The following is a 121,896-nucleotide window of genomic DNA, read 5'->3' as shown; positions in this document are numbered from 1 at the left end:
GGAAGTAAAGACTGCTGACAGAAACCAATGCTAATTATATGAAAAAAATAGGAAAGTCCAAACCTAACTGTTGCATCACCAGTACTTAGTTGAAGGACCCTATCTATTTCCTGGGGTTGTGCTCTTCATGTTCTTTGTACTGCCTTGTACAAAGAGCCGACAAACAAGTATGAGCTGGATCCTTTACTCAACATCATATTAACATATAAAGCAGCATTTCTAAAATACAATCAATGATCTAACTGTTTAGCACGTCAACACACATGCATTCACTGATCTTACTTATGTATTTTTAATCTCACATTTGTCACAGTTCAAAGTAAATTTGTTAAAGTACATACTGTATTTATCACCATAGACAACCCTAAGATTCATTTTCTTGTGGGCTTACAAAGTAAATCTAACCAACATGATGGACAAATGACCAATGTGCACAAGAGAACAAACTGTGGAAATACACATGGAAAAAAAACCACATAATAAATAAATAAATAATAAATATTGAGAACATAAGGTGAAGAGTCCTTGAAAGTGAGAAATGTTCAGAGATGGGGCGAGCGGAGCTGAATGAAGTTATCCCCTTTGGTTCAAGAGCCCGATGGTTAAGGAGTAATAACTGTTCCCAAACTTGATGCTTTGGGTCCTGAGGCTCCTGTACCTTCTTCCTGATGGTAGCAGTGAGAAAACAGTATGGCTTGTATGGAGAGGGTCCTTGATAATGGATGCTGCCTTTCTGTGGCAGCACTCTGATTAGATGTGTTTAATGGTGGCGAGGGCTTTATCCGTGATGGACTGGGCCATATCCACTATTTTTTGTTGGATATTCCATTTAATGACATTGGTTTTTCCATACCAGATCATGAAGCAATCAGTCAATATGCTCACCACCACACATCTACAGAAGTTCATCAAAGTTTTAGATGTCATGCTGAATCTTTGCAAACTTTTAAGGATATAAAGCTGATGGTTACAGAACACATTATATCCAAATACTGCACATGCACAAGACGTTTCATGTTGCTTTATAATTTAAAACTGGGAAATTGTTTTCAGTTGACAGTACCTGTCCAGTAGAGAGAAAATACGACAATCAACGCATGAAATGTAATTTCCCAGTGCCTTTTGTCACTGCATGAATGAAGACACTGAGAAATGTACTGGTAGTTATGATGCAGCTTCTTTATTCCTCAACACAGGTATGACAGGCATCATATCGAGACACTTTTTAGTCGAAAGGTCTGCCTATGCCCACCACTACACACATTTTATATGCTAAAGATCAAAGAAAATTCAGGACAAGTCAAACAAAACCAGATTTGCAATCTTCCCGCCATCACACCCAATACGTGTTAATGACTGTCGCATCCATGCCATGGAATGTTGATTGATAGGTAGATAGATAGATAGATATACTTTATTGATCCCGAGGGAAATTGGGTTTCGTTACAGCCGCACCAACCAAGAATAGAGCATAAATATAGCAATACAAAAACTACAAACAATCAAACACCAAAATGCAAACCATGCCAGATGGAAAATAAGTCCAGGACCAGCCTATTGGCTCAGGGTGTCTGACCCTCCATGGGAGGAGCTGCAAGTTCGATGGCCACAGGCAGGAACGACCTCCCATGCTTAAATGCAGACAATAAGCCAGTGTCTGTTTCCTGGTCTGCCTAGTCTGTGAACTTATTGTTCAGAGCTGCATTAGAATCAAATCCACAATTCAGATCTAAAGACAACTTCAGCCATCAGTCTTTAGATCTGCTAAATGTGCTAAACCCAAAAATTGCTCCAACATCTTTATTTAGAAGGCGAAGGAAATGTAGCATATCCCTGTCCACCCTCACCATTTTTCATGGATGCACCAGAAGACTGCAAGAAATAGCAGAGAGTGGTAGCCATAGCTCAGCCCATCACAAAAACCAGCCTCTTCTCCACTGACTTTGTTTCCACTCCTTGCCACCTCAGTACAGCAACCAGCATAATCTGAGACATAAATAACAGGTGTTCTTTCTTCTCTCCCCTTCCATTGGGAAGAAGATGCAAAAGCCTGAAAAAATGTACCATCGGGCTCAAGGACAGCTATTATCCTGCCGTCATAAGATTCCTGAAAATAGACCTTTCTTTATATGGAAGATGAACTCTTCACCTCACAAACAACCCACCTTGGCATGACCTCACAATCGACACACCTCGTCATACTTCACAATCGACACACCTCGGCATACAGCATACCTCATAATCTACACACGTCATGACCTCGCAATCTACACACATCGATACACCTCACAATCTACACACCTCGTCCCTCACAATCTGCACAATTCGTCATACCTCACAATTTACAGACCTTGTCATACCTCACAACCTACACAGCTCGTCATGACCTCACAATCTACACAACTCGTCATACCTCACAATCAACACATCTTGTCATACCTTACAATCTACACACCACGTCGTACCTCACAATCTACACACCGCAACACACCTCCTCATGACCTCACAACCTGCACACCTCCTCATATCTCACAATCTACACACCTCCTCATATCTCACAATCTACACACCTCCGCATACCTCACAATCTACACACCTCCGCATACCTCACAATCTACACACCTCCGCATACCTCACAATCTACACACCTCCTCATAACTCACATTCTACACCGCGTCATGACCTCACATTCTACAAACCTCGTCATAATCTACACTCCTCGTCATACGTCACAATCTAGACACCTCGTCAATCCTCATTATACCTCACAATCTACGCACGTGGTCATACCTCACAATCTACACACCACCTCATACCTCACAATCTACACACCTCGTCATGACCTGACAATCTACACACCTCGTCATACCTCAGAACCTACACACCTCGTCATAACCTCAAAATCTACACACCTCCTCCTACGACACTATCGACATACCTCATCATACCTCAATCTACACACCTCGTCATACCTTAATCTACACACATCGTCATAAATCACAATCTACACACCTCGTCATGCCTCTCAATCTACACACCTCGTCATGGCCTCACAATCTACACACTTCGTCATACCTCAGTACCTACACACCTGTCAAGACCTCACAATCTACACACTTCGTCATACCTCACAATCTACACATCTCGTCACGACCTCACAATCTACGTACGTTGTCATACCTCACAATCTACACACCTCGTCATACCTCACAATCTACACACCTCGTCATACCTCACAATCAACACAACTCGTCATGACTTCACAATCTACACACCTCGTCATACCTCACAATCTACACACCTGGTCATACCTCACAATCTACACACCTGGTCATACCTCACAATCTACACACCTCGTCATGACCTCACAATCTACACACCTCGTCATACCTCACATTCCACACACCTCGTCATAGCTCACAATCTACGCACCTCGTCATAGCTCACAATCTACACACCACCACATAAACTCACAATCTACACACCACCACATAACCTCACAATCTGCACACCTTGCCATGCCTCACAATCTACACACCTCGTCATGCCTCACAATCTACACACCTCGTCATACAATCTACACACCTCGTCATACCTCACAATCTACACACCTCGTCATACCTCACAATCAACACACCTCGTCATGACTTCACAATCTACACACCTCGTCATACCTCACAATCTACATACCTCGTCATGACCTTTCAATCTACACACCTTGTCATACCTCACAATCTACACATCTCGTCATACCTCACAATCAACACACCTCGTCATGACTTCACAATCTACACACCTCGTCATACCTCACAACCTACACACCTCATCAAAACATCAGAATCTACACACCTCATCATACATCACAATGCACACACCTCGTCATACCACATATTCTACAGACGTCGTCATACCTCACAATCTGCACACCTCATCATACCTCACAATTTACATACCTCATCATACCTCATAATCTACACAGCTCGTCATACCTTACATTCTACATTCCTAGTCATGTCCTCACAATCTACACACCTGGTCATACCTCACAATCTACACACCTTGTCATGACCTCACATTCCACACACCTCGTCATAGCTCACAATCTAAACACCTCGTCATAGCTCACAATGTCGGCACAGCTCACAATCTACACACCTCGTCATACCTCACAATCTACACACCACCACATAACCTCACAATCTACACACCACCACATAACCTCACAATCTGCACACTTCGTCATGCCTCACAAGGTATGTACACACCTCCTCATGACCTCATAATCTACACACCTCGTCATACCTCACAATCTACACACCTCGTCATACAGCATACCTCACAATCTATATACCTCGTCATGACCTCACAATCTACACACCTTGTCATACCTCACAATCTACACAACTCATCATGACCTCACAATCTACACACTTCATCATGACCTCACAATCTACACGTCGTTATGACCTCAGAATGTACACACCTCATCATGACCTCACAATTGACACATACCTCATCATGACCTCACAATCTACATACCTTGTCATACCTGACAACCAACACACCTCGTCATACATCATACCTCACAATCTACACACCTCATCATTTCACAATTTACACTCGTCATGACCTCATAATATACACACCTCGTCATGACCTCATAATATACACACCTCGTCATACCTCACAATCTACAAACCTCGTCATACCTCATGACCTCAGAATCTACACACATTGCCATGACCTCACAATCTACACACCTCGTCATGACCTCATAATCTACACACCTCGTCATACCTCACAATCTACATACCTCGTCATGACCTCACAATCTACATACCTCATCATGACCTCACAATCTACACACCTCGTCATACCTCACAATCTACCCACCTCGTTATGACCTCACAATCTGCACACCTCGTCATACCTCACGATCTACATACCTCGTCATACCTCACAATCTATACACCTCGTCATGGACCTTACACCTTATTGCCTACCTGCACTGTACTTACTCTGCAAGTTATTGCGTACCTGCTCTGTACTTTCTCTGTAAGTTAATACTTTACTCTGCATCCTCTTTCCGCTTTTCCTGTACAACCTCAAGGTACGCATGGTTTTGAAATGAAACTGAATGGATGCTGAATAGACAAGTTTTTTCCTCACTGTATCTTGCTTTTGACGTTAATAAACCAATAACAGTTCCACAAATGATTCATACACTACTTTCAACACCAATTAAAGTTATAACCTCAGGGTATTTATTGTTATAACAAATCTCAGATGTTCCTAAATATTGCTTTAACAGTAGTATCAGAACTTGAATTTTTCCAGGTTTCAGTATAATGTTTAAATCAGGAAACCAAATGGAAAAAACAGTTACCAATCAATTCTCCAGGCAATTCTGTTCTACTCTGGATTATCAGAATGCCACAGGTGCAGTCATATGTTTAAGTAGACTAAGACAATATTAACCAATTTTTAATTACATCATGGTTTATATTGCAAGATTACCAAAAAGTGACATTTGCTAGGTTCAGTTCAATATAGAATTAAATTTATAAATAAAATACCACAGACTAAATCTTGAAATATTATTGAAAATGTAAGACTGGCAAAATATATTCCTTTAAAATTAGACTGGATCATATTAGTCCATCAATTGTTTAACATTAGAGCTTGTCTTCTGCATTGGTGCTGATTCACCTCCAGTTTACATCTTCAGCTATCTGTCGTCAGTGGTTTTCTCTTCTTGCTTATTGCATACTTCCCATATAGAAAACACAGCTGACAGTTAAGTCTCGTTCCCCCTTTCTATGCTAGTATTTAAGACTGGTTTAATGCTTTTCTAAACTTCAGGATTCTCCATAACGCCTGCCTTGTTGCTGATGGGTTAATTCCCTTATTCATTTAAAACTTCATGTTTAAAACAATTTCCAAAAGAACACACCAATATAAACAGCACATTGCTCTAACAAACAAATCCAAGGTTCATTGTGTGGTACTTCCAGAAAGAGTCTGCTGTATTTCCCAGGACTTTGAAATAATGTTTTTATATATGTGTGAAAATATATTAACAGTTGTTGAATTATTCAAAGATATTAATTGTACCAACACAGCATTATTATTGTTTCACTAAAAGCTTATGAACATTTTTTTGTTAATTTGTAAATTCCAAAAGCAGTGATATCCATCTTAGATTGGATACATCTCAAATAAGCAGTATGGTGATACTGGTGATTGAGCAGGAAACACTAAAGCTTTGATTCTTAGGTTTACAGAGTCAAAGCAAGAAACAGGCCCTTTGACCCACCAAGTTCATGCCAATCCTTAGGCACCCATTTATACTAAACCTACACTAACTTAATTTATTCTTCACACATTCCCATCAACTTCCCCTTTCACTAAATCCTACCAGTCACCTACACAACGGACAATTTACAGTAGTCAATTAACCTACCAACCTGGACATTTCTGGCATCCAGAAGAAACTGAGAGACAACCCACACATGCAAACTCCTCACAGACAAGTCATGGACAAAGCCAGGTCTTGTTGGTCCTACAATGTGCCTACCTAGTTCTGATGGTAAGATCCCATGCAATGTCGTTACAAACAATTCCTTCTTCATTTTGTGAATGGAAGAGAACCAAATTTAAGAGCGGTAGTGCATTAAAATCTATGAATCTGGATGTGTAACAAAAAGTATGATTAATTTTTAAAATATTAATTATTGATGACAACATGGCAACAGGCAATCTCGGTTTTAAAAAGAAGGACAGAAATTACATCTCCTTCTCCCTACCTTGTCATATACTCATCACCCAAATGGACCTTCATGAACACAAAATAGTATTCAACTTTACTTCTCTTAAAGAAAAGCAAGAAGAAAAGATCTGATAATTAATAATTAATGCAGAACCTCTATCCTATTTAAAGTTTATTGTCACCTGAGAAAATCAAAAGAAGCCCAGACTGAACTGAGGATCCAGGCTGGATGCTGCCTCTGACTACAAATGTCAACAAGTTTTAACAAAAGTGTACAAGGTATAAATATGCTCATCTTTGTCATTCTTCATGTAGCTTTAAGGATCAGGAGGAATTCCTTGAATCACTCTACGTATCTTTTCTGCATCTGCTTTAACTGCTGCATTGTTTGGGTCAATCTTAAGAGCTGCTTCGTAATCTTGAAGACCTGCCAAAGCATAAATTAAATATTAAGTTAACAGTTGTAATGTAATATTGACCAAGAAAAGTCCAGCTTGAACCACCAGTGTGGGCTTGGTTGCAAAATCTAATGTTGATAGCAGGGAGCTACAACTGGTTTCAGTCTTTCAAGGGGAGGAAGAGGGAAAATAATTCAGGATTACACATTCATTTCAACAAACATCTGCAGATTAACATTATATATTCATTGCTTGTGCTTCCACTGACATTCACCAGTGTCATTAAACATATCTCTGCAACAAACAAGGGTTACAAGTTATAAACAGTCTGCTGGAGGAACTCAGTGGCTAATCAGCATCTGTGGGAGGAAAGGGATTATTCATTTTTCAGGACAAAATTCTGTATCAAGATACAGGGTTTTGATGCTGACAGATCCTTTCCTTCCGCAGATCCTGCTTCCACCGTTGAGTTCCTCTAGATGGGTGTTTGTTGCTTCAGATTCCAGGATATGCAGTTTCTTATGTTTCCATGGGTTACAAGCTACAATGTTACTTTCAGGAAAAGAAAAGGAAAAAGGAAAAGTGGGGGGAAAAAGATCACTCGTGCATCTAAATTTCTACCATGGCATCCAATATTTCTAACTACATACATTATGTAGATAAGCCTACAAGAGGAGAGGCTGTATTTGATCTGGTATTGGGAAATGAACCTGGTCAGGTGTCAAGTCTCTCAGTGGGAGAGCATTTTGGAGATAGTCATCACAATTCTATCTCCTTTACCATAACACTGGACAGGAGTAGAACCAGATAAGTTAGGGAAAAATATAATTGGAGTAAGGGAAAATATGAGGCTATCAGGCTGGAACTTGGAAGATGTTCTCAGGGAAATGTATGGAAGAAATGTGGCAAATGTTCAGGGGATATTTGCAGGGGGTTCTGCGTAGCTATGTTCCAATGAAACAGGGAAAGAATGGTAGGGTACAGGAACCGTGGTGTACAAAGGCTGTTGTAAATCTAGTTAAGACGAAAAGAAGAGCTTACAGAAGGTTCAAAACACTATGTAATGATAGAGATCTAGAAGATTATAAGGCTAGCAGGAAGGAGCTTAAGAATGAAATTAGGAGAGCCAGTAGGGGCCATGAGAAGGCCTTGGCGGACAGGATTAAGGAAAATCTCAAGGCATTCTACAAGTACGTGAAGAGCAAGAGGATAACACGTGAGAGAATAGGACCAATCAAGTGCGGCAGTAGAAAAGTGTGTATGGAACCGGAGGAGATAACAGAGGTACTAAATGAATACTTTGCTTCAGTATTCACTACAGAACAGGATCTTGGCGAATGTAGGGATGACTTGCAGCAGACTGAAAAGCTTGAGCATGTAGACATTAAGGAAGAGGATGTGCTGGAGCTTTTGGAAAGCATCAAATTGGATAAGTCACTGGGACTGGATGGGATGTACCCCAGGCTACTGTGGGGAGGAGATTGTTGAGCCTCTGGCGATGATCTTTGCATCATTAATGAGGACAGGAGAGGTTCCAGAGGATTGGAGGGTTGCGGATGTTGTTCCCTTATTCAAGAAAAGGAGTAGAGATAGCCCAGGAAATTATAGACCATTGAGTCTTACTTCAGTGGTTGGTAAGTTGATGGAGAAGATCCTGAGAGGCAAGATTTTTGAACATTTGGGGAGGCATAATATGATTAGGAACAGTAAGCATGGCTTTGTCAAAGGCAGGTCATGCCTTACAAGCCTGACTGAATTTTTTGACGATGTGACTAAACACATTGATGAAGGTAGAGCCGTAGATGTAGTGTATATGGATTTCAGCAAGGCATTTGATAAGGTACCCCATTGCAAGGCATATTGAGAAAGAGAAGTGGCATGGGATCCAAGGGGACATTGCTTTGTGGATCCAGAACTGGCTTGCCTACAGAAGGCAAAGAGTGGTTTTAGACGGGTCATATTCTACATGGAGGTCGGTGACCAGTTGTGTGCTTCAGGGATCTGTTCTGGGACACTTTCTCTTTGTGATTTTTATAAATGACCTGGATGAGGAAGTGGAGGGATTGGTTAGTAAATTTGCTGATGACACAAAGGTTGGGGGTGTTGTGGATAGTGTGGAGGGCCATCAGAAGTTACAGCGGGACATTGATGATACAAAAATGGGCTGAGAATTGGCAGATGGAGTTCAACCCAGATAAGTGTGAGGTCGTTCATTTTGGTAGGTCAAATATGATGGCTGAATATAGTATTAATGGTAAGACTCTTGGCAGTGTGGAGGATCGGAGGGATCTTGGGGCCCAAGTCCATAGGACACTCAAAGCTGCTGCGCAGGTTGACTCTATGGTTAAGAAGACATACAGTGCATTGGCCTTCATCAATCATGGCATTGAGTTTAAGGGCAGAGAGGTAATGTTACAGCTATACAGGACCCTGGTCAGACTCCACTTGGAGTACCGTGCTCAAGTCTGGTCACCTCACTACAGGAAGGACATGGAAACTATAGAAAGAGTGCAGAGGAGATTTACAGGGATGTTGCTTGGATTGGGGAGCATGCCTTATGAAAACAGGTTGAGTGAACTCGGCCTTTTCTCCTTGGAGCAATGGAGGATGAGAGGTGACCTGATAGAGGTATACAAGATGACGAGAGGCATTGATCGTGTGGATAGTCAGAGGCTTCTTCCCAGGGCTGAAATGGCTAACATGATAGGGCATAGTTTTAAGGTGCTTGGACGTAGGTACAGAGGAGATGTCAGGGGTAATTTTTTTTAAACGCACAGCAAGGTGAATGTGTGGAATGGGCTAACGGCGGCAGTGGTAGAGACAGAAACTATAGGCTCTTTTAAGACACTCCTGGATAGGTACATGGAACTTAGAAAAATAGAGGGCTATGGGTAAGCCTAGGTAATTTCTAAGGTCAGGACATGTTCAGCACCACTTTGTGGGCCAAAGAGCCTGCATTGTGCTGTAGGTTTTCTATGTTTCTATTACCCTGGGTCTGATCAGAAAAAAATTGCAGGAGCTCTGACTGAGATACTGTATATGGGCATTGTTAGTGATGGGTGATTTGCTGGAAGACTGGGCGATGGACTATGTTGTGCCTTTATTTCAGAAGGGTAAAACATGTAAAAGCTGGACACTATACACCTGTGAACCTAATATCTATGCAAGTTATTAGAGGAGATTCTGAGGAAAGACAGTGGTTGATCAGGGATATTTGGTATGGCTTTGTGTGTGAGAGATCATATCTCATGAATTTGATTGATTTTTTATTGAAGAATTAACCAAGAAAGTCAATGAGAGTAGGGCATTTGATGTAATCTATATAGACCAGTGAGGCACTGGATAAGATGGACTGTTTTGGAAAGTTAGATCACAAAAGATCCAAGGAGAGCTTGGTGGTAGGAAGCAGAACGTGATGGCATTTTTCAGATTAGAGACCCATGACTATTGGAATGCCTCAGGAGACAGTGTTCCTTCAAAGTGGCATCATAGGTAGACAGTGCGGTGAAGATGTTAGGCATACCTACTTCGGTCAGGGCACTGAAAATAGAGCTGGACTGATGTGTTGCAGATGTACAAGATGTTGGTGAGGCTGCTTTTGGAATATTGTTGACCAAGTTAAGACTTTTTTCATTGGAATGTAGGAGTATGACGGCTGACCCTTGAGAGGTGTATAAAATCCTGAAGGGTACAGATTGGGTAAATGTACATAGTCCTTTCCCTAGGGTTGAGAAATCAAAAACTAGGGAATATACTTATAAGGTGAGAGGGGAAAGAATTAAGAGGAACCCGAGGAGCAATGTTTTCACACAGGGGGTAGTTCATAAATGAAATGAGCTGCCAGAGAAAGTGTTTGAGGCAGGTACATTAAAAACATTTAAAAGACACTTGTACTAGTACAAGGGTAGGAAAGGGTTAGAAGTTCATGGACAAAACATGGTCAAGAGGGACTAGTTCAGATGGTAAATTTGATTAGCAAAGACCAGTTGGGCCAAAGGAGCTGTTTCCATGCTGCACGACCCTATGACTCTATTACCACAAATTCACTAAACTTAAATATTAAAGGATCTTCTTACCTTCCACATACAATTCCAACTCACAAAATGCTGCCCCTCTTCTGACATGGGCCTTCAGTCTGCTCTCAGCATTGTCTGGAACTGCAGGAGTTAATAATTCAAGTGCCTAAAAAAGAGGACAAACAGGTGTCTTTCAAAAATAAAATCAAAGGAACTGTTATAATTTAGAAAGCTTTTAAAGATTCAAGAATTCTCTCATGGCTTCCAAAGTTCTAAGTTCTGAGAACAGAATCAAAGAGTTTTTTTTCTTTGTTAATTTGATGCCTTTATGATTTCACTACATTTAAGATTTCCTGCACCAATTAGCATAATTTTTTGGAGGACATTACTGTATAGAGAAACTATTGACACACAGCAACTGGTTTTACTTGCAAAAAGTAGTATAACAAAGAAATCTGGGTGTGGAACCTTGTACAGTATAGGAGCAGAGAGAGTATTGTATCACCTTAAAGATAGATCTTGTTAACATACAGCCCTTGATTTTGCCAGCCTTGGCAGACATCATTAGTTGGGAGGGCTCTGAGCACTTTGTGGAATGGAGAGAAACAATCCTACACCCATTGGTCAGCAAGAATGGACTTAAAAATACTTTAAAATTTACTTTGCCAGAGCATTGATGAGTTGATACTCTTCTCAAAATTCAAAGTTGAAAATTATCTAAGTCCATTTATATCACCATATACAACCCTGAGATTCATTTTCTCGTGGGCATACTCAACAAATTTATAGAACAATAACTTCTGCACAACTGAATCAATAAAAGACCACCCAACTAGGGTGTTCAACCAGAGTGCAGAAGCTGACAAAGCTGTGCAAGTACAAAAAAAAAACAAAAATAATAAATAAATATTATCAAGAACATGAAAGGAAGAGTCCTTGAAAGTTGAGTCCATTGGATGTGGGAACTTTTCAATGATGGGGCAATTGAAGTACTGTATCCCCTTTGGTTCAATAGCCTGATGGTTGATAGCTCTGTTGTGACCCACAAAATAAATTGTCACCGCTCTTCGCGCTTTCAGGCTGTAGGTTAAAATAGCAGATCTGATGTAATTGGTACTCAGTCTGCAAACTGAAAGAGGACTTGATCTTTTTTGTCTGTTTGCTGTTGCTGTTCACACTTTAGTGAGTTGCATTAAGAAAAGTAAAGGAATGAAGTTATCCTACAGGGTATCCTCTATATTAGAAAGATATTTCACTAAAAATGTATGAGGAAAAGGGGAAATGAATGATCTGAAAAGCATTAACAGCAGTAACAAACTTAGCACTTAAATATTCAACAATAAATAGTTTAGGATATATCAAAATCAAAAATTCAATTGATAGAAGAAGGTTCTAAATTTAAATTAAAAAATCAACCATGGTTAATCTTTGCACGAGCAGATTAAGAACTAACCTTGGAACAGTCTTCAAGGGCTTTGTGCAAGTTTCTTAGTTTAAGATGGGTTGCAGCCCGATTCAGATACAAAACTGGAAGATTGTTATTCAACCTTATTCCCAAATTGTAAGCGTTAATAGCTGCAAGATAATCTCCCGACGCAAACAGTTTGCTGCAAAAGGAAAGCAATTTTGAACAAATATGATAATCTGATTGATATTTCATTGCAGAACAGTTAATCAGGTCTTAAAAGAAAACTGCATTTCCTGTGCTCCAGAATGTCCTTTGGACTGTACACGTATAATGGGAGATCATTATACCTGTAGGAATTTGGTACTGAAACTGAAAACTATCATAGGACATAGAACATTATCGCACAGGTACAGGACCGCTGTTCCACCAAGTCTGCACCAATCATAATGCCAATCTGCACTAATCCCATCTGCCTTCACATATCCTTATTCTCTGTCTATTCATATGGGTGTCTAAATGCCTTTTAGAATTGCACAAAATATTCCAAATGTAACCTAATCAAAAAGTTTTGTACACTGCAACATGACTTCCTGGTTTTTATACTCAATGTTATGACTGATAAAGGCAAGCATGCCTTTTGTTTTTTTTAAACCACCTGATTTACTTATGTTTCTACTTTAAAGGAGCTATTGACTTGAACTCCAAAATCCCTCTGTACAAGGTTCCTGCTATTTACTGTATTGTTTCCTCTGGCATTTGATCTCCCAAAATTCATCACCTCGTATTTTCTGTATCCTTCGAAAGATACTCTTTATCAAAACTCCACCAATTTTTGTGTAGACTTACTAATCAAACGATCAGCAATTTCATCTAAGTCATTAATATATGTCATAAACAGAGGTCCCAGCATTGATCCTTACAGAAAACCACTATTCACAGATCTCCAGTCAAAAAATCATTTTTCCCCCTCTGTCTTCTATGGCCATGCCATTTAAAATCCAATTTATCAACTCATCATGCATCTCCAGTGACTTAATCTTGTGAACCCATTTGCCATGATAGACCTTGTCCAATGTTTTACAACAGTTTATGTGGACAACATTCATTATCTTATATCAATTATTGTTGGTACTTTCTCAAAGAACTCAAATTTTTGAGACTGGACCTTCTACCCAAAAAGCCATGCTGACTATCCCTGATAAGTCCATGCTTTTCCAAATGTGAGCACATTCTAACCCAAAGAATCTCTACAATAATTTCCTTATCACTGATTTAAGGCTCTCCAGCCTGTAATTTCCTGGTTTAGCCCAAATACCTTTCTTTAACGAAGGAACAACATTAGATCCAGTCTTCTAGCATCTTGCTTGTGGCTAAAGTAGATAAAAAAGATCTCTGCCAAGGCCAAAGCAATCCTCTCTTGCCTGTCTAGGTATCTAGGATAGATCCCATCATGTCCTGATGACTTTTCCACCTTAATATTTCAAGACATCCAATCCCTCCTCCCTCCTAATCTCACAATCATTTATATTCTTTTCCATGGTGAATAATCTAAAGTACATATTTAGGATCTTACTCACTTCCTTTAGCTCCACTCACAACTCCTTGCAAGCTGCTCTCTGCTATTCTACTCATTACTTATAAAATATAAATTCTATGTCTAAGATTTTCATATAATGTTCTTTCAAATCTACTTTAGAAGTGGAGAGAGTGAGTAGTTTCAAGTTCCTGGGTGCCAAGATCTATGAGGATATAACCTGGTCCCAACATATCGATGTAGTTATAAAGAAGGCAAGAGAGCAGCTATACTTCATTAGGAGTTTGAAGAGATTTGACATGTCAACAAATACACTCAAAAACTTCTATAGTTGTACCGTGGAGAGCATTCTGACAGGCTGCATCACAGTCTGGTATGGGGGGGGGGGGGGCTACTGCACAGGACCGAAAGAAGCTGCAGAGGGTTTTAAATTTAGTCAGCTCCATCTTGGGTGCTAGCCTACAAAGTACCCATGACATCTTCAGGGAGTGCTGTCTTAGAAAGGCAGCGTCCATTAGTAGGGACCTCCAGCACCCAGGGCATGCCCTTTTCTCACTGTTAACATCAGATAGGAGGTACAGAAGCCTGAAGGCACACACTCTGCGATTCAGGAACAGCTTCTTCCCCTCTGCCATCTGATTCTTAAATGGACATTGAATCCTTGGACACTACCTCACTTTTTTTGATGCACAGTATTACTGTTTATGCACATTTTAAAAATCTATTCAATATATGTATACTGTAATTTATTTTATTTACTTTTTCTCTCTCTTCTAAATTATGTATTGCATTGAACTGATGCTGCTAAGTTAACAAATTTCATGTCACTTGCCAGTGATAATAAATGTGATTCTGATTTTGAGATCTGGCAACACTTTATTCCGCATTCTGTTATTGTTTTACCTCAATGCACTGTTGTAATAAAATGAATGGTCTGCAGACAAGTAGTTTCACCATACGTGTGACAATAATAAACCAATTTACCAATTTTTCTGTCCACGTTGCCTTGCTGGATGAGCCCTCCAGGTTGCCATCTTTAAGTACAGCCATAGTATTCGCCCTAATCAGCAATGCGACTGCCCCATTTCTTTCACACCCCTCTCTGCCAAGTCTGAAACACTTGTACACTGGAACATAGACCCATCAGATCTTAAACACTCTGTGATTAGAAGCCAGATACCCAACACTGTCACTTTAACTTGTGGAAGTCTATTTGATTGGCTACTTGATTTTAGAGGACTAGAACTGAATAAGATGAAGAAAGAGGGACAAAACCACTGCAGTGCACAAATTCTGAGTGGAAATTAGGCTCTAGCCATGTGGACCATGACATATTCAAAAGCAGATTTTTTTGCAGATCACACAAAGCTATAAAAAAGGTAGAACTTAATCATGACCATAAGACCTAACAGCAGAAATGGGCTATTCGGCCCATCGAGTCTGCTCCGCCATTCCAATATGACTGATTTATTATTCCTCTCTACCTCATTCTCCTGTCTTCTTCCCATAACCTTTCATGCCCTGATTCATCAAGAACCTATCAACCTCTGCCTTAAATATGCCCAATGACTTGACCTGCACATCCATCTGTGGCATTCATCTGTGGCAATGATTTTCTCAGATTTACCACTCTCTGGCTAAAGAAATGTTTCCTCATCTCTGTTCTAAATAGATGTCCCTCTATTTTAAGCTGTGCCTTCTGGTCCAAGACTATCCCACTACAGGTGTCCCCCGCTTTTTGAACGTTTGCTTTACGAAACTTCGCTGTTACGAAAGATCTACATTAGTTACCTGTTTTCGCTAACAGAAGGTGTTTTCACTGTTACGAAAAAAGGCAGTGTGTGAAAAAAGCAGCGCGTGATAAAAGGCAGAGCGCACCCCGAGCAGCCAAGCTCCTCCCCTGGAAATGCATTCTATCCGGCATTGCTTAAACACGTGTCTGTGAGCAGCCGTTAGCAAGATGAGTTCTAAGGTATCGGAAAAGGCTAAAAGAGCTTGTAAGGGTGTTACACTTAGCATAAAACTAGACATAATGAAGCATTTCGATCGTGGTGAATGAAGTAAGGACAAAGTGAAGTGGAAGTTGACGAAGATGATGTTGAAGAGGTTTTGGCATCCCATGACCAAAAACTGATAGATGAAAAGCTGATGCAATTGGAAGAGGAAAGGATAACAATCGAAACTGAATGCAGTAGCGAACAAATGGAAAGTGAAGTCGTCCAGGAACTGGACGTGAAGCAACTGCGTGAGATTTTCGCTGCAATGATTGCAGAAAAGTATGACTTTAATTTTGAAAGGGTACGTAGGTTTAGGGCATATTTGCAAGATGGTTTGAGTGCTTACAAAGAACTGTATGATAGAAAAGTGCGCGAGGCTAAGCAGTCAAGCATTCTGTCGTTTTTCAAGCCTTCCACATCAGCCACAGCAGATGACAAACCTCGACCTTCGACATCGAGGCAGGCAGACGTAGAAGATGATGACCTGGCTGCCCTGATGGAAACAGACGACGATGAGATGACACACCGGTGTCCCACCACCTCAACCCCTGGGCCTCGGACCGATACATTGCCGCGGAGAATGCAGCGGTAGCAGGGACGCACCCAATACATCTTTAAGGAAAATGCCGAAATAAACAAGCTAATTAAGGGTGGCACCTAATTAATTAGCTTGTTTATTTCGTTTTTTTTCTTAAAAATGTGTTGGGTGCGTCCCGAATACCGCTGTCCCACTGCATGCTTCGCGGATCGGTATCGGTCCACAGCCTGGAGGTTGGGAACCACTGCACCATCCCAACCTCCGATGACTCAGCCTAACACACCATCATCAGTGTGCTCGGCACTGTCTTCCAGATTCCAGTAAGTGATACTACACTGTACATACATTATTTCTACTTTATATAGGCTGTGTATTTTTATGTGTGATTCAGTATGATTTGGCAGCTTCATAGCTTAAAGGTTACTGGAGAGAGTGTTTCTGCTGAGAGCACTTGCATGAGATTTTCACTACGGAGAACAGTCTGGCAATGATTGTAGAAAAGTATTTCTACTTTATATAGGCTGTGTATTTATCATATCATTCCTGCTTTTATTATATGTTACTGTTATTTTAGGTTTTATGTGTTATTTGGCATAATTTGGTAGGTTATTTTTTGGGTCTGCGAACGCTCACAAATTTTTCCCATATAAATAAGTGGTAATTGCTTCTTCACTTTACCAGCTTACGAACCATTTCATAGTAGCGCTCTAACTTCGGATGGTGGGGGAAACCTGTAGTCCATGCCTTTATCTCCAACTTCTTTGCCCATTCTCCCAGTCTGTCTAAGTTCTTCTGCAGATTCCCTGCTTCCTCAACAATATCTGCCATGCCACCTCTATCTTCATATTGTCCACAAATCTGGCCACAAAGCCATCCATTCCATCATCCAAATCATTGACATATAACACAAAAAGAAGCAGTCCCAAACCGACACCAGTGGCACACCACTACTCACTGGCAACCAACCACAAAAGGTCCCCGTTATTCTCACTCTTTGCTTCCTGCCAGTCAGTTAATCTTCTATCTATGCTGGTAATCTTTCCTGTAATTCCATGGGTTTTTTTTAACCTTGGTAAGCAGCCTCATGTATGGCACCTTGTTAAAAGCCTGAAAATCCAAGTAAAGAACATCCACTGATTCAAAGCAGCCCTGCCTATCCAACTATACAATTTTTAATTTCCTAATAAACACAGATTACCTCGATGACAATCTGATACGGCAGTTATTGCATGGTATAATGCTCTGTATATGAAGCTGCTGTGAGTTCCCTTGGAGCTCCAAATAAACTCCAAGATTATGAACAGTGGCACTAGAAGAGGAGCCACTGATTAGTGCACTGCAAGGAGCATAGATCTCTTAGGCTGAGTGTTATTGAAGGGAATGGGGAATAGAATGCAGAGGAAAATAAGGCTAAGTATCTTTGTAGATGAGCCAAATTACCATTCCCATGCTGGAGGATTACACACTTCTGTTCCACTAATATACATGTTCCATCATCCACCTACTTTATGAAGTGTCCTTATACAAGTGTCTGCCTTGACAGGATTGTCCCATTATAAACACAAGAGATTCTGCAGATGCTGGCAATCTTGAGCAACACACAAAAAATGCTGGAGAAACTAGCAAGTCAGACAACATCAAAGGAGTGGAATACACAGTTGATGTTTGGCCCAAAATGGTGGCTGTTTTTTGCTTCTACATAAATGCTTCTTGACTTGCTGAGTTCCTCCAGGGTTGTCATATTGTCCATGCAGTACCATCACTGTTAAATCCATCCATGTCTTCACAACATCTCTATGTGTACAAATTAGACAAGGTTTGCAGCATAGTGATTAAAAGAAGAAATGCAGTTTATTTTCCTCACTGTAACAACTCCTGTTGGAATTTTTTTTCTGTCACCCAGGTCACCCTGGGAAAAAGAGCAGATTACTTAATCAGCAGAGGCTGGGATTATATCTGGAACACCCATGGTTATTTTTTTCAATTTGATAAACATATTTGATAGCTATGTACTTCATGAGTAATTTAAAATGTTTTCATTACTTACTTCCCTTTATCCTTCAGCCAGTCTGGATTTTTTTCTTCTTCTTTTAAATCTTTAAATTCAGGAACATATGTATTATTGGCTCGTCTAGCTTCTGCTTGCTTCCTGAGCCACTTAAGTAGGGAAGGGAAAAATAGTTCATGAGCAACAAATCCCAACCACCCTTTGCTTCTTATAAAGATTATTAAATTGAGCACAGCAACAAAAAACCAGGCCCCTTGGCCCACCCTGGCCAAGTTGAGTATCATGACCCCATCTCCACTAATCCCAGTTACTAGCACTTGGTCTGTAGCCTTCTGGGCTTTGGTGATTCAAGTGGTCATCCAAGTACAGGTTTCCCCCACTTCTGAAAGTGGAGAGCATTCCTATGAAACCTTTCATGCCGAAATGGCGTAAAGCGAAGAAGCAATTACCATTAATTTATGTGGGAAAAATTTTTGAGCGTTCCCAAGCCCAAAAAATAACCTACCAAATGATACCAAATAGCACATAAAACCTAACATAACACTAACATATAGTAAAAGCAGGAATGATATGATAAATACACAGTCTATATAAAGTAGAAATAATGTATGTACAGTGTAGTTTCACTTACCAGAATCGGGAAGATTTAGAAAATAATCGGCACGAACACGCATGTGCACACACCTGCCCGTGCAAGGCTTCACGGTCATGGTAGTCTTTCTCAGGGTAAACACAAGTTTAAAGTGGGTGCCTTTTTTCGTAAAAGCGAAAATCCTCTTCGGATTTCTTTTGGTTAGCGAAAACAGGTACTAATGTAGGTCTTTCGTAAAAGTGAAGTGGCGTAAAGCAAACTTTTGTAAAGCAGGGGTCACCTGTACCTATTAAATGTTATGAGAGTCTCTGCATCCACTATCCTCTCAGATTCCAATCACCCCCTAGGTTAAAACATTTCTTCTCAGAACGTCCTTTAATTTCTTGTCCAAAACCACTAGTTTTAGTCACCTTTGTTATGGGGAAGCTTTCCTACTATTTGTTCTATGTACGCCCTTCATGATTTTCTATATATCTATCAGGACTCCCCTCATTCCTTTGCTCCAGCAAAACAAATCCAATTCATCTAGTCTCTCATAAAAGAAACACTCCATCACAAGCAATACCCCGGTGAATCTCCTGTACACTCCGCAGAGTACAATCAAGCCATTTCTATAGTGTGGTAACCAGTACTCAAGCTGTGGCTTAACAAAATTTTAAAAAAGTAGTACCATAACTGTCCTAACATTTCTATTAGACAGCTAATGAAAGCATATGTCGCATATACCTGTGCTGCCACTTTCAGGTATCCTGGCACTTGCCCACAAAGGTCAGCAAATGTGTTTTAAGTACAGTGGATTTTGGTTAATTGGGACACAATGAGACCAGTACATTTTGGCCCAATTAAATAGCTGCCCCAATTAGCTGAAGTTTCATGAAGTTTTATAAGGTATAAAATCAACAAACCACTGCTTAACTAAGTTACAAATTATGTATTTAAATGAAATAACAAATAAATTAGAACACTACCAAAACTACCACAGCACTATAACAATGTATTAGTTCCTAATAATTATTGAGGGAGGAATTCATGCAGTGTATGCTGCCATGTTCTTTTGATTGATTGACAGTAAATAAACAAAATCAGTACAGACACCCAGTGCAGATTAGGGAATGCTTTCATACAATGCTTTCGACTATGAAGAACTGGTGCTTTTAAGGAATATAAAAGTGGATAAGTTTCCGGGTCCTGACAGGATATTCCCTAGGACCTTGAGGGAAGTTAGTGTGGAAACAGCAGGGGCTCTGACAGAAATATTTCAAATGTCATTAGAAATGGGGATGGTGCCGGAGGATTGGCGTATTGCTCATGTTGTTCCATTGTTTAAAAAGGGTTCTAAGAGTAAACCTAGCAGTTATCGGCCTGTGAGTTTGACGTCAGTGGTGGGTAAATTAATGGAAAGTATTCTTAGAGATGGAAAATATAATTATCTGGATAGACAGGGTCTGATTAGGAACAGTCAACATGGATTTGTGCGTGGAAGGTCATGTATGACAAATCTTATTGAATTTTTTGAAGAGGTTACTAGGAAAGTTGACGAGGGTAAAGCAGTGGACGTTGTCTATATGGACTTCAGTAAGGCCTTTGACAAGGTTCGACACGGAAGGTTAGTTAGGAAGGTTCAATCGTTAGGTATTAATATTGAAGTAGTAAAATGGATTCAGCAGTGGTTGGATGGGAGACGCCAGAGAGCAGTGGTGGATAACTGTTTGTCAGATTGGAGGCTGGTAACTAGTGGTGTGCCTCAGGGATCTGTACTGGGTCCAGTGTTGTTTATCATACACATTAATGCTCTGGATGATGGGGTGGTAAATTGGATTAGTAAGTATGCAGCTGATACTAAGATAGAAACATAGAAACATAGAAAAAAGGTGCAGGAGTAGGTCATTCAGCCCTTCAAGCCTGCACCGTCACTCAGTATGATCATGCCTGATCATCCAACTCAGAACCCTGTACCTGCCTTCTCTCCATACCCCCTGATCCCTTTAGCCACAAGGGCCATATCTAACTCCCTCTTAAATATAGCCAATGAACTGGCCTCAACTGTTTCCTGCGGCAGAGAATTCCACAGATTCACCACTCTTTGTGTGAAGAAGTTTTTCCTCATCTCGGTCCTAAACGGTTTCGACTTTATCCTCAAACTGTGACCCCTCGTTCTGGACTTCCCCAACATCGGGAACAATCTTCCTACATCTAGCCTGTCCAATCCCTTTAGAATTTTATACGTTTCAATAAGATCCCCCCTCAACCTTCTAAATTCCAGAGAGTATAAGCCTAGTTGATCCAGTCTTTCATCATATGAAAGTCCTGCCATCCCAGGAATCAATCTGGTGAACCTTCTTTGTACTCCCTCTATGGCAAGAATGTCTTTCCTCAGATTAGCATCCTCCTCACAGCTAACACTGCCACCCAGCTTCGTGTCATCCGCAAACTTGGAGATGCTGCATTTAATTCCCTCGTCTAAGTCATTAATATATATTGTAAATAACTGGGGTCCCAGCACTGAGCCTTGCGGTACCCCACTAGTCACTGCCTGCCATTCTGAAAAGGTCCCATTTATTCCCACTCTTCGCTTCCTGTGTGCCAACCAATTCTCTATCCACATCAATACCTTACCCCCAATACCGTGTGCTTTAAGTTTGAACACTAATCTCCTGTGTGGGACCTTGTCAAAAGCCTTTTGAAAATCCAAATATACCACATCAACTGGTTCTCCCCTATCCACTCTATTAGTTACATCTTCAAAAAATTCTATGAGATTCGTCAGGCATGATTTTCCTTTCACAAATCCATGCTGACTTTGTCCGATGATTTCACTGCTTTCCAAATGTGCTGTTATCACATCTTTCATAACTGACTCGAGCATTTTCCCCACCACCGATGTCAGGCTTACCAGTCTATAATTCCCCGGTTTCTCTCTCCCTCCTTTTTAAAAAAGTGGGGTTACATTAGCCACCCTCCAATCCTCAGGAACTAGCCCAGAATCTAACGAGTTTTGAAAAATTATCACTAATGCATCCACTATTTCTTGGGCTACTTCCTTAAGCACTCTGGGATGCAGACCATATGGCCCTGGGGATTTATCTGCCTTTAATCCCTTCAATTTACCTAACACCACTTGCCTACTAACATGTATTTTCCTCAGTTCCTCCATCTCACTGGACCCTTGGTCGCCTACTATTTCCAGAAGATTATTTATGTCCTCCTTACTGAAGACAGAACCAAAGTAGTTTTTCAATTGGTCTGCCATGTCCTTGTTCCCCATGATCAATTCACCTGTTTCTGACTGTAAGGGACCTACATTTGTCTTAACCAATCTTTTTCTTTTTACATATCTATAAAAGCTTTTACAGTCAGTTTTTATGTTCCCTGCCAGCTTTCTCTCATAATCTTTTTTCCCTTTCCTAATTAAGCCCTTTGTCCTACTCTGCTGGACTCTGAATTTCTCCCAGTCCTCAGGTCAGCCGCTTCTTCTGGCTAATTTGAATGTTTCTTCTTTGGAATTGATACTATCTTTAATTTCCCTTGTCAGCCACGGGTTCACTACCTTCCCTGGTTTATTCTTTTACCAAACTGGGATGAACAATTGTTGTAGTTCATCCATGCGATCTTTAAATGCTTGCCATTGCATATCCACCGTCAACCCTTTAAGTACCACTTGCCAGTCTATCTTAGCTAATTCACGTCTCATACCTTCAAAGTTACCTTTCTTTAAGTTCAGAACCTTTGTTACTGAATTAAATATATCACTCTCCATCTTAATGAAGAATTCCACCATATTATGGTCACTCTTACCCAAGGGGCCTCGCACGACAAGATTGCTAACTAACCCTTCCTCATTGCTCAATACCCAGTCTAGAATGGCCTGCTCTCTAGTTGGTTCCTCGACATGTTGGTTCAGAAAACTATCCCACATACATTCCAAGAAATCCTCTTCCTCAGCACCCTTACCAATTTGGTTCACCCAATCTATATGTAGATTGAAGTCACCCATTATAACTGCTGTTCCTTTATTACACGCATTTCTAATTTCCTGTTTAATGCCATCCCCAACCTCACTACTACTGTTAGGTGGCCTGTACACGACTCCCACTGCATTTTCTGCCCCTTAGTGTTATGCAGCTCTACCCATATCGATTCCACATCCTCCCGGCTAATGTTCTTCCTTTCTATTGCGTTAATCTCCTCTCTAACCAGCAAAGCCACCCCACCTCCTTTTCTTTCATGTCTATCCCTCCTGAATATTGAATATCCCTGAATGTTGAGCTCCCATCCTTGGTCACCCTGGAGCCATGTCTCTGTGATTCCAACTATATCATATTCATTAATAATTATCTGCACATTCAATTCATCCACCTTGTTACGAATGCTCCTTGCATTGTCACACAATGCCTTCAGGCTTGATTTTACAACACTCTTACCCCTTATACAATTATGTTGAAAAGTAGGTGGAGTTGTTATAATGAAGTAGGTTTTCAAAGCTTGCAGAGAGATTTAGGCCAGTTAGAAGAGTGCGCTGAAAGATGGCAGATGGAGTTTAATGCTGATAAATGTGAGGTGCTACATTTTGGTAGGACTAATCAAAATAGGACATACGTGGTAAATGGTAGGGCATTGAAGAATGCAGTAGAACAGAGGGATCTAGGAATAATGGTGCATAGTTCCCTGAAGGTGGAATCTCATGTGGATAGGGTGGTGAAGAAGGCTTTTGGTATGCTGGCATTTATAAATCAGAGCATTGAATATAGGAGTTGGGATGTAATGTTGAAATTGTACAAGGCATTGATGAGGCCAAATTTGGAGAATTGTGTACAGTTCTGGTCACTGAATTATAGGAAAGATGTTAACAAAATTGAGAGAGTACAGAGAAGATTTACTAGAATGTTACCTGGGTTTCATCTCCTAAGTTACAGAGAAAGGTTGAACAAGTTGGGTCTTTATTCTTTGGAGCATAGAAGGTTGAGGGGGGACTTGATAGAGGTATTTAAAATTTTGAGGGGGATAGATAGAGTTGACGTGGATAGGCTTTTTCCATTGAGAGTGGAGGAGATTCAGACAAGAGGACATGAGTTGAGAGTTAAAGGGCAAAAGTTTAGGGGTAACATGAGGGTGGTAGCTGTGTGGAACGAGCTTCCAGCAGAAGTGGTTGAGGCAAGTTCGATGTTGTCATTTAAAGTTAAATTGGACAGCTATATGGACAGGAAAGGAATGGAGGGTTATGGGCTGAGTGCAGGTCGGTGGGACTAGGTGACAGCAAGAGTTCAGCACGGACTAGAAGGGCCCAGATGGCCCGTTTTCATGCTGTAATTGTTATATGATTATATATGGTTATATCCTCCAAATTTTCCGTTTTCATTGTAACATTCCAGATGATTGACGATACCTCCATAGTTTCTAACCTGTTGAAAGTAGTAGTAGTCATTTTTACTCCTGACTTTCTGGTATCTCCAAGCTTAAATGCTTGAAACCGCTGTAAGCAAAACAGTCCAAATTGTCTTACTGGTTACTTCTTGCCAATTATCAGTGACTGCTTTTTGAAGACAAACACAGGCAAATGACGCTATTTAAAAACTGTTTGCTCTAAGCACTGTGTAGTGTCTAATGGCCACAAAGTACACATGACCGATGTTAGTTAGAAACTGTTCAGCAACAGTCTCCTGTCCTAATTAAGTGACATAGTGTTCCAAATAAATGAAGAGAATCCTGGTGATTTCCTCAATTAGTTTTTGTTCTTTAAGAGTTTCGGAATCCACTGTAGTTTTACAAAATCCTTACCTCCTCTTCCTCAGCAATTAGAGATTCTCGCAAAGCAGTAGGAAAAACTCGAGGTGTGAATTGTATCTGTATATTACCAGCTGAACGAGGACCTGGGATCATTTCTTTTCTGGCATCTTCAGTAAATATATTGGTAGCATTGCCTGTAAGTGAAATGCAGTTAGAGGTTTACCATTAAATCCATCCTGTAAAAACAATGGTCTTTTTTTTAATATAAAAGCAGATTATGATTTACAAAATAGGCAAAAGGTAACATTTTTCTATTTGGTATAGATTTATCAAGAAATGAACTATTTCTTGCACTTTCTTAAATTAAGATAATAACCAAGGAATTTGCTCAAGCAGTAGGATCTACTTATACTATGCATAAAATTACAGCTACTATTACTCTCTTACTTAATGGTTGCCACATGACACTATTCTGATCCTGAAATAAAACCTACTAATTTAAAGCTGCTAAACACTGGCCATATCCATGGACAAGAAGCTGATAAATCCTAATGGCACAAATAGGATAGACAGTTTACATATCTGGTTATTACCCTCAGCCTGCTTGATGTGATGCAAAGTTGACGATTTAGAGCTGTTTGCACCAGAACCTTGAGTGAGGAGTTGGCTAAAGTTAAAATAAATGCTTATTGTTTTCCCACAAAGTTCATTCAATGTTGAGGCTTTGAATATCCTGCCATGATAAATCCAGAGATCGGGCTCATTGAAGGACTCAACCAGAATAAATATAGATAGATGGGATAAGGAAAGCAATTGAGCAACAAAGAAAAGGTTTAACTAATTATGCAAACACCAAAAGAAATGTGTACGTACTTAAGTGTGGCACATTTAACATTATAAAATGTCGCAATGTGCTATGAAGCAGTATAATCAAACAGCTTGGTCCAAAAGGTAGAGAGAGAAAGAGTATCATAAAGAAAAACAGGGAAACAAAAAGACATGAGGAGAACATTTCAGAATTTAGGAACTAGTCACTGATGGCCAAATGCCAGTGATGAGGCAATTGAACCTGGGGTGATTCAGGAGGCCTGAAATGTAGGAATCTAGTAATTTCAGGGATCTTTAGGTCTGGAGATCAGTAATAAATGTAAGTGAAGCCCTGGAGAAATTTCAAAACATATGATTTAAGAGCTACTTTGCTTAACAGTGGTTCACTGGCACTCAGTCAAGAAAGCATTATCACCTCACGCAACACACATAAAGTTGCTGGTGAACGCAGCAGGCCAGGCAGCATCTCTAGGAAGCGGTGCAGTTGACGTTTCAGGCCGATGACGAAGGGTCTCGGCCTGAAACGTCGACTGCACCTCTTCCTAGAGATGCTGCCTGGCCTGCTGTGTTCACCAGCAACGTTTATGTGTGTTGCTTGAATTTCCAGCATCTGCAGAATTCCTGTTGTAAGCATTATCACTTGTTTGCTTTGAACAAGGTTAGATAAGGCAGAAAAAAAACAGAACACTGGGAGCTCTCTGCAGGTCAAGCAGCAACTGAGGAGGCAAAGTAAAGTATATGCTGATGCTTAGCCTTGAGGCACTGCATCAGGACTAGGAGGGAACAGGAAGGATCACCAGTACCTAGAAGTATTGTGCAGCAGAAGGGGTGGGGGAATTTGGAAAGAGGCTGGTGGCTCTTTTGGTGTCAATGGGGCAGGGGTGAAAGGCAGATAGAACCAAGTACTTGAGAGGATGAGATGGATGAAACAAAGGGAGAAGAAAAGTAGATGGGCAGGAAAATGTGCCTGGAAGGAAAGAAACCAGGAATGTGGGTTTACTGAAAGGGGCAAATGAAATGTTCATACTACAAGGTTGTAAGCTTCAAAAGGAGGTTATGAGATGTTGCTATTCCAATGGTGAAGGCAGAGGAAAGACAGACAAGAGTGGGAGTGGAAAGGAAGTTAAAATGATTTTCGACAGGAAACTTACGATGGCCATTGTGGAAGAATTCTAGTGCTCTACAAAACTGAGACCCCTGCTCCCAAACGGCTCATTTATACCATCAATGTCTAGTGTCCAAGTGCAAATTATTTATTATGATTGGCTACCAATATGACTGATAATAAATTAAGCTTGTATTCTCTCTATATAAAAGGCTGCTGCTAAAAAGATGTGCTGCTGTTCTCTCCATTTTATCCACCATTCAAACTTCTCCCCCAAATTCCTGACAAGAAATCAGAACTGAAAATATTTTATGTGCTATATTCTTTTGTTTCAAGTTGTATCCTTCACTTCTTACTCAGGACATTGATAGTATGTTGGTACCTGCTCATCTTGCTGCCAAGTTTCACTCTGCTCCTAGCTTCATATGATCCATCTCTGTCACTTCCCTTTCCCTCCTCAGCTTCTCCATCTCTATTTTAAGAGATATGCTGGCTATTGGTATACAGTGAGATATTCTGATGAAAGGTCATTGACCTAAAACACTGTTTCTCTCTTCATATCCTACTGGATATTTCCTATCTTTTCTGTTTATTTCAGATTTCCACGATCAACAATTTTTTTTTGTTTGCTTCGTCTCTGCAGTCCCTGGATCTCAGAGATACTTTAACACCATTCCTTGGCCATTAATGCATCCTACCATACTGTCTGTTACAATACCACCTTACTTGACAGTACTTCCAAAGCATTTTCTATCTAATTTAATAATCATTTTGTCTCCCCTGAATCTGGATGGACTTCAACTGTGTCTGCTCCTTTTCCCGTATTTCTGCTAACTCTCCCTGGGTAATTTTCATGTGATCCAGTACTATGATTAGATTTTCCTTCACTTTCAAGCTGCCTTCTCCCAGTATCCCTTCATGCCCTGACCAATCAAGGATCTATCAACCACTGCCTTAAATATACATAAAGACTTGGCCTCCACAGATTCACAGCTCTCTGGCAAAAAAATTTCCTCATCTCTGTTCTAAAAGGTCATCCCTCTATTCTGAGGCTGTGTCCTCTGGTCTTAGACACTCCCACCATAGAAAACATCCTCTCCACAACCACTCCATCAAGGCCTTTCACCATTCGATAGGTTTCAGTTAGGTAACCCCTCGGTCTTCTGAATTCCAGGCCCAGAGCCATTACACGCTCTTCATATGACAAGCCATTTAATCCTGAAATCATTTTCATGAACCTCCTTTGAACAACATGTTCCTTTCCCCTTGCTTTGCAATATTTCAAATAAATCATTTCCTCCAGGAGCTCTGGTTCACTCTTCTTTGCCTTTCCTATGGTACTTTCTTGCGTAATCACAAGAAATGAAACATCAGCTCTATTACATCTTTCTTTTACAACATACAGGGCCCTAAATAACTGTTCAATTGAAGCAACATTATATTTGCATTTCTTGCAATGTAATAAATGCATTCACTGCTTGTAACAAAGTATTTTCTTAACTGGGAAAACTAAATGTGAATTGGGTCACTTTCCTCTTTACAGGGACCATCTTTGATCAGTAATTTTGTAGGAAAACCATTTCAAATGAGTTTTTGCTGATTTTTTGTGGATGGAACAGATTCCATATTCAAAACTAAGACTGCTATTGTATTAATCACTGGTGTGAAATAGATTTACCTTTTTTGAGAGAGCGCTTGTATGATGCTTCTGAAGCAGAATTTCGTATGATATTTTCACCTTTCTTCCACTTTTCTTCTGCTTCAATTTTTTGCCTTGCAATCTTTAGTTCCTCCTTTCTCTTTAGTTCCTCTTCTTCAAGCTTCTGAAGCTTCCACTTTTCTAGCTCCTCAGTAGCTTTTATTTGTTCTCGCTTTTTCAATTCTTCAATCTGTTTTCTATTATCTTCCTCCACCTGTACCATTTTAGCACATGTGTATCATTTTACTGTATTTGCATATAGACTATGCTTACTGTATTCTATTACCCCTTCTACTCAAACACAAATTTGAAATTTAATTCAGTTTCATCTGAAAACTTAAAATGAAGTTTAGAAGCATCTTGCACTAAAAGAGTGTTTAACATCCATACTGATCATAAGACCAATATAAAAATATATAGCTGTTGACATGTGGCGTGCAGGTAAGAGACACAGTTAAAAGATGGGCAGGACTGGCAACTCAGTATTACAAGGAATAGAATTTTGAGGGGAAACAAAGAAGATACATATGAGGAGGTGATCTTATTCTGTTAATTAAGGAATATATTAACTTAGTATTGAGAGAAGACATCTAGAAGGCTTCTTAAATGAGAACATATAGGTATTTCAGTTCTTCTTTGCAGTTGACCATCTGGAATACAGTTTTTAAAACCTCACCGTTTCTGTTTCATGGTGTCCCAGGATTAAGAATGCTTTACCTAGAGTCATACAGTAATACAGCATGGAAACATGCCCTTCAGTGCAACTGGTCTATTCTACCCTGCTAGTTCCAGTTGCCTGCATTTGGTCCGAAACCCTGCCAAGGCCTTTCCTCCATGTACATATACAAATGGCTCAAACGTTACAATTGTCATTGCCTTGACCACTTCCTTTGGCAGCTCATTCCCCTCACTCTCCTCTGTATAAAGAAGTTACCTCTCGAGTCTCTTTTAAATCTCTTCCCTCTTACCTTGTACCTGTGCCCTCTAGTTCTGGACCCCCCAACCCTGAGGAAAAGACTATCCATACCCAAATCCCTTACTCACTCTTCCTTCAGTTAGTCCTGACGAAGGGTCTCGGCCTGAAACGTCGACTGCACCTCTTCCTAGAGATGCTGCCTGGCCTGCTGCGTTCACCAGCAACTTTGATGTGTGTTGACCCATACCTTCTAATGGTTTCACTGTTTCAATGACTCCATATCAGAGAATGAATACAATAAACAACCTGAAATTCTTACCCTCTGCAGACATCCACAAAATAGAAGAAAAACCCCAAAGAATGAATCACAAGAAAAACGTTAGAACTCCAAAGCCTCCTTCCCCCTCCCATGCACAAGCAGCAGCAAAGCATCAACCCTTCCCCCTCCCCTCCTCCCACTCACTCCAGCAAAAAACATAAGCCTCCCCATCATCCACTATGTAAGCAATAGCAAAGCCCCCAAGGAGACTATGATCTAGAATCCATCAAAAACTACTGTTCACCCAAGAATTTGACATGCCACAGATTCTCCCTCACTAACAAGGGAGATAGAGGAATCACTCCTGTCACAAAAAGGAGACCAACAGCTCACTGTTTCGATGTTACAGTCTGCATCTTCACTTTTATTTCAAGTTCCCCAATTCAAGAATCGGCAGCAAACTCTCTCTCTCTCTCTCTCTCTCTCTCTCTCTCTCTCTCTCTCTCTCTAGAGAGAGAGAGAGAGAGAGAGATCACTCGTGCAAAGGCCTCCAAGCACCCCTGCACCCGCTGTCTCGATGTTCCGATCTCCTGCGCTGTTTCAGTTGGTGACACCAGCAGGGAATCGAGCCGTTTTCAGGGCCACACCCTGAAGGCACATATCTTCCAGGCCGCTCGTGGAGATATTGAGAATGGCCTCTTGTCGAACTCTGAGAACAGGAACCCACCGCCATGAAGAACCTTCATGATTTTATAAATTTCAGTTTGGTCATTCTTCATTCTCTAATGCTCCAACATATAAAGATCCAGAGTGGGCAGCATCTCTCTATAATTCAGGCTCTCTAGTCCAGGCAGCATCCTCGTTAATCTCTTCTGTACCCTCTCCAGTTTACCAAGGCTTTCCTACAGTAGAGTGACCAAAATCGTGCACAATACTCCAAGTGCAGTCTCACTAACAATTTATATAACTGCAACATAATATCCATACTTTTAAACTTAATTCCCTGACTGATGAAAGGCAGCAAACAAAATGCCTTCTTCACCACCCTGTCTAATTTTGAAGCTGCTTTCAGCAAACTGTGCACTTGTAGAAGTCCTAACCTGATTTGTATGTCCAAAATACATCACCTCACACTTACCTAGGCTGAAAACTATTTGCCAGTCCTCAGCCCATCTCCCTAACCAATTAAGATCTCTTTTCAATTCATCGTAGCCTGCTTCAATATCAATAAGATCCATAGTTTAGTATCAGCAAATATGGTAACCATACCATGTATGTTCACATCCAAATTATTTATATAAATTAATATCAGAGGTCACAACCAATGAACACTAGGCAGCCCACTCGGAGACCATTCTTCACAGACCTCCAGTCGGAGAGTCAACCCTCAGTTTTCATACTCTACTTCCTATCATCCAGTCAATTCTAAATCCACCTTGCTGCATCCCCTTAAATCCCGTGAAATCTAAACTTCAAGATCAGTCTGCCATGTGAGACCTTATCAAAGGCTTTACTATAGTCCATTTAGACAACATCTACCTTCTTTTATCCCCTTAGTTACCTCATCAAAAAACTACTTTCCTACTTCATTTCTTGAACTTTTTGCATAATAGGGGAATTAAAGATCACAGTGAAAAAGTTATTGGTAGGTGGAGATGAATTCATGGCCAGGTCAGCCATGATCCTATTGAATGGCAGAGCAGGACTGATGGACCAGATTGCCTACTCCTGCTCCTATTTCTTATGTATGTTCAAAGGAATAACATTTTCCACCCTCCAGTGATCTGGTATTACTCCAGTAGCCAGTGAGGAGGCAAAGATCATCGCCAAGAGCGCAGCAATCTCTTTCTTAGCTTCCTGTAGTAACCTGGGGTATATCTTGACCAGCCCCTTTATCAGGTACCTCCTACAGCAGTTTTCTGCTGCTGTAACCCATCCATTTCAAGGTTTGACGTGCTGTGTATCTACAGATGCCCTTCTGCACTCACTGTTGTAATGACTGGTTACTTGAGTTACTGTCACCTTCCTGACAGCTTGAAAACCAGTTTAACCTCTCTCATTACAAGGGATTTTCACCCGCAGAACTGTCACTCACTAGGTTTTTTTTTGTTTTTGCACTATTCTCTATGAACTGTTGGGTGCAAAAATCCCAAGAGATCAGCAGTTTCTGAGATACTTAAACCACTGTCTGGCACTAACAATCATTCCACAGTCAAAGTCACTTAGATCACACTTCTTCCCCATTCTGATGTTTAGTCTGAACAACAACTGAACCTCTTAACCATATCTGCATACTTTCAAACACTGAGTTGCTGCCACATAATTGGCTGAATAGATAATTGCATTAATGAACAGATGTACATGTGTTTTGAAAATGTTTTGAAAAAGGTCCTGCACTTCCTCTTTCTTAAAGTCAACATATTCCAGCATATCAACCTGTTTTACATTGTCCTCACAAACGTCAAGGTCCCTCTCACTGGTGAATACTGAAGCAAAGAAGTTATGAAGGACCTCTGCTAACTCCTCCAATTCCTGGTACCTACATCACTTCTCTCCCTGATCAGTCCTACCCTCACAGTAGTTATCCTCCTACTCTTCACATACACGTGCAATGCCTCGGGATTTTCCTTAATCCAACTCAGCAAAATCTTTTTATGCCCGTTCTAGCTCTCCTAAGACCATTCTTCAGCTCCTTTCTGGCTAATCAATATTAGGGGAATATTGAAGGAGGTGCCAATCAATATTAGAGGAGTTGTAGTCGCCATGACAGCAACCCTGTTATTTATGCACCGTTCCAAAATCTGCCTCCTGATCTATTCCTCAGTGTCTCTGATGCTATTGGGGGATCTATAGAATACTCCCAATAGAGTGATTGCCATCCACACCGACTCAGTAGCCAGTCCCTCCACAATGTCCTCCCTTTATGCAGAAATATTTAGCAATACCACTCCCCATCCCTGTTCCTTTTGAAACACTTAAACCCCGGAATATCCAGCAGCCATTCCTGCCCTGACGACAGTCAAGTCTCCGTAATGGCTGCAACATTATAGTTCCATGCAGTAAGTTCATCACCCTTGTCCCTGAGGCTTCTACATAAAAAGAGACACATTTCAACCCATCTCAATGACTACAAATTAGCTTTATTGACTTCTGCCTACTCTTCCTCACAATCTCGCTACATGCTGCATCTACCTGTATACCAATTGCCCTATCCTCTGACCCATCAGTCTGGTTCCCCTCCCACTGCCAAACTAGTTTAAAACCACCCTAACAGCTCTAACACATCTGCCTGCAAAGATTTTGGTCTCCTCAAGTGTAACCCGTCCTTTTTCACTAGTCCTACTTTTCCCAGTGATCAGTGATCCCAATGATCAACAAATCTGAAATCCTGCCCCCTGCACTAATTCTTCATCTATCAAATCATCCTATTCTTATCCTCACTGACGTGTGGCATATGCAGCAATCCAGAGATTACTATCCTTGAGGTCCTATTTTCCAGCTTCCTATCTCTTTTCAGGACCTCATCCCATTTCCTACGTATGTCTTTGATAGCAATATTTACCACAACTTATGGCTGTTCACCCCGCTCCTTTAGAATTCTGTGGACCAATCAGAGAGGTCCCTAAACCTGGCACCTGGTAGGCAATATACCATCTGAGAGTCTCTTTCACGCCCACAGAATCTCCTGGATGCTCCCCTAGCTAATGAAACCCCTACCACCATTGTATTCCTCAAAACATTAGGACAGATACAGTCAGCTCGTTAGCGCAAGAGATTCTGAACCGGAGTCCCACAGACCTAGTCACTGTGATTTTCCCCGGTAGGTCATATCTTGTCCCCCTCCCCAACAGTATCCAAAGTGCTTGTTATTGAGGGGAACGGCCACAGGAGTACTCTGCACTAGCTGCCTATTCCCTTCTCTCTCTTGACAGTCACCAGCTACCTGCCTCCTGCAATCTAGGGGTGACTACCTCCCTGTATCTCTTATCTATCTATTTCTTATTTTCCTGTATGAACCGAAGATCATCCAGCTGTAGCTACAGTTCCCTAACATGGTCTGTAAGGAGCTTCCAGTGGATGCACTTCACATAGATGTAGTTATCAGGGAGTCTGGAGTTCTCCCAGACCTGCCACATTTGACATGAAACACACACCACTGACCTGGAACCATTAGCCTAGCCCTAATAGAGAAGGAAAGAAATGAACTTAGCAGAAACTTACCTTAGCCTCTGCCTCTTGAGCCAAAGCTGCAAGCTCTCTACTAACACTGGCCCATTCACACAATGGCCACTCCCACAATGGTTTCTCTGCTTAAACTACACTTCTTTTTATAGACCTTTGCCAAATACCTGATAAATTGCAATATCTCAAGCCTGCCAAAAAATTTTGAAAGGTTCTGCCCATATTGTAAATCTCGTACTCAGCTCACTCATCTCCAAACAAGCAACTGTTTGTGATATCTCAAGTCTACCAAAAAGTTCTGAAAGGCCCAACTCACGTTTTAAATCTCATGCTCAGCTCAACCACCTTCAAACAACCAACTGCTCATGATATCTTTTTATCTTCATCAAGGGGTTCATTCATATCCAGCTGCCTAAACGTGATGTACACTTCCTCTTTCCTCCTTACCAGAGCCCTGAATTTGGTATGTCTATCCTTATCCCTAGCAGAAACATACTGTCATTGGACTCTTAAACTGACCCTGTTAAAAGCCTCCCGCTTGCCAACTGTCCTTATACCTTTAAATAGTCACTCAGTCACCCCCAGCTAGATCCTGCACTCCAGTTTAGGATATTCACCTCTGAGCCTAGTCTACCTTTTTCCATAACTATTCTAAAACTAATACAATTATGGTCATGAGACCCAAAGTGCTCCCCAACCACCACTTCAGATACTTGAATCATCCTGAGAGGAAGTTCAGTATTTCTCCTTCTCGAGTAGGTTCTTCTACATATCGTGTGAGAAAACTGGCTTGAGTGCCCCATCCAGGCCCTTTAGCACTACCCTACTATTCACACAACTATGTGCAATTTCTCAAAACATCTGCTGCTCAAGTTCCTGCTGACTATTGGGGGGGGGGGTGGTCTATAATATATTCCTTCCATAGTGCCCATCACTTTCTTATTTCTAACTTTTTCCTAATGGCATCAATGGTTGATTCCTCTTTAAGTAATGCAGTTATATCCTGCCTTAGCAAAAGAGGTAACACCCACTCCCCCACCCCTCCTACCTGTTTCTCTGTCACGCCTACACTCCAAAAACATCAATATCCTGGAACATTGTGCTGCCAGTCCTGCCCGTCACTCAGCCATATATCTGTTATGTCCACAATATCGGAGTCCCTACAGGAAACCCACACCCTCAGTTACCCTGCTTTACCTGTTAAGCTATGTCTATTGAAATAGGTGCAACTTAAAGCAGTAGTTCTGTCTGGTCTCTTACTATAACAAGGCTATCCTGATTGCAAGGCTTACATGTTTTGATTACTGTACATAGTCAGTCTTTTCACTGACTTCACTCTCTGAAGTCCCACACCCCAGCCAATCGTATCTGTATACTCCCTGTTAGGATATTGGTGGCCCTCTGGTACAAGGTCTACCTGTCCCTCTTGTATGGGTCACCTCTACCTCAGAAGAGATCCTAATGATCCAAAATCCTGAATCTATATATATGAATAAGCTCACATAATATTATGTTCAAAAATCTGACGTATATACATTCGTTCATTTTTCCACCCTCTCTCTTTCTTCCCACTTTTAATAATTGTTCTTTCTTGTCAGAGCTATTCGTTACAATACTCTGCAAGTATGGTTAGCTATTCATTACAATACTCTGCAAGTATGGTTAGTACAGTTAATGATTTTTGTGTACTTTACAACTTATAAACAAAATCAACCTTATGGACTTCTATAAAAACAGAAACCATTTGTTATCCCAGGTTGGCCTGGAGTTAAGTTGCATATTTTATTCAAATATTAAGCAAATTAGTAGCTTTACACAAATTCCTTGCCTTACCCCTTCTGCACCAACATACATGTTCAAAATGAAAAAAGAAATATTTAACATTTTTAATAATAATCACCTTCATCATTTTTTCCAATGAGTATTTCTCATTTTCTCGCTTTCTAATTGCTTTTTCTTTTGCAGCTTCTTGTGCCTTCACTTGAGCAGCAAGAATGGCTCTCTCTCTCTTTTCTTGCAACTTTTCCTTATTAACTATCAAAGCAAAACCAAAACGACTCACAGTTATCACATTTCAAATAATCAACACAGCTGTCGTATTTCACACTCTAAAGTCTACATGAAGTTAAAACAGTTAACACTTTCCTTACCTTCAGCAGTTATAAGTTGTTCCCACATTCTAGATTCTCTTTTATGCAAGGTGAAGGTGACAGCACCATTGCCAACCTTAGCTGAGCTTTTTGATTCATCAATAGAAGCATATAGCAGCACTTCAAACAGAAATGGAGGGAAGTTCACCTGTTAAAACAAACCATATATCACTAGCTGCAGGCTACAACTAACAACTGCACAAAATGAATCAAATCCTTCATTCCTATCAAAACTAAAAACACAAATTCGATACATTATCATGAAGCAGTCCACAATTGAACATAGCAAGACTGCTCTTAATAAACTTGACACCATACGGAACTTGCCCCCTATTTGATAAGCACTCCATCTGCAACCATTCACTCACTTCTCCACCTACACACAGTTTGCACCACCTACAGAACGTGCTGCAGCAGCTCACCGAAACTCCTAGGACAGTACCCTCTAAACCTATGACCTCCACCAGCTAGAAAGACAAGGGCAGTAAATACATGGGAACATCAGCACCCCAAAGATTCTCTCTGTGCCAAACATCATTCAGACTTCCTTTACTGTTGCCAGGTTAAAACCTTGTCATAGTACTGTGGGTACACTGATACCCTCAAGGACTCATCATTTCAGGTGGCTTCTAGGGATGGCAAGTGAAACCCACATCCCTTGAATAAATATAACAAAAAAATACACTAGTATCTTTAAATGATTTGGAGATAAGTAATGGAATCATATTAAACTCAAATGAATGACTCAAATATAAAAGATCAAATACTGGTTTATGATCTGGCCTGACTATTGAAATCATTAAGATCATAAGACCAAAAGACATTGGAACAGAAATAAGTTACTTGCCCCATCGAGCCGGCTCTGCCATTCAATCATGGCTGAATTATTATCCCTCTCAACCCCATTCTCCTGCCTTCTCCACATAGCCTTTGATGTTCTTACTAATTAAGAACTTATTGACCTCCGCTTTAAGTAGACCCAATGACTTGACTTCTACAGCTGTCTATGACAATGAATTCCACATATTTGCTACTCACCACTATGGAAATTCCCCCTCATCTCTGTTCTAAAGGAACATCCTTGTATTCTGAGGCTGTGCCTTCTGGTCCTAGTCTCGCCCACTATTGGAAATATCCTCTCAAAGTCCATTATACCTTGACCTTTCAAAATTAGATTTGATAGGTTTCAATGAGACTCCCCTCATTCTTCTAAATATTAGCGAGTATAGGCCCAGAGCCAACAAGCATTCCTCATACATTAAACCTTTCATTCCAGAGATCATTCTCATGAAATTCTTCTGAACCCTCTCTAACACCAGCACATCCTTTCTTAGATAAGTGGCCCAAAACTGCTCATGATACTCCAAACGACTTATAAAGCCTCAGCATTACATCCTTGTTTTTACAATATATTCAAGTCCTCTTGAAATGAATGCTAACATTGCAATTGCTTTCCTTACTACTGACTCCACCTGCAAGTTAGTCTTTAGGGAATCCTACACGAGAATTCCAAAGTCCCTTTGCACCTCCGATTTCTGAAATTGCTCCCCATTTAGAAAATAGTCTACACTCTTATTCTTTCTACCAAAATGTATGACCATACACTTCCCAACACTGCCACTTCTTTGCCCCAATCTCCTAATCTGTCCAAGCCCTTCTCCAGACTCCCTTCTTCCCCTGGTGAATGCAGCAGGCCAGGCAGCATCTCTAGGAAGAGGTACAGTCGACGTTTCAGGCCGAAGTCCTGACGAAGGGTCTTGGCCTGAAACGTCGACTGTACCTCTTCCTAGAGATGCTGCCTGGCCTGCTGCATTCACCAGCAACTTTGATGTGTGTTGCTTGAATTTCCAGCATCTGCAGAATTCTTCGTGTTTGCGTTAAACCCTCCCCAATAGCATTAGCAAACCTCCCTGCCAGGATATTGGTCCCCATCGGATTCAAGTGCAATCCGTCCTTTTTGTACAGGTCACACCTGCCCCAGAAGAGATCCCAATGATCCAAAAATCAGAATCCCTGCCCCATGCTCCAATCCTTCAGCCACGCATTTATCCCTCACCTCATTTTATTCCTATACTCACTGTCGCATGGCACAGGCAGCAATCCCGTGATAACTACCTTTAAGGTCTTGCTTCTCAGCTGCCTTCCTAACTCCCTGTATTCTGCTTTCAGGACCTCCACTTTTTTTCTACCAATGTCGTTGGTACCGATATGTACCACGACCTCCGGTTGCTCACCCTCTCAATTCAGGATGTTGTGGATGAGGTCAGAAACATCACGAACCTTGGCACCTGGGAGGCAAACTACTACCCTTGTTTCTTTTTCGCACCCACAGAATTGCCTATCTGTCCCTGTAACTATAGAATTCACTATTACCGCTGCCATCCTTTTCTGTTCCCTACCCTCCTGAGCCACAGGGCCAGACTCAGTGCCAGAGGCAGGGCCACCCGGGTAGGTCATTTCCCCCAACGGTGCCCAAAATGGAGTACTTATTGTTAAGGGGGCCAGCCACATGAGTGCTCTCTACTACCTGACACCCTCTCTTCTGACAGTCACCCACTTATCTGTCTCCTGTGGTCCCGGGGTGACTACCTGCCTGTAGCTCCTGTCTGTCACATCCTCACTACTCCTAACAAGCTGAAGGTCATTGAGCTGCATCTCCAGTCCCCTAACTCGGCCTCTAAGGAGCTGCACGCAGCTCGATGCAGCTGGTGCAGATTGGCCACTGGGGAGGCTGGAAGTCTCCTGGACATCCCACGTCTGACACCCAGAACAGAAAACTGGCCTTGCAGTCATACCCACTATTCTAATGCGCTGAGCCCCACGAAACACTCCTTTTTAAAACTCTTCTCCCTGACCTGTGCGAAGCTCGCTCTCTCTTGGAACTGATTGGTCTGCTGCCAATGCTGTTAATGATCTAATTCTATGGATCCAAACCATGAAAGGGATCCTGCTTAGTCCCACTCCAGTTGGGAAAGCTGAAATTTATCGAAACATGTTCATCTACCCAAGCTAGCGCAAGACAGTTAGGATTAAGTATTGGAGTTTCCAGACTCAATCAGTTTAGTAGCACAATTACCACTTGACCCATTGCAGTGTGACCTGATACAATGTTAAAAGTATGTCAAAGTATTTAAAAGAACTTTGTGAAGCAAATTAATCTTAATGTGTTAAAATACCAGGTTAAGACCTCTGAAATCAAATTCTGAGAAAGTCAGGCAGCAGCTATGTTTCAGGTTTAAACAGGACTATATTGTTGAGTTTTGCAAGTTTTGGGTAACCCACCCTTCCTATGTGCACAAGTATATCAATGCAACTACTATCACAAGCACATAGCATATGAGCACCATTCACAAGAAAAACATAAACCATACGCAATTTTTACAAGAAGAAATGCAGCTTAAACAACAAAAATGAGTACATTTTAGTGTTAAGTAATCGAAGTGGTCATACTGTTGCTAAACTAGTGATTGGGGAGCACCAATTGGTTGAAGAGCTGATAGACGGAGGGTAGGAGCCATTCTTGAATTTTGTAGTGTGGGACTTAAGGCGTCTCTGTGTCTCCTGCATAATGTTAGATGTGAACACTAACTACCCTTCCACCTATCTATGCATCGTCCATAAACTTAGCCACAAAGCCATCAAGTCCACCACCCAAATTATTGACCTACTGTATAATGTGAATAGAAACAGTCTCAAAACAGAAGCCTCCAGATCCCCATTAATCATCAGCAGCCAAACAGAAACCGCCCCCCCCATTCCCATTCTAAATGATCCAGTCATCCAAACTTCTGTCCATGCTAGTTTCTTTCCTGTAATACCATGGACCCTTATCATGTTTTGCAGCCTCATGTCTGGCACCTTGTCATAGGTCTGCTGAAAATCCAAGTAATCAAAATCTACTCAGCACACACAAAATGCTGGAGGAACTCAGCAGGCCAGGCAGCATCTATGGAAAAACGTACAGTCAACATTTCAGGCCGAAACCCTTCGGCAGGACTTGCCAAAGTCAGTCCAACATTTTGAGTGTGCTGCTCAGATTTCCAGCATCGGCAGATTTTATCTTGTTTGTCAAACAAAATCCACTGACTCTTTTGTCTATCCTGCCAGTTATTTTCTCGGAGAATTCCAACAGATTTGTCAGGCAACATTGCCACTTAAGGAACAAAGCCTATTTTATCATGTCCCTCCAAGTAACTCGAAACCTCATCCTTATTCATGAACTTCAGCATCTTCCCAATCATTGTAGTCACAGGTTAACTGGACTATAATTTCCTTTCTTTTACCTCGCTTCTTAATGAGTGGAATGACAGTTGCAATTTTCCAGTCATCCAGAACTATTCCAGAATCTAGTGATTCTTGAAAGATTACTCCTAACGCCTCCACAATCTCTTCAGCTACCTCTTTCAGAATCCTGTGATGTAGTTCATCTGGTCCAGGTGTCTTATCTAACTTCACACCTTTCAGCTTCCCTAGCACCTTCTCCTTAATAATAGCAACTACACTCACTTCTTCCCTCTGACACACTCAAAGTTCTGGCATACTGCTGGAGTCTTCCATAGTGAAAAATGGAGCAAAAAACTTAGTGTTTGTCTCCCATTTCCTTGTCCCCTACTGACACCTCTCTGGCATCATTTTCTGGTTATCCAATATCCTCTCGTCTCTCTTTTACTCCTTATGTATCTGAAAAAAATTGCTGTCCTCTTTTACATTATTGGCTAGCTTACCTTCATATTTTGTCTTTTTCCTACTTATTGCTTTTTTTAGTTGCTTTCTGTTGTTTTTTTAAAAGCTTCCCAGTCCTCTAGCTTCCCACTATTTTTTTTTCTATATTGTATGAACTCTCTTTTGCTTCTATTTCGTCTTTCACTTCCCTTGTCAGCCATGGTTGTTTTATCCTCCCTGCAGAATCAAGTTTACACATCTATGAAATAAGCAAATGTATGTGAAGTTAATTTGTAGAGAAGGTTTGTAAGAGAACATGTGAAGGAAGACGGAACAGTAGAGGGACTTTTCCCCTTCCCCTTCTCTTTGCCTATTCTATTCTCCCCTACCATTCTACTCTCTTTGGCCCCATCCTCCATTTCTCCTCAACTTTGTCTCCCCCTCCTATGAGCTAGTCATGGTTATTAAGAGACTAAGTAGAGTATTAGGTCAAAAGAAAAAGTACATGTTACCACAACAGCACCAAGATTGAGGAAATTAGAAAATTTTGTAATTCTGTCAAGTAGGATGAGGACATTGAAAAGAAAATGGGAAGTAAAATACACGAGTCTGTTATCAAGAAAAATAAAAATAAATTGCAAGAGTTTCTATACACATACCTAAAAAGGAAAAGATTAGCTAAAATTGTGGGTACCTTACAAACAGGAAAAACTGCATTGCTGGATAAGGAAATGGCAGAGAAGTGCTTTGTGTGTGTGCTTTCAGAAAGATGCAACTTCTTAAAAATACTAGAGAGAAACAGGCCTAGAGAAGCTTAAGAAAATTTCTGTAAGAAAACACAAACTAGGAAAAGAGATTATTAGATTGAACCGTCATAATCCTATAAGACTTAATGACCTTTTTGAAGGGGTAAATAAGGAGACCGTGATGCACCAGTTGTCTTCCAAAATTCCACAGAAATGATCACACAGGTTGGAAGATAACAAATATAAGTCCACTATTTAAAAATGAAAGAAAATATGGAAAATATAAACCAGTTAGCCTGACATTGGTAATAGAAAAAAATGCTGGAATCAATTATTAAGAAAGTGGGCACAGGACATTTGGGGAAAAAATGAGGTTAGGGAGAATTAACATGGATTTTGGATGTGTATGGGGTGTGTAGGGAGGGCAGCACCTCTGGGGAAAAGGCTTGTCATGTCCATTCTGGGGCAGCTCACTCACCTTTGGTCCCCACCAGACACTCATCTCTTACCTGTGGCTCCAAGTAGCCGTTTGCATGAGATAGCAACCACACCCCTGTTTACAGCTCCATGGGGGATAAACCAGGTGAGGGTAGCTGGACAGCCTCATACCCAGAGGGATAAGGACATGCCTGGCCTGGCATGTTAAGTCAGCTCCAGCAGAGGTGGTAGATGAGATCAACAGTAAGATCCAACAGCCAGGAAGGTGGTTCTGCAACACTTTGTGAAAAGCGAAGGGCATGAAGAGGCACAGAAGTCATGGTCTTCCACTGCATCCAAGGAAGAAACCAGTTGTGATGATTACTCGTACTACTGAACACTCCCCTCCTACATAGCCTTCCATTTTTCTATCATCCATGTACCTCTCTGAGTGATGACGGCGCTAAACAACGACTCCTTTGCTTGCATCTTCGGAAGCAGCTTTATTTCTATCTTTGATATCTCTTTTTTTCCCTTTCAAGGAGCTTTAGAAGACCCTGACCTGGAGTAACACTCTGACTTCGGTTCTTTGCAGGAATGGGACCCACTCTCAGGGCCTCACAACCAACCACTTTTCGATATGCCAGGGACGTGGCTTGGAAGATGAGCATGCCTTCAGGGTGCTGGATGCTCATGGCTCTGGAGGCCGGCGGATTCAAGGCTGGTGCCGCTGCTGTCAACTGATGCGTCTCGGGGGAACAAAATCAGAAGCAGCAGGCTTGCTGTTGGCTGTGTGCCCAGCGGCATAGAGCTCAGAAAGAGCAACGTAACAGACTGTTAACACCATAAATTCAGCAACTTTGATGTGTGTTGCTTGAATTTCCAGCATCTGCAGAATTCCTCGTGTTTGCGGCCATAAATTAGTGAGTTGTTTTGTGATGTCTCCCGTTATGCTGTGAAATGGGGACATCTCTTTTTCTCTTATTAGAGAGAGAGAGGGCTCTCCCTCTCTAATGTCGAGTTACTGGGTGAACGAGTAGTCTTTGGGGTACTGCAAGTCTGTGTCTTTATTGATGCTTTGTTGCATGCTTGAGTGGTTGTGTGGGGGGTGCCGATGCTTTTTGCTGGTGGGGGAGGGGGAGGGTCATTGCCCTGCTACTGTTTGTGCATGGGTAGAGGGTGCTGGGGGCCTTTGGGGTTCTAACATTTAACTGTCATTCATTCTTTGGGGCACTCATCTGTCTTCGTGCATGTTTGCGAAGAAAAGGAATTTCAGGGTGTATATTGTATACATTTCTTTGACATGAAATGTACCTATTGAAACCTATCCAAGAGTTTCTTAAATATCCCTAATGTAACTGCCTCTACCACCACATCTGGCAGCATGTTCCACCAACCCACCACTCTCTGTGAGAAACACATCTTTGACTCCCCTCTATATTTTTCCACCCCTCACTTTAAAATTATGCTCTGTCGTATCAGATATTTCCATCCTAGGAAAAAGTCTCTGGCTGTCCACTCGATCTATGCCTCATATCATCTTGTTCAATTATCTCTCAATTAACCTCTCATCCTCCTTCAATCCAAAGAGAAAAGCCCTGCCTCACTCAACCTATCCTCACAAGACACGGTCTCTAATCCATCCTGATAAATCTCCTCTGCATCCTCTCTAAAGCTTCCACATCCTTCCTATACTGAAGTGACCAGAACCGAACACAATATTCCAGCTATAGTCTAACCAGGATTTTATGGAACTGTAACATGACCTTGCATTATCAAGGGGAAACGAAAGTGGGACTTCCTCACTCAGAGGGTGGTGTGAGTGTGGAATGAGGTGCCAGTGGAAATGGTGGATGTAGGTTCGTTTGTAACATTTAAGAGAAACTTGGTTAAGTACATCGATAGGAAGGATATGTAGGGCTATGGTCCAGGTGCAGGTCCATGGGACTAGGCAGAGTATCTTTGGCATGTACTAGATGGGCAAAAAGACCTGTTCCTGTGCTGTAGATCGCTATGACTCTCTGATCTATGCAGCATCCTGGTGAACCTCTTCTGCACCCTCTCAAAAGACACCACATCCTTCCTATTGTGTGGTGATGATAATTGCACAAAATATACCAAATGTGGCCTAACCTAAGTTTTATACAGCTACAGAATGACACTGACTTTCATTTTCCAACTATGAAGGAAAGCATGCTATATATATTCTTTATCATGCTATTCTCTTGTGTTGAGCTTGCATTCCAAGATCCCTCTGTATATCAATTTTCTCAAGAGTCCTGCCATTTACAGTACTGTATACTTTCCTCTTGAATTTAACTTCCCTAAAAGCATTACGAGGATTAAAATCTGTAATTTCTCCAGCTAAATTTCCAACTGATCTATATCCCACTTCCCAATACAATCCCACCACTCTCCATGTCTTCTACAGACTTACTCATCAGACCACCTACACTTTCATCCTAATTATAATTTTTCTTTTTTTTTTTTTTACAAACAATAGAGCCCCCACCACTAATTTTTACACAATACCACTGATCATAGATCTCTAGTCAAAAAAAAACAACAACCTTTTACCACTACATAAATGTAAGAGGTTCTACAGATGCTGGAAATCCAGAGCAACACAAACAAAGTGCTAGAAGAACTCAGCAGATGAGGCAGCATCTTTGGAAATGAATAAACAGTTGGCGTTTTGGGCCAAGCCACTTGACCAGGACCTGAAAGGAAGGGGAAAGAAGCCAGAATAAGAAGTGGGGATGGGAAGCTAGAAAGTGATAGGTGAAGTCATGTAGGCGAGAGAGGAGGATGAAATAACCAACTGGAAGGCAATAGATGGAAAAGGCAAAGGGCTGGAGAAGGTATCTGATAGGAATGGAGAGTGGACCATGGGATGGAGGTGATAGGCAGGTAAAAAGAGAAGAGGTAAGAGGGCAGCCAGAGTGGAGAATTGAAGAGGAAAGGGAGAGGGGGAAATTTACTGGAAGTTGGAGAAATCAGTGTTCATGCCATCAGAATGGAAGCTACTAAACAGAATATAAGGTGTTGCTCCTCCAACCTGAGAGTGGTTTCATCAAGGCAGTAGATGCAGCCATGGATCAACATGTCAGAATGGGAATGAAAATAGCTGGCTACTGGGAAATCTTGCTTTTTGCAAAAAGAGCAAAGGTGAGAGACAAAATGGTCCCCCAATCTAAATCAGATCTCACCAACGTAGAGAAGGTCGCATCTGGAGCACCGGATGCAGTACTTCTACTACTACCCTGTTTTTCAAGTCCAGCCAATTCACTGCAAATTCCATGTGACTTCACCTTTGGACCAATTTACCAAAAAGGGTCTGTCGAATGGCAGACAACATCCACTGCCCTAGCCTCATGAACCACCTTTATTAATTCCTCAAACCTCAGTCACATTTGTGAGACAGCATCTCCCCCACACAAAGCCCTTCGGACCATCCCCGATAGGCAATGTTTTTTTTCCCAAATGCAAGCAAATCCTGTCCATAAGAATCTTCTACAATAATTTCCCCACCTCTGATTTAAGGCATACTAATTCCTAATTCTTCCTTGGTTGCCCTTTTTAAACAAAAGGTACAACATTAGCTGCCTCCAGTCTTTTGGCACCTCACCTGTGGCTAAAATCTAGGTCTATGCAAAGATCTAGGTCAAGGTCCCAATCTCCTCCTTGCCACCTTCAAAATCCAGAAGTAAATCCTATCTGGCCCATGGAATTCATCCATCTTATCACTTTTCAAGGCACCCAATATCTCTTCCTTCTTAGAATCAACATGATTTAAGATATGAACATATCCTTCATTGATCTCACTATCATCTCCCTTCTCCTTGGTGAATACTGATGCAAAATACTCATTTAGGATCTCATCCACTTTTTTCTGGTTCCATTCTTAATTTTCCTCTTTTATCCTTGAGTGAACCTATCCTTTTCCTAGCTCCCTCTTGCTCCTAATATATCCTCTTCCAGTTTAAGTGCAACATGTCTTTCTCATACAGGTCCCACCTGCCCTGGAAAAGAACACATTGATATAGGTACAGTCTCTCTTACACTGGCTCTCTAGGCATGCATTGACCTGAAGTGGCTAACATGAGAGGATAGAGTTTTACAGTGCTTGGAATTAGGTACAGAGGGGATGTCAGGGGTAATTTTTTTCTTTATGCAGAGAGTGGTGAGTGCGTGGAATAGGCTGCTGGCGACTGTGGTGGAGGTGGATACAATAGGGTCTTTTAAGAGGCTCCTGGATAGGTACATGGAGGTTAGAAAAATAGAGGGCTAGGCAATTTCTAAAGTAAGTACTTGTTCAGTACGGCATTATGGGCCAAAGGACCTGTATTGTGCTGTAGGTTTCTAGTCCAAAGGAGATTCACAAAAATGATCCCAAGAATAAAAGGGTTAACGTATGAAGAGCATTTGATGACTCTGGGCCTGTACTTGCTGGAATTTAGAATGACGGGAAATTTTATTGAAACCTATTGAATATTGAAAGGCTTGGATAGAGTGGATGTGGAGAGGACAGCAGTAAAGTTGTGGACCAAATGTCTCAGCCTCAGAAAGGACATCCCTTTAGAACAGAGATAAAGAAGAATTTCTTTAGTCAGAGGGTGGTGAATCTGTGGAATTCATTGCCACAGACAGCTGTAGAGGCCAGGTCATTACATATATTTAAACTAGAGGTTGATAAGTTCTTCATTAGTATGGGTATCAAAGGTTACGTGCAGAGGGCAGGAGAACAGGGTTGAGAGGGATAATAATTCAGCCATGATCAAATAGCAGAGCAGACCTGATAGCCAAATCACCTAAATCTGCTCTTATGTCTGATGGTCTTATGATTACAATCTAAAGCTCAGCTCAGCTCAGCACATCACAGGAACCAGCCTTTCCTCTATGGACTCCCTCTAGACTTATCTCTGCCTCAGTAAGTTGTTATTCAGTTTGGAAAGACCATCAGTCCATTACCAAGTCCAAAAAGAAGACATCTTTGATGACTAATTCTAGTTAACCCACCACCCCCCTCTATCTATTACCTCAGTCATTGCACTTACTGTAAACACTGTAAAAGCACTTTTTATAATGCTGTTTACATTGTAAATACATGTAAGTACATGTAAATACATGCATTTATGTACATTTCATTCCATACCACGCTTCTCACTTTATTTTTATAAGATTCTTTACTTTTTATAATTGTTGAATGGTGCTAATTTTTGTGGCATATAGCACAGTAAATTTCTCAGACATGTAAATGCATATAGTGAATAAAGCTGATTCTTGATCCTTAAAGCAGCCAGTATAATCAAAGTCTCCACCAACCCTGGGCATCCTTTCTTTTCGCCTTTTGTTGAAGATACAAAAGCCTGAAAGCAAATACTACCAGGCTCAAGGAAAGCTTCTACGTTATCAGACTTTTGAACAGACCTCTTGTACGATAAGATAGACTCTTGGCCTCACAATCCACCTTGTTAGGATCTTGCACTTTTATTTTTACCTGCACTGCAGTCTTTTGGTAGACTTTACATTTTATTTTGAATTGTTATTTACTGTATTCTAGTTCAACATTCAACCCTGTTTAACGTCATTTCCTGTACACAAGGGTAAAGGAGAATGAAATAATTGTCACTCCAGATCCGATGCACCACAAAAAAAAACACCACAAGATAAAAAACACTATAATTTAATAAAACACAATATAAATACATAACAAAACTGATATACATAGATTGGTTATATGTCCATAAAATGATGATAGGCACAGGAGTGTCTGTACATAAGATGACCGACAGGAAATGATAAGGTAATGGTGGTTGGAGTTGAGGAGGGTGCTTTAGTGGGTGGAGGTATTGATCAGCCTTACTGCTGGGGAAAGTAACTGATCTTTTTCAGTCTGGTGGTCCTGGAGTGCATGCTATATTGCTTCCTCCCTGATGGGAGTGAGACAAACAGTCCATGAGCAGGGTGGGTGGGTGGGATCCTTCATGATGTTACTGGCCCTTTTCTAGCACCTTGCTGAATACATGTCCGTGATGGTGGGCAGGCTGGTGCCAGGGATGTGTTGGGCAGTTTTTACTACCCCATTGTAGAGCCTTCCTGTCCTCTGCAGTGCAGTTTTCATACCATGCAGTGATGCATCTTGTTAGGGTGCTCTCTACTGCACATCTGACATGACATGAATATAGATGAGCATGGTCAACTTCTCTTCAACCTCCTCAGAAAGTAGATGCATTGCTGAGCAGAATGTGTCCTGGGACCATGAAAGGTTGTGCAAGATGTGCAGTCCCAGGAGTTTGAAACTGCTTGCAGTTTTCACTGCTGTGCTGCTGATGTAGGGGTGGGGGGGAGGTGTGAATGATGCAAGTTCTTCTACAGTCGATAACCATCTCCTGTGTCTTGTTGACAATGAAGAAGAGATTATTTGCCTGGCACAAATGTACTGTGTAATGATTTGATCTGTATATACAGAATGCAAGACAAGCTTTTCACTATATCTTGGTACATTTGACAAAAATAAACCAAAACCAATACTACCAATAGAGGTCCTGATTTATAATTTTCTATCAAATTCCCCAAATTCGTTCAGCCTTTCCTTTCAGTATGTTCCCTGCCCATTCAGAAACATCCCTGACACTGGCACGAATGTGAGGTCAACCATTTTGAGGCTACCTACCTTTTAAATCACAACAGGTTAAAAGATGTTGGTGCTCAGAAGCAACAAAAAAAGCAATAAGGACAAAAAATGAAGTATGAAGGTAAGATAGCTAATAAGGTAAAAGAGAATACCAAACATCTTCTCAGATATATAAAAAGTAAAAGACAGGTGAGAGTGGATATCAGACAGCTGGAAATTATGCTGGAGAGGTAATAAATGGAGGACAAAGAAATTGCGGATGTGCTCATTAAGTATTTTGTGTCAGTCTTCACTCTGGAAGACACCAGCAATATGCCAGAAATCAAGAGCATCAGTGGGCATAAATGCCTACTGCTACCTTCTACTAAGAAGGTGCTTGGGAAGCTGAAAAGTTACCTTGTCCAGATGAACTACCCCCCAGGTTCTGAAAGAGGTAGCTGAAGAAATTGTGGAAGCATTAGTAATGATCTTTCAAGAATCAATGGATTCTGAAATTGTTCTGGAGGTCTTGAAAATTGCAAATGTCACTCCAGTCTTTAAGAAGGGAGGGAGGCAAAAGATAGGCCAGTTAACTGGACTTCAGTGGTTAGGAAGATATTGGAGTCCATTATTAAGGATGAGGCTTTGGGGTACTTGGTGGAATATGATAATGTAGACTGAAGTCAGCACGATTTCCTTAAAGAGAAATCTTGCCTGACAAATTGTTAGAATTCTTTCAGGAAATAACAAGCAGGATAGAAAAAGAAGAGTCAGTGGAGGGAAACCAATATCCTGGCTGGGAGGGTTGTTGATGTTACTCAGGAGAGATTAAACTAGCTTTTTAGGGTCTGGGAACAGGAGCCTCAGGTCAGTAAGGGAAGGATTGGACCAGAAGGTGGATGTCAGGAAAAGTATCCAAAGGCAAAATGGGTAAGGATGATGAAGTTAGAGCATGGATTAGTACATGGAACTATGATAGAAACATAGAAACACAGAAAATAGGTGCAGGAGTAGGGCATTCGGCCCTTCGAGCCTGCACCGCCATTCAGTATGATCATGGCTGATCATCCAACTCAGAACCCTGCACCAGCCTTCCCTCCATACCCTCTGATCCCCTAGTCACAAGGGCCATATCTAACTCCCTCTTAAATATAGCCAATGAACTGGTCTCAACTGTTTCCTGTGGTAGAGAATTCCACAGATTCACCACTCTCTGTGTGAAGAAGTTTTTCCTAATCTCAGTCCTAAAAGGCTTCGCCTTTATCCTCAAACTGTGACCCCTCGTTCTTGACTTCCCCAACATCGGGAACAATCTTCCTGCATCTAGCCTGTCCAATTCCTTTAGGATTTTATACGTTTCAATCAGATCCCCTCTCAATCTTCTAAATTCCAACGAGTACAAGCCTAGTTCATCCAGTCTTTCTTCATATGAAAGTCCTGCCATCCCAGCAATCAATCTGGTGAACCTTCTTTGTACTCCCCCTATGGCAAGGATGTCTTTCCTCGGATTAGGGGACCAAAACTGCATACAATACTCCAGGTGTGGTCTCACCAAGGCCTTGTACAACTGCAATAGTACCTCCCTGCTCCTGTACTCGAATCCTCTTGCTATAAATGCCAGCATACCATTCGCCTTTTTCACCGCCTGCTGTACCTGCATGCCCACTTTCAATGACTGGTGTATAATGACACCCAGGTCTCGTTGCACCTCCCTTTTTCCTAATCGGCCACCATTCAGATAATAATCCGTTTTCCTATTTTTGCCACCAAAGTGGATAACCTCACATTTATCCACATTAAATTGCATCTGCCATGAATTTGCCCACTCATCCAACCTATCCAACCTATCCAAGTCACCCTGCATCCTCTTAGCATCCTCCTCACAGCTAACACTGCCGCCCAGCTTCGTGTCATCCGCAAACTTGGAGATGATGTTGTAGCCATTACTGAAACTTGGTTGAGAAGGGGCAGGATTAGGTGATTAATGTACCAGGTTTTCAACATTTTAGAAAAGATAGAGGAGGAGGGTAAAGAGGGGGTGGAGTTGCCCTACCAATTAGGACAACATCACAGCTGCTCTCAGAAGAGACATAATGGAGGGGTCAATCACTGAGTCCATTTGGATGGAACTCAGGAATACAAAAGATGCAGTTACACTGATGGGATTGTACTAAAGACCCCATAATAGCCACCGGGACATTGAGGAACAGATATGTAATCAGATTAAGGAAATGTGTAAAAATAGTAGGGTTGTTTCCTTACCAACTTGATTGAATTTTTGACAGGGTGACGAGACAGATTGATTAGAGTAGCGCAGTGGATGGTATCTACAAGGATTTTAGTAAGGCATTTGACAAAGTGCCTCATGTGAGGCTAATCCAGAAGATTAAGATGTATGGGATCTGTGGAAAATTGACTGTTTGGATTCAGAACTGGCCAGAAGACAGAGGGTAGTGGTTGAAGGAACTTATTCGAGCTGGAGTTCTGTAATTAGCGGAGTGCTGCAGGGATCTGTGCATTACAAGTGTGCAGATATACAAATATACAAATATCAGAACAGAAGTAAGAAAGAATAAAAAATAAGTTACCTCAAACAGTCTAACGGGAGGGGTCATCACTGCCCTGGCTATAGGTTGACTCATTATACAGCCTAATGGCCAAGGGCAAGAATGACCTCATATAGTCTCTTTGGAGAAGCGCAGTTGTCTTAGTCTATTACTGAAAGTGCTCCTCTGTTCAGCCAGGGTGGCATGCAGAGGGTGAGAAACATTGTCCAGAATTGCCAGGATATTCCGTAGGGTCCTTTGTTCTACCACAGCCTCCAGTGTGTCCAGTTTGACTCCGATAACAGAGCCAGCCTTTCTAATCAGTTTATTGAGCCTGTTGGCATCACCCACGTTGATGACATTGCCCCAGCACACCACCACATAGAAGTTTGTACTGGCAACAACAAACTAGTAAAACATGTGAAGGAGAGGCCAGCATACTCCAGAGGACCTCAGTCTCCTCAGGAAGTAGAGGCAACTCTGGCCCTTCTTGTACACAGCCTCTGTGTTGGTGCTCCACTCAAGTCTGACAGCCAGGTGCACCCCCAGGTACTCGTAGGTCCTCACCACATCCACGTCCTCACCATCAATAGTAACAGGGAGCAGTGCAGGCTTAGTCTTCCTGAATGTCCATCACCATCTCCTTTGTCTTACTGATGTTGAGCTGCAGATGATTCAGCTTGCACAATTTGACAAAGTCCTCCACCAGGGCCCTGTATCCATCCTCCCGTCCTTCCTTTATATACCCAACTATTGCTGAGTCATCAAAGAATTTCTGCAGATGACATGATTCAGTGTTGTATTTAAAGTTGGAGGTATACAGGGTAAACAGGAAGGTAGCCAATAGAGTCCCCTGTAGGGCCCCAGTGCTGCTTATAGCTATGTCTGACACAGCTCTGAAGTCGTACAAACTGTGGTCTGCCAGTCAGATAGTCCATTACCCAGGATCCAATGGCAGTGCCAGTCTGCATTGAACAGAGTTTTTCCCTCAGCAATGGGGGCATATGGTAATGAAGGCACGAGAAATCAAGAAACATGATCATCACAGTGCTACCCAAATGGGAGTAGGCTTTGTTCAGAAGGTAAATGTGGGAAGACTGGCAAAGAATACAGCACGATATCGACCAGTTGCAGATATGGGCTGAGAAATGGCAGATGGCATTTAACCCAGATAAATGTGAGGTGTTGCACCTCAGTACAGCAAATGCAAGGAGACAGTGCACTGTTAACGGCAAGATCCTGAACAGTGTTGCTGAGCAGAGAGATTTCGGGATCCAAGCTCATAGCTCCGCAAAAGTGGCCACACAGGTTAATAAGGTGGTTAAGGTGGCTCATGGAATGCTTGTTTTTATTAGTCCAGACATTGAGTTCAAAAGTCAAGAGGTTATGTTGCAACTTTATAAAACTCTGGTTAGGCCACATCTAGAGTATTGCATACAGTTCTGGCTGTCCCACTACAGGAAGGATGTTGAGGCTTTGGAGAGGATGCAGCAGAGATTTACCAGGATGCTGCCTGGTTTAAAGGGTATGTGCCATCACGAGAGGCTGGATAAACGTGAGTTGTTTTCTCTGGAGTGTCAGAGGTTGAGGGGAGATCTAATAGGGCTTTACAAGATTATGAGAGGCACAGATAGAGTGGACAGAGACTATCTGTACCCAGGGTTGAAATGTCTAATACCACAGGGCATGCATTGAAGGTGAGAGGATAGGTTCAAGGGGGATGTAAGGATGTTCTTTTTACTCAGAGAGTGGTGGATGCCTGGAATGCACTGCCTGTTGTGGTGGTAGAGGCAAATGCATTAGAGGCTGTTAAGAGATGTTTGGATAGGGATATGGATGTAAGGAAGATGGAGGGATATGGACATGGTGTAGGTAGGAAGAATTAGTGTTTGGGTATTTTTGATGTGCTTTTTTTTAAGCTGGTTCAGCACAACATTGTGGGCCAAATAGCTTGTTCCTGTGCTGTACTCTTCTATGTTTACTTGGATTTTCAGAAGGAGTTTGACAAGGTGCCACACATAAGGCTGCCAAACAAGATAGGAACCCATGGTATTACAGGAAACATACTAGTACAGATAAAGGATTGGCTGACTAGCAGGACAAAAAGAATGGGAATAAAGGGGGCTTTTTCTGGTTGGCTGCCAGTGACTAGTGTTGTTCTGCAAGGGTCCGTGATGGGCCAGGTTTGCGGAAGATAAAAAGATAGGCAGAGGGCCAGTCACTGTTGAGGAAAAAAGGAGTCTGCAGAAGGACATAGACAGTTAAAGACAATGGGCAAAGAAGTGGCAGCTAGGATATAGTGTATGGAAGTGCATGGTCATGCACTTTGGTAGAGAAAATAAAGGTGTTAACTATTTTCTAAATGGGGAGCAAATTCAGAAATTGAAGGTGCAAAGGGACTTGGGAGTCCTGATGTCGGATTCCTGAAGGTTAAGTTACAGGTTGAGTCAGAGGTAAGGAAAGCAACTGCAATGTTTGCATTCATTTTGAAAGGACTAGAATATAAATCAAGAACGTAATGCTGAGTCTTTATAAGGCATTGGTCAGATCACACTTGGAGTACCGTAAGCAGTTTTGGTCCACTTTTCTAAGAAGGGATATGCTGGCGTTAGAGAGAGTCCAGAGGAGTTTCCTGAGAATGTCCCCGGGAATGAAAGTGTTAATGCATAAGATGTATTTGACGGCTCTGGGCCTGTAATTGCCAGAGTTTAGAAGGATAAGGGGGAATCTCATTGAAATCTATTGAATACTGAGAAGAGCATGTTTCCTATAGTTGGCAGTCTAGGACCTTCTCCATGGATTGTCACCTTGTCGTGGTGGAGAAGCTTGTGTGGTCCTGTGATCCCGAGAGCGATGCCATCTGGAGCTATGCTCCTGGTAGGGTCACCCAATGACGGTAAGGTCGAGGGAGAGGTCCCTGACAAAGAACAATCCAACCAAGACCTCAACGGTGGAACAGGTGGACGAAGTTACTTTGAACTCAACGGCTGTGAAGGCGGATGAAGGCTGCAACAAATCCATCAGCTCCAATCGTCGTGGTTTCCATGCCATTGGAATCAGATGGTTGATTTGTGAAGTATCGTGTGCTTCTTGGAGTGCAACATCAAGTACATGTTAAGCAAATATATGCACAGGCGTCTTCACTCTGTGGGCCACTTCTTCAAGTCTTTCAGCGATTGGGGGAGGGCAACAGGAGCAGGCAATGTGATGGCTGGAAGCTCCTAGTCAAGAACCGGCACAAAAGCGGTTGATTCAGTCACTCAACTTTTGGACAGAAGCAGGAAAGTTGTTCGGCAGCAGTATTCACGTCTGAGCAGCCCTATTTAGGATCCACTCTGCTCACCCTGAACTGGGAAAGGGCTAGAAAGGGTGCTCTAAAAATAGTCTGGTTCACCCCATCCTGTCTGGAAAGTCGCGTCCAGAGGGATCACCATCATGTGGTCAAAAAACATCGAGAAGTGAAACTATGAAATTTGGAACCTGGAATATACGAATTCTGATGGATAACCCAAACTCAGACCGACCAGAGAGGAGAACTGCCTTTGTTGCCCGGGGACTCCAAAAATTCAACTTTGACATTGGTGCTCTGAGTAAGACCCGCAGAGCTGGAGAAGGGCAACTAAAGGAAGAGCAAGGTCAATAAACCTTTTTCTGGAAAGGGCTTGATCCTGAACAACCGAGGATCCATGGAGTAGGTTTTGCCATCTGAAACAGCCTACTTCAGAAGCTGACACAGCAACCACTGGGAATCAACGAACGTCTCATGACTCTGCGAATCCACCTTGTCAAGAACCAACTAGCCACCATCATCAGCACCTATGCTCCAACTCTGGACGCTGAAGATGAAGTAAAGATGAACTTCTACGCCCAACTTGACCACGTCCTTTCCTCTGTTCCCAACAACGACAAGATCATTCTCTTGGGAGACTTCAATGCCAGAGTCGGGAAAGATCATAGGCTCTGGACTGGAATAACAAGCAAGGAAGGAGTTGGCAACGTCAACGCCAATGGAACACTCCTCCTCACCAAATGTGCTGAACACAACCTAGTGATTACAAACACCCTATTTTGCCAGAAAAACAGGCACAAAGTCTCCTGGCAGCATCCACGCTCCAAACATTGGCACCTCATCGACTACATCATCGTACGATCTTGGGACCAACAAGATGTACTGATAACAAGAGCTGTTACTGGTGCTGATGAGCGCTGGACAGCCATCGACTCATCTCGTCCACCATGAGAATGAAGATTCGGCCCAACAGGAAACACCAAAATCAGAACACTATTAAGAAATTTAATGTTGACATCCTTCAAGACATCAACCATGTACAGAAGTTCCAACAAAATCTTCAAGAACAACTGCCTCAACAAATCCCACCATCTGTAGAAGAACACTGGAATCAATTGAAGAATGCTATCATCACCTCCTGCACAGAAACAATTGGGTTCAAGGTGAAAAACATCAGGATTGGTTCGATGACAACGACAAACTACTCCAACAACTCATCGACGAAAAGAGAAAAGCTTTCATTACCTTACAAAATGACCAGGAATCGGCTACCAAAAGGAAATGCTATCAGGAATACAAGGCTGCAGTCCAGACCAGCACCCAAAACCTGAAAAAAACCAATAGTAGAGGAAGAAAGCTCAGGAAATCCAACAACTAGCAGACGCCAACAACACTCAGGGCTTTTTCAATGCAACTAAAGCTATTTTTGACCCGCCCACTCATGGTCAAGCCCCTCTCAAAAGCAAAGATGGTTCAACCATCCTGAAGACCAATGCTGACATCAATTCTAGATGGAGGGAGCACTTTGACTATCTTCTACATCAAACTGTCTCATTTGACAGGAATGTGATTAACAACATTCCAAAACAGCCCGTTGACAACTCCCTAAGCAAAATACCAACACTTTAAGAAGTCAAGGAAGCCATCAAAACCTTGAAAAACAACAAGGCCGCTGGACTCGATGGAATACCAGCCGAGGTCTACAAAATCGGAGGTAACCCACTTCATTATCAACTGCATCAACTTCTCATCAAGATCTGGATAAATGAAGATGTACCAGCAGATTTTAGAGACTCAGTAATCGTTACCATCTACAAAAGGAAAGGCGATCGATCCGAATGCGGAAACTATCGTGGAATTTCCATTAGCAACAGCAGGAATGATCCTTAACCGCATCATGAACAACCGGCTTAAACCTTTAGCTGAGAAGATCTTTCTGGAGACACAAGCCGGTTTTAGACCATCACATGGAGCAATCGACATGATCTTCACAATGTGACAACTACAAGAAAAATATCGTCAGCTTCAACCTTTGTACATGGCATTCATCGACCTCACCAAAGCCTTTGACTCGGTATCAAGGGAACTCCTATGGGATGTCCTATCCACTTATGGATGCCCTGAAAAGTACATTTGAATCCTGAGACTCCTCCACGATGGCATGCTTGCCACAGTCATGGTCAGCAACAGTAACTGTGAGCCTTTTCAAGTTAGATCAGGAGTAAAACAGGGATGCGTGATTGCCCCAACTTTGTTCACCATCTTCATTGCAACAATCATCCACATTATCAAGGACGACCTACCCCCAGGAATCGAAATTGTCTACAGAACAGATGGTAGACTTTTCAATCTTGCCCGTCTCAAGTCCAAAAACAAGAGATCCACGAGTTCCAATATGCAGGTGACAACAGTGTTGCAGCTCTTTCAGAAAACCACCTACACCCTATCCTCGTTATATGCGAGGGATACGTTCCTCAAAGTTGACGCATAATATGAATAATTATTTAAATGGAGAAAATAGGGATGCGTTCCAGAGGGCTTCCTAAATATGTTTTATCTGTAACTTATTCACATTTTTATACCAATACGACACAAAAGCAGTACTACAAGACAACATTTGTATTACATTTAATCAATTTAAGGTAATATTCAATGTAATAAATCATAGAAAGTTAACATCCTCTGGTGTACGGTACTCACCAACAGTGGCAGGTGTGTTCACTCCGGGAGATAAGTGGTTGTTGTGGTGTCGGGCAGCTTTACACGGATAAGGTGGATGGTTGTGGTCGTCAGGATAATATCAAGCACAGCAAGGGGTGAAGGAAGACTCACAGAACTCTTAGAACTGCCGGCAGCAGCAGATTACAGTGATTCGCATAAAGTGGTGAGGGTTGTTTGCTTGGCAGCATTTTGTTTTTCAGCATAAATTTGCTTGTAGGGAAGAAGGGTTGACGGCAGAGAACGACTGAAATGCTGACTCCGTTCTAAACTTGGGTCCACGTCCATCGCCATTAGTGCCAAGTGTTCCGACTTCCACCATTCCCTCAACGTTGGTAAACTCCCGGGATTTTCAAAATTGTCTGTTGCTTGCAGCATCTGAGAGATAGTTCGCGGTAAAAAAAATACACATGCCTTGAATGTGGATTACACCTTGGTCGAGTGGTTGAATCAGCGATGTTGTATTAAGCAGCGGGAAACACACTGTTATGTTAGGATGAATGCTGACCAAATGTTTAGGATGGGCTGGCACATTGTCAAGCAACAAAAGAACTTTAAAGGCAAGATTTTGCTCCTGGCAGTAGCGTCCAAGGCTGTGTTGCCTTCAGCTGATGCCGCACTGTTTATAATTTCCAACTTTTTTTCAAGTGTTAAAGTGGTTCTCTGCCACTCGGCTGACGGCTCAAGACATGACATCAGACGCTTGGGAGGCATAATTAAATATTTCAAGCACAAAATCACTGCACGGTAAAACCAACAGAAGTTTAAGATCGCGCATCCACACCTTGCCAGAACCAATACGAGAGTGGCTGGAGAGAGATGGTGAGGCGTGTGCACCTGATTTGTATTGGCGGGAAAGCGGTGCTTCTCGTCCCTAACAGTGAGACTGTGAGGTGGGCGCATGTGACTTGTATTGGCGGGAAGGCAGTGCTCCTCGCATAACTGTGAATTTTGGACACCTATAACGAGACGTCGGTAGAAATAGGTTCCTCGCATAACTGTGAATCCGCATAGTCTGAAGACGCATATAACAAGGATAGGGTGTACAACAGATTCTGACTGCCTTCAACCATGCATACACGAAACTTGGACTTACCATCAATTCCAAGAAGACTCAGATCATCTACCAATCATCACCAACTGAGACAAATCGGAGAGAACCATCAATTCAACTTGGCGAAATAACTCTGGAAAACTTGGACCACCTTCCGTATCTTGGAAGTCACCTCTCCTCCAATGTCGACCTTAATGACGAGATCCAACTTCGTCTTAAATGCGCTGGATCAGCTTTTAGACATCTCTGAACAAGAGTCTTTCATGATTGTGACATCCGAACAGACACCAAAATGTTAGTGTACAAAGCAGTGGTAATCCCAACGCTCCTGTATGCATCAGAAACTGGGACAACATACCGACGACATCTGAAGGCACTTGAAAAGTTCCATCAACGCTGTCTTCAAAACATCTTAAATATCAGCTGGGTAGATAGAAGTGTGCTAAATGAAGCAAAAACAACAAGCATTGACGCCTACGTCATCAAGAACCAACTAAGATGGAGCGGTCATGTTGTTCGGATGAAAGACGAACATCTGCCGAAACATATCTTCTACTCCCAGCTTAAAGAAGGCAAACGTAAAAGAGGCGGACAACAGAAGAGATTCAAAGACGTCTTAAAAGCCAACATGAAGAAATGTAACATCAACATCAACAATTGGGAAACCAATGCCAAGGACAGGAAACTCTGGCAAGCCATCATCCGAGAAGGAACAGCAACTTTCGAAGCCAACAGATGCGCAAGATTAGAAGAAAAGAGAAGAAAATGGAAAGAGAGGCAGCAACAACCAAAGCCTGATCTGCCTTCTGGAACTACCTGTCCTGAATGCTGAAGAACTTTCAAAGCCAAGATTGGACTCTTAAGTCACTTGAGAGCCCATAAATAGATCAACAGAACAAAGACCATCATCCTCAACCTCGAGGGATAGCCGCGACGACGACAAAGAGTCTAGAACCGGGGGCACAGGTTCAAGGTACAAGGAAGTCCCTTTAAAACAAAGCTACGTGGAACTTCTTTCACCACATGGTGAATCTGTGGAATTTTTTGCACAGACTGTTGTGGATATCAAGTTATTCGGTATTTTCAAAACGGAGGTTGATAGGTTCTTGATTTGTAAGGGCAGCAAAAGTTATGGGGTGAAGGCAGTAAAATGGGCTGACAGTGATAACAGACATCCGATCTGACTCGATGGGCCAAATGGCCTAACTCTGCTCCCATGTCTTACTGTCCAATGGTCAGAGGAACCTGGGTGTACAAGTGATTAGGAAGGCAAATGACACACTGTTTATAACAAGATCAATTCAGTTCTAGAAATACCTTACCTAATTTACAGAGCCCTGGCATAAATAAACCTGGAATATTGTCAACACATCAGATTCCAACCACAAGGAAAGGTACGTTTACAAAGAAGGGAGTGCTACAAAAATATGCCCAAATGATTCTCAAGATCACAGTTTTTCTTTTAAATCAGCATAAGTTAAAAAGACCAGCCTATATTCAAAGATAATTCTGCAGCCACAGATGATTGCATTGATACAATAGATGAAGGGATGATGTCTCGCTGGTTGGAGTGAATAGAAAATATTACAGTTGCAAAATAGTAAGTTCAGGTTTGGAGCAAATAAGAGATTTCCTCCCCCATTGGCTCTTGAATATTTTAAATCTCTATTAAAAGAAAACGAAGGCTAAGTCAATGAGAAAATTCAAAACTCTTGTGGATTTTTGAATATTAAGGAATGAAGGGATAAATAAATGGTCAGTGCAAGACAGCGACATATTTGGTAAAAAGAAATCTGCCAGGAGCTTACTAAATGGCCAAACTCTCACTCTCCTCTTTGTTGGTCCGTTTCCATCTTTTCATGTGCACCCGCATCTGCCTTCCTCTTCTTCGCCCTTTCTCTCTTCCTCATCTCTCTCTAACCCCTTTCCTCTTTCTCTCCCCCTCTCTGCCCTCCCCTTTACCCTTTCCCGTTTCTCTCCCCTCCCCTTTTCCCTTCCCCTCTCTCTCTCCCTACCCGCTTTCCCCCTTCCCCTCACCCCCCAAAGTCTCGGCCCCTTGCCCAGGAAACTGCCTGAATTCCATCGGCAATCCTGATGCCGCCAATTTCCTGTCGTCGCGCTTCCCTTGCCTTTACGTAATCCTCCGCACAGAAGATGTCCGCTTTTCCAGCGCTGACCCCCTTCAGCGGCACCGTGATAAACACTTTGGACTCCACCTGCTCCCAGGTGTAATCTTTGACCAGCACCGACATCTCAGCCCCGACGGCGCCGTTGCTAAGGAAGCGGCCTTGATCGCTAGGGACTGATATTTCCGGTGACGTTTCGATACTTCCGAAAGAGACGGAGTTCGCCGGCAGGAAAGAGTGGGCGCATGCGTGAATGTGGTTTGGCACTTGTTGCAGGAAAGAGAGTGGGGAAGGAGTGGGATAGGGATTTAGGATCAGAGGATTATTGTGAAGGGAGGAATAAAGGGAATGAGGAGATAGTGAGGGGATGGATGAATGAAAACCGAGACAAAGGGAATAGAAAAATAAGAAATGACAGTGGAGAGAGCTCTGAAAGTGAGGAAGATGAACAAGTTCAGAGAGAAGATGTTGTCATAATGAGGTCTAATAAGAAGGCTCAAGGAAGCATGAAGAAAATTAACCCGTTTGTGCTAACAACAACTTTGGCAAATAAGATAGGGGAAATAGCATTTGCAAAAGTCCTTAATGATGGCAACCTATTGGTAAGTTGTGGGAATGAGGAACAACCTGAGAAAGCACTCAAGCTAAAAGAGATAGGAAAATCCAAGGTGGAATACACAGGGAGGGTGGGAGCATGAAATGGTGGTTGAGTGATCACGGGGGGTACCAATGAGTATAAATATGGAGGAGTTAAAGAGGAATATCAAAGGAGGAAAAGTAATGAATGTTCTAAGACTGAAAACACCAAAGGAGGGAATGAAAAAGGAAAGTGAAACAGTATTGATTGAATTTGAAGAAGAAAGAGTGCCAAGGAAGGTGTTCCCGGGTTTCATGAGTTACCCAGTTAAGGGTGTATGTGCCAAAGCCATTGAGGTGCTATAATTGTCAAAGGTTTGGACACATAGCTAAAAACTGTAAAAGGCAGAGCAGATGTGCTAGATGTGGGGGTGATCATGAATATGGAAAGTGCGGAACAGGAGTGCAACCAAAATGCTACAATTGTGGAGGAGCTCATAATGTGGGCATGAGGTTATGAGACGGGAGAATAAAATTCAAGAAATAAGAGTGAAAAGAAAGATCACTTATGCAGAGGCTGTAAGAGTATCAAGAGAACAGAATAATACTAATGAACGGAGCAATAGGGATGCGAGCGATGCAACAAAGAACAAATGACAGGATTTATGTAGACAAAAAGGCTATAGTAACATTCATTGCAGGAGTGATTAATAGTACGGCTGAGGTAAAGTCAAAAAATGACAAAATTCAGCTGGTGGTCAAAGCAGCAGTGAACCATTTAGGGTTGGTAGGACTGACATGGGAAGAAGTGAGAGAGAACCTCACTAATCAGTAAAGCCAGGAAGTGTCATGAGTTGGTTAATACTAATTATGGTGATTCTTTTGCAATGGAATGCAAGGAGCTTACTGGCCAATAGCCAGGAATTCAAGCACTTTACTGAAGAAATGGTTGTAAAACCGGATGTAGTGTGTATTCAGGAAACTTAGTTGAAACCAACTTTAGACTTTGTGGTATATGGGTATACAATGATAAGGAAGGATAGAAATCTAGGGGGAGGAGGGGGTTGTGCTATGTTAATCAAGCAAGGGAAACCATATAGGGTACTGGAGAAAGGAGATGATCAGGAATACATAGTGGTGGAAGTGTGGGAGAGAGGGGAGGGAGTGGTTATAATTAACTACTACAATCCATGTGAAAGGTTGGATTTGGACAGCCTATTAAGGATACAAGGACAAAACAGCCATAAAGTAGTGTGGTGTGCAGATTTCAATGCTCACAGCACAATATGGGGGGATCCGATTACAGATTCAAATGGAAAAGTAATTGAAGATTTGATAGAAGAAAGGGATTTGGTGTGTATGAATGATGGTAGAGGAACAAGGATAAACATAACAACAGGAACTGAGTCTGTATTAGATATTACATTAGTGTCTAATATCTTGGCTGGCGATAGTAACTGGGGAGTTTGGACTGCTTCAACAGTAGGCAGTGATCACTACCCAGTTTTGTGTTCAGTGGGTGAAAGAGTTGAAGTAAGACCAGGTGGCGGAACCCCAAAGTGGGTGTTTGGAAAAGCAGTTTGGGGTAAGTTCCAGAAGTTGAGTGAAGAAGCATTGACAAAGATTTACATTTCTGGAAATAGAGATGAATTAAACAGTCAGGTGACTTCAGCCATTATTATGGCAGCAGAAGGATCTATACCCAGGATGAATAGAAAACTGGTACCATGGTGGACAAAGGAATGTTGTCAGGCTGTAAAAAAGCAGAAATAGAGCATTCAGTCTAGTTGAAAGAACCCATAATATGTAGCAATTTGATTCAATATAAGAAGGCGCAGGCAGTGTCAGGCTAAAAGGGCAAGTTGGAGGAGTTTTGCAACAAAATAGGAAGAACAACACCTGTGGGAGAAGTATGGGGAATGATTAAGAGGATGGGAGGAGATAGAAGGGAATGGGAATATCCAGTAATGATATCTGAGGGGGAAACAGCAGTCTCCAGTAGGGATAAGGCTGAGATCATGGCCAAGTCGTTTGTTCAGAAAATTTGTCTGAAGAAGGGAGAAGGAGAAGGGAAAGAACAACGAGTCAACACCCAGATGTGTTAAACAGGAGGGAAGGAACAGATGATATAATTGATGATCCATCTACATTGGCAGAAATGGTGAAAGATCTGATATGCTATGTTATGCTAAAAAATCCAGGAGAAGGAGCGCTGCATTTTTATAACGGAGTGTGGGAGGAGGGGAGATTACCAAGTGCATGGAAAGAAGCAGTAGTAATTCCACAAACACGAGGAAATCTGCAGATGCTGGAATTTCAAGCAACACACATAACAGTTGCTGGTGAACGCAGCAGGCCAGGCAGCATCTCTAGGAAGAGGTACAGTCGACGTTTCAGGCTGGGACCCTTCGTCAGGACTAACTGAAAGAAGAGATAGTAAGAGATTTCAAAGGGGGGGAGGGGGAGATCTGAAATGATAGGAGAAGACAGGAGGGGAAGGGATGGAGCCAAGAGCTAGACAGTTGATTGGCAAAAGGGATACGAGAGGATCATGGGACAGGAGGCCAAGGGAGAAAGAAAAGGTCGGGGGGGGGGGGAACCAGAGGATGGGCAAGGGGTATAGTGAGGGGGACAGAGGGAGAAAAAGGAGAGAGAAAAAGGATGTATGTGTGTATATAAATAAATAACGGATGGGGTACGAGGGTGAGGTGGGGCATTAGCAGAAGTTTGAGAAGTCAATGTTCATGCCATCCAGTTGGAGGCTACCCAGACGGAATATAAGGTGTTGTTCCTCCAACCTGAGTGTGGCTTCATCTTTACAGTAGAAGAGGCCACGGATAGACATATCAGAATGGGAATGAGACGTGGAATTAAAATGTGTGGCCCCTGGAAGATCCTGCTTTTTCTGGCGGACAGAGCGTAGGTGTTCAGCTAAACAATTTCCCAGTCTGCGTCGGGTCTCGCCAATATATAGAAGGCCACATCGGGAGCACCGGACGCAGTATATCACCCCAGCCGACTCACAGGTAAAGTGTCGCCTCACCTGGAAGGACTGTCTGGGGCCCTGAATGGTGGTGAGGGAGGAAGTGTAAGGGCATGTTCCGCTTACAAGGATAAGTGCCAGTAGGGAGATCAGTGGGGAGGGATGGGGGGGACAAATGGACAAGGGAGTGATCCCTGCGGAAAGCGGGGGTGGGGGGGAGGGAAAGATGTGCTTAGTTGTGGGATTCCTTTGGAGGTGGCGGAAGTTACGGAGAATTATATGTTGGACCCGGAGGCTGGTGGGGTGGTAGGTGAGGACAAGGGGAACCCTATTCCTGGTGGGGTGGCGGGAAGATGGAGTGAGAGCAGATTTGCGTGAAATGGGGGAGATGCGTTTGAGAGCAGAGTTGATGGTGGAGGAAGGGAAGCCCCTTTCTTTAAAAAAGGAGGACATCTCCTTCATCCTGGAATGGAAAGCCTCATCCTGAGAGCAGATGCGGCAGAGACGGAGGAATTGCGAGAAGGGGATGGCATTTTTGCAGGAGACAGGGTGAGAAGAGGAATAGTCCAGATAGCTGTGAGAGTCAGTAGGCTTATAGTAGACATCAGTAGATAAGCTGTCTCCAGAGATAGAGACAGAAAAATCTAGAAAGGGGAGGGAGGTGTTGGAAATGGACCAGTTAAACTTGAGGGCAGGGTGCAAGTTGGAGGCAAAGTTAATGAAGTCAACGAGCTCAGCATGCGTGTAGGAAGCAGCGCCAATGCAGTTGTCAATGTAGCGAAGGAAAAGTGGGGGACAGATAACAGAATAAGTTTGGAACATAGATTGTTCCACAAAGCCAACAAAAAGGCAGGCATAGCTTGGACCCATACGGGTGCCCATGGCTACACCTTAAGTTTGGAGGAAGTGGGAGGAGCCAAAGGAGAAATTATTAAGAGTAAGGACTAATTCCGCTAGACGGAGCAGAGTGGTGGTAGAGGGGAACTGGTTAGGTCTGGAATCCAAAAAGAAGCGGAGAGCTTTGAGACCTTCCTGATGGGGGGATGGAAGCATATAGGGAATGGCAGGGGCCGCAATCTGAAGTTCATGCCTGCTAGTGTCGGGTCCAGCAGGCTCTGGCGTCTGCAGATGTAAGATCTTGAGATCCTTACCTAACATGCCAAAGGCAAAAAAATGGCGATTGCAGGCATGGATCCGACGGAGAATGAAATAACGAGCAGGTCCATTACAAACGGCGAAGAAAGTGTCCCGAAGGTGTGGAAGGGTCTGGGATAGGGACGCCAAATACCTCCTCATGGCGGAGAGGGTCGCCTTCAGAGCTTGACGGGAGAAGCGGCGAGAGGCAGAGTCAATAAAATGTGAGTACCTGGGATCCTCAGAAGGTCCAAATTGAGAGGCTCGAAAACGAATCCTAAAGCCAACTGGAGTAAGTTAGCGGTGGAGACATGTTCCAAGAAAGAATATATGCCTGTGATAGCGAGTCTGGGTCAAAATGTGGTCGAAAAGTTGAAGAGCTGAAGAAATTACAGATGGGGAGCAGTGAGAGATGGTTTCACTGAACTCCCGTTGAAGAGAAGATTTAAACTTCTTCATCACCAGAAGAGGCTTCGCCGTAGTGAATTTAAAAGCGCAAACACGAGGAAATCTGCAGATGCTGGAATTTCAAGCAACACACATAAAAGTAGATGGTGAATGCAGCAGGCCAGGCAGCATTCTAGAAAGAGGTACAGTCAATGTTTCTGGTCGAGACCCTTCGTCAGGACTAACTGAAAGAAGATCTAGTAAGAGATTTGAAAGGGGGAGGGGGATATCCAAAATGATAGGAAAAGACAGGAGGGGGAGGGATGGAGCCAAGAGCTGGACAGTTGATTGGCAAAAGGGATGTGAGAGGATCATGGGACAGGAGGCCTAGGGAGAAAGAAAAGGGAGAGGGGGGGAAAAAACAGAGGATGGGCAAGGGGGACAGAAGGAGAAAAAGGAGAGAGAGAAAAAGAATGTGTGTATATAGGTAAATAACAGATGGGGTACGAGGGGGAGGTGGGGCATTAGCGGAAGTTTGAGAAGTCGATGTTCATGCCATCAGACAGAGTGTAGGTGTTCAGCGAAACAAACACCTTTTCCATTTGTCCCCCCCCATCCCTCCCCACCGATCTCCCTCCTGGTACTTACCCTTGTAAGCGGAACAAGTGCTACACGTGCCCTTACACTTCCTCCCTCACTACCATTCAGAGCCCCAGACAGTCCTTCCAGGTGAGGCAACACTTCACCTGTGAGTCGGCTGGGGTGATATACTGCGTCCGGTGCTCCAGTTGCAGCTTCATGGAAGCTTGTATGGCCTGACATAGACTGGCATTTGTTAGAGGTAAAAAGGAAAGGAAAATATAAAACTGATTTGGTAAGAGCATTTAACTGTCAGGTGATGGAAAAGTATAGTCAGCATGCAGAGCTCGTTAACTTTATTAACTTTGCCTCCAACTTTCACCCTGCCCTCAAGTTTACCTGGTCCATTTCCGACACCTCCCTCCCCTTTCTAGATCTTTCTGTCTCTGTCTCTGGAGACAGCTTATCCACTGATGTCTACTATAAGCCTACTGACTCTCACAGCTATCTGGACTATTCCTCTTCTCACCCTGTCTCTTGCAAAAACGCCATCCCCTTCTCGCAATTCCTCTGTCTCCGCCGCATCTGCTCTCAGGATGAGGCTTTTCATTCTAGGCTGAGGGAGATGTCCTCTTTTTTTAAAGAAAGGGGCTTCCCTTCCTCCACTATCAACTCTGCTCTTAAATGCATCTCCCCCATTTCACGTACATCTGCTCTCACTCCATCCTCCCGCCACCCCACTAGGAATAGGGTTCCCCTGGTCCTCACCTACCACCCCACCAGCCTCCGCGTCCAACATATTATTCTCCGTAACTTCCGCCATCTCCAACGGAATCCTACCACTAAGCACATCTTTCCCTCCCCCACTCTCTCTGCATTCCGCAGGGATTGCTCCCTACGCGACACCCTTGTCCATTCGTCCCCCCAATCCCTCCCCACTGATCTCCCTCCTGGCACTTACCCATGTAAGCGGAACAAGTGCTACACATGCCCTTGCACTTCCTCCTTTACCACCATTCAGGGCCCCAAACAGTCCTTCCAGGTGAGGCAACACTTCACCTGTGAGTCAGCTGGGGTGATATACTGCGTCCAGTGCTCCCGATGTGGCCTTTTATATATTGGCGAGACCCGACGCAGACTGGGAGACCGCTTTGCTGAACACCTACGCTCTGTCTGCCAGGGAAAGCAGGATCTCCCAGTGGCCACACATTTTAATTCCACATTCCATTCCCATTCTGATATGTCTATCCACGGCCTCCTCTATTGTAAAGATGAAGCCACACTCAGGTTGGAGGAACAACACCTTATATTCCGTCTGGGTAGCCTCCAACCTGATGGCATGAACATCGACTTCTCTAACTTCCGCTAAGGCCCCACCTCCCCCTCGTACCCCATCTGTTACTTATTTTTATACACACATTCTTTCTCTCACTCTCCTTTTTCACCCTCTGTTCCTCTGAATATGCCCCTTGCCCATCCTCTGGTACCCCCCCCCCCCCCCGTCTTTCTTCCCGGACCTCCTGTCCCATAGTCCTCTTGTATCCCTTTTGCCTATCACCTGTCCAGCTCTTGGCTCCATCCCTCCCCCTCCTGTCTTCTCCTATCATTTTGGATCTCCCCCTCCCCCTCCAACTTTCAAATCCCTTACTCACTCTTCCTTCAGTTAGTCCTGACGAAGGGTCTCGGCCTGAAACGTCGACTGCACCTCTTCCTAGAGATGCTGCCTGGCCTGCTGCGTTTACCAGCAACTTTGATGTGTGATGCTTGAATTTCCAGCATCTGCAGAATTCCTGTTGTTTGAGTATACTCAGGTTTATATGGATGGTGCTAAGGAACCTGAAAGAAATTGGAATCAGCAGAAGAACATGTAATAAGTTAGGGGTGTATACAGTGAAGATGCTGGCAGTGTTGGTTGCGTTGCGATGGGTGTAGAAAGCTAGACCAGTCAAAGTGTTGATATGCTCAGATTCATCCTCAGTTCTAGCAAGTTTAAGGTCTTTTCAGTCAAACAGTCGGCAAGATATACTTTATGAAGTCCTTCAGCCAGTCACAAGAATTGCAAATCAGGGAGGTCAGGTAAAATTTCTATGGGTTCCAGCACATTTAGGGGTGAAGGGGAATGAGAGGGTGGATGAGTTGGCAAAGAAGGTGTTAAAGAAAATATAGAAATGCACATTTGTATCAGTAAAGCAGAGGTTAAGTGTGTAATTTGAGAAAAAAATCAACCAAATGTGGCAAGAAAGATGGGACAGGGAGGGGAAAGGGAGGCATTTATATCAAATACAAAAAAGTGTTGCAGGTACTAGGGTAGGTAGTGGAAACAGAAAGAGGAAACTGTGTGGACTAGGTTAAGGCTGGGGCACTGTGCATTAAACAAAACATTGAAAATGATAAAAAATAGGGAAACACCAGACAGGATTGTGTGAGGAATGTCGGGTAGAGGAGTCAGTAGAACATGTAGTTTTGATTTGCAGGAAGTATGGGATACAGAGAGAGATGATGAGAATTAATCTAAGGGAATTGGGGGTGCAGGAATTCTATTAAAAGGGTTGCTGGTCATGGGTGAGAGAGCACAGGTCAGGGTATTTTTAGCTTTCTTAAGGGGTTCAGGGGTTTTTTATAGGATATGACGGATAAGCAGGAATAGGGTACTAGGATAGCCAAAGATGGGAGGATAAAGTGTAGGGGGGTGTGTGTGTGTGAGAGAGAGATATTGGGTGAAGGGATTTAGAATGTAAGTCTATCGCACACTCCGGAGCAGAAGGTGGTGGTAATGCACCATTAAGCTGGGTGCCAATCGCTGTAAAACAAGACGGAGAAGAAGAAGAAGGTACTTCTGAAGGAAGTGGGTGTTGCTGGAGTAATGGAGTCAATGTTGAAAGAATGCTTGGTGCACAGAGCAGGCAAGACGTGGGTGACCTTGTATCACTCCCTCCTCTCCCGAAGCTTTTAAAAAGACCTGCAAGGTTTATAGTGTCAGTGTAGGCTGCTGAGAAATTGGTCGATGATAATCTTTGATGGTTTAATCTCAAAGAGGGAGTGTAACCTGTGGAGAACAGATCGACTATATCTCTTGTCAGAGGGAAGGGATATGGATGGGGGTTAGGGAGGAGGATGTGAGGTTGATAGAAAAGGATTTAGACTCTGACTGAGGTACTGACTCTTGAATGAAACTTTAAATTGAAGCACCATCTGCTCTTCAGAAGCGCCATTTTGTAGAAGATCAGGAGAAATGTTTTATTGAGAGATTTATTGCAGAGCTGTGGCGCCCAGCAACTCTGATTGAACCCTAACCTAACCACTGGACAACTTACCATGACCAGTTAACCTACTGGATGTGTCTTTGGACTGTAGGAGGGAATCAGAGCAACTGGACAAAACCCAAGCATTCCATATACAGGAACTCCTTACAGAGGACGGTAGGGATGAACTCCAAAGCCACTAGCTGTAATAGCGTAACACGATCAAGGGAATGGCGGCGTAAGGAAAAGGTTTCTCAGCCAAAAAGAAGGTAAACTGCCCCAAAATCGAATTTAGACGAATACTTAATATTGTATAACTATATTAATTAAAGGGGCAAGGATGATGTCTAAGAACAAGATTAAAAAGTCCGCTCCAAAGGCTGATAAACATAAAGAGACGCAGCAAGGCGACGGGCCTAGCTCCCCCACGGCAAGCCAGGACGGAAATAATGAGCAGGAATCGGTGACTCTGTCTTTGATTCTCGAAGAGATTCGCGAGTTCCGACAAGATAACAACAAACAGCTGGAGGATATTAAAGGAGAAATAGTAAAAGCTAACTCAAGGATAGATGAAGCCGAAGCGAGGATTGTTGGAATTGAAGAGAAGCTACAAAACGCCGAGGAAGTGATAGCAGAAATGCTAAGGCTGCAAGACCAGCTCCAGTGGAAGCTAATAGATCAAGAAGACTGCTCAAGAAGGGAAAATGTGAGGATTTACGGAGTTCCTAAAGGAACTGAAGGTAAACCCGGACTGATGATTCAACGGGCATGGCAAAGGAAAAGTTTCATGTGGAGCAACTGTAAAATCAGTTTAGACCATGACTATGCACCGGGGATTCTTGCCAGACGGAAGGAATATGCGGAAACACGGAGGGTCCTGAAGGAAAACAACATCAGATTTCAGACCCTGTATCCAGCTCGGCTGAAAGTCTTTTACGACGAAGGGACAAAAACTTACGCTATGGTGGAGGAGGCAACGTTGGACCTGACGGACCGGGGACTACCTATTAAAGTTATCACCCAACCGGAGTCGCTACTGGAGAGGATTCGGCAGAAGTCGTGGCAGTTAGTGGGCGAGGACGCTCCACACGAACCAGAGTGTCAAACTACAAGGAAAAGCTACAAATATTCAGACGCGAATGTACAGAGAATACAGACTAATTAAGAGAAACGACTGAAAAGAGCAATTCGGACTTAAAGATAAAATGAAAGCTGGTATCTGAAAATAAGCTAGACGGAATAACTTGAATGAAAGCAATATGGTCGAGACATAAATAGGAGAAAATTCTCTATGATTATTCAAACTGCTGAGGGCCCTCTAACACAGGGTGAAGATAGAGGTTATCCCTCTGAACTGAGGCGGGTCGGTGCTCAGGCCTCACTGTGGGAAGTCGGGAAAAATTTTCAAATGTTATACGTTCAAAAATGTCTAGGGTGTGGTTATATATTTTGGTTTACTGTTGAGAAGGGATTGCTTACTGTTTGGTTAGAAAAGGAGAGTATTTTTTTTCTACTAGAGAAAAATGCAAATTGAATTGGTAAAAATAATTTCCTATAATGTTAATGGGGTTTTGAATCCAATTAAAAGAAATAAGATTATGTCTAAATTGAAAAAAGAGAGGGCACAAATAGCTTTCCTCCAGGAAACACATATGAGCCAATCTGAACATGGAAAATTAAAAAGGATGGGCTTTAAGCATGTATTTTATTCATCATATAAATTGAGCCACAAAAGAGGGGTAGCTACTTTAATATCAAGTACTCTTAAATATGAACATATTTCAGAGACTAAAGACAAAGATGGAAGATTTGTAAAAATTACAGGAAGAATAGAAGGTACAGAAATAACACTGCTGAATGTTTATGCTCCTCCAGGTAGTGAATGGTCATTTTATAGACACATTTTTGACCTAATGGTCCGTTCTCAAGGGGTAGTAATTTGTGGAGGGGATTTTAATATTAGATTAAATCCTATATTAGATTCTTCAAGAATAGTTACTCAGAATAAACCTCTGACTCAGAAAATGAATTTATTGATGGAGGAGTTGGGAATTATAGATGTGTGGAGGGAATTACACCCCACTAGTAAAGATTATACACATTACTCTTTCCCTCATTCAGCCTATTCAAGGATAGACTATTTCTTTATCTTTAATACAGATAGACTCAGGATAAAAAACTGTAATATTGCAACAATTGATCTGTCAGATCATAGTCCAGTCTCTATGTCTCTAATCCTGGAAAGGAAAATGAGGAAAACACTATGGAGGCTAAACTCACATATACTCAATAACCCGAAAGTAATGGAGAGATTAAGGGGAGAAATCAAAGAATACCTAGACCTTAATGACACGGGAGAAACATCACCAGTGATCTTAAGGGATACATTGAAAGCTGTACTGAGAGGGAAAATTATTTCCATTACCACTCACATGAAAAAAATCAATACACAAAAGTTAGCAGACCTTCAAGGAAAATTAAAACAACTTCAAATTGTAGATAGCAACAAAAGTAATTCAAATTTAAAACAGGAAATTAGGAAATTGCAAAGTGAAGTTGACGATATTTTTACGTTGGAAACTCAAAGAAATTTTCTTTACCTAAGACAAAAGAATTATGAAGTAGGAGGTAAATCAGCTAGATTACTAGCATATAAATTACGAAAACAACAAGCAGACAATACAATTCATAAAATAAAGAATCCAAAGACAAAGCTTGTGGAGAGTACAATAGGGAAAATTCAAGAGAGTTTTGAAACATATTATCGAGAGCTGTACTCCCAACCCCGGGCCTCCAATGAACCCTATATAGACAGTTTATTGAATTCTTTAGATCTACCTAAACTTACAGATTTACAAAATGAAAGTCTATTAGAACCAGTAACTGCCAAAGAACTGAATGAGGCCATCTCTAGGTTAAAGGCTGGAAAGTCCACGGGTTCAGATGGGTTTACCTCAGAGTGGTACAAATCCCTGAAGTCACAGTTAGCCCCATTACTACTTAACACCTTTAATTAGATCTTACAGAGAAGAGAAACTCCACCTTCCTGGAGAGAAGCGATTATTTCAGTTATTCCTGAAGAGGGTAAAGATAAACTAGAATGTGGCAATTATCGGCCAATTAGTGTGCTTAATTTAGATTACAAAGTATTTACATCTATATTAGCGCGCAGATTGGAAAAGCTCTTACCTGGCCTAATCCATTTAGACCAGACTGGATTTATTCAACAAAGACAAGCACAGGACAACATAAGGAGAACTCTACACATACTAGAACAGGTTAATAAGAACGAGACAGAGACAATGGTAGTAGGATTAGACGCTGTGAAAGCTTTTGATTCGGTTAGTTGGGCATTCCTATGCAGAGTGTTAAGAAGATTCGGCTTTCAAGAAAAGTTTATTAAAGTAATCCAGACTCTATATGACAGCCCTACAGCTCGATTTAAGATAATGGGGACCTCTCTGACTCCTTTATTTTAGAGAGAGGCACTAGACAGGGATGCCCAATTTCTCCTCTCCTTTTTGCCCTATATATTGAACCGCTTGCCCAACTAATAAGACAGAGCGAAGTCGTAAGAGGTATCAGGGTGGCAGGGATTGAACAGAAAGTGGCGTTATTCGCAGATGATGTTGTCTATCTGAGTGAACCAGAAAAATCACTTACAGGATTGTTTACATTGTTGGATGACTTTGGGAAAATACCAGGTTATAAAATAAATGTAAAGAAAACGCAGGTTATGTCCCTAAATTATACACCATCCAAAAAATTGCAGGATACATATGATCTTAAGTGGGAAGCTAAATCATTAAAATATTTAGGAATAACCCTGCCGAAGGACCTTTCAATGCTGTCACAGGTAAGTTATGGGCCATTAATCTCAGAGATAAAAGCAGATATGCATAGATGAAATCTTATCCCCTTTTTAAGTTTAAATTCAAGAATAAATACTATAAAAATGAATATTCTTCCTCGGTTACTGTATCTTTTCCGTACTTTACCTGTGGAGGTGGATGATAATCAATTCAGGGAATGGGACAAATGGATTTCCTGCTTCATTTGGCAAGGAAGGAAACCTAGAATTCGATATAACACCTTACAGTTAGGGAAGGAAGGAGGAGGTATGGTTCTTCCTTGCCTGAGGAATTATTTTTATGCCTCACAGATAACCCCTCTGTTATATTGGTGTAATAGGGAATATAAGGCTAGATGGAAGGAAATAGAATTTGGATTGGTTGACAGTTTTCCTCTACAGGCCTCAATAGCTGACAAAGGATTGATGGCCCAATTGGAAAAATTTAAAAACAGTTGGATAAATCTTACATTAAAAATATGGCAGAAGGTGGTTAATTCATGTGGAATTAATAACATGCTAAAACTCTTCGGATGGTGTGCATATGATACCGAATTCCTTCCCAACAGAGGAGATAAAAGATTTGAATTATGGATAAAGAAAGGTCTTACAACCTACCTCTCATTTATACATAAAAGAGTATTACAAAGTTTGCAAATCCTGCAGGACAAACATGGCCTAAAACACAATGACTTTTTTAGGTACCTTCAAGTACGAAATTATGTCAAACAGAGTTGTAGATATACAGACCTATCAACAGTAGAATTAGAATTTTTCAAGATTCTTAATTCGGCTTGCGGTTCAATACCTAGTAAATCAGTTTCTCGATTATATAATGCACTCTCCCATGCTAAAAATGTAAACACATTGTATATTAAAGAGAAGTGGGAGAAAGAAGCGGGGTTGGTACTTTTAGAGGAGGCTTAGGGGAAAATATGCAACTTTCAGTGGTCTTCGACTAATTCTTTGACTTGGAGAGAACATTGTTGGAAAAATATTATAAGATACTTTAAGACCCCATATCAGGAAAAATATAAAGATACAAACGTGATGTGTTGGAGTAAGTGCGGCTCCAAGGAGGCAAATCATTTCCATATTTTCTGGGATTGTCCTAAATTAAGTCTATATTGGGAAGGTATTCATAGAACATTAGTTAAGGTACTTAGGACCGAGATACCTCTGAACTTTGAGACGCTCTATTTGGGGCATGTATTGTTTCTTGAACAGAAGGAAGACATAAAGTTGCTGCAGGCCCTTTTAGCGGCAAGTAAGAAATCAATCACTAGAAAGTGGCTAAATCCAATACCACCTACATTAGAAGATTGGCACGAAATTATCTTGGAAATATTTAAAATGGAAAAGTTGACTTACTCCCTGAGAATTCAAAAAGAAAAATTTTATCAAATCTGGAATAAATGGATTGGATATATAACCCCAATGCGAACAGACTTTAGATGACTCTCCTAATGATTTATACTGCTCTTCTCATCAACACAGTAATATTGATAATGAAGCACCCCTAGTCTAAATGTTTACTGTTTTTGTCTTTTTTTTGTTTGGAAAATAGAGAATTAATACAAGTAAAGGAAAAGATTTGGGTAAGGGATAAAAAATGATAAAATTAAGTAAATAAGTACATAGGGATCGGATAATTATGTTTGGGGGCAGGAGCAAGCATGAACAAGTTAGGATGTAAACACCTATAATGGTTGTTACATAGGCTTACACACAACATTTTGGACCAGAAGAAGTGATCCAGAAGAGATGTATGGAAACTATTACTAATCCACTATTATTACTACTTTCCTTAACAATTAACACCATTACCTAGCCTAATAGATTAGAATTTCTACTGTACATAATTACCTATTTAAATATCTAATTTCTTTTTATATCATCTCAATGTGTACTTAAGAATGTATAAATAACTATAGTTTTATACATATAAAAAAATGGAAAAAGTTATACATGTGAAAAAAGTACATGATACTTGTGAATTCCTTATCCAAATAAAAATAAAATTTAAAAAAAGTAATAGCGTAACACTAACTGCGTGGCTGCCGTGGCGCCCTTATGTCACATCCATTATTCTTCACGCAACATCACTAAGCAAATTTCAATGTTGTACTGCTGTTTCTTTTATTACAACAGTGGGTACTCTTCAAAAGTATTTCATTAGCTGTAAGGTGTTTAAAATATAATAAAATACACTATATAAATACAAGTCTTTGTACAAGCTGTTGTTGAAATAGTGCACATTTGATGATTTGGAAGACTGCAAAGACTAAGCCCTTGCCACCACACTCCAGACTCTTATCTTGATTAGTCTTGATTGGTACGTACTCGATGGGCCAGATAGTCTACTTCTACTCCTATGGTCTTGTAGGGTAAGGTAATGGGTGGAAACTTATGTGCAAAATTCACAACCACCAATATTAAGTTGGGATTCAATTTAAGAGGCTGGACTGACGAAATGACGTGGTTTTGTACTGCACTTTATGTTCTGTGTTTGGAGGACAATAAAGGAGTTGCTACAGTTTCCCTTAAACATGAAATGCCTCTGCTGTTTTATTTACTAAAACCTACATTGGCGACCCTGATGCTCCAGGACGAATCAAGAATTATTCAACAAGTCAGCCAATGCAGACGCTTTGTCCGGAGTTTTGGGAGCAAAATGCTGTTGCTTGATTTGTACAAGACTTGGCCCAGTTCATGATGTGAGGAATCGCTGTGGACAACTTCAGATATTACTATGTAGTAATGTCGCTCTGTACTTCCACAGCTGTGAGAGTGGTGAGTCAGCTTGAACACCCTCTTCGACTGGAAAAATATGGCACACTGAAGACTCACCTACTGCAGACTTTTGAACTATCGAAGTCTGAAGGCGCCAAGCAGTTGCTCTCCTTACCCGGCCTGGAGGATGCTAGACCTTCAGAGCTAATGGACCACCTGCTGTTTCTCCTGAGATATCACTATCCTCGTTTTATTTTTAAAGAGCTTTTGCTAATGCACCTATGAAGGACTATAGAAGCTTGCTAAAATGGCTGACAGTCTGCACCCAGCCAGGCAGAAGTGCATAATTCTTCCTCCTTTCCCTGCCTCAATAAGCCCGATAGCAGGGCCTCCAGAACACCCACACCTGTGGCTGCAAAAGAGACAACATTGTGTCTGTGCCTTTACCATGCTTGCTTTGGCACAAATGCCAGGAAGTGCCAACCATCTTGCAGCTTCGACTGTGCCAATGCATCAGGACATCAGAGGTCTGTGAACACCATGGGTTCCAGCTGCCAAGTTCGTCGACTGTTCATTACGGACACCCTTTCAGGGCGACGCTGCTTTTGTGACATGAGAGTTCAAGTGAGTGTGCTGCCAGAATCGCCTATTGATCAGAAGGCAGAAGGCAAAGGGCAGTGAAACCTTGCTGGAGGATCCAGCAAGGATCTAGACTTACGGGACAGGATGAAGGACGCTGTACTTCAGTGGGTGATGTTAAACATGGGACTTTGTCCTTGCTAAAGTGGCTCAGTGCAGATTTCCTGTGTGCTGTTATTTGATCAAAAGCTGCCAGCTTTTTGATGTCATAGAATTTGTGTGGTTACCCTGCTCCCCCAGTAAGTTCCCCATGATGACTCTGTCAAGTGCATGCACCACCACATGCGAATTTACTCGTCTGCTGAGTGAATTCCCAAACCTCACCAAGCCCACATTCCCCACAACAGTCACAAAACCACCACATCTCCACAACTGGCCCACCAGTCCGTGTCCGTGTGCATAGATTGGACCCAGAAAAGCGGGCAACCGCAAAGGCTGAGTTTTCCAACATGGAAAGGCTTGGCATTGTACAATGGTCAAATAGCCCCTGGACTCTGCCCCTCCACATGGTCCCAGTGTCCAATGGTGATTGCTGCACTTGTGATTACCGATGCCTTATCAAGGTCACCTGGTCACCTCCCTGATCGTTACCTGGACCCACACATCCAAGACTTTACAGAATGTTTAGCCAGAAAGTTAACTTTTTCTAAAGTCAGGTGCCTATGTGCTAAAGGACATTCCCAAAACTGCTGTGATGACCCAGTTTGGCCCCTTTGAGTTTCTGAACATGCTATTTGCACTGAAAAATGCAGCACATTTTTGTACAAAATTCTAATAGCTGATGAACTCTATTAAAAGACTTAGATTTTCTTGTTGTTTATCTGGATGACATACTTGTCGCCAGTACGTCCATATCCGAACACTTAATCACATATGCACAGACTTTTCAAGCACTTCAGCCAACATGGGTCGATTGTTAATCCTGCTAAATGCCAGTTTGGGTTGTCAACCATTGATTTTCTCGGCCATCACATCTTTGCAGAAGGTGCAAAACACTTCCCATCAAAAAACTTGCACTACTTTGGATTTCCCACCGCCCCACAATACTAGAAAACTACAAGAGTTTTTAGGCATGGTGAATGTCTATCACTGTTTCATTCTGCGAGCTGCTGAACTTTTATTCAGCTTGTATAATGTGCTTAAAGGCAATGCCCCTAATCGCGTGCTTAATTGGTCAGCAGACATGACCAGAGCATTTGATGACACTAAATAAGCTCTTGCCAATGCAACCCTACTGGAGCACCAGCTCCTCAATGCACCCATAGCCATTACTACTGATGCTTCAGACTATGCTGTGGGTGCTGTGCACAAACAGTTGGCTGGAGGCCTGTGGCAACCTTCTTCAGCTGTCAGTCCCTCCCCGCCCCCCCACCCTGAAAGGAAGTGCAGCACGTTTGACTGTGAGCTTCTCAGTCTCTATCTGGCTGTCCACCATTTTCATTTTCTACTACAGGGTTATCATTTCACAGCATTCCTTGACCCCAAACCCCTTGTGCACGTGATGGCCAAAATGTCAGACCCTGGTCTGCATGGCAGGAACCAACTGGCTACACATTAGAGTTCACAACTGACATTAAACACATCAAGGAGGAAAATAATGCCATGGCTGATTGCCTCTCACGGCCACCCTTCGAGGCCATACACATAGGGGTTGACAATGCCGGCATGGCAGCTAACCAGGCTGTTGATCCAGAGGTCCAGGCTTACCAAACAGCAGTCACAGGTCTGCGGATGGCTGACATTAAGTTTGGGGAAGCTGGAGTTTCTCTTCTGAGCAATGTCCTCACCCCATCATGCCCACAAACTGCAGGCATACTGTTTTTAACTATATTCCCAGCCTCTCGCATCCAGGCTGGAAAGCCGCAAAGGAACAGGTTGCATTAAGGTTCATATGGCACGGCCTTAGAAGGGATGTGTGTGGTGTGCCAGTGTGTGAAAATTACCCCCCCCCCCCCAGTGGTTTCATACACTTCCTTTCCATGGTGGACTATACCACCAGGTGGCCAGAGGTCATCCCTCTAGCATCAACAACGGCTACAGATGTGGCTCGGGCATTCATTAGCATCTGCGTTGCTTGGTTTGACACCCCATCAGATATTTTCTCTGACTATGGTCCCCAATTCACATCACACTTCTGAGCCACGATGGCCCAGAACCACAGCGCTAGGCTATATCACGCTATGGTGTATCACCCGCAGTCCAATGGCCTATGCAAGCAGTTTCACTGCTCCCTAAAGGCTGCTGTGAGCACTTCCGTGATGGATGCGTGTTGGCATGACCGTCTCCCATGGGTCCTGCTGGGGCTCAGAACAGCTCCAAATACGGAACTTCAGTTGTCCATAGCTGGGTCGGTATATGGGCAGCCGTTAAGAGTGCCAGGCGATTTTATTCTGATGCCACGACCGCTAGCCTTCTCAACAGCATTCCACCCTCCTCAGAAAACTTATTTCCTTTGCACCTATTCCAACCTCCCACCAGAGTGTACAGCACTCTTGGGTTCCTGTTGACCTATGTTCTGCCTTGTTCATTTTCGTCTGGTGTAGTGCATACTGATATCCCTTTAGGCCCATTTACAATGGCCCATTCTGTATTTTGGAATGGAGAGAAAAGACATTTATCATAGGAGGGGTAAACCTGAATATATTTTGGTAATCTCCTCTTAACCAGCCCACCAAGATTTTGAGGATTCCACTATCATGCCCCTGGCATCATGACATGACCATGACCATGAGCATGGCAACACACCTCTGGATGAACCAGAGGCACCTGCTGTTATTCCACCCATGGAACATAGGATCCAAGCTGTCTGAGTTCTACACAGGTTCATGATGACGGTTTTGGTGAATTCTTGGGGGCTCTGTGCATGGTGATGTCATTGGTGGAAGCATATACATAATTCACAACCACCGGCATTGTGTTGGTGTTCTGTTTAAGAGGCTGGTCTGACGTGATGATGTAATGATACCACAAGATATAGGAGCAGAATTAGACCATTTGGCACATTGAGTCTGCTCTGCCATTTCAGCATGGCTGATTCAATTTTCCTCTCAGCCCCAGTCTCCTGCTTTCTTCCCGTATCCCTTCATGCCCTGATCAGTCAAGAATCTATCAACCTCTGCCTTAAATATACATAAAGATTTTGCCTTCACAGCTGCCTGTGGCAAAGAATTCCACAGGTTCACCACTCTGACTCAAGAAGTTCCTCCTCATCTCTATTCTAAAAGGACACCCCTCTATTCTGAGGCTGTGTACTCTGGATTAAGACTCTCCCATTATAGGAAACAACCTCTCCACATCCACTCTGTCAATTCCTTTCACCATTTGATAGGTTTCAATGAGGTCAACCCTCATTCTTCTGAATTCCAGTGAATACAGGCCTGGAGCCATCAAACACTCTTCATATAACAAGCCATTCAATCCTGGAATTATTTTTGTGAAGCTCCTTTGAATCCTCACCAATTTTAGCACATCCTTTCTAAGATAAGGGGCCCAAAAATGCTCACAATACTCCCAAGTGAGGCCTCACCAGGTTATAAAGTCTCAACATTACATCCTTGCTTTTATATTCTAGTCCAAATGAATGCTAACATTGCATTTGCCTTCCTCATACAGACTCAACTTGCAAATTAACCTTTAGGGAATTCTGCACAAGGACTCCTAAGTCATTTGTGCTGGTGTTTTGTATTTTGTCTCCAATTAGAAATTAGTCAATCCTTTCACTTCTTCTACCAAAGTGCAAGACCATACACATCCTGACACTGTATTCCATCTGCCATTTGTTTGCCCATTTTCCTACTCTGTCTAAGTCGTTCTGTAGCCTCTCTGCTTCCTCAAAACTACCTGCCCCTTCACCTATCTTCATATCATCTGCAAACTTTGCAACAAAGCCATCAATTCCATCATCCAAATCATTGACATATAATGTATAAAGAATCGGTCCCAATACAGACCCCTGTGGAGCACCACTAGTCACTAGCAGTCAACCAGAAAAGGCTCCCTTTATTCCCACTCTTTGCCTCCAGTCAATCAGCCACTGCTTTATCCATGCTAATATCTTTCCTGGAATACCATGGACTCTTAACTTATTAAGCAGCCTCATGTGTGGTATCTTGTCAAAGACCTTCAGAAAATCCAAGTACCCATATTAACCAATTTTCCTTTGTCGATCCTGCTTGTTCCTTCTTCAAAGAATTCCAACAGATTTGTCAGACAAGATTTTCCCGGGAGGAAACCACATTGACTTTGGCCAATTTTATCATGTACCTCCAAGTACCCTGAGACCTCATCCTTAATAATTGACACCAATATCTTCCCAGCCACTAAGGTCAGACTAGCTGGCCTATATTTTCTCTTCATGAAGAGTGCAGTGACATTTGCCATTTTCCTGTCTTCTGGAACCATTCCAGAATCTAGTGATTCTTGAAAGATCATTACTAATGCCTCTACAATCTCTTCAGCTACCTCTTTCAGAACACTAGGGTGTACACCATCCGGTCCTTCAGACTTCACAGTTTTCCAAGAACCTTCTTTCTAGTAATGGTAACTTCACACACTTCATGACCCTTGACACCTGGAACTTCCACCATATTGCTAGTGTCTTCCACAGATGCAGACAGTTAGAACGCTCTCCACAGTACACTTGTAGAAATTTATGAGTGGATTTGGTGACATATCAAATCTCCTCAAACTCCTAATGAAATATAGCCACTGTTGTGTCTTCTTTATAACTTCATTGATATGTTGGACCCAGGATAGATTCTCAGAGATGTTGACACTCATGAACTTTGAAATTGCTCACTCTCTCCACTTCTAATCGCTGTGGGAGGATTGGTGTGTGTTCCCTCATCGTCTACTAATGTTGGGTGCAAGGTTATTGCCGTGACAGAACTCAACTAGCTGATATTTCTCACTCCTGTACATCCTCTCATCACCATCTGAAATTCTGCCAACAATAGTATTGTCAGGAAATTTATAGATGGCATTTGAGCCATGCCGAGCCACACAGTCATGGTGTAGACGGAGTAAGACAGTGGGCTAAGCACACAAGCATGGGGTGCACAAGTGTTAATAGTCAGTAAGGTGGAGATGTTATTTCTGATCCGCACAGATTGTGCTCTTCTGGTTAGGAAGTTGTGGATCCAGTTGCAGAGGGAGATACAGAGGCCCAGGTTTTGGAGCTTTTTGATCAGAACTGTGTTAAACGCTGAGCTGTAGTCAATAAAGAGCGTCCTGACATAGGTATTAGTGTTGTCCAGGTGATCCAAGGTTGTGTGAAGAGGCAATAAGATCGTATCTGCTGTAGATCTATTATGGAGATGGGCAAATTGCAGTGGGTCCAGGTCCTTACTGAGTCAGGAGTCAATTCTAGCTATAACCAATCTCTCAAGGCACTTCACCATAGATATGAGTGCTACTGGACGAAACATCAAAATTCTTCAGTGAGGAAATTTACATAAAGATTATTGTGTAGTGACTAAATTGTAAAGTCAATGTGAACCAGCTGCAACATAAATTATATACTGTAATGCAAATTAAATTGAAGATTCAGAAGTGAAATCAACTTCTTAAGGTCACTATCTGATTGTTTTACAGATGATCACTGTTTCACTATTTCCAAACCAATGGCACCCGGACCAAGGCTGATGATTCATAGCAATTCATTAATTTATCACACACAGGCACCAGACACAATATGTAGTTCATGGAGTTTGAAATAAAACTCATGACATGCAAAATCAGCTGTCAAATAAAAATGTCAATTAAGCCTGGCACAATTCTCTTCCTGATAGAATGTTCTGTTGATTTCTGCTTGACAAAAGCTGATGTGTCTCTAGTCTATCATCATTAACATAAGTGGTGGCTAGCAAAATCCAAAGCTCAAATGTTCATATTCTGGCAGCAAATATCAACATTACATAGATCATAGTATCCAACATTTTTTGTTCATAAATTGCTTTGCAAGATATACTGTATGTAGTTGATCCACTTCTGTCAAACAAAATCCTTCCTGTAGCTGGGCTTATTCAGTATAATTTTTGATTGGGGGGGATCTTATTTTTAACTAATTACATTGAAATTTTTGGAAAGGTAACAGGAAACATTGATGATGGCAGTGAACTGATATATTGTGTGAATTCCAGTATAGCTTTTGACAGTGTCCCAGGTGGGACACTAGTCCAATATGTTAGAACTGATGGGATCCGAGGCAATGTGAGAAATGAAATTCCTTCTTTTATTACTCCACTCATTTTACTATCTTTCAGTAGCCTAAGACAATCAACATCACCATCATATACATCATCTATGAACTTACTAATCAGCGCTCCTACATTCATTTCCAAATCATTAACATTTGATGGAATTCGAATTCACATGTAACAAAATACAGTGAAAAGCTTGTTATGTATACTGTTCATACAGATCAATTCATTGTACAGTGCACTGAGGTAGAACAAGATAAAACAATAACAGAATATAGCGTAAACTAACAGTTACAGAGAACATGCAGTGCAGGTAGACAATATGATACAAGATCATAAATAGGATGGTAAATAGGATTAGTATATATATTCACTTTATGGTTGGTATGGACGTGAAGAGCCCGCTGCTTGTTGGATAACTATCTCTCAATGACTCCATAATGACTTGGTTTATTCTGGATTATTCTAACTCTAGTTGTGAGGCTTAGTTGTTTTTCACTGTTGTATAATTTTTAAGTTTCTTCATTTATAGCATATCGGTTGCTAGGAATGCTGATATTTATTACTCTGTCCCTGATTACCTTTGAACTGAGGAAGCAGTTGGTGGGTCCAGACTAACATAGACCAGATAGACCACAGCATATTTCCTTGCCTGTAGAATGTTAGTGAACTAAATAGATTTTTAACAATGTGGATACCATTAATGAGACCAGCCTTTAATTCCATAATATTTTAAAATGGTTAATTATATGAATTTGAATCACCTGGCTGTTACGGTGGGATTTGACCCTCGGTAAGTCACCACTGCAGACCTCTGGCTATTGGTCCATTAACATAACCACTACTGTACTTACATATATCATTGACATTAGCAGCAAGAGACTCGCCAAGGAACCTAACCTGAATTAAGACCATAGGACAAAGGAGCAGAAGTTGGCCATTCGGCCCATCGAGTCTGCTCTGCCATTTTATCATGAGCTGATCCATTCTCCCGTTTAGTCCCACTCCCCCGCCTTCTCACCATAACCTTTGATGCTTTTAAGCAGGATCATGAAAACTTACAACGCTTTCTCTATTTGCAAGCTGATGGTGGCTGCTTTACTAATGCAGCCAACCATCTTAGAACCAAAAATAAAGAAACTGGAGCAAGCCATGTGGTCCCTTGAGCCTCCAATCCAATTAGCTTTCTGATCCCCTCAATCCTTGATCTCCTCATTGTACAAAAATCTCTCTTCACTTTGATCAATGACTTATCAGGGCACAGCTGCTGTGAGGCCAGTAGCTCTGTGGCCAGTTCTGAGGCTCAGCAGAGAAGCGCAAAGTCAGGTAGAACAATAGTGATAGAAGACTCGATCGTTAGGGAGGCAGGCAGGACATTCTGTAGTAGTGAAAGGGACGCCAGAATGGTGCATTGCTAAGGTCAAGGATGTCTCAGAGCGGCTGCAGAATATTCTCAAGAGGGAGGGTGATCAGCCAGAGGTTGTGGTGCACATTGGCACCAATCACTGGTAGAAAGGAGGAAGAGGTCCTGTGCAGTGAGTTAGAGAAGTGGTTGAAGAACAGTACCTCCAAGTAATCTTTAGATTACTCCTAGTGCCATGGGCTAGCCGTGGCAGGAATAGCATGATGAATGAGTGGCTGAGGAACTGGTGTGACGTTAGGTTTCTGGATCATTGGAATATCTTATGGGGAAGTTATGACCTATATGAAAAGGATGGGTTACGCCTGAACCTGAGGGTGACCATTATTGTTCCAGCAGATTTGCTAGAGCTGTTGTGGAGGGTTAAACTAATTTGGCAGGTGGATAGGGACCAAAGTGATAGGGCTGAATAAAGGGCAGTTGGTATACAAATAGATACAGTGTGTAGTGAGACTGTAAGGAAGGGCAAGTAGATGATTGGCCAAAATTGCAGTCAGTGGGATGAACTGAAGTGTAACATGGGGACAAAATCTAAAAGGATGATGAATACAGGACTGAGGGTGTTATATTTGAATGCACACAGTATATGGAATAAGGTAGATGCTCTTGTAGCACAGTTAGAGATTGGCACGTATGACATTGTGGGCATCACTGAGTCGTGGCTGAAAGATCATATTTGGGAGCTTAATATCCAATTATGCATATTGTATCGAAAGGACAGGCAGGTAGGCATAGCGTGTGGTGTGGCTGTGTTGGTGAAAAATGAAATAGCATTTTTAGAAAGAGATGACGTAGACTTAAAAGATGTAGCATCCATATAGGTACAGTTAAGAAACTGCAAGGGTAAAAATGATGGGAGTTATATACAGGCCTCTGGACACTGGCCAGGATATTGGATATAAATTACAATGGGAGATGAAATAGACGTGCTAAAGGGCAATATGAAGATAGATTGGGAAAATCAGGTTGTGCTGGATCTCAAGAGGTGGAATTTTTAGAGCAGCTTGTGATGAAGCCCACTAGGGGAAAGACAATTCTGTGTAGGGTGTTGTGTAATGAACAAAATTTGATTAGGAAGCTTAAGGTAAAGGAGCCATTAGGAGTTAGTGAGAGGGAGAAGATAAAGTCAGATGTATCAGTGTTACAGTCAAGTAAAAGGGATTTGAGGCATAAGAGAGGAGCTGGCAGAAGTTGATTGGAAGAGGACACTAGCAAGGATGACAGCAGAACAGCAATGGCTGCAGTATCTTGGGACAATTCAAAAGGTGCAGCATATATACATGCCAAAATTGAAGAATTCTAAAGGGAGGATGAGGTAACCGGAGCAGGTAAGGAAGTCAAAGACAGCACAAAAGCAAAAGAGAGGGCATATAATGTAGCAAAAATTAATGGGAATTTGGAGGATTGGCAAGCTTTTATAAATCAATAGAAAGCAACTAAAAAAGCCATAAGAAGAGAAAAGATGAAATGTGAAGGTAAGCGAGCCAATAATATCAAAGATAATACAAAAAGTTTTTTCAGACATATAAAGAGCGAAAGAGAGTTGAGGGTGGATATTGGACCACTGGAAAATCACACTGATGAAAAGGAATATAAAAAAGGCAGTGTTGGGAATTTCGATATGCAGGTAGATTGAGAAAATTAGGTTAGGGGAAAGTCATTTCTGGATTGGGTGCTGTGTAATAAACCAGATTTGATTAGGGAACTTAAACCGAAGGAACTCTTAGGAGGCAGTGATCATAATATGTTAGAATTCACCCTGCAGTTTAAGAGGGAGAATATATAACCATATAACTATATAACAATTACAACATGGAAACAGGCCATCTCGGCCCTTCTAGTCCGTGCCGAACTCTTACTATCACCTAGTCCCACCGACCTACACTCAGCCCATAACCCTCCATTCCTTTCCAGTCCATTTAGCTATCCAATTTAACTTTAAATGACAACATCGAACCTGCCTCAACCACTTCTGTTGGAAGCTCGTTCCACATAGCTACCACTCTCTGAGTAAAGAAGATCCCCCTCATGTTACTCCTAAACTTTTGCCCTTTAACTCTCTACTCATGTCCTCTTGTCTGAATCTCCCCCACTCTCAATGGAAAAAGCCTATCCACGTCAACTCTATCTATCCCCCTCATAATTTTAAATACCTCTATCAAGTCTGCCCTCAACCTTCTACGCTCCAAAGAATAAAGACCCAACTTGTTCAACCTTTCTCTAACTTAGGAGATGAAACCCAGGCAACATTCTAGGCAACTACTATCCTGCAGTTATATGACTATTGGACAGTCCTGTAGTACAAAAAGTTGGACTCTTGCCTTTACAGTCTTTCTCTTTATGGCCTTGCATCTTACTGTCTGCCTGCATTGCACTTTTTTATAACTGTAAAACTTTATTGTTTCTTTATTTTTTCCCCCTTGTAAAACCTCAAGTTCACTGTTGAAATGACTTGATTTGTCTGGATGATGGACAAAATAGTTTTTCACTGTACCTCAGTACATATGACAATAATAAACCAAATTTATCTTAATGAATTATTGGTACTATGTTCCCTTATTCTACTTCACAACCCGTGTACATACTATTCACAGCAAATTCATCTATTCTCTCCCACTCTTATCTGTTGTCCAGGACCTCAAAAGTTCAAAGACAACTAATGTTCTTATGTTGACTGACATATTGAATCATGTTCGAACTGAATTGCTCACCCTTCTGATTCAGACTGGACCACTGAATGTCCTACGTTGGTCAAGAATTCTGTCATACTTCATGATTGGATGACATTCATAGTTTATTATAATGAAGAATACATCATTGAGACTGAAGTTCATACGGTTAGAATTTAAATACAACCATAGTAGACAGAGACAACTGAAGACTGGTACTTATGGTCTGTGTTTCTGGTGCCTCCCATACTTGGCCGTATTTATGAACTATGCAACAAACAAGCATTGTGCTTATTTTTCTAAAGATGTTGAACTGAACCAGATTTAGGTTTATTATCTCTGAAATATGACACAAAATGTGTTGTTTGCAGCAGCAGTGCACTGCAAAGTTATAAAATTACTATAACATACAAAAATGAAAAGTACTGCAAAGAAAAGGAATAGCAAGTTAGGATACGAGAGTTCATGAACCGCTCAGAAATCTGATGGTGCAGGGAAAGAAGCTATTTCCGGATTGTTAAGTATGGGTAATTTATGCTGGAAGTACTCAGCAGGTCAGATCATATATCATGGAAGAGAAACAGAGTCAATGTTTCAAATCAAAGACCCTTCATCAGAACTTAATTAGTAATCTAAATTGCTGATATTTATTTCTCTGTTCCTTAAATGTACTGAGAAAAAAGTAACTCACAGACCTCAGAAACTTCCAAACTATAGTTAATCAAAAGACAATGCTGGAAATGGTGGATCAGCCATCTTCTGTGGAGAGAGGTAATGACTTTATCTTTTGGTGCACTATAATTTATCAAAAAAAGCTATAATTTACAGATAACAAGGTTGCAAAAACAGCAATGAGATACTGATTAAATTCTCTAAATTAGTAACATTGCTTGGTAAATACAGTTTGACCAGGTCTCCCCTGCAAGAACACCTCTCTTCTCTGAAATCATTTCTTGGGATATGTTTTATGCATATGAAGAGAATGCAACATCTTGGTTTAAATGTTGATTTCTAAAAGGCAGAGCATACAGTCCAGCCTGAATTTTATCCTTTTTCTGTCACCTCTCTCCCCTTTCTCGATTCTCTTTGTCACTGTCTCTGGAGACAAGATGTCTACCCACACCTTTTATAAACCTCCTGATTCTGATGGCTATCTTGACAATACCTCTTCCCACCCTGTTTCCCGTAAAAATGCTATTCCCTTTTCTCAGTTCCTCTGTCTCCACTGCATTTGTTCCCAGGATGAGGCTTTCCTCATGATAAGGGTTTGCAGGCCATTACTTCCAACATCATGAATGGCAGCGATGCTTCACTACCAGACGAGCTCAACACCTTTTATGCAGACTTTGAAAGGGAGAATAGAACTGCAGCTATGAGGATCCCTGCAGCATCTGAAAACCCTGTGATCTCTGTCTCAGAGGCCAACGTCAGCCTGTCTTTCAAGAGGGTGAACCCTCACAAGGCAGCAGGGCCCAATGGAATACCTGGCAAGACACTGAAAACCTGTGCCAACCAACTATGGGTGTATTCAAAGACATTTTCAATCTCTCACTGTTACAGCTGGAAGTTCCCACCTGCTTCAAAAGAGCAACAATCATACCAGTGCCCAAGAAGAGTAGTGTGAGCTGCCTTAATGACTATCATCCAGTAGCATTCATATCTACAGTGATGAAATGCTTTGAGAGGTTGGTAATGGATAGAATCAACACCTGCCTCAGCAAGGACCTGGACCCATTGCAATTTACCTATTGTCACAATAGGTCTACAGCAAATGTGATCTCAATGGCTCTCCACGCCACCTTGGGTCACTTGGACAAAGCAAATACCCATGTCAGGATGCTGTTTATTGACTATAGCTCAGCATTTAACACCGTCATTCCTACACTCCTGATCAAAAAACTACAGAACCTAGGCCTCTGTACCTCTCTCTGCAATTGGATCCCTGACTTCCTAAACGGAAGACCACAATCTGTGCAGATTAGAAATAACATCTCCACCTCACTGACAATTAACACTGGCACTCCACAAGCATGTGTGCTCAGCCCACTACTCTACTCTCTCTCCACCCACAACTGTGTGGCTAGGCATAGCTCAAACAGCACCTATAAGCTTGCTAATGATACAACCATTGTTGGCAGAATTTCAGCTGGCGGGGAAAGGGCATACTGGAATGAGATATACCACTTAGTTGCAGCAACAACCTTGTACTCAGTGTCAACAAGGCCAAAGAGCTGATTGTGGACTTTAGGAAGGGTGAGACAAGGAACACAAACCAATCCTTATAAAGGGATCAGAAGTGGAGAGAGTGAGCAGTTTCAAGTTCCTGGGTGTCAAGATCTCTAAGGACCTAACCTGGTTCCAACATATTGATGTAGTTATAAAGAAGGCAAGACAGCGGCTATATTTCATTGCGAGTTTGAGGGGATTTCGTTTGTCAACTAAAACACACAAAAACTTCTACAGCTGATCCGTAGAGAGCATTCTGACTAGCTACATCACCGCTTAGTATAGGGGCAGGCTACTGCACAAGATCGAAATAAGTTGCAGAAACTTGTAAAGTTAGTCAGTTCTATCATGGGTACCAGCGTCTGTAGTATCCAAGACATTTTCAAGGAGTAGTGCCTTAGGAAGGCAGCATCTATCATTAAGGATCTCATCACCCAGGACATGCCCTCTTCACACTGTTACCGTCAGGAAGGAGGTACTGAAATCTGAAAAGTACACACTTAGCGATTCAGCTACAGCTCTTCCCTCAGCCATTCAATTTCTGAATGGACATTGAGCCCATGAACACTACATCACTACTTTTTTATTTCTGTTATTTCTCACTACTTATTTTAACTTTAGCTATTTAATAGAGATATATATAATGTAACTCAGTTTTTTCTCTCTATTTATTTATCATGTATTTCATTGTACTACTGCCGTAAAGTTAACAAATGTCACGACATATGCCAGTGATATTAAATCTGATTTTGATTTTGATTCCTTTTCAGGATTTTTCATCAAAAATCTTCAGACAATCCACATGGAATCCTCACGTGCCACACAATGGGATGCACCCCTCAGTGAAGCTGAAGTTGAGCAACTCAGGTCAAAGACAGGTCACGTCCTATGGGTGGCAAAGCAGAGCAGACCTGACATCATGTTTGATGCTCGCAACTTAGCATCCAGCACAAAAAAATGCCACAGTACAACTTTACTTGAAGCAAACAAAATTCAATCTGAAAAAGCAGCCTTGACATTTCAACAGCTTGGAAAGATAGCTCACTGAGGCTCGTTGTTTTCAGTGATGCCTCATTTGGAAATCTTCCTGATGGAGGGACTCAGGGATATTTTATCGTACTGTGGGAGAAAAGAGAAGAATTTCACCTCTCTGTTGGCAATCAAAAAGGATCTGAAGAGTTGTACAGAGTACGCTGGCAGGAACATCCTCTGCAATGTCTGAAAGTATTGGTAATGCTGTTTATTTGGCCATAATCTATTCTGAGCTTTTTTATGGTGACCCAAAGAAGAAGAGTCTATAAATAACTTGTGTCACAGACAAATACTCTTTGGTTGATGCCATCAAATCCACCAAGTGAGTTACAGAGACGAGGATTCATCTAGAGATAAGCAGCATCAAGGAATTTGTCCAAGCTCAGAAAATTTGTCATGTGCTGTGGTCAACCACAAAGGAACAACTAGCTGACTGTCTCACAAGAAGGAGAGTGCCAGCCTTGTCCTGCTAAAGTCACATAGTGAAGGCATTTGGTACCTTAAGAACTGAATCAACATCAAGGGTTAGAACTAGTTCCCATATCATAATGAACATTTGAACTTTTTAATCTAATTTTTTAAAATATATATAAAAAAGATGGGAGATTGTTGAGTTCTGTTCATTTGGGCTATGTAAGCATTTAGTTGTCATGCACACTTTCCCTGTTATGGGCATGCGCACGAGGGGAGAAATTTGGATTGTGGGTATAAAGATAGTGGCCCTCATATATCGAACAGTGACAAATAAAGTAAAGTTGTTTGAATGAAAGAAAACCTTGTCTTTGTTGTTTGAATGTTAACACTCAAAACCTGACAACATCCTTGTAAATTTTCTCTGAAAAAAGAGAACAATAAAGAACAACAATAAAGGAATAAAGTTCTTAAATTGGGGAAGGCTAATTTCATTAAAATAAAACAGGACCTGGCAAAGATAGGCTGGAAGCATCTGGTTGCAGATAAGTCCACATCTGCAGTGTGGGTAGCATTCAAAGGAGGAATAATGAGAGTAAGTTCCAAAGGGAACCTTGGATGTTGAAGGGTATCGAGTGTTGGATAAGGAATAACAAGGAAGCATGTGGTAAGTAATGAAGGAGTCCTGTCAAGAATAGAAGAGGTGCTGAAAGATAGAGCGGGTCACAAAATATGACTGGAAAACAAATCTGAAGGTGAATAGTAGGGGAATAATAGCCAGAGAAAGAATGTGTCCCATTAGGGACAATGGGACAATGTGTACACATGAGGAATTCTGCAGATGCTGGAAATTCAAGCAACACACATCAAAGTTGCTGGTGAACGCAGCAGGCCAGGCAGCATCTCTAGGAAGAGGTACAGTCGACATTTCAGGCCGAGACCCTTCGTCAGGACTAACTGAAGGAAGAGCTAGTAACAGATTTGAAAGTGGGAGGGGGAGGGGGAGATCCAAAATGATAAGAGAAGACAGGAGGGGTTGGGATGGAGCCAAGAGCTGGACAGGTGATTGACAAAAGAGATATGAGAGGATCATGAGGCCCAGGGAGAAGGAAAAGGAGGAGGGGGGGGAAAACCCAGAGGATGGGCAAGGGGTATAGTCAGAGGGACAGAGGGAGAAAAAGGAGAGTGAGAGAAAGAATGTGTGTATATAAATAAATAACGGATGGAGTACGAGGGGGAGGTGGGGCATTAGCAGAAGTTAGAGAAGTCAATGTTCATGCCATCAGGTTGGAGGCTACCCAGACGGAATATAAGGTGTTGTTCCTCCAACCTGAGTGTGGCTTCATCTTTACAGTAGAGGAGGCCGTGGATAGACATGTCAGAATGGGAATGGGATGTGGAATTAAAATGTGTGGCCACTGGGAGATCCTGCTTTCTCTGGCGGACAGAGCGTAGGTGTTCAGCAAAATGATCTCCCAGTCTACATCGGGTCTCGCCAATATATAGAAGGCCACATCGGGAGCACCGGACGCAGTATATCATCCCTGCCAACTCACAGGTGAAGTGTCGCCTCACCTGGAAGGACTGTCTGGGGCCCTGAATGGTGGTAAGGGAATGTGTAGCACTTGTTCTGCTTACAAGGATAAGTGCCAGGAGGGAGATCAGTGTGGAGGGATGGGGGGGGGGGGGGTACGAATGGACAAGGGAGTAGCGTAGGGAGCGATCCCTCCGGAAAGCGGGGGGGGGGGGAGGGAAAGATGTGCTTAGTGGTGGGATCCCGTTGGAGGTGGCGGAAGTTACGGAGAATAATATGTTGGACCCGGAGGCTGGTGGGGTGGTAGGTGAGGACCAGGGGAACCCTATTCCTAGTGGGGTGGCCGGAGGATGGAGTGAGAGCAGATGTGCGTGAAATGGGGGAGATGCGTTTGGGAGCAGATTTGATGGTGGAGGAAGGGAAGCCCCTTACAATGTGTATTTGGTACCAGAAGGTATAGGTGGGGTCCTAAATGATTAAAGAGAACCCGGTGAAGAAGAAGGTGAAATTCTAGTGCAAGTCTCCGTGAATAAAGAGAATGCTCACCACAGCTTAGTTGGGCTTAATATTTGGTAACTTCATCTCCTAAATGTGAAAAGTATTCCTACAGTACCCCTACAAGAATTGACCGGTGCCGATCTAAAAAGTAGCTCCCACTGCAAATTGAACTCCCAAGTGCACAGGTGGACTTAAATGAATAAACCCCAGGACTCCCACATGGACGAGTGGTCCAAAAGTGATCCGAGGTACGTTGGTAAATTAGGTCCAAGATTAGCTTGGCAACAGGAGACAGAGGGTGATGGTAGAGCACTGTTTTTGTCATTGGCTGCTTGTAACTAGTAGTATTTCAGAGGGATCAGTGCTGGGACCCTTGAGTTTGTAATATACATGAATGATTTGGATATGGACATAAAAGGCATGTTTAAAAAGTTTGTGGATGACAAAGAATGGTGATATTGTTGACTGAGTCCAAGACAGTCTTGAGATATAGTGTGATATCAATAAATTGGTGAAATGGGCTGAGAGCCAGATGGAGTTTAATCCTTGAAAATGTGAGCTGTTGCATTTCTGGAGCAGAAATGAAGATAGAACATATACCACAGAAACACAGAAAACTTACGAGGGGTGATTGGTAAGTTCATGGCCTAAGGTAGAAGGAGTCAATTTTAGAAAACCTAGCACGTTTATTTTTCAACATAGTCCCCTCCTACATTTACACACTTAGTCCAGCGGTCGTGGAGCATACGGTTCCCTTCTTTGTAAAAGGCGGCATCTTGGACCTCCAGAAATGGTCCACAGCAGGGGTGATTGATAAGTTTGTGGCCTGAGGTGGAAGGAGATGAGTTATTAACTTCAAACTTTCTGCGTAATCACTCAAAGAGTTGAACTGCACGTGCATGTAATGAAAGCTGTATAACTCATCTCCTTCTGCCTTAGGCCAAGTTCTCAGACTGAGCAGAAGATTCAGAGAAAGGGTCCCTCACCCAGTCATACACTTGGCTTGAAAGGGAGGAAAAATAATGTTCAATTTTGTTCTGCAGGTCTTCCAGGTGGTTTTCAATAAGACTTGGGATTTTCTGATCCCTTCCTCACTCAATCTCAAGCAGCAGTGGAAGCATTTCAAGATTACATTTTGCAACATGATTTTTCCAAAGATTCAGTTTCCTTTCAAGTCCAAGGATCTTGTCACTTGAAAACAAAACATTTTCTCCAGGGCCTTGTTGTGACTTGTTCAACTGGTTCATATGATGAAAAGTGTCTGTTAAGTAAGCTAGCTTCTGTAGCCATTCTTCATCTTCAAAGCACTTAGCAAAATCTGGCCTACTATTTTCATGGAAGTACTCCTGCAATTCACCTTTCAGCTCAAACACCCTGTGGAGAATTCTTCCTCTGCTAAGCCACCAGATTTCTGTCTGTAGCAGGAGACTGGTGTGTTCTTTGTTCAGTTTTTCACACTGATTCTCGAGTGAACTGGTCTTAAGTTATTAAATAACTTGCTTCCTGAATCCTTTTACTGACTGAATTTACTTTCCAAAGCTTTAATCTGTTTGCTTTGAGATTCCGATAGTTGTTTAAAATATTCAGCACTTTTATGTGTTATATGTAGTTCAGTGTCTTTTCAATTTTGCCAGAGCCATTGCTACATTTGTAAGTTGTTTGCCACAGACAAGGCACAATGGAATAGGACAGCTTGGATCACCAGTTCATATAAAACCCGTTGCTGGTGGATGCAGCAGGCCAGGCAGCATCTATAGGAAGAGGTACAGTTGATGTTTCGGGCCGAGACCCTTCATCAGGACACGCTTGAAATTCCAGCGTCTGCAGATTTCCTCGTGTTTGTGTTTTAACAACCCATTGATAAGTAGCTTTCATTGTAAAGACAGGCTTTTTTGTGACCGTTGCTGCACTGGTGCAGTGAAGTGACTCAGAAGATTGTAATTCTTCATCATTAACCTTATCAGAATTGTCCTTAGACATAGGCCCAGAATCCTCTTCTTCAAAAACCCCCACATTGGGCCACGTTTAGAGTGAAAATTATCCCCCAATTTTCTACGACACTAGAAACTTGTTCACTCCCATTAGTCAGTCAGCACCGTGTAATGGGAAGTTGGGGGAGGTAATTCAGGAAGGATAGGCTGACGTCACAACCCAAGTTGGGCAGGTCCATTCACACTCAGGAAATGCACTTTTCGCTCCTCATCAGCCTCACATAGCTTCCCCTCCGTGCAATACAGCATTCACCAATTATCAATGGCCTCCCCTATTTCACGTCAATAACTGTGATGGGACTCAACCGAATAAACATGGTCCTACTACGCACTGCTGTACTGGGCTGAGAGACCTCTAACAAGATTGGTAACGGGGCTGCTTGGTCACTGAATAAACATGGTCCTACTACACACTGCCAGACCTCTAGAGGGCTGAGAGACCTCTAACAAGATTGGTAACGGGGCTGCTTGGTCACTGAATAAACATGGTCCTACTACACACTGCCAGACCTCTAGAGGGCTGAGAGACCTCTAACAAGATTGGTAACGGGGCTGCTTGGTCACTGAATAAACATGGTCCTACTACGCACTGCCAGACCTCTAGAGGGCTGAGAGACCTCTAACAAGATTGGTAACGGGGCTGCCCACCACTGCAAGTGCCAGGATCTCGCACTGCACAAAGTTCAAAAGAAGATATTTTTTTAATCATTATCTCTCGTGGAACTCCAACTGACCTCTCACAGAACCCTGGGGTTCCGCAGAACCCCAGTTGAGAAACCCTGATCTAGAGAGTGGTGAGTACCATATATGTGAAATCCATGCCAACATTTCAAGTGCAGCATTTAACCCGTCACTCTGTTTCATTATTAAATGGAAGGGAAACAATTGTTTCACAACTGCACAATTAAAGGAGAGGTGAGGGGAATTCTGAACAGGAAAGAGAATATTGACCCTGCATTCATGGTATTCTGAAAAAAAAAACAAACTATAATCCATGGAAAGAGGACATGGGGAGGAGGAGAGGGACTTGGCATTCATCATGCAGGAGGAGTGGAACGTTTGGAAGAGTAGTTGAGATCTGGAGGAGGAAACGAAAGAGTCAAAGAGGCTTCAGAATATCTGCAACTAGCAGGTCTAAACATCCTGCTCCATCTCATTGTTGCAAAGGTAGCTCCTTTTGGTTTTCCCAAAGCTATAATCTTTTAATAGGTATTTCCAGAGCAATTTCCTTCTTGCATAGTTAAGGTAATTGTACATCCAGCAGGTCATTCCCTGGTGAGTTCTGTCCTTTCAGATGGCCATAGCTTTCTTAATCTCCTTCACATTAAGAGGCTTATCTAACTGTTTCTACTGCTTTGTTTCTAATTGGGAAGCTTATTATGTTAAAGATTGTGTTGCTTGATGGGCACCAGGGTACATTCCATGGATTGTAGTTTGTTTTTTTTTCAGAATATCATGAATGCGGGGTTAATCTCTTCTTTCCTGGCCAGAATTCCCTTCACCTCCCCTTTAATTATGTAGTTTAGTTATGATGATGCTGCATTTTGGTTGAGCAGTTATTGCCCTTCCACTTAATAATGCACTTGAAACGTTGCCATGTGTATTTTCGTCATTTTCTCTCAATGACCAATTTTCTGATTTATTTTTTAATGATGTGAATCTCAAAACAAACAAAAAAAAACTTAAGTGAGGGAAAGCCAAGAACACTTCTACCACTTTTGGATTTTGAAGCAGGAGCCTGGACTGTAAACAAAGCCGATTTTACATTTAACATGTTACTTTCAATTTAGTAAATTAATCTGACTTTAACAGTACTACACATGGGAGGTGCAGAATTGAGCTTTGCAACATAAAATGTGAATAGAAAGCATCTCTCATTTGCATTGTTATTGCCAATATATATTTGACTTTATGCATGTAATGATGAAAGGAGTGAAGGAAGGTATATGTCTGTGACCTGTTCAAAAGGGGCAGGTTACATCTGGGAACCAATATCCTTGTGGGCAGAATTGCTAGAACTGTTGGGCAGAGTTTAAACTAATTTGGTAGGGATGGGAAGTGAAGTAATAATGCTGAAGATGGGGCAATTGGTATACCAGTAGATACAGCGTGTGGTGAAACTGTCAGGAAAGACAGGCAGATGACAGGGCAAAATTGCAGACAGTGAGATGAATTTCTGTGTAGTGGGGACAAAATCAAAAACGGTGATGAATACTGGACTGAAGGCATTATATTTGAATGCATGCAGTATATGAAATAAGGCAGATGATCTTGTAGCACAGTTAGAGATTGGCAGGTATGACATTATTGGTATCACCAGGTCGTGGCTGATAAAAGATAATAGTTGGGAGCTTAACATCTAAGGATACACATTGTATCAAAAGGACAGGCAGGTAGGCAGAGGGGGTGGTGTGGCTCTGTTGGTAACCAATTAAATCAAATCCTTAGAAAGAGGTGACATAGGATCGGAAGATGTAGAATCATTGTGGGTAGAGTTAATGAACTGCAAAGGTAAAAAGACACAAATAGGAGTGATATACAGGCCTCTGAACAATAGCAGGATGTGGGTTACAAATTACAATGGGAAACAGAAAATGAATTTCAAAAGGGCAATGGTACAATAGTCATGAGTGATTTCAATATGTAGATTGGGAAAATCAGGTTAGTATTGGATCCCAAGAGACAGAATTTGTAGAATGCCTATGAGATGCTTTTTAGAGCAGCTTGTGGTTAAGTCCACTAGGGGAAAGGCACTTCTGGACTGGGTGTTGTGTAATGAACCAGATTTAGTTACGGAGCTTAGGGTAAAGGAATCCTTTGGAGCAGTGGTCATAATATGATAGAATTCACCATGCAAATTGAGATGGAGAAGTTACAGTCAAAAGTTTCAGTATTACAATGGAGTAAAGGGAATTACAGGGGCATGATAAAGGAGCTGGCCAAAATTGAGTGGAAGGAGACACTAGCAGGGATGACAGCCAAGCAGCAAGGGATGGAGTTCCTGGGAGCAATTTGGTAGGTGCAGGGTAGATACATCACAAAGAAGTAGTATTCTAAAGGCAGAATGACACAGCCATGGCTGACAAGGGAAGTCAGAGCCAATAAAAAAGCAAATGGGGGGCATATAGTAGGGCAAAATAATAGAGGGAAGTTAGAGGACTGGGAAGCTTTTTAAAACCAACAGAAGGCAACTAAAAAAGTCATAAGGAGGGAAAAGATGAAATATGAAGGTATGCTAGCCAATAATATCAACCAGGATATCAGAAGTTTTTTTTTCAGGGGACAGAAGTGAGTGCGATTGTTATTACTAGGGAGAGGGTTCTTGGGAAGCTGAAATGTCTGAGGGTAGATAAGACACCTGGACCATGAGCTACACCCCAGGGTTCCGAAAGAGGTTGCTGAAGAAATTGTGGAGGTATTAGTAGTGATCTTTCAAGAATCACTAGATTCTTGCAGGTTCTAGAGGACTGGAAATTTGCAAATGTCAGTCCATTCTTCAAGAAGTGAGGGAGACAGAAGAAAGGAAACTATAGTCCAGTTAGTCTGACCTCAGTAGTTGGAAAGATGTTGCAGTCAATTGTTAAGGATAAGATTTTGGGGTACTTGGAGGCACATAGAAACTTAGAAAACCTACAGCACAATACAGGCCCTTTGGCCCACAATGCTGTGCCGAACATGTACTTACTTAAGAAATTACCTAGGGCTACCCATAACCCTCTATTTTTCTAATCTCCATGTACCAAATAAAATAAGCCAAACTCAGCATGGTTTCCTTAAAGAAAAATCTTGCCTGACAAATCTGTTGGAATTCTTTGAGGAAACAACAAGCAGGATAAACAAAGCAGAATTGGTGGATGTTGCACAAGAAAGATTCTAGCATGATAGAGGGTTGTCTGATTAGCAGGAGGCAAAGAAACGGAATAAAAGGAGCATTTTCTGATTGGCTGCTGGTGACTAGTGGTGTTTTGCACGGCTCGTGTTTTTTTTATGTAGTGTGACAATGATGTGGATGATGGAATTGATGGCTTTGTGGCCAAGTTTGTGGATGATACCAAAACATATGGAGGGGCAGGTGGTGTTGAGGAAGCACTGAGGCTGCATTAGAACTTAGACAGATTAGGAGAATGGGCAAGAAGTGGCAGACGGAATACAGTGTAGGGAACTGTCTGGTCATGCACTTTGGTAGAAGGAATAAAAGCATTGAGTATTTTCAAAATGGGGAGAAAATTCAAAAATCTGGGGCACAACAGGACTTGGGGGTTCTCATGCAAGATTCCCTAAATGTTAAGTTGCAGAATGCGTTGGTGATAAGGAAGACAAATGCAATGTTAGCACTCATTTTGAAAGGAATAGAAGAGCAAGGACATGACGCTGAGGCTTTGTAAGGCACTGATGAGGCCTCGGAGTATTGTGAGCAGATTTGGACCTCGTCTAAGAAAGGATGTAGTGGCTTTGGAGAGGGTCCAGAGGAGGTTTATGAAAATGTGTCCAGGAATGCAAGGCTGCTTATTTAAGTTGTGCTTGAGGTTTTTGGGGTTGTATTTTGTTGGAAGTTCTATATGTGCTTGCTTATCTTGTATATGTGAGGGCTGGGTCTCAAGCCTCAGTGTCACTGGGGTGGGGTTGTGGGGGCGCCGGGGCTGGTGCGTTACATTGGGGGTGGGGTGATGTGGTGTGGCGTCCAGGCTGGAGTAGGTACGGCACCCCCTACCCCCAGTGTTTGATGGCGCGAGTTTTAGACTCTCTTACTGCGTGATTGTGATACCGTTTGTACTGGTTACCTTGCGTGTGCTTTGTACTGTGTGCACTGACCCCAAAGTAACACTGTTTAATTTGGCTGCATTCATGTATGCTTAAATGACAATTAAAATTGAAGAATGTTCAAAAAGGTTCAAAGGTTCATTTATTATCAAAGTATATAACTCTGAAATTCTTCTCCTTCTCCAAATAGCCGCAAAACTAAGAAAAGAACGATAGCATCAGCATCAACCCCCAAATCTCCTCCCCACACCCAAAAAAACAAACAAAAACAGAACAGGCATGTCGACCTCCCTCCAAAAAACTCCTCCCCTGCATACAAAAAAAAAAGAAAGATCAGGTGGAAAACATAGAATGTAAAAAACTATAAGACTGGAAAAAAGTCCATAGTCCATAGTCCAAGTCCATATTTACATCCATATCCAAAGTGCAGAAAACCTGGGTAACATTCTCTGGGCACAGTGGCAGTCTCCACTTTCCGGCAGCAGAGCGATCCCACCGGTGATCACTAGGCAGTCGCCCCTCTCTGATTACAGAGTGGTCCCATCGGCGATCAAAAGGCAGTGTCCTGTCTCCGTAGCAGAGCAATCCCATCGGCGATCAAAGGCAGTCTCCCCTCTGTGGTAGCAGAGTGATCCCACTGGCGATCCGCTGCTTCCAGTCGAGGTGGTGCCTGCGTACAACCCTCCCATGGCTGAAATTGTCTGGATTGACAATTAAACCACGAATAAGGGGAGATCTCATTGAAACTTATCAAACGTTGAAGGGCCTAGATGGAGTGGATGTTTCCTGTAGTAGGGGAGTCTAGGACCAGAGGGCACAACCTCAAAATAGAGGGATGTCCGTTTAGAATGGGGATGAGGAGGAATTTCTTAAACCAGAGGGTGATGAATCTGTTGAATTCATTGCCACAGGTGACTGTGGAGGCCAGGTCATTGGCTTATTTAAGGCGGTGTTTGGTAGGTTTTTGATTAGTCGGGGCATGAAAGGTTACAGGAAGAAGGCAAGGGAATGGGGTTGAGAGGGAAATGGATCAGCCATGATCAAATAGTGAAGCAGACTCGATGGGCTGAATGGCAGATTCTGCTCCTATGTATTATGGTCTTATGGTCCAAGGTACTGTGTGGGTTAATGTAAAACAATGTGGCTAAAATTTAAAGAAAGAAATTGCTAAATCAGAAACTCTGATCTGTGTTGAATACTTCAGGTCTGGTAAGAGTAGATTTTATATCCTGTGCATTATGCGACTTCTGGTTTCTAGACAAGATGCTTAATTCAAAATAAAGTCATTCGCATTTCAAGACATTAGCGTTGACCTTGATGAAACCACTTGTGTGGCAGTGATGGGTTGTGGATACATAGGCTTTTCTTGAGGTGTGTGATAGGTATCGATCTGAGGATCCTTCCTGTCTGTTGCTTCCTTTCCTGAACAATTTTGAGGGATTGAATCTTGGTGGATTGTCTCTAAGCACGTAACCATACCCCTGGGACCTCACCATGGCTTTAACTTAGAAAGGGAACCATTTAATTTGTAACAGTCTCATGTGAAGTATGGGTTGGATCTTTCAGTTGTCTTACTCCCAATGAAGTTAATAGACAGGGTTGGGCACAATCAGATTCATTCAGGTTAGTATATTCGCATTGTGATACAGATTAATAATTTCAGAATTGAAAGTTCAAATTATGCAAATTAAACTGGAAATATTCCAATCACACTCCAGCATCCCTAATCTCTGCCCCAGTAATTGTCCAGACAGCTTTTCATTTACTAACTGTCTCAGAGACAAAGAGCCTACCTTTCTTATATTCTCACCCCTTAGAAAAAGACTGATTGCAGGGTCTTCCAACCCAGTGGGACAAAGATGTTTGCTGCGCACGTGAATAAGATGAAAAATTTGGAGCCACATTTGCTTGATATGAAAAGATTGCTTTGTTCCGTCCATGTGAGAAAGAATTTCCTTCATTCTTAAAACATGCAACAGTAAACGCTGCGCTTAAATATCCAAGATGATGGAAATGCTTAACCAAGTCTCAAGAATTACCTTTAATCTGATTTGAAATTTAGTAAACAGCATAGTGCCCACAACATCCGACTTTTTACCAAATCACGAACTGCCATTCAACCTGAAAATCATTTCAGGCTAGACCAGTAGAGGGAGCCACAACCTGTCGCATTCATCCCCTGGCCCTAGCAATGATAGCACAGGAAGATGTTGCCACAGTGGCTGGTGAACTAGTGGCTGCAACTTCAGCATTGGAGCTAACAGTATCTCACGGAATCTGCTTTTTTCAGATGAATGTGTGTGGAAATTTCAAAACTTTACTCTGCAGTCTTTGCAGAGGTAAAGAATGTAAGATCAGTGAATTAACATACTTTGTCTCCTTTCTACACTGTATGCTCCACTGAAAATGTCAGTGCCCAGTCAGTAACACTAAATGCAGTAATTTTATATAGCCTGCAAATATATTATATAGTGTGAATGATTTTGTTTACATCATTATGAAGAAAAAAGAAATACAATAGAATTTACGAAAAACTATTATATAAACAAAGACTGACAAACAGCCAATATGCAAAAGAAGACAACTGGTGGAAATAAAAAATAACACTGAGAGCATGAGTTATAAAGGGTCTTTGAAAGTGAGTCTGCAGGTTGTAGAATCAGTCCGAGTAGTGGTGATTGAAGTTAGCCACACCGATACAGGAGGATGATGGCTGCAGGGTAATAATTGTTTCTGAACATGTGTGTGATAGTGTAACAGAAAGAATGTAGCAGGATATAAGGTTAACAGTATCGGAATGTAGAGTTAAAATACCTGCTGCTCTTGTCTTAACTTCTATCCCTCCCTGTTAACTAGTCCACATTTCCCACACCCACCCCACCCCCTGTTGTCAAACATTAATTGAATTCAACCTGAAGACTGTTTAACACAGTTTAAAGAGAAGACCCATACCTCAGGCTTTAAAATGCATGCGTTAACTCCAGAGTTATTTTCCAAACCCATATTAAATAATTGGGATGCAGAAGAATCAGACGACCTTTTTTTTAATTTCAAAATATACTTTATTCAAAAATAAATATATACAATAAACCATTCAATAACTTTTCATCCTTTACATACGTTTCCATTATACTCAGTACATATCCGTATTTATAGCCACCCACGTGACACTCCAGTAGTTCAGCTTAGCATATCATTGTTGAGGGGTATACTCCCCGCCCACCGACCCCTCCCACTCCCACGGGTGGAGAAAACCTATACTGTGGTCCTTCCCCACCGGGCCCTTGCGGTGGCTGCACCGAGTTTCAGTGCGTCCCTCAGCACGTACTCCTGCAGCCGAGAATGTGCCAGTCGGCAGCATTCTCCCACGGACATCTCCATGTGCTGGTAGATCATCAAGTTTCGGGCCGACCAAAGAGCGTCTTTCACCGAGTTGATGATCTGCCAGCAGCACCGGATGTTGGTCTCCGTGTGCGTCCCCGGGAACAGCCCGTAGATCAGGGAGTCCTCTGTTACGCAGCTGCTGGGGATAAAACGTGACACTAGCCCGTCCATCCTCCTCCACACCCTCTTTGCGAACTGACAGTGTGCAAAGAGGTGGGTCACAGACTCCTCCTCACTGCAGTCCTCCCGTGACCTTCTGGTTCATTAAAGTAGGTGATCCACTTCTTAGCAGAATATTCCAAACCTGAAGGCTTCTAAATCTCATGGTCACCAGATTTCTTTTGAAGCATGAGTAGTGTAGTTCCACTGATAACTGACAGAGGGCAGTACCGTTCCTTTACTCCGGGGTGGCCAACCTTTTACATTCGATGCGTCAATTTTTTCACGCACGAGTTCAGATGTGATTTTTTCACACACCAGTTCTATATTAACATATTTTTACAAGAACTGTGGGGGTACAAGACTTGTATGGCGCATCTGAACTCTTGTGTGAAAAAATTGACGCATGGAATGTAAAAGGTTGGCCACCCCTGCTTTACTCAATTACCTGCATCTCTGACCTTCTGCAAGAGCCAGTACACGGTTGAAAATCTACAAAAGTTGAATTCCCATTTAAGAAGGATCAGAAGTATGTAAGAATTAATAAGAAGTATATTTAGCATCGCATGTGTGAGTGAATGTATTGCTAGAGCTTAAACAACTGAAATCAGCAGAGGGCATGGTGAGACTGTCACTGTAAGAAAGTCATCCTCAATCAAGACAATGTCTTCTGTGGACACCAGAAACTAAGCAGAAAGAATCCTATGCCCTCCAGCTACCGTGTAACTTCCTCAGCCGAAATCGTTTGTCTGAATGTCACTAGTTTGTGTTTGCGGGTTGTGTGAGGCTTCACTGCAAAGGGAATCGGAGTTGGTTTATTATTGTCACAGGTTCCAATATACAGTAAAAAAAATATTGTTTTGCATGCCGTTTACATAGATCTGTTCAAAATATGAATACATTGAGGTAGTACAAGGGAAAGGCGATGAAAGGATGCAAAATATACACTCAGTGTCCACTTTATTAGGTACATCTGTACACGCGCTCATTAATGCAAATATCTAATCAGCCAAACATATGGCAGCAACTCAATGCATACAAGGATGCAGACATCGTCAAGCGGTTCAGATCAAGTTCAGGTTCCAGTTTAATTGTCATTCAACATAGAAGGTAGCAGTGAACTTACAGTCCCACAAACCTACATATAGCCCAGGACCAAGAGTGACATGTACTGTAAATTGATGGAGCATGGGTGTTGACAGCAAGAACAGGCAGTTTTCTGTAGACGGCAGACAAATGCGTGCAAACACACAAGCAACCTAGGATCTCTTCCACTGAGCAAACACTGGAGAACATCACTGACACAGGGGTAATCCCCCAGTCCAGCACGGACACCACACCTGACAGAGGGATCAGACGCAATCCAGGATGGACACCACACATGACAGAGGGGTCCAACCTAATCCAGCATGGACACCACACCGGACAGAGTGGTCAGACCCCAGTCAGCATGGACACCACACCTGACAGAGGGGTCAGACCCAATCCAGTATGGACACACACCTGACAAAGGGGTCAGACCCAATCCAGTATGGACACACACCTGACAGAGGGGTCAGACCCAATCCAGTATGGACACACACCTGACAGAGGGGTCAGACCCAATTCAGCATGGACACCACACCTGACAGGGGGGTCAGACCCCAGTCAGCATGGACACCACACCTGGCAGAGCGGTCAGAACCAATCCAGCATGGACATCAAATCTGACAGAGAGGTCAGACCCAATGCAGCATGGACACCACACCTGACAGAAGCGTCAGACCCAATCCAGAATGGACACCACACCTGACAGAGGGGTCAGACCCAATACAGCATGGACACCACACCTGAAAGAGGGGACAGACCCGAGTCAGCATGGACACCACACCTGACAGAGGGGTCAGACCTTGATCCAACATGGACACCACACCTGACAGAGGGGACAGACCACAGTCAGCATGGACACTACACCTGACAGAGGGGTCAGACCCTGATCCAACACGGACACCACACCTGGCAGAGGGGTCAGAACCAATCCAGCATGGACAACAAACCTGACAGAGAGGTCAGACCCAATCCAGCATGGACACCACACCTGACAGAGGGGTCAGACCCAATCCAGTATGGACACACACCTGACAGAGGGGTCAGACCCAAACCAGCATGGACACCACACCTGAAAGAGGGGACAGCCCGAGTCAGCATGGACACCACACCTGACAGAAGCGTCAGACCCAATCCAGCATGGACACAACACCTGACAGAGGGGTCAGAAAGAATTCACATGGACACCACATCTGACAGAGGGGTCCGACCCAATCCAGCATGGACACCACACCAGACAGAGTGGGCAGACACCAGTCAGCATGGAAACCACACCTGTCAGAGGAGTCAGACTCAATCCAGCATGAACACCACACCTGACAGAGGGGTCAGACCCCAGTCAGCATGGACACCACACCTGGCAGAGAGGTCAGAACCAATCCAGCATGGACATCAAATCTGACTGAGAGGTCAGACCCAATGCAGCAGGGACACCACACCAGACAGAAGCGTCAGACCCAATGCAGAATGGACACCACACCTGACAGAGGGGTCAGACCCAAACCAGCATGGACACCACACCTGAAAGAGGGGACAGCCCGAGTCAGCATGGACACCACACCTGACAGAAGCGTCAGACCCAATCCAGCATGGACACAACACCTGACAGAGGGGTCAGACCTTGATCCAACATGGACACCACACCTGACAGAGGGGTCCGACCCAATCCAGCATGGACACCACACCGGACAGAGAGGTCAGACACCAGTCAGCATGGACACCACACCTGTCAGAGGAGTCAGACCCAATCCAGCATGGACACCACACCTGACAGAGGGGACAGACCACAGTCAGCATGGACACACACCTGACAGAGGGGTCAGACCCAATCCAGTATGGACACCACACCTGACATAGGGGTCAGACCCAAACCAGCATGGACACCACACCTGAAAGAGGGGACAGACCCGAGTCAGCATGGACACCACACCTGACATAGGGGTCAGACCTTGATCCAACATGGACACCACACCTGACAGAGGGGTCAGAACCAAACCAGCATGGACACCAAACCTGACAGAGAGGTCAGACCCAATCCAGCATGGACACCACAGCTGACAGAAGCGTCACACCCAATCCAGCATGGACACCACACCTGACAGAGGGGTCAGAGCCAATCCAAAATGGACAACACACCTGATAGATGGGTCAGACCCAAACCAGCATGGACACCACACCTGAAAGAGGGGACAGACCCGAGTCAGCATGAACACCACATCTGACAGAGGGGTCAGACCTTGATCCAACATGGACACCACACCTGACAGAGGGGTCACACCCTGATACAGCATGGACACAGCACCTGACAGAGAGGTCAGACCCAATCCAGCATGGACACCACACCTGACAGAAGCGTCAGACCCAATCCAGCATGGACACCACACCTGACAGAGAGGACAGACACCAGTCAGCCTGGACACTACACCTGACAGAGGGGTCAGAGCCCGATCGAACATGGACACCACACCTGGCAGAGGGGTCAGACCCAATCCAGAATGGACAACATACCTGACAGTTGCTCAGACCCTGATCCAGCATAGATACCACAGCTGACAGAAGGACCAGAACCCAGTCAGCATGGACACCACACCCGACAGAGGGGTCAGACACAATCCAGCATGGACACCACACCTGACAGAGGGGTCAGACCGAATCCAGCAAAGACACCACACCTGATAGAGGGGACAGACCCCAGTCAGCATGGACACCACACCTGATAGAGGGTTCAGACCCTGATCCAACATGGACACAACACGTGACAATGGGGTCAGACCCTGAACCAACATGGCCACCACACCTGACAGAGGGGTCAGACCCCAGTCAGCATGGACACCACACTTGACAGAGAGGTCAGACCCAATCCAGCATGGACACCACACCTGACAGAGGGGACAGACACAATCCAGCATGGACACCACACCTGACAGAGGGGTCAGACCCCAGTCAACATGGACACCACACCTGACAGATGGGTCAGACCCCAGTCAGCATGGACACAACACCTGACAGAGGAGTCAGACCCTGATCCAGCATGGACAAACCACCTGAAAGAGGGGTCAGACCAAAGTCAGTATGGACACCACATATGAGAGAGGGGTCAGACTCCAGTCAGCATGGGCACCACACCTGACAGAGGGGTCAGACCCTGATCCAACATGGACACCACACCTGACAGAGGGGTCAGACCCAATCCAGCATGGACACCACACCTGACAGAATGGTCAGACCTAATCCAGCATGAACACTACACTTGACAGAGGGGTGAGACTGAATCCAGCAAAGGCACCTCACCTGATAGAGGGGTCAGACCCAATCCAGCATGGACACCACAATTGACAGAAGGGTCACACCCTGTCAGCATGGAAACAACACCTGACACAAGGGTCAGACAAAATCCAGCATGGACACCACACCTGACAGAGGGGTCAGACCCATTCCAGCATGGACACCACATCTTATAGAGGGGACAGACCCCAGTCAGCATGGACACCACACCTGACAGAGGGGTCAGACACAATCCAGCATGGACACCGCACCTAACTGAGGGGTCAGACCCCAGTCAGCGTGGACACAATGCCTGACAGAGGGGTCTGACCCCAGTCAGCATGGACACAACACCTGACAGAGGGGTCAGAACCTGATCCAGCATGGACGCCACACCTGACAGAGGGTCAGACCCAATCCAGCATGGACACCACACCTGACAGATTGGTCAGACATAATCCAGCATGGACACCACACCTGAAAGAGGGGACAGACCCGAGTCAGCATGGACACCACACCTGACAGAGGGGTCAGACCTTGATCCAACATGGACACCACACCTGACAGAGGGGTCAGAACCAATCCAGCATGGACACCACACCTGACAGAGGTGTCAGACCCTGATCCAGCATGGACACCAAACCTGACAGAGGGGTCAGACCCTGATCCAGCATGGACACCACACCTGACAGAGGGGTCAGAAACAATCCATCATGGACACTACACCTGACAGAAGGGTCAGACCCAATACAGCATGGACACCACATCTGACAGAGGGCTCAGACCCTGATCCAGCATGGACACCACACCTGACAGAGAAGTCAGACCCTGATCAAGCATGGACACCACACCTGACACAGGGGTCAGACCCCAGTCAGCATAGACACCACACCTGACAGAGGGGTTAGACCCAATCCAGGATGGACACCACAACTGACAGAGGGGTCAGACCCTGACCAGGATGGACACCACACCTGATAGAGGGGTCAGAACCCAGTCAGCATGGACACCACAACTGACAGTGGATCAGACCCCAGTAAACATGGAAACCACACCTGACAGTGGGGTCAGACCCAATCCATCATGGACACTACACCTGACAGAAGGGTCAGACCCAATACAGCATGGACACCACACCTGACTGAGAGGTCAGACCATGATCCAACATGGACAACGTCAGCTGACAGAGGGGTCAGACGCCATTCAGCATGGACACCACACCTGATAGAGTGGTCAGGGCCTGATCCAAAATGGACACCACACGTGACAGAGGGGTCAGATCCATTCCAGCATGGACACCACACCTGACAGAGAGGTCAGACCCTGATCCAATATGGACACCAAACCTGACAGAGGGGTCAGACCCTGATCCAGCATGGACACCGCACCTGACAGAAGCATCAGACACAATCCAGCATGGACACCACACCTGACAGAGGGGTCAGACCCAATCCAGCATGGACACCACACCTGATAGAAGGGTCAAACCCCAGTCAACATGAACACCACACCTGACAGAGGGGTCAGACCCCAGCCAGCATGGACATCACACCTGACAGAGGAGTCAGACCCTGATCCAGCATGGACAAAGCACCTGAAAGAGGGGTCAGACCAAAGTCAGTATGGACACCACACATGAGAGAGGGGTCAGACTCCAGTCAGCATGGGCACCACACCTGACAGAGGGGTCAGACCCTGATCCAACATGGACACCACACCTGACAGAGGGGTCAAACCCAATCCAGCATGGACACCACACCTAACAGTGGGGTTAGACCCAATCCAGAATGGACACCACAACTGACTGTGAGTCATACCTGATCCAGCATGAACACCTCACCGGATAGAGGTGTCAGACCCCCGTCAGCATGGACACCACTCCTGACAGAGGGATCAGACACAATCCAGCATGGACACTGCACCTGACCGATGGGTCAGACCCAATTCAGCATGGACACCAAACCTGACAGTGGGGACAGACACAATCCAGCATGGACACCGCACCCCACAGAGAGTCAGACCCAACCCAGCGTGGACACTGCACCTGACTGAGGGGTCAGACCCCAGTCAGCGTGGACACAACACTTGACAGATGGGTCAGACCCATTGCAGCATGGACATCACATCTTATAGAGGGGACAGACCCCAGTCAGCATGGACACCACAATTGACAGTGGATCATACCTGATCCAGCATGGACACCACACCAGATAGAGGGGACAGACCCCAGTCAGCATGGACACCAAACCTGACAGACGGGTGAGACGCAATCCAGCATGGACACCACACCTGACAGTGGGGTCAGACCCTGATCCAGTATGCACACAACACCTGACAGAGGGGCCAGACTGCAATAAACATGGACACCACACCTGACAGAGGGGTCAGACCCATTCCAGCATGGACACCACATCTGATAGAAGGGTCAGACCCCAGTCAGCGTGAACACCACACCTGACAGAGGGGTCAGACTATGATCCAAATAGACACCACACTTGTCAGAGGAGTCAGACCCAATCCAGAATGGACAACATACCTGACAGTGGCTCAGACCCTGATCCAGCATAGATACCACAGCTGACAGAAGGACCAGAACCCAGTCAGCATGGACACCACACCCGACAGAGGGGTCAGACACAATCCAGCATGGACACCACACCTGACAGAGGGGTCAGACCGAATCCAGCAAAGACACCACACCTGATAGAGGGGACAGACCCCAGTCAGCATGGACACCACACCTGATAGAGGGTTCAGACCCTGATCCAACATGGACACAACACGTGACCATGGGGTCAGACCCTGAACCAACATGGCCACCACACCTGACAGAGGGGTCAGACCCCAGTCAGCATGGACACCACACTTGACAGAGAGGTCAGACCCAATCCAGCATGGACACCACACCTGACAGAGGGGACAGACACAATCCAGCATGGACACCACACCTGACAGAGGGGTCAGACCCCAGTCAACATGGACACCACACCTGACAGATGGGTCAGACCCCAGTCAGCATGGACACAACACCTGACAGAGGAGTCAGACCCTGATCCAGCATGGACAAACCACCTGAAAGAGGGGTCAGACCAAAGTCAGTATGGACACCACATATGAGAGAGGGGTCAGACTCCAGTCAGCATGGGCACCACACCTGACAGAGGGGTCAGACCCTGATCCAACATGGACACCACACCTGACAGAGGGGTCAAACCCAATCCAGCATGGACACCACACCTAACAGAGGGGTTAGACCCAATCCAGAATGGACACCACAACTGACAGTGAGTCATACCCGATCCAGCATGAACACCTCACCGGATAGAGGTGTCAGACCCCCGTCAGCATGGACACCACACCTGACAGAGGGGTCAGACACAATCCAGCATGGACACCGCACCGCACAGAGAGTCAGACCCAACCCAGCATGGACACTGCACCTGACTGAGGGGTCAGACCCCAGTCAGCGTGGACACAACACCTGACAGATGGGTCAGACCCAATTCAGCACGGACACCAAACCTGACAGTGGGGACAGACACAATCCAGCATGGACACCGCACCTGAGAGAGGGGTCAGACAGAAGACAGCGTGGAAAACACACCTGATAGATTGCTCAGACCCCTGTCAGCATGGACACCACACCTGACAGAGGGGTCAGACCCCAGTCAGCATGGACACCACACCTGATAGAGTGTTCAAGGCCTGATCCAAAATGGACACCACACGTGACAGAGGAGTCAGATCCATTCCAGCATGGACACCACACCTGACAGAGAGGTCAGACCCTGATCCAATATGGACACCACACCTGACAGAGGGGTCAGACACTGATCCACCATGGACACCACGCCTGACAGAGGAGACAGACCCAATCAAGCATGCACAGCACACCTGACAGAGCCGTCAGACCTTGATCCAACATGGACACCACACCTGACAGAGCGGTCAGACCCAATCCAGCATGGACACCACACCTGAAAGAGGGTTCAGACCCCAGTCAGCATGGACACCACACCTGACAGATGGGTCAGACCCCATTCAGCATGGACACAACACCTGACAGAGGAGTCAGACCCTGATCCAGCATGGACAAAGCACCTGAAAGAGGGGTCTGACCAAAGTCAGTATGGACACCACACATGAGAGAGGGGTCAGACTCCAGTCAGCATGGGCACCACACCTGACAGAGGGGTCAGACCCTGATCCAACATGGACACCACACCTGACAGAGGGGTCAAACCCAATCCAGCATGGACACCACACCTAACAGAGGGGTTAGACCCAATCCAGAATGGACACCACAACTGACTGTGAGTCATACCCGATCCAGCATGAACACCTCACCGGATAGAGGTGTCAGACCCCCGTCAGCATGGACACCACACCTGACAGAGGGGTCAGACACAATCCAGCATGGACACTGCACCTGACAGATGGGTCAGACCCAATTCAGCATGGACACCAAACCTGACAGTGGGGACAGACACAATCCAGCATGGACACCGCACCCCACAGAGAGTCAGACCCAACCCAGCATGGACACTGCACCTGACTGCGGGGTCAGACCCCAGTCAGCGTGGACACAACACTTGACAGATGGGTCAGACCCATTGCAGCATGGACACCACATCTTATAGAGGGGACAGACCCCAGTCAGCATGGACACCACAATTGACAGTGGGTCATACCCTATCCAGCATGGACACCACACCAGATAGAGGGGACAGACCCCAGTCAGCATGGACACCAAACCTGACAGACGGGTGAGACGCAATCCAGCATGGACACCACACCTGACAGTGGGGTCAGACCCTGATCCAGTATGCACACAACACCTGACAGAGGGGCCAGACTGCAGTAAAAATGGACACCACACCTGACAGAGGGGTCAGACCCATTCCAGCATGGACACCACATCTGATAGAGGGGTCAGACCCCAGTCAGCATGGACACCACACCTGACAGAACAGTCAGACCGAATCCAACATGAACAGTACACCTGATAGAGGGTTCAGACCCCAGTCAGCATGGACACCACACCTGACAGAGGGGTCAGACTATGATCCAAATAGACACCACACTTGTCAGAGGAGTCAGACCCAATCCAGAATGGACAACATACCTGACAGTGGGTCAGACCCTGATCCAGCATAGATACCACAGCTGACAGAAGGGCCAGAACCCAGTCAGCATGGACACCACACCCGACAGAGGGGTCAGACACAATCCAGCAAAGACACCACACCTGATAGAGGAGACAGACCCAATCCAGCATGGACACCACACCTGACAGAGGGGACAGACCCAATCCAGCATGGACACCACACCTGACAGAGGGGACAGACCCAATCCAGCATGGACACCAATCCTGACAGAGGGGTCAGACCCATTCCAGCATGGACACCACATCTGATAGAGGGGTCAGACCCCAGTCAGCATGAACACCACACCTGACAGAGGGGTCAGACTATGATCCAAATAGACACCACACTTGTCAGAGGAGTCAGACCCAATCCAGAATGGACAACATACCTGACAGTGGCTCAGACCCTGATCCAGCATAGATACCACAGCTGACAGAAGGACCAGAACCCAGTCAGCATGGACACCACACCCGACAGAGGGGTCAGACACAATCCAGCATGGACACCACACCTGACAGAGGGGTCAGACCGAATCCAGCAAAGACACCACACCTGATAGAGGGGACAGACCCCAGACAGCATGGACACCACACCTGATAGAGAGGTCAGACCCAATCCAGCATGGACACCACACCTGACAGAGGGGACAGACCCAATCCAGCATGGACACTAATCCTGACAGAGGGGTCAGACCCATTCCAGCATGGACACCACATTTGATAGAGGGGTCAGACCCCAGTCAGCATGGACAGAACACCTGACAGAGGAGTCAGACCCAATCCAGCATGGACACCGCACCTGACAGTGGGGACAGACACAATCCAGCATGGACACCGCACCTGAGAGAGGGGTCAGACAGAAGACAGCGTGGAAAACACACCTGATAGATTGCTCAGACCCCTGTCAGCATGGACACCACACCTGACAGAGGGGTCAGACCCCAGTCAGCATGGACACCACACCTGATAGAGTGTTCAGGGCCTGATCCAAAATGGACACCACACGTGACAGAGGAGTCAGATCCATTCCAGCATGGACACCACACCTGACAGAGAGGTCAGACCCTGATCCAATATGGACACCACACCTGACAGAGGGGTCAGACACTGATCCACCATGGACACCACGCCTGACAGAGGAGACAGACCCAATCAAGCATGCACAGCACACCTGACAGAGCCGTCAGACCTTGATCCAACATGGACACCACACCTGACAGAGCGGTCAGACCCAATCCAGCATGGACACCACACCTGAAAGAGGGTTCAGACCCCAGTCAGCATGGACACCACACCTGACAGATGGGTCAGACCCCATTCAGCATGGACACAACACCTGACAGAGGAGTCAGACCCTGATCCAGCATGGACAAAGCACCTGAAAGAGGGGTCTGACCAAAGTCAGTATGGACACCACACATGAGAGAGGGGTCAGACTCCAGTCAGCATGGGCACCACACCTGACAGAGGGGTCAGACCCTGATCCAACATGGACACCACACCTGACAGAGGGGTCAAACCCAATCCAGCATGGACACCACACCTAACAGAGGGGTTAGACCCAATCCAGAATGGACACCACAACTGACTGTGAGTCATACCCGATCCAGCATGAACACCTCACCGGATAGAGGTGTCAGACCCCCGTCAGCATGGACACCACACCTGACAGAGGGGTCAGACACAATCCAGCATGGACACTGCACCTGACAGATGGGTCAGACCCAATTCAGCATGGACACCAAACCTGACAGTGGGGACAGACACAATCCAGCATGGACACCGCACCCCACAGAGAGTCAGACCCAACCCAGCATGGACACTGCACCTGACTGCGGGGTCAGACCCCAGTCAGCGTGGACACAACACTTGACAGATGGGTCAGACCCATTGCAGCATGGACACCACATCTTATAGAGGGGACAGACCCCAGTCAGCATGGACACCACAATTGACAGTGGGTCATACCCTATCCAGCATGGACACCACACCAGATAGAGGGGACAGACCCCAGTCAGCATGGACACCAAACCTGACAGACGGGTGAGACGCAATCCAGCATGGACACCACACCTGACAGTGGGGTCAGACCCTGATCCAGTATGCACACAACACCTGACAGAGGGGCCAGACTGCAGTAAAAATGGACACCACACCTGACAGAGGGGTCAGACCCATTCCAGCATGGACACCACATCTGATAGAGGGGTCAGACCCCAGTCAGCATGGACACCACACCTGACAGAACAGTCAGACCGAATCCAACATGAACAGTACACCTGATAGAGGGTTCAGACCCCAGTCAGCATGGACACCACACCTGACAGAGGGGTCAGACTATGATCCAAATAGACACCACACTTGTCAGAGGAGTCAGACCCAATCCAGAATGGACAACATACCTGACAGTGGGTCAGACCCTGATCCAGCATAGATACCACAGCTGACAGAAGGGCCAGAACCCAGTCAGCATGGACACCACACCCGACAGAGGGGTCAGACACAATCCAGCAAAGACACCACACCTGATAGAGGAGACAGACCCAATCCAGCATGGACACCACACCTGACAGAGGGGACAGACCCAATCCAGCATGGACACCAATCCTGACAGAGGGGTCAGACCCATTCCAGCATGGACACCACATCTGATAGAGGGGTCAGACCCCAGTCAGCATGAACACCACACCTGACAGAGGGGTCAGACTATGATCCAAATAGACACCACACTTGTCAGAGGAGTCAGACCCAATCCAGAATGGACAACATACCTGACAGTGGCTCAGACCCTGATCCAGCATAGATACCACAGCTGACAGAAGGACCAGAACCCAGTCAGCATGGACACCACACCCGACAGAGGGGTCAGACACAATCCAGCATGGACACCACACCTGACAGAGGGGTCAGACCGAATCCAGCAAAGACACCACACCTGATAGAGGGGACAGACCCCAGACAGCATGGACACCACACCTGATAGAGAGGTCAGACCCAATCCAGCATGGACACCACACCTGACAGAGGGGACAGACCCAATCCAGCATGGACACTAATCCTGACAGAGGGGTCAGACCCATTCCAGCATGGACACCACATTTGATAGAGGGGTCAGACCCCAGTCAGCATGGACAGAACACCTGACAGAGGAGTCAGACCCAATCCAGCATGGACACCGCACCTGACAGTGGGGACAGACACAATCCAGCATGGACACCGCACCTGAGAGAGGGGTCAGACAGAAGACAGCGTGGAAAACACACCTGATAGATTGCTCAGACCCCTGTCAGCATGGACACCACACCTGACAGAGGGGTCAGACCCCAGTCAGCATGGACTTCACACCTGATAGAGTGGTCAGGGCCTGATCCAAAATGGACACCACACGTGACAGAGGGATCAGATCCATTCCAGCATGGACACCACACCTGACAGAGAGGTCAGACCCTGATCCAATATGGAGACCACACCTGATAGAGGGGTCAGACACTGATCCACCATGGACACCACACCTGACAGAGGAGGCAGACCCAATCAAGCATGGACACCACACCTGACAGAGCGGTCAGACCCTGATCCAACATGGACACCACACCTGACAGAGTGGTCAGACCCAATCCAGCATGGACACCACACTTGACAGAGAGGTCAGACCCAATCCAGCATGGACACCACTCTTGACAGAGTGGTCAGACCCAATCCAGCATGGACACCACACCTGACAGATGGGTCAGACCCCATTCAGCATGGACACAACACCTGACAGAGGAGTCAGACCCTGATCCAGCATGGACAAAGCACATGAAAGAGGGGTCAGACCAAAGTCAGTATGGACACCACACATGAGAGAGGGGTCAGACTCCAGTCAGCATGGGCACCACACCTGACAGAGGGGTCAGACCCTGATCCAACATGGACACCACACCTGACAGAGGGGTCAAACCCAATCCAGCATGGACACCACACCTAACAGAGGGGTTAGACCCAATCCAGAATGGACACCACAACTGACAGTGAGTCATACCCGATCCAGCATGAACACCTCACCGGATAGAGGTGTCAGACCCCCGTCAGCATGGACACCACACCTGACAGAGGGGTCAGACACAATCCAGCATGGATACCGCACCTGACTGAGGGGTCAGACCACAGTCAGCGTGGACACAACACCTGACAGATTGGTCAGACCCAATTCAGCATGGACACCAAACCTGACAGTGGGGACAGACACAATCCAGCATGGACACCGCACCCCACAGAGAGTCAGACCCAACCCAGCATGGACACTGCACCTGACTGAGGGGTCAGACCCCAGTCAGCGTGGACACAACACTTGACAGATGGGTCAGACCCATTGCAGCATGGACACCACATCTTATAGAGGGGACAGACCCCAGTCAGCATGGACACCAAACCTGACAGACGGGTGAGACGCAATCCAGCATGGACACCACACCTGACAGTGGGGTCAGACCCTGATCCAGCATGGACACCACACCTAACAAAGGGGTTAGACCCAATCCAGAATGGACACCACAACTGACAGTGAGTCATACCCGATCCAGCATGAACACCTCACCGGATAGAGGTGTCAGACCCCCGTCAGCATGGACACCACACCTGACAGAGGGGTCAGACACAATCCAGCATGGACACCGCACCTCACAGAGAGTCAGACCCAACCCAGCATGGACACTGCACCTGACTGAGGGGTCAGACCCCAGTCAGCGTGGACACAACACCTGACAGATGGGTCAGACCCAATTCAGCACGGACACCAAACCTGACAGTGGGGACAGACACAATCCAGCATGGACACCGCACCTGAGAGAGGGGTCAGACAGAAGACAGCGTGGAAAACGCACCTGATAGATTGCTCAGACCCCTGTCAGCATGGACACCACACCTGATAGAGTGGTCAGGGCCTGATCCAAAATGGACACCACACGTGACAGAGGAGTCAGATCCATTCCAGCATGGACACCACACCTGACAGAGAGGTCAGACCCTGATCCAATATGGACACCACACCTGATAGGGGGGGTCAGACACTGATCCACCATGGACACCACGCCTTACAGAGGAGGCAGACCCAATCAAGCATGCACAGCACACCTGACAGAGCCGTCAGACCTTGATCCAACATGGACACCACACCTGACAGAGCGGTCAGACCCAATCCAGCATGGACACCACACCTGAAAGAGAGTTCAGACCCCAGTCAGCATGGACACCACACCTGACAGATGGGTCAGACCCCATTCAGCATGGACACCACACCTGACAGAGTGGTCAGACCCCAGTCAGCATGGACACCACACCTGACAGATGGGTCAGACCCAATCCAGCATGGACACAACACCTGACAGAGGAGTCAGACCCTGATCCAGCATGGACAAAGCACCTGAAAGAGGGGTCAGACCAAAGTCAGTATGGACACCACACATGAGAGAGGGGTCAGACTCCAGTCAGCATGGGCACCACACCTGACAGAGGGGTCAGACCCTGATCCAACATGGACACCACACCTGACAGAGGGGTCAAACCCAATCCAGCATGGACACCACACCTAACAGAGGGGTTAGACCCAATCCAGAATGGACACCACAACTGACTGTGAGTCATACCCGATCCAGCATGAACACCTCACCGGATAGAGGTGTCAGACCCCCGTCAGCATGGACACCACTCCTGACAGAGGGATCAGACACAATCCAGCATGGACACTGCACCTGACCGATGGGTCAGACCCAATTCAGCATGGACACCAAACCTGACAGTGGGGACAGACACAATCCAGCATGGACACCGCACCCCACAGAGAGTCAGACCCAACCCAGCATGGACACTGCACCTGACTGAGGGGTCAGACCCCAGTCAGCGTGGACACAACACTTGACAGATGGGTCAGACCCATTGCAGCATGGACACCACATCTTATAGAGGGGACAGACCCCAGTCAGCATGGACACCAAACCTGACAGACGGGTGAGACGCAATCCAGCATGGACACCACACCTGACAGTGGGGTCAGACCCTGATCCAGCATGGACACCACACCTAACAGAGGGGTTAGACCCAATCCAGAATGGACACCACAACTGACAGTGAGTCATACCCGATCCAGCATGAACACCTCACCGGATAGAGGTGTCAGACCCCCGTCAGCATGGACACCACACCTGACAGAGGGGTCAGACACAATCCAGCATGGACACCGCACCTCACAGAGAGTCAGACCCAACCCAGCATGGACACTGCACCTGACTGAGGGGTCAGACCCCAGTCAGCGTGGACACAACACTTGACAGATGGGTCAGACCCAATTCAGCACGGACACCAAACCTAACAGTGGGGACAGACACAATCCAGCATGGACACCGCACCTGAGAGAGGGGTCAGACAGAAGACAGCGTGGAAAACGCACCTGATAGATTGCTCAGACCCCTGTCAGCATGGACACCACACCTGATAGAGTGGTCAGGGCCTGATCCAAAATGGACACCACACGTGACAGAGGAGTCAGATCCATTCCAGCATGGACACCACACCTGACAGAGAGGTCAGACCCTGATCCAATATGGACACCACACCTGATAGGGGGGGTCAGACACTGATCCACCATGGACACCACGCCTGACAGAGGAGGCAGACCCAATCAAGCATGCACAGCACACCTGACAGAGCCGTCAGACCTTGATCCAACATGGACACCACACCTGACAGAGCGGTCAGACCCAATCCAGCATGGACACCACACCTGAAAGAGAGTTCAGACCCCAGTCAGCATGGACACCACACCTGACAGATGGGTCAGACCCCATTCAGCATGGACACAACACCTGACAGAGGAGTCAGACCCTGATCCAGCATGGACAAAGCACCTGAAAGAGGGGTCAGACCAAAGTCAGTATGGACACCACACATGAGAGAGGGGTCAGACTCCAGTCAGCATGGGCACCACACCTGACAGAGGGGTCAGACCCTGATCCAACATGGACACCACACCTGACAGAGGGGTCAAACCCAATCCAGCATGGACACCACACCTAACAGAGGGGTTAGACCCAATCCAGAATGGACACCACAACTGACTGTGAGTCATACCTGATCCAGCATGAACACCTCACCGGATAGAGGTGTCAGACCCCCGTCAGCATGGACACCACTCCTGACAGAGGGATCAGACACAATCCAGCATGGACACTGCACCTGACCGATGGGTCAGACCCAATTCAGCATGGACACCAAACCTGACAGTGGGGACAGACACAATCCAGCATGGACACCGCACCCCACAGAGAGTCAGACCCAACCCAGCGTGGACACTGCACCTGACTGAGGGGTCAGACCCCAGTCAGCGTGGACACAACACTTGACAGATGGGTCAGACCCATTGCAGCATGGACACCACATCTTATAGAGGGGACAGACCCCAGTCAGCATGGACACCACAATTGACAGTGGTCATACCTGATCCAGCATGGACACCACACCAGATAGAGGGGACAGACCCCAGTCAACATGGACACCAAACCTGACAGACGGGTGAGACGCAATCCAGCATGGACACCACACCTGACAGTGGGGTCAGACCCTGATCCAGTATGCACACAACACCTGACAGAGGGGCCAGACTGCAGTAAACATGGACACCACACCTGACAGAGGGGTCAGACCCATTCCAGCATGGACACCACATCTGATAGAGGGGTCAGACCCCAGTCAGCATGGACACCACACCTGACAGAGGGGTCAGACTATGATCCAAATAGACACCACACTTGTCAGAGGAGTCAGACCCAATCCAGAATGGACAACATACCTGACAGTGGCTCAGACCCTGATCCAGCATAGATACCAGAGCTGACAGAAGGACCAGAACCCAGTCAGCATGGACACCACACCCGACAGAGGGGTCAGACACAATCCAGCATGGACACTGCACCTGACAGATGGGTCAGACCCCAGTCAGCATGGACACCACACCTGACAGAGGGGTCAGACCCCAGTCAGCATGGACACAACACCTGACAGAGGAGTCAGACCCTGAACCAGCATGGACAAACCACCTGAAAGAGGGGTCAGACCAAAGTCAGTATGGACACCACACATGAGAGAGGGGTCAGACTCCAGTCAGCATGGGCACCACACCTGACAGAGGGGTCAGACCCTGATCCAACATGGACACCACACCTGACAGAGGGGTCAAACCCAATCCAGCATGGACACCACACCTAACAGAGGGGTTAGACCCAATCTAGAATGGACACCACAACTGACAGTGAGTCATACCCGATCCAGCATGAACACCTCACCGGATAGAGGTGTCAGACCCCCGTTAGCATGGACACCACACCTGACAGAGGGGTCAGACACAATCCAGCATGGACACCGCACCGCACAGAGAGTCAGACCCAACCCAGCATGGACACTGCTCCTGACTGAGGGGTCAGACCCCAGTCAGCGTGGACACAACACCTGACAGATGGGTCAGACCCAATTCAGCACGGACACCAAACCTGACAGTGGGGACAGACACAATCCAGCATGGACACCACACTTGACAGAGAGGTCAGATGCAATCCAGCATGGACACCACTCTTGACAGAGTGGTCAGACCGAATCCAGCATGGACACCACACCTGACAGATGGGTCAGACCCCATTCAGCATGGACACAACACCTGACAGAGGAGTCAGACCCTGATCCAGCATGGACAAAGCACCTGAAAGAGGGGTCAGACCAAAGTCAGTATGGACACCACACATGAGAGAGGGGTCAGACTCCAGTCAGCATGGGCACCACACCTGACAGAGGGGTCAGACCCTGATCCAACATGGACACCACACCTGACAGAGGGGTCAAACCCAATCCAGCATGGACACCACACCTAACAGAGGGGTTAGACCCAATCCAGAATGGACACCACAACTGACAGTGAGTCATACCCGATCCAGCATGAACACCTCACCGGATAGAGGTGTCAGACCCCCGTCAGCATGGACACCACACCTGACAGAGGGGTCAGACACAATCCAGCATGGACACCGCACCTCACAGAGAGTCAGACCCAACCCAGCATGGACACTGCACCTGACTGAGGGGTCAGACCCCAGTCAGCGTGGACACAACACCTGACAGATGGGTCAGACCCAATTCAGCACGGACACCAAACCTAACAGTGGGGACAGACACAATCCAGCATGGACACCGCACCTGAGAGAGGGGTCAGACAGAAGACAGCGTGGAAAACGCACCTGATAGATTGCTCAGACCCCTGTCAGCATGGACACCACACCTGATAGAGTGGTCAGGGCCTGATCCAAAATGGACACCACACGTGACAGAGGAGTCAGATCCATTCCAGCATGGACACCACACCTGACAGAGAGGTCAGACCCTGATCCAATATTGGCACCACACCTGATAGGGGGGGTCAGACACTGATCCACCATGGACACCACGCCTTACAGAGGAGGCAGACCCAATCAAGCATGCACAGCACACCTGACAGAGCCGTCAGACCTTGATCCAACATGGACACCACACCTGACAGAGCGGTCAGACCCAATCCAGCATGGACACCACACCTGAAAGAGGGTTCAGACCCCAGTCAGCATGGACACCACACCTGACAGATGGGTCAGACCCCATTCAGCATGGACACAACACCTGACAGAGGAGTCAGACCC

General features: G+C 44.0%; 1 protein-coding gene across 2 annotated transcripts; it reads right to left on the bottom strand.

Moving 5' to 3' along the window:
* Window positions 1-223: 223 nt before the first annotated feature.
* Window positions 224-60,491, bottom strand: dnaaf4 (dynein axonemal assembly factor 4). Of its 2 annotated transcripts, XR_011889083.1 has the most exons (10): window positions 60,301-60,491; window positions 36,124-36,271; window positions 35,874-36,007; window positions 28,596-28,830; window positions 25,036-25,178; window positions 18,708-18,817; window positions 12,637-12,790; window positions 11,244-11,349; window positions 4,182-7,196; window positions 224-3,512 (listed from the first exon to the last, which is right to left on the bottom strand). XR_011889083.1 is itself a non-coding variant. In XM_072278464.1 (9 exons), exons 1-9 carry the CDS (start codon window positions 60,421-60,423, stop codon window positions 7,087-7,089), a joined length of 1,263 nt encoding a protein of 420 aa, XP_072134565.1. In that variant the 5' UTR covers window positions 60,424-60,491; the 3' UTR covers window positions 224-7,086. The 2 variants fall into 2 exon arrangements, 1 of the variants encoding a protein (XP_072134565.1); XM_072278464.1 differs by having other exon boundaries at window positions 224-7,196.
* Window positions 60,492-121,896: the final 61,405 nt, after the last annotated feature.

Source organism: Mobula birostris, chromosome 14, assembly GCF_030028105.1.
Source record: "Mobula birostris isolate sMobBir1 chromosome 14, sMobBir1.hap1, whole genome shotgun sequence".
NCBI classification, from domain to species: domain Eukaryota; kingdom Metazoa; phylum Chordata; class Chondrichthyes; order Myliobatiformes; family Myliobatidae; genus Mobula; species Mobula birostris.
Note: the sequence above shows the minus strand (reverse complement) of the source record. Positions and strands in the feature narration are given on the sequence as shown.

Excerpts from the sequence above, each read along its gene's own strand:
- dnaaf4 (XM_072278464.1), bottom strand. The coding sequence starts at position 60,423 with ATGTCGGTGCTGGTCAAAGATTACACCTGGGAGCAGGTGGAGTCCAAA. Across the intron at positions 28,831-35,873 it reads CATTGGAAAAAATGATGAAG|GTGGAGGAAGATAATAGAAA; the intron begins GTGATTATTATT and ends AAAATGGTACAG. Across the intron at positions 11,350-12,636 it reads CCCTTGAAGACTGTTCCAAG|GCACTTGAATTATTAACTCC; the intron begins GTTAGTTCTTAA and ends CCTCTTTTTTAG.